General features: G+C 43.0%; 8 protein-coding genes and 4 non-coding genes across 17 annotated transcripts; 9 read left to right on the top strand and 3 right to left on the bottom strand.

Annotated features, from left to right (window-relative positions):
- Positions 1-22011: 22011 nt before the first annotated feature.
- Positions 22012-28038, bottom strand: mtfr1l (mitochondrial fission regulator 1-like). Of its 4 annotated transcripts, none has more exons than XM_076748919.1 (8): positions 27846-28038; positions 26843-27006; positions 26569-26655; positions 26352-26461; positions 25665-25876; positions 24700-25078; positions 23963-24124; positions 22012-23791 (listed from the first exon to the last, which is right to left on the bottom strand). In XM_076748919.1, exons 2-7 carry the CDS (start codon positions 26855-26857, stop codon positions 24007-24009), a joined length of 921 nt encoding a protein of 306 aa, XP_076605034.1. In that variant the 5' UTR covers positions 26858-27006; positions 27846-28038; the 3' UTR covers positions 22012-23791; positions 23963-24006. The 4 variants fall into 4 exon arrangements, with proteins under 4 accessions (XP_076605034.1, XP_076605032.1, XP_076605033.1 ...); XM_076748917.1 differs by having other exon boundaries at positions 26569-26676; positions 27846-27966; XM_076748918.1 differs by having other exon boundaries at positions 26569-26676; positions 27878-27966.
- Positions 28039-28464: 426 nt separating this feature from the next.
- On the top strand, positions 28465-41893 carry LOC143331430 (nuclear receptor coactivator 7). 2 transcript variants are annotated; one of them, XM_076748289.1, is made up of 16 exons: positions 28465-28599; positions 29327-29549; positions 30629-30825; positions 31090-31169; positions 32685-32831; positions 33274-33447; positions 34847-34978; positions 35076-35260; positions 35347-35717; positions 35799-35958; positions 37861-38050; positions 38179-38295; positions 39372-39524; positions 39618-39713; positions 40999-41072; positions 41173-41893. In XM_076748289.1, exons 2-16 carry the CDS (start codon positions 29449-29451, stop codon positions 41306-41308), a joined length of 2313 nt encoding a protein of 770 aa, XP_076604404.1. In that variant the 5' UTR covers positions 28465-28599; positions 29327-29448; the 3' UTR covers positions 41309-41893. The 2 variants fall into 2 exon arrangements, with proteins under 2 accessions (XP_076604404.1, XP_076604405.1); XM_076748290.1 differs by having other exon boundaries at positions 28466-28599; positions 33277-33447.
- A 366-nt stretch (positions 41894-42259) lies between these two features.
- Positions 42260-48323, bottom strand: selenon (selenoprotein N). The gene is made up of 12 exons (XM_076748291.1): positions 47885-48323; positions 47017-47134; positions 46798-46928; positions 46230-46442; positions 46017-46141; positions 45351-45488; positions 45185-45266; positions 44683-44871; positions 44496-44601; positions 43997-44109; positions 43789-43890; positions 42260-43654 (listed from the first exon to the last, which is right to left on the bottom strand). Exons 1-12 carry the CDS (start codon positions 48071-48073, stop codon positions 43487-43489), a joined length of 1674 nt encoding a protein of 557 aa, XP_076604406.1. The 5' UTR covers positions 48074-48323; the 3' UTR covers positions 42260-43486.
- An 828-nt stretch (positions 48324-49151) lies between these two features.
- On the bottom strand, positions 49152-50434 carry znf593 (zinc finger protein 593). Of its 2 annotated transcripts, none has more exons than XM_076748976.1 (4): positions 50229-50434; positions 49858-50097; positions 49654-49716; positions 49152-49544 (listed from the first exon to the last, which is right to left on the bottom strand). In XM_076748976.1, the coding sequence occupies exons 2-4, from the start codon at positions 50055-50057 to the stop codon at positions 49418-49420; spliced, it is 390 nt and encodes a 129-aa protein (XP_076605091.1). In that variant the 5' UTR covers positions 50058-50097; positions 50229-50434; the 3' UTR covers positions 49152-49417. The 2 variants fall into 2 exon arrangements, with proteins under 2 accessions (XP_076605091.1, XP_076605092.1); XM_076748977.1 differs by having other exon boundaries at positions 50396-50428.
- A 2841-nt stretch (positions 50435-53275) lies between these two features.
- On the top strand, positions 53276-67901 carry rlf (RLF zinc finger). Its single transcript, XM_076748770.1, has 8 exons — positions 53276-53513; positions 55513-55667; positions 57577-57658; positions 58799-58934; positions 59066-59268; positions 60653-60789; positions 60990-61131; positions 62486-67901. Exons 1-8 carry the CDS (start codon positions 53334-53336, stop codon positions 67127-67129), a joined length of 5679 nt encoding a protein of 1892 aa, XP_076604885.1. The 5' UTR covers positions 53276-53333; the 3' UTR covers positions 67130-67901.
- Positions 67902-68923: 1022 nt separating this feature from the next.
- On the top strand, positions 68924-74323 carry zmpste24 (zinc metallopeptidase, STE24 homolog). The gene is made up of 9 exons (XM_076749448.1): positions 68924-69335; positions 70178-70324; positions 70415-70618; positions 71139-71291; positions 71481-71622; positions 71802-71977; positions 72435-72539; positions 72690-72833; positions 72928-74323. The coding sequence occupies exons 1-9, from the start codon at positions 69228-69230 to the stop codon at positions 73150-73152; spliced, it is 1404 nt and encodes a 467-aa protein (XP_076605563.1). The 5' UTR covers positions 68924-69227; the 3' UTR covers positions 73153-74323.
- A 776-nt stretch (positions 74324-75099) lies between these two features.
- On the top strand, positions 75100-76518 carry atp5if1b (ATP synthase inhibitory factor subunit 1b). The gene is made up of 3 exons (XM_076747891.1): positions 75100-75258; positions 75880-75992; positions 76223-76518. The coding sequence occupies exons 1-3, from the start codon at positions 75106-75108 to the stop codon at positions 76362-76364; spliced, it is 408 nt and encodes a 135-aa protein (XP_076604006.1). The 5' UTR covers positions 75100-75105; the 3' UTR covers positions 76365-76518.
- Positions 76519-77424: 906 nt separating this feature from the next.
- On the top strand, positions 77425-80544 carry rpl13a (ribosomal protein L13a). The gene is made up of 7 exons (XM_076749513.1): positions 77425-77523; positions 78215-78287; positions 78541-78606; positions 78839-78940; positions 79534-79619; positions 79802-79861; positions 80290-80544. Exons 1-7 carry the CDS (start codon positions 77434-77436, stop codon positions 80497-80499), a joined length of 687 nt encoding a protein of 228 aa, XP_076605628.1. The 5' UTR covers positions 77425-77433; the 3' UTR covers positions 80500-80544.
- LOC143332288 (small nucleolar RNA Z195/SNORD33/SNORD32 family) lies at positions 78392-78474 on the top strand. Its single transcript, XR_013078198.1, has one exon. It is a non-coding gene; the product is annotated as a small nucleolar RNA Z195/SNORD33/SNORD32 family (small nucleolar RNA).
- LOC143332287 (small nucleolar RNA Z195/SNORD33/SNORD32 family) lies at positions 78668-78748 on the top strand. Its single transcript, XR_013078197.1, has one exon. It is a non-coding gene; the product is annotated as a small nucleolar RNA Z195/SNORD33/SNORD32 family (small nucleolar RNA).
- LOC143332290 (small nucleolar RNA SNORD50) lies at positions 79362-79437 on the top strand. Its single transcript, XR_013078200.1, has one exon. It is a non-coding gene; the product is annotated as a small nucleolar RNA SNORD50 (small nucleolar RNA).
- LOC143332291 (small nucleolar RNA SNORD50) lies at positions 79982-80057 on the top strand. Its single transcript, XR_013078201.1, has one exon. It is a non-coding gene; the product is annotated as a small nucleolar RNA SNORD50 (small nucleolar RNA).
- Positions 80545-115796: the final 35252 nt, after the last annotated feature.

Below are 115796 nucleotides of genomic sequence, written 5' to 3'. Positions count from 1 at the left end.
GCAAGATAAGCATAATAGTGGCTGCTGAATGGTCGCTAGTACACAGCTAAATGAGAGTAGTAGCAATCTTCCCATCAAAAAACATGAGGAATTGCCCTACAGGGTGCCCTTCAAGTGGAGAAAACATGATGCAGTTCCATATAGGTTTCCCTATACATGCTTGAATATAAGTTTGCCTCTGTGTACCTTTAAATGCTTAAATAGTCTGCAGTTCTCTGTGTGTTTTTATGGCAGAGGTGTAATAATAAAACAATTTTAATCTTACCAGTTTGGAACTGTGTCACCTTAAATGCATCATAAGCCTCTGCATACTGGTGCCCTTTTCACTGTTTTTGCTTCTGCCCCTCAGACAGCCTGAGTCCACCACTGCAGTCTATTATTTAATTAATAATAAAAAAAATAAAAAAAACACTGGAAGGTGTCTGTTGAAATTCGCTTTTCTGAGAGAATAGTAAGAATACTACTCAAGGAGTCAGACATGAAAACAATGACATAATCATATATTTACACATAGATGAGCCATTATATGGGAAATAATCAGCATGATGACAGTTTAGGTTTTAAAGTGAAATATCAGGCGTCTCATTCACCTCGGATGGGATAGGCGTGTTGCTCGTTGTAGTGATACATCACGCTGCCTCCCTCCAGGCTCCCCTGTGATGCGATGTCCTTGAAGTTGTATCGCGGGATGAAGGAGGCAGGCACCAGACTACAGCCTCCTCGCTCTGACAGGAATGCAAACACCAGCACAGTCCCAAGGACTGAATCTGCATCCAGCTCAGCGTCTGTTAGAGATCAGAGGGGATTCCCTCCCCAAAAACTCACCTACATCCTCTGACATGAGACTTACATCGAAGAAGGGGTTCAGGAATAACTGGTATAATGCTGAGAATAAATCACTTGAGCTGTTTCGTTTTGCAGGCAGCTATCAATTTGTCAGACTGCAGTTTACCAAAAAACTGTGGATGTGTTATTTTGACACTCCTCTGCCACTTGTGATAAACAAGCTCTCCACAATTTACAGCATCATCAAAAAGCATCATCTGAATGATGAGTACTCAGGGGCTGAGGACACATCTAGTGTTAAAGAGCCATACATCAGAGAAAACACTGCAGAATGACTGAAACACAGAGGTGTATGACAGGATGGGTAATGGCATGGCATTCATTTTGGAAGAAGTACAGAAAACCAAACCATCATCCGGACAGTTGTTCCTACCTCCTGTCCTCTTTTGCCCCTTTAATATCTAAACTAACTCAGTCAACAGGCTCTGGATCAGCTAAATAGGGAGAACTCCAGGATGCAAAAACATCCAGGTGACCCCAAGACTCTGGGTATGAGTGTCTGACTGAAATAATTTCACCAATATCTCTAGGCAAGTGGAACTTGAATACACCACAAAAACAAACAAACAAAACAAACAACAATAAACTGTGGTGCCACTGACTCAAGGTCAACTTAGTCTCTTCTTCTGCAGCTCTTACAATAATCACACAGGCTTCATGAGCAAATGGAGTCTGTTCTCATGGAGATGGATCTGTTGACAGACGAGCTCTGCAGCTGGTGGGAATCTCCTGTCCAAGTGCTGTTTAAGTCGAGCGTGATAAGATGACTCTCAAAATCATTCGCTTTAAGGAATAGTTTCACATTTTGGGAAAGTGTGATTTTTCGCGTTCATGCTGAGAATGAGATGAAAAGATCAACACCGCTCTTTAATTGGGAAGTTTTCTCAAACTGCTAATTTCAAGGTCAAGTGAGCTGTCATGCTTCCCAGTAAACATGCTGGTCTAAATTATTCTAACCAGTTTCTTGGGTAGGCCGTGGAAACAGCTTAATTTGAGACCAGAAATGAGCCGAGGTTGTACGCTTTCACACAATAGCCCACCACCTGGTGAGCGCACAAGACCATCCCTCGAGTTAGTCAGAGAGCCAGACAACCAGAGCGTGAGTCAATGTTGCATTTGTGCATGTATGTCCATGTGGTGTGTGTGTGGTTGCTGTGAATCACGTCAGCAGAAAAAGCCAAATGCCGGACCAAAAGCCAGAAGAGAGAGCTACGTGTGAAAGAGGGAATGAGAGACAGAGGGAGAACATTATAATTTCCCCTCTCGGCTGCTGGACCATTGCAGTGGAAGGAGGGCGTGAAAAGATGAGAGAGGAAGATGGAGCGATGGAGGAGGATAGGACAGAGGAGCGCAGCGATATGTAGGGGTTAATTATTGCAAATGAAAGGTTTCATGGAGGCAATGAGAAAAGCCAAGTTGTGCAATTTCATGCCTCACAGCCACTGATTCTTTCTTTCTGTCTTTAAGTTATTATTCCTGTTTAGAAGCATGTAAGAGCTGTCCACTTCAATAATCTGTTTTATGACTATTAAAGACACCAGTGTGACCTTTTCTAACCTTTTTCTAACCTTGAAGTGAGAATATATTTGAATTGTTCAGCAGATTATATCAGAAAGCACATTCCCTTCATGCAGATGTTTCCATTTGTGGTCAAATTTTCCAGGAACAATTTTCAGTTTTGTTTTTATAACCTCCTCTGGTCATTTTCGCTCATTCCTTTGAAGTCGACTCACTTTCACATGGAATATGATTCAGCATGTAAGTCCAGCAGATCTGGTTTAAAGTCACACATGAATATGTCGTCAGACTGCCACCAGACACTTTATTACAGCTGGATTTCTTCATCAATATGAAGTGAGCGCAGACTGTGGAGAAGCCGTCTATTGCATCTTTGGATTTATTCATCTGAAACGTTCTGTTGTTTTCATATTTATGCAGAAAGTGAAGTTGATGATCAATAATAATAACGATGTAGTAATGTACAAATGTCACACCACACCAAATACAAAATTAAACCTCATCTATTTCCTGCACTGAGCCATTTCTTTGTCAGATCACACTTTTGTGATCTCCATGATTTACACATGTGTGACAGACGCACTGATGAGGGGGTGTATTTTAGGATGTGCTGAAACGTGTTACTTTGTGTGAATAATGCTGTGGAGTTACTGTGCTTCACTAGCTGTTTGCAGGTTTCTGCCACAGAGCTGTAAATGGTTGTTATACTGTTTGAGTACCTCACTGCATATGTAATGATTTCACACGTTAACGTGTTGTATTGGATCAAGAAACATGTCACTGCAGCTAATTTCTGCCTTTGGAATATTAGCAAGATCTCCAGCTGTTGCTGGTTGGACGTAATGAACCTGAATTCAGCATATTAGATCTAACATCCAAGCAAGACTAACTTAACAAGCTCTTTTTTTTCAGGTAACCATTTCTGTGCAGTCGTACTTTCAGCTAAATGCTAATTCTAGCATGCTCACATGCTTACAATGTCAAAATTAACATGCTGAGATTTAGCAGGTATGTGGCATATTCACCATATTGGTTTCATGTTTTGGCATGCTAACATTAGCTTATTAGCCCCAAGGTTAAGGCTGAGGGAGTGTTTGAAAGTATTTGATCATAGCGTCATCATATTATGATCACCAATCCAATAAAAGTATTGGACAACTTAACATTTTGACATGGAATATAATGGTGCTTGAGGTCAGAGGATCATCAGAGTCATTAGGATTCATCCTCTGGGCAATCTCAGATCTCGCTATATCTCAGACTCATTGGCCAGTAGATATCTAGATATAATAAATACCAAGACGGAGACTTCCTCGTCTATGCATGCAACCAAAACCCACTCAAATGTAATTAGTCAGTACTACTATCAAATCTTATCTCTTCCCTACAGATTGCAGACGTGATATGCAGACATCTCTTATAGAGATCATCCTCTGGGAATCATGATTGTCTGTGCAAAATCTTAGATGGAGATGTTTCAGTCAACCAACCAAAAAGAGAATGGGTCCCATAAAACGAAGGTGAACGTCAATCCGTTTAATTTTCTTAGTAAAATGTCACCATTTTTGTAATAGTTAATTTTCATTATCCTAGCAAAAATATTTCATGATATTCACCAAAACATTACACATAGCAGGTTACAACAACCCCTACATCACCCAGAATGCAAAGGGGGACCATGAGGCTGTTTTCGTCCTGTCAAGTGTAACTGATGATAGTGAGAGTTTGTTGTGGTGATTGGTTGTCAAATGTTTCTGTGAATATTATTGATACTATCAAGAGGCTGAACTCTGATTTGTAGTTTATTACACAAATCACACCATGTGGGTTAGAAAAGATGACTTTTAACCTGATGAATTGATGTCGTTTGTGCTCCCTGCATCTCCTTTACCGTGACGTTCTGAAATCCAATCTCAAGCTTTGTCACACATGCATGTCCTAGTCTCCACATTTTGCCTCTTTCTGGTGGGTTCTCATCCACTGCGACAGACTCAACATATCAGCCAGCTATTCTTGGAGTGTTTCCTGTGCAGACACATGGTGTTCGCATCAGTTTCGGCTGCCAAGAAGACATGAGCTGTGTTGAATCCCGTCATCAGCGTTACCACATTCAGAGGCAAAGGGCTCATGGAGTTAATGTGTGGTTGTAGCTTTATTACAAGAGTGACTTTTTACCAACACCACGGGAAACTGACGGGAAGGTGACTTTCTAGTTTGGGAAGATTATTATTACATCGTTATCATTGCATCAGTGAATGCTTTCTAATTTAACACTGCAGCAGTTCTGTCATTTATAAGGCATTGCATTTGTGTAGGGGTCTGTGAAGTGAATAAATTCAGACCGAATGGCAAATATGTGAAGCATAACAATAAAAACTCTGATTTGATCGTATTCCCTGTGAATGAATGGAGCCATATAGAGAATAAAATGATATTAAATGGTTGAAATGGCCCTTTAATGCCTGTCATCTGAAAGTGTACACCTTCAATTTATTCTCTCTATCCTCAGCTCAAAGCAAAACTGAAAATGTTAGCAATTACCAATGACCCAGACTGACATTATACACACACACACACCCACTCACCCACCCACACACACACACTCACACACACACACACACTTCCCAGCATGTGTTACAGTAATGGGCAAATGGATTCCCTTAGAACCAAGGCTAATTAGCTCATCTTATTATGGGCCAGAATAGTCTCTGCAGGGTACACGACAAAGTAATGAGAGCTAGGAGTATATAGGCCTCTGTGTGTGTGTGTGTGTGTGTGTGTGTGTGTGTGTGTGTGTGAGAGAGAGAGAGAGAGAGAGGGGCATTCAATACACCAACAGTATTTTGATCCAAACCAGGCACCTGTGCTGCATGATATATGTCCTCTTTCTTATGTTTTGTGGCCACATTTTTTAAGTTAAATTACTCCTGACTCAGACTTTTGTTTTTCAAAATGACAAGAAGGTCTTTAATTAAATCATGTATGCAATTATTGCATTAATTCAGTAACTGCTGCTTTGGTTCAATACTTTTAAAGGCATTGTTTGACATTTTGGACCATGCACTTATTGCTTTCTTCCCAAGTGTTAGATGAGAAGAGCGATATCCGCTCTCATGCTTGCTTGCCAGCAGCCAGTTGGCTTAGCTTAGCAGAGTTGTTTGCCTAATATCACTCTCACCTTTGTACCTGTAAGCCATAAGCAAGAGCGGCCAGTGATTGGTTTAGCTTGGCATGAAGACAGGAAAGAGGAGAAACAGTTATCCTGGCTCTGTCAACTATGATCACTTCTAAAGCATCATTATCTTATTATAATATTATCTTATTACAGTAACATGTTAGCCAAGCTTAAAAGACTTCCTGGAGACTCTGGTGGTTGCCTGGCAACCCCACAGTAATGACAAGATTCCACTTAGTAGAGTGGTATCGATCTGCTCATCAAACCCTCGCAAGGGATGTGGATGATTGTATTTCCCAAAATGTCAAACTATTCCATTAATCACCATCACTGAAATGTGTTTGTCTGTGATGAGTGAGTGTGTGTGTGTGTGTGTGTGTGTGTGTGTGTGTGTGTGTGTGTGTGTGTGTGTGTGTGCGCCACCAGCATACATCTATGTTTTTGTGAACATGGCAGCTTAATATTAAGATCACACTTTAACGGTGTAAAACTGAGATAATGAACATTCTGTCTGTTTTCATCAATGCACGCTGGCTGAAGTGAGAGCGCTGCTGTTCAGACCGAAGCATCATTCTTTCATCACTTTATTTGACCCAGTGATGCACTGCTGACCCTCTCTGACCATATAGCTGGTCTCCAGCTGGTCATTTATAAGTCCTGGTGTGTGCCAGTTGGAGCAAATGAGACAGCAGAGGCTAAAAACAGCACAGAACAGCAGCTGATCCTCAGCCTGGCTGAGAGCATCACATCAACAGAGAGGCAGGGTGACCTACTGTCAGAGTTACACAGGTTTTGCTTTTAATAGGGTTTTTTTTTTTTAATTTTTTGAAAATGCTAAATAATTAAATGTGTTGTTTTTTTTCATAATAAATTTATATAGAGATGACTGGCAGTGGTTGAACATATTTGCAACAAACTAAAATCCTTAAATTCCTCAGGTACCTGTTGCAGGAATCAAGTTTACTGAGTTTATCTGGATAACTCTGCTGAGTAAAAGAGTCATACTGCAAAATCCACCCTTACTTTTCAATAAATCAATAATTCATACCTAAGAAACATGACCAGAGGCACCACACAAAACTGAAAATTAAAATATCTTTATATACTAATAATTTATGCTACATGCTCAAGGGTCATGCAAGGATGAGGCGACATAATTCTACATAATTCTAATGATTGACTCAAGCTAATCTACAGTGCCTGTGTACAAAGGTGTGCCTCACTGCTGTGTTTGCAGTACTTTTTGGACAACAATGGAGGTCTATGCCAGAGAGAAATAAGCTGTATCAGGCTCTGTATACACAGGATCAATTCCTTGATTTGTTTTTGAATTAAAAAAAAACAAAAAAACATAAAAAGTACATCATCAGTCTCCACAGGACAAAAAATGTCTGCCCACTATTTACTGTGGTTAGCAAACTTAAATAACAGACTATAAATTTCACCGCTGTACTGAAACGTTACTGATGTTCCCGCAAAGCCTTCACTTTACAACAGGACATGTTTCATTTTATAGTCTAATGACAGCTGCAAAGAGGTATGCCACACATAAAACATACTGGATGGTGAGCCATCATCAGACTGTTGTCTTGGTGCGCGCTCCATCATCCATGCAATAAATGTAGAATCACCAGTGTTTTATTCACACAGTTGGCCTGAAGTGAGATGTTTTATTTATACCATAGGCTGGTTCAGCCAAGCAGTCTGATTTATTAAAGACAGGTTCCAACTGTGCTGTTAATCCCCATAAAACATGGCTAGCAAGGTTTTGCTGGTTGCTTTGCCAATTCCTGTGGTAACGAGGGAGCTAGTTAGCATTCTCTCTGTTTCTCTTCTGTCTTTGATTCATATGTATTTACACTATTCTAAAGATACTTATTATACACTTGAGGATGTTCCTCACTGTATTTATGAGCAGTTGCCAGTTGGATGCAATAGCGATGCAATACCCATAACCACAGTGCGAACGATGATGACATCACTCGACGCTGCTTCCACAATCTGGTGCTGCCTTTAATCATGAATGTGTTGTTAATCGCAAGTTGTTTCATCTGTGGCTGCAGCCATTCAAGCTCCACATTCCACATCTATCCAATGATAGTGAGATGACCAGGTTGGCGGTACCTGGTGGTAAACCACAAATATGAATTGCGTCATATTTCAAAATGGCTGATTTGAGTTAAGACATTCAAGGCTGGGTTAGCAACTAGGCAACTAGATATGTCCAGGGGCCCGGAACAGTCAGGGCCAGGACAGCTAAAACTCAATGAACTTGGTGATGAATGTGTGTGTGTATGTGTGTGTCTTAATAATCAAATTTTTTTCCATGGGGCCAACCAGAAGGTTAATCTGGAACTGGAGATATTAATGATTAGTGATTGGCTCCACAGTTTGTTGGTCATGTTTGGGTAAATTGATCAAAATGGGACTAAAAAAAATAAATTCAATAAACTGTAAATAGAAAGGTCATCAGTATAAAAGCTATGAGCCATCTCACCTGTGTAACCTTAAATTTATAACACAGGTCTTGTTTTCTCAATCCAGTTCATTTCCCAGCCCATTTTAAGGAATCTCCTGTTTACATTAAATCCTTCTTACCAGCTCCGATTTAATCTGATTTTTATTTTTTTCCCCAAGTTTTAAGTAGAAATCCTAATCAAATATCACCTGTGGCAGTAAAAGATTAACAGTATTTTAAGTCCACTGCGTAATTCAACTTCTATAAATGCATATATTTTATCACAAATGTATGTACAGTATTTGAAACCACATTTTTTCTTCAGCAGTTGCATCATTTATGAATGGCTGCCTCATAGGCCATGATACTGGGGTACCATCTGGGACTCACAAACCGGCTCTTATCAATTTCTTATCAAAACGTGACTGTGAGTGGAGGGGAAAGAGAATGAGGAGGAAAGAAAAGGGGCCATCTTTTCTGTGTCTTCATCTGCTTGTTGTAAACCTGCAAACACATTTCTTGTTTTGACTTATAGAATAAAAAAAAAAAAAAAGATTATTATTTCCTGAAGAGACTCTTGAAATATTATCTGACGAAGGTAAGAAGGAGGAATGAGGAGCTGGCAAGCTAAAACAAGGCCACGATGATGACTTGCTCCAATTAACAGAGTGAAATGATGGATATGAACACGCCACAGATATCTGGCTGCTGTGCTGTCCTCATACAGATCCCATCAGCCTCATCTATAATCTCTCCTCATTATGCCTTCACCTCATTTTCTCCATTTATCAATTCTTCTATCCTACTTGCACTTTTTGGAGGCCGCAGTTAAAGGAACAATTTGACATTTTGAAATATGCCTACTTGCATTCTTGCTGAGAGTTAGATGAGAAGATTGACTCCACTCTCGCTGTCTGTTAAATATTAAGCTTCAGACAGCAGCCTATTAGCTTATATTAGCATAAAGACTGAAAACTGGCAGACACAGAAGTCATTTCTTATTGTAAAAGTACAATATGTCATTTTAACACTGACTTCCAAGCAAATATTTCAGATTAATTTATGAACTTTAAAGGTGCTGATATGTGGATTTTTTGGACAGAGGCAGTCTATGTGTTTCCATGTCCAGTCCTTAAACGACTGGTGCTTGGGCTACACAGTGAATAAGCATATTTCCCAAAATGTCAAACTACTGTATATCCTTAAGGCACTGTGTGGATCAAAAGGAATTTAGCACGAAATCAAAAGCAGGATTCAAGAGTTCATTTCATGTCTGATAGACGTTCAAGGTATTTTAATCTGCTTAACAGCGGTCGGTTTGAGCTGAAACACAACACTGAAAAAGCTGCAACAGGTTCACCAGAGTTACAGTGAGAGGCAGCGCAACACCTAAGTGGCATCAACAATTCCATTTATGGGCGCAATTTACTTTGCATCACAAAGCAATCATGCTTAGAGGGCAAACCCACTAATAAGACAGAAACACTACAAGGGGCCAGAAATAGAAACAACAGCGTGAATTCAATGGCGCTGCAGCCGTGGAGCTGTTCCTGTTGTGAGTCATAAGTGTTAGTTTGTGTCTTGATGACGCGGGCGGATGCGTGGGTGACATTGGGGGAGGGTGGGTGGGCGGACTGGGAGCAGCAGATGCATCGCTTGTGCTCCCCCAGACCCTTGTCATCCACTCAGTCTCGGCTTCATTCAGCTGGTTGTTGCTATGATACAACATGGGAGATGACACTCGAACCGAGCACGCAGACAAACACACAAAAAGCTGTTACGTTCTTACACATTCTAGGAAATATTTTCTTTTTCTGAAACAATCGAAATGTCTTGCCCACAAAGTTGGAGTCAAATCAGGATCACTAAGCTGTGAACACGCAACATATTGCTGCATATTGCCGGCATTTGCGTTAATCACATTAACTGTGTTTGACATGTTTACTACAGTGGCTTTTTCCTGTCAAATAAAGAGGATGCTGAGACTGATAATATTTGGGTGATCTGGGCGGCTGTTGGCTCTCAGGTTTAATTCCTCTCATGTGGATGATGAGCAGGACAGAGCCTGGGAGCTGTTTTGATCATCATGAAGCTTAGTGCACGATGCCTCTGGTATTTCCTCTGGTGTTTCCAGAAAACTATGGGGGGTGGTGTACAACTGCAGGACAACACAATGGAAAGTGTTTTGTGTTCTCACTTAAATGTTCTTGTACCTTAATAGCATTTTAGGGGTGCATGTGTAAACATGTTTATTTTACATGAAGCACTCCTTCAGTGTGATGCATGCAACTCGTTTATATGTATAATTCAAATGTAATGAGGAGAGCAAATTAAAGGCGGTGTCAGTATGCATTGAAGGTGTCTGCCAGGCAATATTTCATCTTTATTCAATTGTATTTTCCTATCTGGGTAGCTTCATGTGTTATTTTGGGAAAAGCAAATTTGTATTTCCCAAGATAACACTTTCTCCAGTTGTTTCTTTTTGATGGCAAAACCATTTCCCTGGACTTCCAGTGCAAGCATTAATTTGAATTGGGGATGCTAATGCAGCGTTTTAAGATGTGAACCATGATTCCCTGTCACTCCCACAAGGATGCAAATATGCCAAGAAATAGAAGCTACGGTGACATGTTTTCTGTAACACCTGCTCGGTGAGAGTGATAGCTCCTGGAGTGATCTATGCTCCCCTGGTTTCGCTTCAGCTCAGCTGTAGCTCAGAATGCAGCGGTGCTCGACACATTTGTCAGACCGATTCATCAACACCAAAAACCCTGACAGTGTTTCTGTCCAAGGTAAAACTTCATCTGTTTAGACGACACAAGAGAATTGTACCACCGTAAAGGGAAACCAAAAAGCAATTCCTCTGATCACATTGAGTGTGAAAGTAACAAACGAGCTTCAAACCTGACAACCTCTGGGCAGCATCGGAAACATGTTGGACATTGGAGGGGAGTTTCTGTGTCCGGTGACAGGTGTCCTTATGAAGAGCTTCCAGCTACATAAGGAGACACTGATGAAAAGCTCTGGGGCTCAGGGAAATGGAGGAGCCCTGCTGATCAGTCAGTATGACAGATATTCTACCTGTTGGCATGTTTGCTGCCTCACTGCCACGTATCACAGAGCAAGAACTTGGCTGGAGTTACTGCCTCGTGTGGTGCGACTGAGCTGGCCAAGCTACAGGAGTACTGCTGAAGAGACACATCTCCAGATGGGACAATGTCATTGTCTAGCAAGACACAAGCTAAGCCTTAGGTCTCAAGGTAAGATCAACTTGTCCAAAGTCAAATCCGAGTCCTAAAGTTTGTGTTTCGAGTCCTAACGTAATCACGGTGCTTCCTTCACTCAGTGTGATGTGTTCAAACACAGTCATACCTTATGTAAATTTACAGAAATAATGAATCCTTTTACTGTGGCAATGTTGGTCTGCTGATCAGTCCACCACTTTTCATCCAGGCTGAAATATCTTGACAATTTTGGAAAGATTGCCTAGAGGATGAATCCTGTTGATTTTGGCGATCCCCTGGCATTTCCTCTAAGCATCATCATGAGGATCACATTTTTGGCTTTGAGTGAAATGGCTATTTGGTACAGACATTCCTGTATCCCTGTACTGTAGGACTATCACTTAAGCAACATTTTTGATCCACTACTTTGGTTTATGATCAAATACTTGGATATTCCCAGCTGTAAATGTGTGAAAATGTTAGCATGCATGATGAATAGTAGCTATTTTGTAGAGCACTAACATCAGGATTTTGGCATTGTCTTTGTGTATATATTAGCATGCTAATAAATTAATATGGTGAACACAGCAAAATGGTATATCAGCTACCATCAGCGTTTTAGTGTTGTCATTGTGAGCATGTATTCTAAGAAATGAAGACAGTAAACACAGTAAGTATATCAAATAACATCAGCATTTTAGTATTGTCACTTAGCATGTTAGCATGCCAACTAACTACGATGGTAAACACTGTAAACACTGTCAGCTAGCATCAGTATTTTAGCATTGTCATTGTGAGCATGTTAGCATGCTAATGTTAGCATTTATCTCAAAGTACAGCTGTTAATGCTAGTATGGCTGTAGACTGTTAAACATAGCAACAGATTAATATTTAATTTCAAATAAAAATTAAAACAATAAGCAAATGTGGCAAGGCGAGCGGTATGGGGAAGGTTGCAGACAACGCCACCTGGGGACTTTCACCCCAAGATATAACCAGATCTAAAAACTACCAGCGGTCAAATTGAACAAGGCACACGGTTCAGAAATTCCACAGGGCGAGAGTGATTTCCAACTATAAAAATATTTTTATTGAACAATTTAAAATGAGGCACAGACTAACTAAATCGAAATAAGGATAATAATAATAATGAGTGATGTGAGGAGCTGCCAAAGGAAATAAGGGACAGGGCTGGGGCTTACCACGACAGCGGTAACAAAAAAAGGGAGGGATCCAAACTACACTACACCCGTGACACTGCAAACCAAAAAGTGAAAAGGGACCACCACCAGGAGAACCGCTGCCGCTCTGGGCCTCAGCACCTGTCAACAGAAAGAACCAATATTAACACCATAAAATCAAGGCAGCCCTCACACATAACATAACAAAATATCACCCCCCAAAACCAAAAGAAACTATACTAAACAACAAATTATCGGAACCAGAAAAAAAAGAAATATTTCTGAACAATTAACCAAATAGAACAGAAACTCAATCAATAATATTCCAATGAAAAGAAATAGAAAAGAATAAACTCAAACAATTGATAAATGTCTGCCACTCGAGTTTAAGACAGTCTTGGCTCCGTGACAATAGAAGTTAGGGCGCCTCTCTGGGCGCACGCCGACAACTTTTGGCTCGGCCGTGTTGCCACAGTCTTTGGCTGCAGTCAACAAGGCTGAACCGGAGCGCCGAGTTAACGCGGCTGGAGTCCCACGAAGAACCGCACTAAGGGGAACAATTACACCGGCAGAATGGCAAGCCAAGGCAAACGGAGAACCAAGACAAAAAGAAAACGAAAGGGAACAAAAGAAAAAAAAAAAGAAAGAGAAAAAAAGAAAAAGAGAACAAGAGAAAGAGCCAGGACAGCAGCGAGGCTCACAGCGGCGCGTGACGGCCGCGCACGGAGAGCAGGATCGGAGGTGCAGGATCAAGGGTGTCACAGCGGCAGGAGGAGGAAGCGCACAGCCCAGACTCCGCAGAGAGTGCACCACACACGCACCAACCCAAGGGAGACAGCCCGGCTCCAGGTATCACCGCACTCGGTTTTGAGATCTCACCTACCAACCAGCAAGACGCCACCACACACGCTGTCGGCTCCGTGAAGGAGGAAGAGGAGGCGGAAAGGACGAGACAGATCCGACCTGGTCTATTTATAGGTGATCGCGCAATTATCTGCCACACTGCCCCTCCCGGCAGGGAGTGCAGCGCTATCCTGCCACATCTACCCCCAGATTTTGCGTCGTCGGCCCGACGATGAACAGGAAATTACAGACGCTAACACCACGGCCTAAAAATGGCCATTTGGGCATTAGACACAGGCTGTGGGGGGCTACCATGCGGGCCTGCAGGCAAGGGAAGATGGTGAGGGTTAGAATGGTGGCCAGCTGTAGCGCGAGCAGTCCGACGCAGGACCTGCTGACTGGTGCTGGGTTGTTCTGAGGGGGACAACGAATGAACGGATGGCACAGTGCCCCTCGATGCAGGAACTGTACTTGGACTAGCCTGAACGTGTGAGCGGGTTTCGGCAGAGGAACGACTTGGACCCGCAGAAGGCAAAGGTGTTTCAGGTACCAAGAGCCACAAGTCACCATCACTGAGGGAGTCAGCCTCCCCCTGTTCTGATCTACAAGGCGGTTGGGCCCTAGTGGGGGCTGCTACATTCTCAGGGCCAAGAACAGCCTTCAACATGTCTCGATGGACTGTTCGTGCCTGGTGCAAGTTATGCACTGGAGCCACAGTGTAGACCGCTCCTTGATTTACTGGGGCTTTTAACACCTGGTGAACAACCGAGCTCCAGATATCCTGGATTTTATGCCGACCCCTAGCACTGTGATCTTTAAGATACACCAACTGGCCCACCGGTAAAGGCGCCTCACGGACACACTGATCGTGGCGCTCCTTCCGGCGACCAGCAGCGGCCCACAATCGCTCTCGAGCACCCTCAAAAGCCACGTTAAGTCTGGCTTGATGTTCGACAACCCAGTCCTGTACTTCCCCACGTACAGGATCCTGAACTCGCCCTAAGAGGAAGTCAATGGGAAGGCGAGGTTCTCTACCAAACATCAGGTAGAAAGGTGACTCTCCTGTACCCTGATGAGGTGTGGTATTGTATGAAAACAACACTTGAGGCAGACAGGAGACCCAGTCCCGCTTCCTAGAAGCTGGAAGAGTGCGCAAAAGATTATGCAGTGTACGATTAAACCGCTCGCACTGCCCGTTGCCCGCTGGATGGTACGGCGTAGTGCGAGATTTAGCCACGTCGTACAAACAACAAAGCTGGTGAATCAAGGCGCTCTCAAAACTCCTACCCTGGTCTGAGTGCAGACGACTTGGAACACCGAATTTGTAAAACCACTCAGTGAGGAGGACCTGAGCCACAGTGGAGGCGCGTTGGTCTCGTGTGGGGACAGCAACAGTGAACTTGCTAAACACATCTGTCATAATCAGGACATTCTCAACACCACTACGGGACGGCTCAAGCAGGGTAAAATCAACAGCCACAATTTCATTGGGCTCCGAGGCGAGCAAGTGACCCATGTAACTATGTGGAACTGAGCTGGAGTCTTTGGCAACCTGGCAGCGCTCGCACTCTTGGACCCACCGTTTAATGTCTGCGGACATCCCCGGCCAGTAACAGCGTTGCCTCACCAGATCAGTGGTACGGTCGATGCCCTGGTGGCCATGCTCCTGGTGTAACCGATTTAAGGTCTCACGCTTCAGAGCAGCAGGCAAAACCAACTGAAAAGATTCACTTCCGCCGTCAGGCTGAAAGACCCGTCGATGGAGCACACCCTCGCTTTCAACCAAGCGGTCCCACTGGCGCAACAAAGCCATTGCCGGCTTTGAAACCTGCGGTCTCTCGGCGGGGGTCGGCTTAGCCTGTCTCCGCCAGAACACCAGGACTTCCCCTACAAGAGGATCTGCCTCCTGCAAGGCACGGATATCAGCAGGAGAATGAGATGGCAAAACCGATACCACACTCTGGGTCGCCATGACTCCTGAATCTAGACGCGCTGCAAGCTGGAGGGCACTGGGGATTGAAGTGCCTGGCACAACACCCTCGGCCAAGCCAGAACCCGACACGTACTGCCGAGAAAGTGCGTCAGCGTTGCGATTACTGCGACCTGAACGATACTTGATGTCAAAATCAAATGCAGCCAGCTGAGCAGCCCAACGATGTTCAGTGGCTCCAAGCTTGGCAGACTGCAGGTAACTCAGCGGGTTGTTATCAGTGAAAACCAGACACTTGTGGCCCCACAGATATTCACGGAACTTTTCGGTCATGGCCCACTTCAACGCCAAGAATTCTAACTTCATGGAGCTATAATTATCCATGTTGCGCTCAGTTGGCCTGAGGCCTCGGCTGGCATAAGCCACAGGCTGAACACCTCTGTCAGTCTCTTGGGAAAGCACTGCCCCAAGGCCACTGTGACTGGCGTCAACTTCCAAAATGAAAGGACGAGAAAAGTCAGCGTAAGTCAGAACAGGGGCTGACACCAACCTTGACTTCAAGGCCTCAAAACTGGTCTCACACTGGGACGTCCAGGCAGCACTAAGAGCCTGCTCAGACCCTTTTCTGGACTTCTTGTTGGTAAGCTCAGCCACTAACTTGTGCAGAGGACTAGCCAGTTGCGCAAAGCCCTCAACAAAACGCCGGTAGTAGCTAGCGAAACCCAAAAAGGAACGCAACTCCGAGACATGACGAGGCCGTTCCCACTTGGACACAGCCTCAATCTTTTCGGGGTCTGTGGAGACACCCTCACTGGAGATGACATGGCCCAAGTACTTAACTTCCTTCTGGAAGAAGGTGCACTTCTCCAGTTTGGCCTTCAAGCCTTCCTTCTGAAGGCGACTGAGCACAACCTTCAGCCGCTGGAGATGTTGAGACACAGAGGAGGAGAAGATGACAATATCATCAAGGTACAGGAGGAGAGACTGACCTTGCTGATCTCCAAACATTCTCTGCATCAGCCGCTGGAAAGTACTCGGGGCGTTACACAGTCCAAAAGGCATCCTATTGAACTCAAAAAGGCCAAATGGAGTGCAAAAGGCAGTCTTGGGCCGATCTGACTCCGATACTGGCACCTGGTTGTACCCACTGGCAAGATCAATGGTTGAGAACCAGCGGGCACCACCAAGCGCATCGAGGCTTTCCTCAATGCGAGGCAAAGGGAAAGCATCCTTCCTGGTCTTGCTGTTCAAAAGACGGTAGTCTACGCACAAACGCAAACTGCCGTCCTTCTTACGGACCAAAACAATGGGCGAGGCATAAGGGCTACTGCTCTCCTTAATGACTTGCGCTTCAAGAAGCTGGTTGATGTGAGCTTTTACAGCTTCGTACTCGGAAGGAGGGATACGACGGTACCTCTGCCTCACAGGGACATCATCCAAGAGCGGGATGTCATGGGAGATGAGGTTTGTACAGCCCAAGTCGCCATCATGGGCTGCAAAGACAGAACTGTACTCGTGCAACAAGGAGCTCACCTCCCCCTGCTCTTCTTCTGTCAGCATTGACAGGTCTACCTGTGGAGCAACCCCAGATGTTGAGCTAGAAGCTACATGGGAAGAGACAGTAGCTGTAGCCTGCCGCACCTCAGTTACCCCTGTCGGTAAACTCACAACTTGGGCGCTGCTGAGAGCACCCAGACAGGTCCGCGGGTACAAGAGAATGTCAGTTGTCCCCACATTGACCACTGGGATGTAAGCCGTACCCCGGACAACATGAACCAAACAGGGAGACGCCAGCAACCCATCTGGCAGACCAGACTCAGGTGGCTCAAACAGCACAGCCTGCTTGGAAAACTGCGAGGAGCAAGTGCTGGCGACGATCTTCATTACTCCACCAGGAATGCGAAGGGCCCGTTTACCTTGCACCCTGACTGAACCAGTAGGGTTCTTAGGACCCTGGGCTGCAGCCTGGTGACATTTCTGAAGGGCCTCAATGACTGGGCCAGGAGCCTGTAACACAGGGGGTGCATCAAACAGAGACCGACCATAGGCCCCAAAAAGATCTTGATAACAACGTCTGATCACGTTCATACCCAGAACTCCAGGGACTGAGGTCACAGCTTCAGGGGGGTCTTTAACAACCAAGATCCCACAACGGGACATAACCTTGTCACAAAGGGTCACATCAAGCTCTAAATAGCCAACGTACGGGATAGGTAGGCCATTAGCTGCCCGGAGCCGCAACCAATTGCAGGACTGCAGGCGATCATGATCCCAGGGTGCAAAGTGCTCCTGAAAGAAACTTTCTGTGATGGTGGAAACCATGGACCCAGTATCCACCAAACACGGCACCGAAGCATCACCCATCAAAACATTTGTAGTTGGACACGAGGACATTAAACCAGACAGTTTACTTCCTTCAGAGCCTGGAGGTGCCCCCACTAAGCTGTGGCTCAAGAGCTCAGCGGGCTTCAGTTTTCCGGCTGCTGGGTGGACAAAGCAGGCCTAGAGGGGTTGGAAGTCAGGCCAGTAGCAGAGTGAGCACGAGCACGAGGGGGAACACGCTCACCATCACACTCACGGGCAAAGTGCCCAGGCTGCTGACACCTACGACATATGACTGAATTGCGTGCCGTCCGACCTTGAGGTCGAGGGGCCTGTAAGGCAGCTACAGTGTGGGTTAGATGGTTAAGCTGCTCTTGTTGGCGCTTCAAGAGATCCATCAGTTCAGTTAAACTGGGCCCCTGGGGGACAACCGCCGGGGCCGGGGTGGAGCGACCCTGGATGCTAAACTGCAAACCATGAGCAGATGGAAGAGAGCAGCTGCGCTCACGAGCGCCTCCAGGAAGACCCTCCCTCTCCCATCTAATGGCCTCCCCACGCACCTTTAACAGGGAAGCAGTGGGCTCACGCCGAACCAGTTGTTTTAATTCACGGCGTAAAGAGCTGTCAAGGACATTCTCCACAAACTGATCGCGCAGCAGAACTTCAGAGTTTGGCATCCCGTCAGGAGCGCACTGCTTGATGCTCTCCATTAAAGCTAACAAAGCTAATGAGAACTCCAGCAGTGTCTCACCTTCCTGTTGTTGCCTTGCAAAGAAAGCCTGCTGCAGGGTGACATAGGACAGAGAATGGCCATACAGCTCTCGCAAGATGGAAAAAATGCGAGCTGGATCATCACGTTCTACACCTGGTCGAAACCTAATCTCGTCACGTGCCTCTCCCTCCAAATGGTCAATGATAAAGAGGGCCTGTCCAGCAACAGAGAGGTGACGGGCTCGCATGCATGTCTGTATCTCCTCAATCCACTCGGCCACACCGATACCTGACCTACCATTAAACGCAGGACATCTGCGGTCCCTGGGAATCACCACCAACCGCTCCGCCACAACAGGAGGAGGAACCTCACTAGCACTAGCACCACTAGCTGTACCAGAGGACACTGACGCTGCCCCATCAGGGGCCGAATGGGACGCAGCACGCTCCTGACGGAGTCGCTCGTTGTCTGCCTTAAGCTGCAGCACAAGCTCCTTGAGCTGCTGCACCTCCTCCTCCATACCGACAACAAAAAAACTACCACACCTACCCCTCTGATGGGAAAAGGGAGGATGTTAAATAAAAAAAATGACTGTTGCGTTACTGCTGTCTTGGCTCTATTCACAAAACCTGGCTCAAAAGTTCACACAAACACTACAAAAATTTAAAATTGGAAATCACGTCTCTGTCCTTTAAAACTGTGGATCCTGCCGACAACGCCAGATTGTGGCAAGGCGAGCGGTATGGGGAAGGTTGCAGACAACGCCACCTGGGGACTTTCACCCCAAGATATAACCAGATCTAAAAACTACCAGCGGTCAAATTGAACAAGGCACACGGTTCAGAAATTCCACAGGGCGAGAGTGATTTCCAACTATAAAAATATTTTTATTGAACAATTTAAAATGAGGCACAGACTAACTAAATCGAAATAAGGATAATAATAATAATGAGTGATGTGAGGAGCTGCCAAAGGAAATAAGGGACAGGGCTGGGGCTTACCACGACAGCGGTAACAAAAAAAGGGAGGGATCCAAACTACACTACACCCGTGACACTGCAAACCAAAAAGTGAAAAGGGACCACCACCAGGAGAACCGCTGCCGCTCTGGGCCTCAGCACCTGTCAACAGAAAGAACCAATATTAACACCATAAAATCAAGGCAGCCCTCACACATAACATAACAAAATATCACCCCCCAAAACCAAAAGAAACTATACTAAACAACAAATTATCGGAACCAGAAAAAAAAGAAATATTTCTGAACAATTAACCAAATAGAACAGAAACTCAATCAATAATATTCCAATGAAAAGAAATAGAAAAGAATAAACTCAAACAATTGATAAATGTCTGCCACTCGAGTTTAAGACAGTCTTGGCTCCGTGACAATAGAAGTTAGGGCGCCTCTCTGGGCGCACGCCGACAACTTTTGGCTCGGCCGTGTTGCCACAGTCTTTGGCTGCAGTCAACAAGGCTGAACCGGAGCGCCGAGTTAACGCGGCTGGAGTCCCACGAAGAACCGCACTAAGGGGAACAATTACACCGGCAGAATGGCAAGCCAAGGCAAACGGAGAACCAAGACAAAAAGAAAACGAAAGGGAACAAAAGAAAAAAAAAAAGAAAGAGAAAAAAAGAAAAAGAGAACAAGAGAAAGAGCCAGGACAGCAGCGAGGCTCACAGCGGCGCGTGACGGCCGCGCACGGAGAGCAGGATCGGAGGTGCAGGATCAAGGGTGTCACAGCGGCAGGAGGAGGAAGCGCACAGCCCAGACTCCGCAGAGAGTGCACCACACACGCACCAACCCAAGGGAGACAGCCCGGCTCCAGGTATCACCGCACTCGGTTTTGAGATCTCACCTACCAACCAGCAAGACGCCACCACACACGCTGTCGGCTCCGTGAAGGAGGAAGAGGAGGCGGAAAGGACGAGACAGATCCGACCTGGTCTATTTATAGGTGATCGCGCAATTATCTGCCACACTGCCCCTCCCGGCAGGGAGTGCAGCGCTATCCTGCCACACAAAGTTAGTCCTGAGACTTTTATTTATTTATTTTTTTAGTTATTTGGTTACAGAAAACATTCTTAGCCAATATATGAAGGTGATAATCTGAGTTATCATCTGTTGGCTGATTGATTGCACACTTTTGATAAAATGATTTATGATAAAGATGATTTAATCTTTAAGCATGGGCTTGGTTTTAGTCACTCCAAGCTAAAAGGCTAAAGTCGTAGTATTTTCATTTATTTTCACTTCACTCAAAAATAGTTATCTTGTTGTTCCCAAAGTTGAATGTTTGAGCTTCACTGTGCAGAATGGTGTATGTGCCGTTTGACACTATTCCCATTCATCCAATATTCAACTAACACAAGTGTGATGTGGAAACTTGAAGCCTGCAGTGCACAAACACTGAGAATGGACTTTCAGGGAAGTAGGAGACATCTTGAATCCAGCAGTTCACCTTTAAAAATAACAAATAATTTCATATTCATAGATTCTTGAATTTTTAAATGAGGCAGAAGGAGTAGATGTAACAAGATAAATTTACTTTTTTGGGGAAAAAACAGACACAAATTATTATTCAAAGTGTTCTATGTACATTTGAACACATGTCTGGAGAGGATCTTTAAAATTGACTTCAAAGAACAACAATATAGCCAACAGTATCAAACTCAAATGTGCATTAAACTGTTTTGAAATTCATTACTAGCGTAGTGGCAAAAATGTGTCAATGTCACTTTGAACTAAAGGCCTGTATTTATAGGTTTAACAGAGCCTAATTTTGACACTGAGCCCTATTAATTGAGCTCTCCACAGACATCTCCCTGTATCTAAAATAGGTAGGAAGTCCATCGTGGAGGTGAAGAGGGACAAAGTAGGCCAAGGACTTTCACAGAAAATAGACTGTGGAGCACCGAGGGGCCGGATCATCTTGGGAAAGAACAGGAAATGGGAGAGAATGTGGGTTAACAATAATCTTCAAAATTTCAGGCGTGCGAGTACAGGCCACCCGTGGTGTGATGAAGTGAGGAGGTACTACATGTCATGATTTTCAGATGGCTGACAAAATGGTGAGTGTGTGTTTAATATTTCAGATGCAGGAACTTTATCTGGCAACATCTAAACAGTCAAATATTTAATGTCTGTATCAGTGGTGGGATGTAACTAAGTATATTTACTACATTTAGTACTTTTGCTTTTCAATTTATCCAACATCCTGTTGCCCACCGAGCATAATACTGTATTTCTTTTGACTCCTTTACTTTGTAAATAAGGATTTGAAACATGCTCATTTTATAAAGTAATACACATTGTTACAGCTGAACTAGCAAACCAGTATATAAGTAAAATGATCCCTTTATTTGCCTTAATGCATTAGTAAGAATATATGATCAGTATTATAATAATAATAATTATAATACATAGTCTGAATGGTGCCCTCTGCATAATGAGTACTTTTACTTTTGATATTTTAAGTCCATTTTGCTGATAATACTCAAATACTTTGACTTCATATTCTGGCACTGCTACTTTTACCTAAGCAGACATCTCAATACTTCTGGATGAAATTACAATCAATGCAAAACTAAGCCTATATCTCCATCCTCTTTTGTTTAAGTGGTGAAATTAGATGTACCTATTTAGTAAATTCTGTGTTTTATGTTGCAAATTTTGGTGCCCAGTCCTCTTTACAGCAAATTTCATGCAACAAATCATGTATTTTGTTCACCTACACCGCCCCCGTGTGGTGATGATTGACACTGCACGGTGAAGACAAAAACTGCTCACACAGACCAAACATAGTTTCAAAACATCAGCCAATCTTTATTTACAAGTCCTCACATGACAAAAAACAAACACGCAGATCGTGGTGGTGAACTTAATCCTACACAGAGGTACAACGGTGAAAAACCCTTAAACGAGATAAGAGAAACTAGTCGGCTTGTACGTGATCACTTCGACCAAAGAGGAACTTGAGAAGAACCAAAGAGAAGTTGAGGGCCAATTCTAGCAAGACAGAACATACTTTTAACTCTACTGCATACAGCAACACACACATGGGCACATTCTTGTTCAATCCAAACGTTTCACTTAGCGGTAACTTTTCACACTGCAAAACTACACTAAAGGGTTCATGTGGGCATAAACATGAGAAATGAAACACAGAGTGACATGAAAAGGTAAAAGTGACACTGAAGGGTTATTTTCAAACAAACATTCAGCAATATCAAACACACAAAACTGGTCCTTAACGTCATTGTTCACTATATATTTGTGAGATGAAGTCTAAGTAAAGATGAGGATGGAAGGTGCATTCAGGAGAGGGCAGGCAATGAGGGGTGGGCTGATCAAAACAAACCCGTGGCACTTGAACAAACGTGGGAATAAAATCAGGCATTGGAACAGGCAAAACATCTGTGGTAAGGCGTCAACAAGAGTATTGATTGCTATCATCATGACTCACACAAGCATTTTAGCCAAACTCTGCATGTAAAAGCGCTGTTACACATAGCTCAGTCGCCTCTGCTGAAATCACCTTTTCAATGGAATTAAGAAACATCATGAAGGTGGTTTCAGCTACCAGTTTGCACATTCTACACACATTTGTGTCTAAAAAGACCTGTACACACTTGTTTCTGTTGCTTTTACTGGAAACCCACACAGTTCAAACAATGACGGGTGCATATTTCACTCACACAATTCATTGAGTATTCCTTGGATTTGTACACCTCAAACTTCAAAACTTCAAACCTCAAACACAGACTGTATCAGCAGCATAAGATTGCTCCTCTAAGTTTGGGTTTCAAAAATCAGTGTCCTGTGGTGCTGTGACTATCAATCTATATGTTAATCACAAACAAGAGGAGAGGCGTCAGAGGTGCAGTGGAGCAAGCAACATTTTATATACAATGCTGTGCGCATTTGCAAAGTCAGTTCTGTACTGCAAAATACTAAACAGCAAAGATCTCAAGTTATTGTCCCCACACACAGTGCATCTCTGCGTGTACGCTGGATCTGTTATGTTTGTACATAAAATATTTTCAAGTACGTTAGAAGACTTCTTTACATAACTGAAAAAAAGCCTATTTGCATCTGTTCTGTGGAAAATTCAAAAGGAAAAAAGACTCTTAATAGCAGGATGGATGAAAGGTTTTTTAAGGGGACACTCTTCAATCTATGTCCAAAAACTTTGTTCTAACTGTCTGGATGTCGGCTGCTCCACGGTGTGCTACAACATCATCAAAAAATGCATCTGAAATCAAAACAGCCTGCACACGGAGCACGATTCTGGACAGTCTGCTGAGTCCTCGGTCAGAATGAATTCAAACTTAAAAGCCTTATTTTTTAGAGAGAAATAAACTGGATGCAATATGTGATGCCGTGCTGAAACTGACTCATGGAGACTTGGCTGTTCCCCCCTCACTGTACCAGCGCTGTGAAGTTCACATTTGGTTCTGAATGTCTCGGACAAAGTGTTTTTTTTTTTGTTGTTGTTGTTCTAACTGTGGCAGGCAGCTATTGCCTCGGGTCTGAGGAGCAAGGTTGTGGATCCATGGGTACATATTCCACAGGCAAAGGCCTAAAAATAATCAGGAGAAAAACAACAACAGCTAAGAACCCATAAATGAACTAAAAACCATTTGCCACTGAATACACGACCACTGATGACCACATGCCTTCAAAGGTTCGTTATACAAAATATAGAAAAAAAACCAAACATACTACTATCTACTATCTTGTCCCGACTTACATGGAGCAGCAGGATCGAGTATTGACGATAAACACGTGATCAGGCTACTTCCGTTTCACAGAGGCAGTATCTTCTTCCTTCAGGACAAACTTTTTCCTCAGAGCTTCTGAGATCAAAGTGGCGGAGTCTTCCTCTCTGAGGGACGTGCAGCCTCTGTTGTACCTGCAGGGACACGCACCAGAAAATAAAAACCAAATGATGCAGCGACTGCTCAGGCTCCCGGGAGTACGGTAATAATCAAATTATGCATGAGAGGGAATGCAATGTCACTTTAAACGTCATTTATAAATGTTGGCATATCAAAAAGGAGTTGCCTTTGGAGGAGTAGTCCAGAACTTTGGGAAATGTGCTCACTAGCTTCCTTTAATGAGAGTAAAATGAGAAGATTGACACCACTCTCACGTCTGTACAGTAAATATTACACTAAAGCCATCAGCTGGTTAGCTTAGCTTCGCGTAAAGACTGGAAACATGGGGAAATAGCTAGCCTGGCTGTGTCCACAGGTTAAAAAGTCATCTACTAGAACCTGTAAAACTAGCAAATGAACACATTATATCTCAGTCATTTAAGTGGCTTAGTGGAGTCACTGCTCATGCTGACAACAAGACTCAAGAGGACATGTTGTAGCATGTTAATTAGTGAGCTGTGCCGGTGCTTGTTAGACAATTCCCCGAAGACTAACACATAACAAATAAGCAAACTCAGATTGAGATTTATTGTGCTTGGCCCACTCTTACCTGTCTTTGCTCATCTTCATGCGATTCATGTCCTTCAGGATGTCCATAACGTCAGCAAAGCTGGTGGACTTTGATAGCGACACCGTATCCTCCTCTGCCTCCCGGAAGTCCATGCTCGGTCTGTCCAGATCAAAGGTCGCCGATGCTGTCATGGAAACAGGTGGCAGAGGATCAGGGACGAGCTCTGACACCACAGAGACCACGTCTTTCTCATCCTCCTCTTCTTCTTCCTCTTCCTCCTCCTCTGTGACATCGCTGATGACAAAGGAAGCAGAGGCCGTGGCAGCCGGCTGGTAGGGCACCGTCTCGAAAGGCGCCATGGAGAAGCTCATACTTGTGTCATCGGGGGAGAGCAGGTCAGGGGTCAGGGGATTGGAGCCTAAGAGCAAGAAGAGGAGCAGAGCAGAGTTGAAGTTGAGAGACAGACAAGGCAACTGGAAATATCAAAAGCACAATGCCATTTCTATTTTTATCTGTCATTTGTGAATGTGAGTTTGAGGCCTGCAAATCAGCACGCTACTGTTGGCACAGTTCTAACTTAAATGTGTTACGGGAGAGTCGACTCTGTGGGGGTGCATTGCACGTGAATACACGGTACTTTCTCATGACTTCCCTGTTAAAATGTTCAACAAGTGACAGCCGACCGCCACTGAACCAGAGATTATGCTTTGTCGCTGACCTAGAAACTGATGCCAAGACGTCCAAAGAGGTTTAGGAGAACCAGGGCAGCTGACTTGGCAACAAAAGGATCACAGTCACATGAAGATAGTAACTCAGGGGATAAACATGGGTCAACAAGCAGGTGTAAATCTACACTGCTCTAAGCATCATTACGAATCACAGTCTGAAGTACCAACATGGAGTGTCAATGTTTGATATGTTACCTGTTCTCACATGATGTCCTTGTGTTTTTATTACCACTCAAATCTATTGTGTTCACTGTAAGTCCTCCTTTGGTTACCTACCAGAATCACTTGCCACAATCTTGGCGATCTGTGCTCGGAGTCTGCTGAGCTCGTCCTGCAGGGCGGTTGTACGGTTCAGCGCCGTCACCCCAGGTTTCCTCAGCCCCTCCATCCTTTTGCCCTCACGGCGGAAGTTGGGTACAGAGGAGTTCCTATGGAGCACCAGGAGGGGCGTGGGCCGCCATTCATGTTTCAGGGGACGAGTGTCACTCCTGAAAAAGGAAGAGCTGGTGATCAGGATTACTGAACAGGTGCTTTTATTGTCATCAAACCTCACAGGGTTGAGTCCACTGTTTGAAGCATACTGCAGGTCATCTGATGCATTTCTTTCCCTCCACCTACTCCTCTAAAAATGCCCTATTCAATACTTTACCAGCAGTTTATTACAGATACAGCCCAACCCAGTAGCAGTACCATAAATCCTGCCTTTATCAAGTTTATTATGTTGAGTTTCCACCACTACCCACGGCTGTAAAAAAATTAGCATAGAGCTGAATCAGCAACTCTTTGACAAAGTATCAACAAAAACAAGACTTTGTCACCTTGCACTGAATTTCTTTGGGCTGCTAGTGTGCACCTAATAAGCTAGAGGCTCAGACAGTCTGGGATAATGGAGCAATGGTGCAGTGAATTGGCACTTGTCCATAACCTTAGTGGCTGTCTCTTCAGGCTTGACGGAATACTTACCGCACTCTGGCGTATGTCTCTTCTTCATCTGCAACAATCCAGGCTATGTCTGCCAAGGTAGGAACCATAGGGCCATCCATAGGCCGAAGAGGTGGCAGGCCCGGTAGTTCCTACCACACACAGACAAGTTGAAGTTGTATGCACAAGGATTTCTATTACAATATTAAGGGAATATATGAAATGAATAGACAAAAAGGTACCATGCAGGACTATTTACCTGGAAACATGCCCTTTGTGGAGGTCTGAGCGGAAGAGTGGAACCTATTCTCCTCACAACACTGCGGGTGGATCCATGAGGCTTATTCTGCCAGATGGGAATAACTTCCTGCAGTGAATGTATTAAAAAACACCGTCTCTACACGAGGTATAATGCTTCAATGTCTGCGCTCAGTCTACGATTGGCATTCCTGCACAATCATGCGGGAGAACGGCGGTGTTAAGTTAAACAGTGTTAAGTGAGGACATCGCTATTAACACTGAAGCACACTTACTGTTTCTGTTTCCATGGTGACGGTGGGTCAGTCTCATTCGCTGAGGGGTTGCACACCAACGACTGGTGCTCGCTGTGGCTGAGGACGGAGCAATTCAGTAAACAGATGCCATGTCAGTATGACTGCCAACTCTTGGGATATAAATTAGTGAGTAGTTAGAGCATCTGTTGAGAGAAACAAGCAGGAGGGAACACTGAATTAGCCCACCCACAAATAGAACACTAAAAGTTTAGAAATGATGAGACAAGTGGCATAAGATCAACTAATGGAAACTTTGAACATGGCATGAAACATTTTTACAGCTTCTGAATTTGTAAAACTTGCTTGGTTTTAGTTATTTTGTATCATTAGAAAATATATAGGGTTACTTTGTATTAATAGGCGATTATTCGAGTAACATTATAGCTTTTGACACTGCAAGCAATGTACAACACAACCTATAATTATCAGATGAACGCATCAGAAATCGTTTTAAAGGTCCAAACTACAACTGACGAGTTATCAACACTCAGCATTTTTGAGTGTGCAATAAAAAATAATGAAATGATGAATTAATGAATATTGAAAAGTGCAGCCCTGAACGGTCTGACGAGCCAAAAAATGTTGGCACAAAATGATCATCTCACCGTGATCAGATCAACACATGAAGGAGCAGGGTACAAACCATCAGTGCTAACACAGCTAACGTTAGCTAACTAATGCTACGTTTTAAATTTCAAACAGCTGGTCGTGTTTAACGGTACAACTACTGGCTGCTCTGTCCAACATTAGCGCTGAGGAAACACGATGGACGCCAGGAAGATCGCTTTTAGTGCAGATATTTGCGAACAGCTCATCATTAGCCGGTAGCTCCGGGTTTCAAAAACACACACAGTCAGTTAGCTTTAGCAACACGAACAACGACCCCCTGTTTGACCCCCAGCTATAAACCAATACGACCACTTTTAAGAGTGTTTCGCTTATCTTCATAAAATGCAATCAACGCCGCAGGAGCGCAACTTACGGTTTATTACAGCTGTATATATGAAAGCTAACCCGTTCAATTCTTAGCGAGAGGGAGCTTCTCCTCTTCGTCTTTCAGACTACAGTTGTGTTGTCGTTCATTAGGCCGGAAACCTGTGCCTGCCTACCCGGTGTTTTGATTGGCTGGAGCACCATGAGCTTCCTCTGTCAGAACCTATGCACGAGCGCCGCTCAGAGGTGGAGGTGAACATTGCTGAATACAGGATTAATGCGGGATACTCGATGGTCATGATAAATACAGAACAACTGTGACAAAAAATAAAATACAAATTCTAATATAACATAATAACTTCATATATAATTTGGATCCACTGAACAGGATGGCAGAAATATTATATTCAGAAATCAACAAGCGACCCTCAAAAGCACATTGAATGAGAAACAAATAATGTAGGATAAAACAAATGATGATGCATATCTTCACGAAACAAGATCTAAAATAATATAGACAATAATAAATAAACAAATAACGAGGGGTTCAGCAAATTTTGTCGGTTGAGGGGAAACACAGATAAGACGTCCGAAAACGCAAGAAGCATCACTCCCACTTACTTCCGCCTTCGCCGCTGTCTGCCGCGTGGGGAGGAACTATCTTGACTATCGGCGGCGCGGCGGCTCTGGGCGGAGCTTGAATATTGAACTTGTTACTGTTGTCTACAGTGATATCATAACACTGCAATATGAAGACGCGCTGATATGACCGACACCCGTCTCCATCCCTGGGCTAAACACAGGTCAGTAAGGACACTGCACAGTTCACCTGCTGCTCCCATGAGCATTTCATCTCTGAGGAGCCGCCGATGGAGCTAATATTTGTCTGCCATAGCATCAATCTCGATCATTCTGTAATGTCGTCTAAAACGCTTACTTCCTTCCCGGTGATTATTTCACCCCAATCATTAACGGGAAGCAAACCGTGGTCATTTTTTAACCGTGTGACTGAGTAAGGTCAGGAGATCTGAAACGACGCAAGACAAAGCTAAGCTAACCCTGTTCATTCAGAGATGACAGGCAAATCACCACCCAAAGGGATGTGTCATGAGTTGCCGAAATTAGTCTTTTGCGGGATGTAGCCTGATGCATTCCTATGTCATGGTACAAACATAGTTTTTGATCATGTTTAAGTACAGCAATGCGGTGCTGAGAGCCAGTAAATGCAACATCCAATCCATTTTAGAAGCATCATGTTGATCTGTGATAATATGATACTTCACACTGTTATAGAATATGAAAACCAGAATTTGTTGCACCTGGTCAGCAAGTTCAGACACATCCACACTCATTCACACTAATTGATTGGGAGTTTGATTGAACTGGAAACCCGGCTCCATTATTGTGTTACATGTCCAGCTCACTTCCTTATGGGGTCGTGTGACTGCAGGTAGAAGTATTACCATCCATCTCCCCTCCCTTTGCCTAGATAAAATCAGCCCACATTTTATGACTTCCTGTCCTCTGTAGGTGCTGTAACTGGGGCAAAAGGAAGGCATGAGGAATAAAAGGAGGAGGAAGGATGCCAGCTGAGCCCCTCATCCGTCTGCAACTGCCACCACTGCCAGCATCAAAATAAAGGAACACAGAAAATGGCCCAGTCTGTGAGGAGGCCCGAGACTCTGGGAGCCATGGACCACGACTCCCAGAGGGACAAGACCAGGACCAGCTACTTTGGCAACGTCAAGACCAGGTCAGGCCTCTAAATACATGGATTACTGGAAAGAAAAACAAGGGGGGAAAGCCCTATATAGACATGTGACAAGTTTGGCTGGCGTTTGCTTCTCAGATTCAAGCACAATACAATCAGGCCTTTCATGGTTCTGTTAAGATTGAGCACAAAATGCACATTTCCATCAGCTGTTTTCGTCCCCGGTCACTGAAGGACTCCATCAAAGAGCAGAATGTGGGTGAGAGCTGCAGCATGTTGCCAGGAACTCACTTCCCTGGCCTTCACAGACAACTCCCACTCCCCTATAAATAACTCTGATTGGACCGTGAATGCAGCACGGTACAGTGATTCACACTTCAACTACTGTAAACAATGAATGCCTGAATCCTGACAATTAAAGGGAGAGTCCACCATAAAATAGAATTTATGTTTCTAGCATGGATGTTCATTCTTGACCATAAAGAGCAGCAAGTACAGAAATAATCTGTCTGAATGAAGACCATTGGTTGAAAGCTAGTATGTGGACCTTTGAACTTTGTTAATTTAGATGTTTAATTGAATATCATCTGCATAAAGTGATAGGATGCATTTGTCTGTGTGTCCAAAATCATTATAATGACACAATATTCAGTTAGTCCTTTAATGGTTAGTCGATCGATAGAATATGTAAGTGCGCCTACTTTGATCAGCAGTCATTAGATCATCAGTCATTTAATCAATAAAAATGGCAAATATTTGATGTTTTCAGCTTCTCGAGTGTGCAAATGGCTGCTTTTCTCCACTATGCCGTATAAAACAAGACATTTTAACACGTCACTTTGGGTTCAAGGAAATCTCAAAGGCCACTTTTATTATTTAATGACATTTTTTCAGACTAATTGATTATTTGAGGCCATGCCCTCTTTTCCAGTGATGTTGAGTAAGAGTCACAGCACTATGTTTAGCTCTGAAACCAGATTCATGAGGACTTAACAGACATTCTTGAGAGGAATGATTTGAGCTGATTATTAGCTCATGACTCTGGGACTTTAGCAAGACATGACAGGTTAGAAACTGGCTGATAAATCATTCTGTCTGTTTCTTCCTGCTCCCTCCCTCAGGCTCGGTTCAAAGCTCCCCCCTGGCGTCTCTCAGCCTCCACAGTTCGCCCGCCGGCCCTGGGAGACTCAACCTCAGGCGCGGGTGATTCCCGAGCCCGCAGCCGGCGTGCAGCGTCAGAGCCAGCCCGTCGTGGGCCGGCCTCTCAGCCACATCCCCCACATCAGGAACCCCAAACTGCGGCAGTACTACCTGCGAGGTGCTCTTGCACTGTTTGCATCAAGTGGCTCTGGGCTGAACTCCAGCTTGATTTACATTTTATAATTCTCACTCAGAGACTGTTGGCCATTTCACAACTTTGCATAAAGTTATTTTCAGACACTGAGGAATGGCAGGCATTTGAGCTGTCGAGCATTAATGCTGTTAGGAAGCGGTGATGAAGCACTGCTTCCTCATACTTGTGCTGTGCTCAGGATGTTTTGTCATGAGGCAAGACAGAATTTGATTTTTCTTCTCCTCGCAGGGACTTCATGGGATCTAAACAATGCTGCAGTGAAGCAAGAGCATATGGGAGGACCGTCAGGTGACGGCACAAGCAGCGGGGTGAGTCACATGCTTCTGACTTTTCGCACTCTATTGTGCTTCTTGTGTGCCTTTAGGAGCTCAGCTGTGGGAACAGGTAAGAGGAGAATTGGGAAGTTGGACAGATAATTGATTTATTGCTTTATTTATTGCTCTGGTCAGGTATGCTCGAGCAAGCGTGTTGCAGCTGGTAATTGGTTTCACAATTTATGGTCTTGAAAGGGTTTGATAAAGAACGTCCAATGTTCAGAGCTGTTCTCGAACACGGTGGGAAACAGGGAATGTATATTCAAACGTTTATTCTGAGGTGTTTGTCAGCTGGGTCTGCCTGTCATAGTCTGTGTTATCATGAATCTGGAACGGACGTTAGTGCTTATGACTAAGAGCATGCTTGGAAATTTACCACCTCATCCTTCATCGTCATCTTTTCTTTGCTTCTTCCTTTTTTCTTCTTCTCCTCTTTGAAACTTCTGTTAAAAATTGCTGGATTTGACTTGAACACTTTAGTGACAGTGTGTTTTAGGTTTCTGAGCTGAAGAGGAAGCACACAGTGTTCAGTTGCCAGTTGATTAGGGACACCTTGCTAACACAGCAGCCATCCAACGAAGCGCTTTCGAGAGGTGTTGATTCAACTTTTATTTGTTTCTGCTGACTTGCGTTGCATTACTCTGAGAGCTGTCTCTAATGTTTTTAGGGAAGATGAAACAGTAGAAACATCCCTCAGAGTGTATGTTAAGATTGATAGTCAGGATTTTACCTGCACAACGTCCTTGTTTTCTTCATGAGCACCTTGTGTTTGTAGTCTCATGGATTGCATGTTTAAAATACTGAAGCACAGCATCTACACGTACAGTAGGTGGCTTTATGCACCTTTAAAGTTGGTTTTCCATCAGCCAATAAACACAAAGTAGAAGAAGAACTAGCACAGCACGCCGTGATCGGTTATCTCATCGGTATCAGCCACGAGGAGCAGGTCGTTATGGGTTATCGGTCTCGGCTGAATGAAATCCATATTGTGCACTCGTAACCGAAAACAGTGTTCGTCCATATACTGTATAGAGCCAATGTACAAAGACACCCGCATATTCACAGCCACACAAAAGCCGTTTTTCTGCAGCCTCATAATCTGTCAGCCGGCAGTAATCTAATTTAGTTCAATGGTTCCATCTGTCAGTGGACGACAGTTGTGGCACTGACTCTTCAAACATTAATATGCTTTAGTCACAGATTCACGTCGGATCTGATTTGCTGATTTATAGTAGAAGCACGCAGTGAGATCCGCTCGACAAATTGCAGTGGGTGTTTCAGCCCGTAATTGTATCAAGCAGCTGTTAGTGGAGCTCTTCGATGCTGCATTTAATGTCCTCTCCTGCACTAAAAACGAACCGTAGCGTCTCTTCGCTCCCGCACAGCTGAGAGGTTTCTTCTGCAGGGTGCAATGAGACAAATCACAGCTTTGAAGACGGATGCAAAGCAAACTGAAACATCTTATACAAGTTTGAGGAATAACCTAATGGAAATGTTCTTGTGTTTCAGGGTCTGCCCGGGGCCACGGTGTTCAGCGTCTCATCTCAGTTCGGCACCATCGGTGCATCCTCAGCAGAAGAGGGCAAAATGTTTCACCGTCCCTCCCGCTGCTCTTTGAATTTACCCCCCTCGTCTGCTGCCCTCATCCCCAGAGAGGTAAGAGTCTACTGTGAGCACAGGATGGCGCCTGACACTTACTCAGTGTGTATGTTACGTGTGTTGAAGGATGGAAATGACGCTGTTTGTTTTGCTGCCTGATGCCGACTGAATTTGAAATGCAAAACAAGACCTTTCCGCTGGCAAGCACTCAGCAGGAAGTGTGTATCTTAAACCCTTTCAGGCAATCGATACCTCACCCTCAAACCTATCTGATCTGATAATATGCGCTCTTTACTCACTGCCATGTATTGTAGCTGAAAAATTATGCTTCCAGCCACAAATCTACAACCCTCATGCATCACATGGAACTTAGATGTGACTACAAACAAAGAGAAGTGGGGAAATGCAGGCCTGTAGAAAGAGGAAGTAGTTGCTGTTGTCTCCAGGCTTTATCTGTTTCATTGTCAGAGCTGTTCTTATCATGGCTTCCACTTTGAAGCAGCTGGTCGTCCCGAAGGGAAAAAACGATACCACCGGTCAAGGATCGGCTCAGCCAGAAGTGGACTCGGACACTAACCCGAAGCGAGAGGAGGAGGCGGATCCGGACTCTTTGGATAAGCTCGCTGCTCAGCCTCAGTCCCCCTCGCCAGAGGCAGAATATGACAAACTACTGGTGAGCAGAACAAAGCAACTGACTTTACTGTATGATTTTGTTTGAGAGTGATTAAATCAGTGGTTTCCAACCGTTTTGACTTGTGACACTTGAGCCCTTTTGTCACAGGTCACCTTTAAACTTGTCACATGGTTTTACTGGAGCTGTTCAAATCAATCCATTATTTCACAGCAAAATCAAACATTAGACGAAGGTCCAGAAAACAAACACGCGTAGCAGAAGTTTTCTCTTCTTTTCTGCCTCATTAATTAGCTGTCGACCCCTCATTCTCTTGTCTTACGACTCTTTAGAGGGGCCTCTGTTTTCTAGCCCCTGGACTAAACCACAAACTGTAAATAAAGGAGGTAAAACCTGCTCCAACTCCACCAGCTACAACAGTAAAATGCTGCTCGCATACAGTGTTAATACATCATATTTCACTGCATAATGAGTACTTTTACTTTGATACTGCAGGTACATTTCACTGATAATACTTTTGTACTTTCTCTTGGACAGGATTTTTGATCCATTTGACTCTGGTATTTTAAAACTGTGATCGTGGTGCTTTAACTTCAATAAAAATTCAAAGAGTCTGATGTTTGCTGCTGTGCATTCAGAGGTGAGTGACGGTGGTGCAGGTGCTCCACAGTCAATATGATATTTTAGTTTATGAAAATAGATAAATCAAAGCCACAGAAAGGTCTACAGACTGTATCACATGAGCGTGTGCTCATCTTTTTTTGTGGTTATCACGCAGTCATTAACTGCGGTGAAGAAAAACGAGCCGAGGAGGTTTTATAATGGATTCAGATGAACGGAGCGTGTTGCTGTGGAAACAAGCACCAAAACAAGACTCAGTCATCACAACGATGCAGCGCTGAGTGCAGAGTGAACCCAGGAAGACACAAAGAACGACATTATGTGCTTTTTGGGTGCAGAAATCTTTTTGTTTCCAGAATTGTGTCAGCGAGGGAGAGTCAGACTCTGACAGCTGAAGGTCGTATGTGAAGGACTTTACTTACAGCAGCGTGATGAGCTTGACTCCAGCTCGAGACTGTGGAGCTCTCTGTGAATGACTGCTTCATCACATAGAAAATTAGATACAGTGGACACAAAAATCGGATGTTTTTCCAGGGCTGCAGTTTCAATTAACAGTCATTTTCATTATTGATTCCTCTGCCAATTATTATTTTGTATTATGATGATTTCTGACAGACTTGTTTTGCCTAACAGTACAAACCCAAATATATTCACTTTACAACAAAAAAGAAAAGAAAATCAGCAAAACGGAGGGAGAACCAGTCTTTTTTTTTTCTATGCTTTCTGTAACATAAATGGCCACTCATTTATCAGATTTGTTGTGGATTAATCATATCTGCTCTTAGTTTATCATGAGCGCGTTTTGTTGTGTCGCTGACAGGACGTGGAGGCGGTGCCGATGCCTGATGGACAGCTCTGCTTATTGGCCCTGCCACCGGAGTGCTGTCAGGGGGAGGGACCAGAGGCCATGCAGTACCTCAAACTGTTCTGTCGCTACATCACAGACCGCAAGGTGGGTGTGAGCAGCACGCTCGGTTTGCTCCACCTGCAGATGTCTTCAGGCCAATGCCAACACTTCCTGCCTCTCTCTCTCTCTCTCTCTCTCTCAGGGTGTGGTTTCAGGTATCCTGCTGGTGACCTCTAATAAGATCTTCTTCGACCCGTGTAAGACTCATCCTCTAGTGAAGGAGCATGGCTGCGAGGAATACCTCCTGTCCTGCTCTGTTGACAGTCTGGCGTCCGTCTCCTTCTTCTCTGACATCTCACATGTTCACTTCAACTCGTCCCAGCAGAGGTCAGCAGTGATTCACTGGTCCACACACAGACTACAGGCTGCAGGAAGAGTCAATGTAAGTGTTTTTTTTTCCTTTTTCTTATTAGGAAGAAGGGAAAGAAAATCTTCCAGAAGTTGAAAAGTGCCAAAAGGCGAGCAGGCGGCTTCCCAAACCAAAAGGGGGAGTCAGCTCCGGCTCTGGAGTCTGTGGCTCCATCAGAATTGTCCAAACTGGCTCTGAGCCTGACCAAAGAGGTTTCTGGGGAGGAAGAGGAGGCAGAGAGCAGAGACATGGCGGAGGCTGAGGGGGAGCTTAATAGCAGCCGGCTGGAGGTGCTGTCGGAGGCGTCTGTAGGCGTCCTGGGCGCGGCTGTCCTGAGCAGCGCCGCCACCTTCTGCTGTGGAGGTCAAGAGGTGGCGAGTAAGCTGCAGCGCTCGGATGACACAGAGAAGTCCTGCATGAAGAGTCAGACTGCAGGTGCGAATGTGAATCATGGTGATGGTTTGTTTTCTTGGTTTCATTCTCTTTACTGCAGCTCTGCCCTTGTTTTGCTTTCAGTGCCTCGGAGGTCCTCAGCCGGGAGTCCCGGGAGTCTGATGTTCGTGCGGCTGCGGGTTCAGCCGTCTGCGGGAAAGAAAAAGGGAGTGGGAGGCCTTCAGCTGGGGGCAGCAAAGACTTTACCCAGAAAGGATGCCTGGCTTGCCCTTTCACAAGACAGGTACAGCAACGAACGGCAGAGAAATGTGCATGAAACAGAAGTTTGAATGGGTGCATTTGGGGAACTCACAAGAGACAGATTTTAGAAAATTAATGGTGATAAAAAAAACTGAAATGACTTAAACCTCTTTGGGAAAAATTACAGTGGACTTTGATTTTTTAGTTGAGGTCCCGTCCGCTATAACATGGAGGGGGCGGGAATTATGAGCTTTACTGCAGCCAACCACCAGGGGGCGATCATGATGTTTTTGATTCTCTTTTAAGTAGCTGTCATGTTGTCCATCTTTACATGCAGTCAGTGGTCAAACAGCATTGCGTGTGTGTGTGTGTGTGTGTGTGTGTGTGTGTGTGTGTGTGTGTGTGTGTGTGTGTGTGTGTTTTCTCTCAATGAGAACTGGGCTGTGATTTGACTCAGCATCACTGCCTGCCATCATCATCCAAACTGAATGTTTTCAGGGTCATATTTCCTCGCCGTACGTTTTACCGGTGCGTCACTTTCTCCCCTCAGAAACTGATCCATTTAGTGTGACTGCATCTGAGGGAACGTTCGCTAGCTGACAGGAGAAAAACCTCTTAGTCTCTACCTGATGTGTTGTCATTGGCGCAGTGATCATCGTTGAAAGTGGCTGTCCTGTGAGACATGGCTGCTGAATAATACTTGTGCCTCATCTGCAGTCTCCAGTTTTCGAGCAGTCTAGCACAGAGTTACTCATAAATCTGATTAATTATTTAAATCCTGTGACACAGCACCAGACTCGTCTGTGCCTCTTTTACCTGCCACATTGGTCAAATATTACACACTCAGTTTAAAGCGTCTCTCTTGGAATAACTCAGCGACCGTCCTCTGGACTTCTGTGATCAGAGGAAGTTGGAGAAATTTCCTCACAAGCGTCTGTCGTTACGCCCTGAGATAAGTGTTTCAGTGCTTCCTGAAGCCAAAGTTCAGCTAAGAATATATCATTAATGGCATATACCCCCCCCCACATTTCCCATAGTGCAACTCAGTGGCATCTTTAATCAGACTGTCCCCTGAAGACACATCCAGTTTGTAATTCAGGTTTTCTCTTTCAAGCTTTACATCTTCAGCCGAATATTTACATCTTCCCTCGGCTTGTGAAGCCCGACTGGCTCTCTTCAGTTGAATATTTACTGTCTCTGTCTGCCTTTGTCCCTCGTCGCTCAGTGAACATTATCAAAACATTAACATCACCTTCACCAAACACTGTTGAACAGCGCCGGGAGGAAACTAAATTCGGTCACTAAAGAGCTGCACTTCATGACATTTTTGAGGCACTCTTACAACTATTTAACTAGACACACACAGAACTCGAGAGTTGAGTATTTACATTTTATGCTTCTTTGTACTTATATTTCATAGGAAATGATGGACTTTTAATGCCACTGCATTGAATTCACAGCTAGTTACTAGTTACTTTTTCAGAGTTTATTGACAAAACAGTTTACATCAGTTTACAAAAATGATGCATCATTGTCATTATCCTGATATTTTAACAGAACTAAATGATCTGAATACTTCTTCCTCTGCTGCTTTGTGAATATTACACCCGACCAAACACTTCCTCTCGAAATGTTTGACCCTCTTTAAGGTTTTGAAAAAGAAAACTTTATTGTAAATGAGGTTAGAGATGTGTAAAAAAAACTAAATATCTCACTAACTATACTAGACTTTTCTGCAAGTCTGGACGTCCGTCTGCAGGAGCTGCTCCACCTCAGTCAAAGCAGAATTACTGGTTTGAGAGTATTTTCCTAAAAGTACATGAAAAGCAGGAGCAGCGTTCAGACGTCTCCTCCTGCTGGTGTCTCTTCTCTCCGTGTTGAGCAGCTGTTGGTGTTGTTTGTCATTTCAACGCGTCTGAGCCGCTGCTTTTCCTTCCCGCCGCAGCTCTGACGAGCTCTATGCCTACCTGACACACTGTCGGCCAGACTTGTGTATTCTCGAGGGAGGGGAGGAGGAGGGGGAGGCGGACCGTGACGAAGAGGAGTTTGTGCTCATCGAGGACAAAGAGGAGGAGGAGGTGGAGGAGGATGAAGAGGTGTTTCAGAGGCACCGCGGCTCAGGGGACGACTGGGAGGTGAGTGTGTTCAATTTCAATCTCACGACCAGAAATGCATTTGATTGTTAATAAAATGAGTTCTCACGCCGGTCAGTGTCCAGAACAAACCGGCTCGGTTCGTTTAACGCTTCGCTGTTTTTGTGCAGATGGTGTTGATGGAAGAGAGCGGGGACAAGCCCACCCTGGTTGTTGACAGGGATCCTGAAGGACTCGGTAACATTGTGGAGAGCAGCCACATTTTAGAAGCGTCACATGTCAGAGAGGTGAGTGTAACTACACGAACTCCAGTATCAGCGCGGTGTGAATGCTTAATGTGTGAAGTCCCTCCTAAGCTCTCAGTAACTACCCGCTAGTTTCACACTTGGGAATTTCTAAATGTTGCATCATGAAAATTTGTGGAGCTTTTCTGATCCTTCTCCAAAGAACCATTTTCTTCCTTTCAGAAATAAAAACTACTCTAATAAGTTGAAAAGTCATGTGGGCGGGCTTTTTTTTTAGAAGGCTCTAATTGATTTCAGTTGGACTTTGACACTGAAGTGTTAGGAAACATCTGATCAGTCAAGAAAAAGCCGTTCTGGTCTCTATAGTTCATGATATATAGTTCAGCTCACCCTCGGCTCCACCTCTTTGCCCATTTTCAGATTAACTGGGAGTTTGGTGGATTCAGGAACTGTTAAGATTGGAGCTTCACAGCGACTCCTCAGAAACCTTTGGAGACTAAATCCATGTTTTATACAGTCTAACATAAATATAACAGTTTCAGGGTGATGCACTGTTTCTAAATGTAGGGATGACTTAATTAAGCCCTTTAGAGTTAGAAGTAACTATGGAGCGGATTGTTTCACAGCTTATATATTAGCATACTCGTTTTGTCAGTCAGTTCAGTCAGCTATTCAAGAGCTAGCTACACCTGGCAGTGAGGAGGTGTTAATGTTTAACTCAATGTAAGAACAGCCTGAGATAAATAAATCTCCATTTAGCAACAACTCCAACTGCTAAGCCAAATTCAGAAGAGCTGGTGCACCCGGCTAATTCGGCGTTCATTAAAGCATGAAGATTCCTGTCTTAAAGGCTGAGTTTGGGTTTTTTAAAGTGGGATGTAAGAGGTCCTTATGCACAGTCGGTGGATTCCTGACAGCAGGTGATAATCAGCACGCCACCCGTTTGAAGAGAAGCAGCTGGAGTCTGAGGGCAGCAGCAACACATGTATTTTAAACTCTCCCTTTAACTCCCACACAGATGGTACCTGTGTCTGTAGCTTTTAGATATCTGTTCCTGTTAATGCTCCTTCCTTCTTTTCTCACTTGTGTCAAATGTTTCTCCCCTCCTTTAATCTCAGCTTTGTAAGGAGCTGCCTCCCAGGACAGTGGGCCACACCTGGCAGCTGGCTTACAGCACGTCCCGCCACGGCGCCAGCCTCAAGTCTCTGTACAGAAAACTCAGTGCCACGGACTCCCCTGTGCTCATTGTCATCAAGGATGCGCTCGATGAGGTAAAACACGCTGCGTTGTCTCTAATATCAGTTAGAGATGTTGTTATATTATTTTTAACTGTCGCTGTCTCCCATGTGACTTTCCTTCGACAGATATTCGGGGCCTTCCTCTCTCACCCTCTGAGGCTCAGTGAGACTTTCTACGGCACAGGAGAAACTTTCCTCTTCATGTTGCATCCTCGCTTCAAGGTGTGCTGTGTGTCGGTGCAGCCAACTTGTATAAACTCTGTTTCCAAAAAAGTTTGGTCGCTGTGTAAAAAGGAACAGAATGTGATACTTTTTAAAACACTAAAAGTCATTTTTTAAAGGAAAATAGCACAAAGACAAGATATCAGATGTTGAAACTGAGAAATGGCTTTGTTTTTTGAACATTATGTCCTCATTTAGGATTTGATGCCAGCAACACATTTCACAAAAAGTTGGGACACTGGCAACAAAAGACTGGGAAAGTTGTGAAACGCTAAAAGGAAACACCTGGTGGAACATCTCACAGTTAATTAGGTTAACTGGCAACAGGTTAGGCACAGGATTGGAGAGGGAGGGGTTCACCACTCTGTGACAGACCGTGCTGGCAAACAGTGCGACAATTTAAGAACAGTGTTTCTCACTGTAACATTTCAGTTTCAATTACACTTTCATTGTCTGCAGTACATAATATCATTAAAAGACTGAGGGGCTGAAAACCAATCTCGGATGGTCGTGATCTTCAGGCCGTCAGACGGCACTGCAGTGAAAACAGACACGGTTCTGTAGTGGACCTCACTGCATGAGCTGAGGAGCACTTCAAAAACCATCATGTGTGAACTCAGTTCATCACTGCAGCCACAAATACAAGCTGAAACTCCACCATGCAAAGAGGAAACTGCATATAAACCAGATCCAGAATGCCGCCGCCGCCCTCTCTGAGCTCATTTAAGACGGACTGAGACGACTTTAAAAACTGTGTATATTTGTGAGGGCTCCATTAAGGCTGAACCATATCTACAAGTTTTGGAGCAACATCTGCTGCCAAGTAGACGACGTTTGCTTATTTCAGCGAGACAAAGCCAAACCACATTCTGCATGCAAGAAGGGGAAAACAAGCCACTTTGAAAATTACATCCATTGGTAGGAGAGCGCTTTCCCAAACGCTCACAGTGCCGTTAAAAGAAAAGGTGATGCAGCCGAGCGGTAAACATGAGCCTCTCCCGGCTTCTTTGAAACATGTTGCTGACATCAGAGTCATTTTCAAACACACTGAAATGTCTCTGTTTCAACATTTCTTGTGTTGTCTTTGTTCTATTTTCAGTTAAAAATGGCTTTTCAGTGTTTCAGTGCAACTGATCACATTCTGTTTCCATTCACATTTTAGACAGTGTCCGAACATTTTTGGAAACAGGGTTGTAACATATCTGATAATAGCATGAATTCTGCATTTTGTGCAGTCAGAGTGTCTCCTGTTTGAGAAGTGTGATGGTTGTTTTTGCCTTTGCAGTGCTTCAGATGGACTGGAGAGAACTCCTTTTTTATTAAAGGAGACTTGGACTCCTTTGCCATTGGTGGAGGCAGGTAATGCTCTGTCCCACTTTCTTTCTTACACTCTGTTCTGTCTGAAATCTATTCGGCATGTGTGGAAAAAACAGACATTTCTCCTTCTTTTTTCCTGCAGTGGTCACTTTGGTCTGTGGGTGGATGAGAATTTGTACCTGGGTCGCAGCAGCCCCTGCTACACCTTCAACAACTGCTGCCTCTCAGAAACCGACGACTTCCGAGTGATGGAGCTGGAGGTGTGGACGTTCAGCTGAGGGGCCCGAGCCGAGCCTCTCCTCGACTCGCTGATCAGCTTTATCAAGACGGCATTTATCACTGAACAAAAACAAATAACATTCATTTCATGGTTGCATCCATGTAAAAAAAAAAAAAAAAAATCCACCACAAACTGCTGGATTTGTCCGTGTGATTCAGTGCTGTGGATTGAACAGAAACGAAGCGAGCGGGGCTGATCTCGAGCAGTCGGGGTCGGCGGTGGACTGTTTCATGGTTGACTCATTCCTGCGGCTTTGGCAGCCAGACTGAGCTCAGCTGCACCGTGTGGAGCTGAACTGTGAAGAAACTGGATTCCTCATTCTTGTACGGAGTGAGTTACGAGTCCCAGAGACTGCACTTTGCTCTCAATGTGAATCAGTAGCTTCATGATCTCTCCTCATTTATCATGTGTACATGACGGAACGCCTGTCCTCAGAGGTAATGCATGCCCCCACTTTTATAGAACTTTGCTGTTAATGGTGGAAGTTTGAAACACACGTTAGTCTTCTTATGAGCAGATTCCTCTGTTGAAAACCGCATGTGCAAAGCTCCCAGTCCCACAAATACAAGCTCCCTTTATCAGACGCCGATCATTTTTATGGGTTTTTATCAATTAGTGACGCAGACGGCAGAAATGAACGCCGAAAATAATCGCGCAAGACCACTCGAAGCTTCTCAATTGAAGAACATCTGCACTTGCAAAGGATGTTAGAGTCTCATTCATGACTGTTCGGAACTCTCCTCATTTCAGAAAAAGCTGGAGAAGTGCTTCTGATTAATGCATTCAGTCATTCAGATGAAAGAGGAAAGCCTCATCCACTTTGCTTACATTGTACAGTATTGTAGATTAGTTAATAAAAATCAGCACAAAGTGAATATTTAAAAAACTTCTGTGATTGATTCTTGAACAGTAAAGTGTGTGCCGGAAAAACACAAGTCAGTTTATTAAGAAAAAAAAGGGGTTTATTTCACCTTTATGAAAAACATGGCACTGGTAGGTGAACAGTGTTTTCCGCCTAAAGGCTCCAAGCTGTCAGAGGCTTCACATGGAGCGGACCTCGTATGACCGTTGCACATTTATAAAGTCACATTCCAACTTAACGTTATCCTCTTTGATCACACTTCACTGTCACTGTTTAAAATAGGTTTTCTTCCACTTCACGCTAAAAACAAGGGGACCTGAAGAGGAAGCTTCTTTTTGTCTCACTGGAAAAAAAAAGTTCCATTGAGACATTTTGTGAAAATATACTAACATTAGGTCCAAGGTTTCATCTTTTTTTTTTTTTTCCCTCTCGTTTGGCTAAAGACACAAGAAAACACATTATTTTGACCAAACAATAGTACAGTTCAAGAATCAAACAATTTTGCAAACATATGACCGTTTGATTACATAATAACACATAAAGCATAAATATGAACCTGTTGGATTTACACGTGGTCTTTGGTGTGGTCACATCATCCGAAAAACAGGAAATCTGTCAAATATTCAACATTTGGTTTCAAACTCAGAACGACTGAAATAATCCTTTTATGTGCCACAGTCCAGTGCTGTCTTTCCTGCTGCTTTCGTCCCCCGAGACGGAGAAGGGAGTTCCCTCCAGCAGCCTCAGCAATGACATCAGGCGTCGCCCGGCCCACAGAGAGCTTTCAGGCAACGTCTTCACAAGCTGCTGAAACACTGCTGAGGAGGCAACGCCTGCACCCGCTCCGTCTCCGGGTTCGCTCCGCAGCACCGAGGCTCGCTCGTTAAATATTGCACACGCAACACCGGGGAACAAAAGAAGAAATATGGCAAGTTTCGTGTGCTATGACGCGTTTGATGTCAGCAGCTACAAGCAGAGAGCAGAGAGCAGATCTAAGTGTGTTTACATGTCTGTTACTGCTCAAGAGTGCAAAGCTTTCGTATCTCATTAAAATATATTTGATTGACAGTAACAGCAGGTTAAAGAGGCAATATTTCCCTGTTCATTTCTACTGATTTTGTCACAATACAAATGCTGTTTAGAAAACTTTCTGACCGAGACGGAGACGCCCAAATAAATAGTAGCAAAGAGGACAGAAGGCAAAAAACGTTTTCCAGCTGCCAACACTGATGAGAAAGCGTCTCTACATAATTGTTGGAGGGTTTTTCCTTATCTTGGATCCCAGAGGAAGGACTCTGTTCCTCACCACACAAATTACTGTGCCAGATACTCCTTGGCTTTCTCCAACCCCTCCTTCAGGAAGCTGATATAAGTGGACGTGGAGGGGTCCTCGAACCCCCCAGAGAAGCTGAAAGTCGCTCCTTCCTCCTCTGGCTTCATGGCCGTCTGGTCCAGGAAGAAGTTGGCATTGATGTGGTGGACCTAAAGCCAAACACAGGAGGCAAATGATTGTCTTAACAGGGGAACTCCAGCTAGACTAAATCCAAATTTAGCTTAACCCAGTTAACAATGATTTACTGGATGTTACATAAAATGTAGGCTGATAAAATATTTACAATAGTTCCATTAGGGAGTGCCACCATCATCTCCACAGGGAAGTTGTACTTCTCCAGGTGTAATCGAGCCTTTTCACTCAACGCATGGTTCTGCTCATCAGCCTGTTTCACAGAAGAAAGTACAGCAGACTTAAGATGTGGAAATAATTAAAGGAAATTGACGATGAAGCATTTTTTCAGTCGACTGATTACTGGCTGAACTGCTTACCTGCATGTTCTCCAGCTCTCTGACCAGAGACCAGCTGCTGATGAAGCTCTGGTTGAGCAGGGCCAGGACGGGCGAACTTTCCAGGACCGTCTCCCGGAGAGTTCGCCCCGAACCTGCAGAGGTGTGACAGGCGGGAGACAGAGATGCTGAAAAAACACTGAAAAAACTGTTGAAAACGGCTGATTTCAGGACTCAATGGTTTTGCTTTTGATGTGAGTCATAACTTTTTCTCGTCACTGTGGCAACAAGTGACAGTAAAAAAGCCACAGTGCCAATTCCAAAAATGTTGGGACGCTGTGTAAAACAGTAACAGTAAGATGTTTCTACCGACTGAAGACTAAACTATTTTCTCCCAGTCTGCCTGCAGCATCTCTTGCGTAAACCTGTTATAATCATTGTTTGGCTGCAGCTCATTTTCAGCCACGTGATTTAAATCTTTTCTCAGCTCTCAATAACAGCGTGCAATGCTGTGACATCGACGACATGCTCGTGCTCTCACCTCAGCAGGACTGATCGTCCAACGCTCCCCAAAGCAGAATGGAATGCACCAGTTTATTCTCTGCTTCAGCTCGCTCGAAGGCCTCTGAAAAGGGCAGGTAGGACACCTGGGAAGGAGCACGGTGAGAAGAATGACGTGGCCGTGTGGAAGCCAACAGTGAGTCCAACAACAGCTTCATGATGTTTACCTTCTTGAAGGGGTAGAAGGTGACATCCAGGCGTCGAGCGGCTTCTTGCCGGCTGAGCTCTGAGGTCCAGTGGATGTCCTCGAAGACGAACTGGATCTGCTCGCCGCCGCCGTCTCGACTGTCGATGATGTTGCCCTCCTCATCCGTGATGACGGAGGGGGTGGATGGGCCTGTGGACTGCAGCTCCAACTGCAGACATATTGATGACTTTTTAAACCAATCAAGTCTCATGAATAAAACATGACAGGCTTTGAGCTGTGGGCTTTTCTTTCATGAGCAAAGAAAACAGTGACGGGAAGCATTTAAAGTCCTGAAACAAGACACCCAGATGGAGAATAATCATACTGAATGAGTTGAATTTTAAATTGTCTTAATGACCTCAAACTAAACTCAGCATAAATGAAAAATTCATACAAGGGGCTCCATCATGTGGCTTCACCATGATAAGAGCAGGAGGTGCCGGGAAATCACATAAAGAAATAGAGAAGCCCGTCGCCCGCACCTGTGGCAGGTATCCGATGTCCACCTCCATGTTGCTGCTCTCACTGGCGCCGTACAGCCACTCCATGTCCACGTTCAGAGACCTGGGACCCAACAGGACATTTCACACTACAGCCACAGTAGCTGACAACAACACGCTGAGTGGACAGTGTGTAGAACGGATTTACCGGTCACTGGGGACGTAGAGGTGAAAGTGTCGGACGTGAGACGCGTCCTTAGACAGAATAATGTTGCCGGTGAACTGGCCCGGGGTGAACCAGAAGGGAAAGTCTGGAACATCGTTGAGCTGGAACTCAGCGTGAATCCTGCAGAGGTAAAGAGTCGTTTGTAGCACAGCATGTGTTCAAAGTGTATTCGACTGTCGATACGTGACAGGAGAGGCTTGTTCCAGCCTTTAAAACGTCCTTTTCTCGTGTATATATGACATCACTGCTGACTTTTCCAAAGCAAAGCCGTCATCTGTAGATTGATTGCAAACCTTCCAGGCAATTATAGGCTTCACTTTTATAAACAGCTTTCTATTTGCTAATGCTACATCACTGTCACGTGGAAATGCATGTGTGAGGCCCTACAGTACTTTCAACTGCATTAGCACACCGTGATGATGTAAAAAAAGTAAGGTGGACTCGCTGGAGTGGATCAGTCTCTGCATGCTGATCTCAAACTGAACCTCATGGCTGCCTGCCAAAGACAACGTTACCATTAAAATTCATAGTGTGCTATGGATATTAGTCAGCGCTAATGTAAAGTATGCTGAATTGAGTATTTAATGGGCTGAAAGAAGAAAAAGCACCACCACGGTCTTCCAGGCCTCCTGCTGAACCGCTCCTCACCTGAACACAATGTCATAATAAAAGTCGTTGCTGGCCCGAATGCAGGCGACTGTGCCCTGAGGAGCAAAGCGTGATTTGATGAAGGGCCGAGGGTGGAACATGCTCAGCAAGGAGTGGATGAGAACCTGCGGCGGGATAAGAGCAGCCATCAATACACAGTGTGATTATCACTAGTCTCACTCCAATCAGACAGTGAAGTGGTCTTTAGGGTACCTCTTTGCCTTTCGGTGAGGGAGGGTGGTAACGGTTGTTGGGCAGGTACCCGGTGAAGATGTTGAGCTCGCTCGGAATCACCCACCACGTGTCTCCCACCTCGACCTTGTTCTTCGGGGGCAAGAAGACCCTGAACTGGCCGGCGGAGAAGGAAGAAGAAGGCACTGCTGGGCTCTTCCAGGAGCGCAGCCCGCTCAGAGAGCTGTGAGACACCTGCAAGAGTCAGTTCTTCAAAATGAGAGGGGGCTTCCTCAAAACAACATAAAGCTAATTCAGTTAATTCTCTGCTATTTCATGGTTAATTTACTTCTTGGCTGCTTGACTTCCATATTTTGAATGAACTGCATCCACAAAGAGCTGACTCAGACTGAGAAAATGCAATATTCATTAATACTGATTGAATTAATTCCTAATAACCTCATGTATCTTGCTGAATAAATAAAGTTTGTGCAACTTTTCGGAAATGTGAATGCGTGACTGTGTGTGAATCCCTCGGTGCAGTGCATGTGTCTTTTATCGAAGCCGAGCCTGTGCAGCAGTCAGGAGAAGGAGTTTGGTCCTGTCTTACCCCGAGGAATCCATCCTTGCTTTTTGTCATGGAGTCCAGCAGCAGAGGCTGCATTTTGGCCTCCAAGGTCAAAGTCTCTCCATTGGGGTCATGGATCACTTCCTCCTCAAAATCCACCGGGGGTGTAATTCCTGCAAGGAAGCCACAGGGATCACAGCCAATGTGGGTCAAATTTAAGCCATTGATTAAACAGCACATGAGGCAAGAAAGATAAAGTACCTGTGAGTTTCTCAGCAATGGGTTTGAACTCCTCCGGACTGAGATAAAGGTCATGGTCTGCGTCTAAGGAGGAGAAAAGAAAAAGGCCCTCGGCGCCCAGAGTTCGAACGCTCTCTTCCTATTGGAGGGACACCAGCGTTAGACTGATCCTTCACCTCATGTTCACATGCTTCAAGGATTTTCAATGCAAAACCGGGACAGCGAGCCCTCTCATCACATAACACACAAATGCTGGCCTGATAGAAACAGACCATGCATGATCTTCTGCGGTATTCTTAGAAAACACATCCACACTGCTGTGGTGTCCCTGCATTCAGAGCACTGAACCTCTGCAGTCCTGTCTGGATAAAGATCAGCCCAGAGGCCACAGATTCCTCAAATGTGTTTGAGTCAGACCACCCTTTCTCCGACAGATGCGTGCCTACCAGCGCCTGTACAATGGAGGGAGAGGAGGGGGAGGGAGAACAACTTGGAGACCCTCTGTGGCCAAACAAACGCGGATTAAAGCGAGAGGCTGAGTTTTACCAGCTGTGGCACAGATCCAGCCCTCTAATAAAACACCACGGGGTGGAAGAACTGCATGAGCGGTGTTTGTGGATGTCTGACAATGACTCTGAACACCTTTCTGGGAGAACAGTACTGAAATATAAGGACAAAATGTGCCTACAGTAATGTTAATTACAGGTCATAAAATGTACCAAAGTCAATGCAAACTTCCACACACGCGTCTTAACGTAAACGAGCAAATTGTGAGCATGATACGTTTATTTCTCTGAACTGTTTTCAAGCTTTAAAAAAAATACCGCTAAGTAAAGATTAATGCTGCTTTATGAGATTTTTTTAACGTTGTTCCAGATGTGGATCTCACATGGCGTTTGAGGAGCAGGGCATCTTGGTAATACTTGATCCCAAAAGCGACAAGAGGGACAGCGCAGACGAGAAGCAGAGTCCAAAGCCGCTTGGAGATCCGGGATCCAGAACCCGGACTCCGGTGCCCGTTCTGCGGCGAAATTTTGTTCCCATCCTGGGAGGTTGTTTTATCCACGTCTGCGGCCATCCTCGACCTCCACAACAGCTATTTAGACGAGGGCATTGTCGTCGGATAAGGTCCAAAAAAAAAAGCTACCAGCAGGGATCGCTCAGTTTAAACTTTCCCCTTAAAATGTTCAGAATCTCCCGACAGTTCTGTTATCGTGTAAGCCGGCGACGGCGCGTCTTTTCCGGCCGTTACACTCGCTGGCTACAACTGCGAGACGCTAGCTAGCGGCACAGATTTCCTATTTCCCACATCTAATCTGGAACCATATGGATGCGGTTCAGATGCGTCAAGCGAGCGAGCAATACCGCGGAGAAAACCGGATATGTAGCGTCGAGGTGCTGAAAATAAAAGCACCCGTATGTCTGACTTCAGAGAGGCCAGTTTGTGGGTGTGTTTCCTGCAGAGATCGTAGGGGTGAGAGGCAAAACGTCTTGTCTTCCCTGTTATCCACCAACTGGTTGCGTCTTCAAATGTGTTTTCTTCATCTGACAAGAGTCCCCTCTCTCAACGGGATGATACCTCTATTTTGAAAGCGGAAACCGGAAGCTTGCTTACATTCTCCCTAACTTCGCAGATGTTCGGTGCTGGCTCAGTAGTCACATTTAAAGGGGCAGGGTTACCTCGGTCATCCCAGGAATGTCTGCTAACAAGCTTCAATTATAGATGTTTTTCTGCCAGGGAAGACTGTTATTACATTCTTTCCTGCCAGTAGAAGGAGAGCCTTTGTTTCTGCTGTACTGAACTTCAGCATTTCAACATGTCTGTGTTATAATCTTCTACTCACAATGACTTCATATACACTTTATGTAATAAACATCCCCAGATGGATTCACTTTGGAGATGTTGTCAGTATCTGGTGTGTGTTACATTGACAGATAAATCACTGAAAAAGTCATGTCACTCTAAACCTGTCACTGCCAAGTGACAAAGGAAATGCAATGCCAGTCTAATCACCAGGCTAGAGGTAAATAAATAAATAAATAAATAAATAAATAAATATTGAGATCTTTTTCCATTCCTTGAACCATCTGGTTTGTGTTGATTTCCCAAGCTTTAACCACACTGTGTACTCCCATACTGATGCAACCTGGCTGAATCCACTGTATGTTGTAGTTTATTAGCATTCCACACAGTTGCACACATACTCAATATTTACACAGGTCCTGTACATGTTGAGTATAAGGTCAGACTTCCTGATTCCGCCGACAGCAAGACGTCTAACGGCCAGGCTTGAGTGTGTCACAAAAAAAAGCATTTAACAATGCACTCAACGTCTGTGACAGCGAGGGATAAGATAAGCATTATCGTTTCGTTAATGCTTCTGTTTCTGAGTGTCTCTCCACGGGCTGAAGTGGGCAGCTCTCAGTCCATGTCCTCTTCCACAGGCTGCGTCTTCACTTCGACTGTTTTTGGTGGGATGTAGGAGCCCATGCCTGCCGCTCTCTCCGCCTCAGCCTGGGTGTAGGGCTCCTCTCTGAGCTTTTTCAGCCTGAGCGGAGGAAGAAGAAGAAGAGGTACAGCCACAGAGGATGGAGGCCATTTGAGTTTTAATTCCCAGTCCAGAAATGTGAGCGTATAACAGAAGACATGGGTCTTACCGTTTTTTGTGCACTTTACTCCTGAAGTGCTCTTTCAAGGATCTCATATCCACAAAATATCTCCTGCAAGACATTTTAGTGTCATTGTTAAAACTAACTGCAGCATAGTGGTTTATTATAGCATTTATTTAATCAGCTGATCTCAGTGACTTGAGCATAACAGGAGAGAGGAGATAAGACACAACAACACACAACTGGACTCACGCGCAGTGTAAGCAGTAGTGCTGAGCGCATCCTGTCACGTCGTAGTCCACCTCCTGGTGCAGCAGCTTGGCTGCGGTCTCAGGCTTCATGTCCGAGTGGATCTGGTCCAGGTCTTTGGTCCTGCGCTTGGTCTTCCATGTCTTTGAGATGTTCTTCTTCTTGCTACTCCTGTGGCTTCCTGTTTGTTTGGACTTGCCCATGGTGGATCCCGCAGGACTGCGTGAGACCAGACCAGGTGGACTGCGAGGGTGAACACAGATAGTTGGTCAAAGCGTTTTTAGATGAATGTCAGGAGAAAAAAATCAAATCTATCTGTCGGGTTAATCAGGACACAACAATCTGGAGATAAAATCAGCTGACTACTTTCTTACTTGGCTGTCGAGTAAGAAGAGAACAGAAAACCGATCCGACGAAGAAGATTTAAAGCCGAACTTGGTATTTTGTGGCACCAAATGAGGTCTGGTCGAGGACAATTTGTGCCCAAAACAATCAGTGATCCATTAAAAAAGCTTCGTATATCAGTTTCAGCTCTGCTTACCTTTCACACGTGTGGCCAACAGGGACGGATTTTATTTCCGGGTCAAGAGAAGTTAAAGCTACACTTCCTCACCTGTAGAGGGCGCCAAACAGCTCTACTTAGCAAAAAATACATATATAATGACCCAAACTCGCACTCGTATGTAGTTAAGTACAAAAAAAGTATTAAAAGTTAAGCGCGATTTCACAGTTGAATCATGTTATTTTTAGGCTTCTTGGTGAGAGGAGTCATCAGGTAAATTACGCTCGAGGTGTGGCGTTACCTTCCTGTCTAGTTAGTAAATTTCAAACGTCCATGCATGATAAATGTTAAAACAGGGAAGGAGTTGACACCTGATCCATTGGTTTCACATAGTGTTGCTCCCATATGTGATTGGACAGTGTACTCAGAGGAACCCATACTGTAGATAGTGACCATTATCCGCTCTGATGCACGATAAACATTAATGCATCTGGAATTGAAGCGGACAGGGGTGGAAAACATTTTTGGGAAGCTAACTGGGAGAAGTTTAACGAAGGGAGTGATAAATATCTGAACCACATGAATGGTAATAAGACCAATAAGAAAAGGTATTAGAACACTGTGAATCATCCCTCAGAATAAAGGCAAAATAAAGAGGAAGGCAGCACAGCGGTGGGATGATAACTGCAAAGAAGCTGTGAGAAACAGAAATAAGGCATTTAATATTGAAAATAACCCATTATTTTCAACATACAAGAACAAAAAAGCCCGTGGTTAGACAATAATGGGTAAAAAGGGCACACTAAAGAGGGGTTTGTGACTGGATTGGGAACACAACTCCAGTAAATGAGAGGTGTGAGGGATGATCATAAAGATGGGAGGGTGCAGAAGGGAGTGGAGTTATTCAGGGCTAAGAAATGGAAATGAAACAGCAGTAAGTGATGAAGAAAAAGCTGAATTAATGGATGACACTTTCGTTGAGGTGCACAGTTCTAATCATTTGTCTGAGGAGGTGAGGGAGAAAACAAAATCTGAAAACATGGAGGCCTCAAGGACAGTGGAAAATAGATGAGCAGAGTGTTCCACTTACCTTCGGGAAAGTTAACAAAGGCTGCTGGCTAAAACGGGCATGACTGCACCAGGGATGGATGAAAAGTGTTATATGATGATAAAACTTTTAAGTGCAGCAAGACTGAAGAAATTATTTATACTGTATACTAAAGCGTGGGAGGCAGGAAGAATACCTGTGACTTGGAAGGAGGTGGTCATTTTTCCCATAAGGAAGCAAACAGACAAACTATCGACCAGTGGCCTTAACATCATACATACAGTAGGTAAACTGATGGAACGGATGGTAAATGACAGATTGATGAAAATGAAGGTAAAAATGCAGAATGTTGAAGTGGATTTAGGAAAGGAAGGGGTGCTTTGGATCCAGTATTATGAATAAAGGGAAGTACAAATCAGTGGCACCTTGATGTTGAAAAAGCGTATAATGAAGGAGGCACTTCTGATACAGCCACATGTAATGGGAATTTGAGGTCAAGTTTTTAACTGGATGGTGGACTTTTTAAATAAAAGAACCATCCAGGTAAAAACAGGGTCTGAAATGACCAATAAGTATGAGGCTGAAAATGTGAACCCTCAGGGGAGTGAGATAAATCCTATACTATTCTCTATATCATAAATGACATATTTGGAAATGTATTGTTAGAGATGGGAACACTGTTACATGCAGATGATGGAGCTCTGTGGAAAAGACGGAGACATTTGAGCTTTATGGTTTCAAAAAAACTCCAAGAATGAATAAATCAAGTTGAGACGTGGGGGAAGAAATGAGGTTTTAGGCTTTCAGGTGAAAAGACTAAAGTAATGGTCTTCACGAGAAAGAGGATTAGAGGAAATACTTGAAAGTATATGGAAATAATTTAGAGTTGGATCATTTAGACTCTGAGGACTATATTTTAGGGTCACATTAAAAGTATTGCAGGAAAGTGATGAGATGCCTTGTAGGGTTGGTCTGGGGAGCTGATGCAGCATCTTTGAAATATGTGAGTGTAGCACTAGTTAGATCAAGGCTGGATTATGGGAGTGTAGTATATGGATGTGCAGCAAAAACTGTGCTTGAAGGATTAGATGGCCCTCAGTTAGGAGCAGGAACAGCATCACCTGTGCGTGCCTTTCCAGTCGAGGCAGGAGAGATGCTGCAGTAACAGCTCAGTAACTGGATGAAACTGAGAAGGAACAGAGATAAAAAGAAAAAACGAACAAGCTGTTAAAAAAGAAAACACCACAATTAAACTTTGAAAAGGGAAAGGGAAGATGGATGGGCGCATGGAGGAAAATTAACAAAGAATGACAACATAAAACAGAGTGTGTATTGAGTGGAATGAGAAGGAAATGTGAAAGAGGCAGAAATGACCAGAATTAGAACAAGAGACAGTGACGTGAACAGGACTCTCCACATTATAGGGAAGCAACTGGACTTTGTGAATACCATCAGGTACCAGAAATGGTGTAGATGTGTTTGTTAACTGCAGGGAATCAAGAAATGATATGATGGAGGGAATGAAAAGATCAGGACTAAAAGGAGGAGGTTAAAAGGGCAGGCCAGCTGACCAGACAGGAAGTGTCTGGTCAGCTTTCTAAAGAAAATCGGATAGACAGGAAACATTGACTGCTGTAAAACCTCGAAGAAGAACAAGAAGAAAAGGAAAAAGAAAAAGGAGGAGGGGGAAAGGGAGAAGGTGAAGAAGCAGCAGAAGCAGAAGCAGAAGCAGAAGAAGAAGAAGAAGAAGAAGAAGAAGAAGAAGAAGATTTGACAACTTGGACTCTGTAGGTGTTAACTTACTCCAGAGGATGGCAGTAATGTAACACCGATGATCCAAGCTTCCGTTAAATCAGAAAGAAAGCCATAAAGAAGAAGACGAAGGCGGCGTCAGACTGCAATGCATACGCGCTGTGGCGGAGAGCGAAGATGGCGGAGAATAATGTCGAACCAGAGTACGAATGGAGCGACCGGGCCCTGGACACGGCCGAGGACACTCTGGTTGCAGTGGAAACCCTGCTGGCCACACTGAGAGCCTTTGAAGACGTGCTCAGGCAGCAAGAAATATCCGTAGCATCCTCCACGGAGTACTGCGACAACTTCTGTCAGGTAATGTGTGCATGCAACATCGAAGCTACGGTTAGCCGAACGTTAGCTCACCCAGGATTGTTTTTCTCGCAGCCCGCAAGCTAGCTAAATCTGCGACGGCAGCTGGCCCGCTAGCTGCCTGGGCAAGTTTAGGGTTGGTGTTCAACTGGGGAGCAAATGCAACAGCGTGCTTTTATTATTCACACTCACGTTTGCATAGAATTTCACGTCAAAACATTAAACCTTCCCACCATTGGGCTAATTATATTGTAGCTGTTACGCTGACAGATGAGAGATAGGTTGCCTGTTTGCTGGCTCGAGTTGGTACAGTATGCTCGCCTAAACTGTCATTGGTATAAGTCGTTTAAGCTAGCTTCGACTTCTCTCAAACCGTAATGGAAAACAGGAAACCTAACAGATGTTTGCATGAACATGACAGTGCCATAGTTTGCACATCATGCATGATTGCATGTGTGTGGGGCGGGGCGGCTTCGCGGTGTGTTTATCTACATTTCCAAGCTAGTTGGGGGGGGTCTAAAGACTGCGAAATTACATTTTGGCCTGTAGAACAAGTTGCGCCCGCAGTGTACATGTCAAATTTAGTATGGTTTGCCTTTGTTACAGTGTCAAAACGTGTGTAGCCAAGCACTTTTGTTGTTGTGCATGTTGTTGTAGATCTGCCATGTTGTAACAATGGAGATGCAGTTACCCTCATTCCCAATCTCATAGATTTGTGAGCGCAATTTAAAAAGACATATCAGTGTTTGACCGAGGAAACAAAATTTGGATGCTGCCTTGGTTTACAGTACCTGATTGAAAACCCCGTAATCCGCTCTCATGTTCATTTTCACTGCTGAAGCCAAAGTGTGTGTTTTTCAGTCAGTGAAACTTGGTCACCAGCCAAAGCTGATGAGTAGAGAAGAGGCATTCATTAGCCAGCTCACTCTGATAGTACGTCTCTGTTTGGATAGTGGCTGCTGTTTCAGGACATGCACATGGCCGTATGTACATTGACAGTGTTATTGTCTGTAATTGCTGCACACAATCCAAAATTTGTCTTTAGTGGTTTGTAACTTACTGACTGAAACAATGTGAATCTATCCTGTGGTGGTAAACTGAATGCTGTCTTTGGGTTGACAATAAACGATGAAAATTTGCTGTTTATTTTCTGTTGAAGTCGGAAGCAGCCTGGGTGTAATTAGTGCCCTGATATGGGTCTCCAGGGTCGAGACCTTATTCTTGGCTTCCTTTGTGAAGGTACAGTATATTTAGACTGAAGGGAATTAATCTGGTGCCGCTGTAGACACGAGGGCCAACCCGCATGGTTCCTGCTGTCTGGCAAATGGGACTCCTGGGACGTTGATGGTGATGATGAATTCGTGTGTGTGGCTGCATGCAGGTGTCACGCTGGTTCAGACACTCATTTTGACTGCTCTGTGCCTGTGGACAGTTGACAGTTAAGGTAATATTTACCACAAATGACACCGTGCTCTCTTGTCAAGGTGAAGAGCGAGTAAGAGACACAACTGTTTTCTGTATCTGTGTTTTTTTTCTTTGTGAGTAGTACATTTTTTTAAATTTTGCATCAGTGTAATTACGAGAGAGATATTTATATATTTGAAACTTCGCTGAGTGAAGGAGGGGACGTCCGCTTCTCTTCATTACAAAAACATTTTGGTGACAGCGCCGTCATAGCTGTAAAATATTAAAAGTGAAAGTTTGAAAAAGTGAGATTTGACAAAGAACATGCCTCTTTCCTTGAGTCAGGTTTGTAAAGTGCACGTTGGCTCACTATTGAAGGTTCAGGGTTGTCATATGCTATACAGTCAAGTCCCCCCAGACCCAATCAGGAGCGTCCCACACAGCTGACAGTGTCAGCTGGGATCAATCAGGTATAGACTTGTGTCTCCCCAGGTACAAAAACCCCTGTTCATCCAGACAAACGTCTCTCCTTTGATGCTCTCCTCTGATCAAATGTCTTTTTCACTTCATTTTGCTTTGTCTCTGTCTGTGTTTTTAGGCACTGATGCACTATGCTGGGAGCAGGAACTCCATGGAGCATGGTCTGCCTCTTCTGGAGGTCTACTGTCTGTCCATAAACTGTTTTGCTGCGGCCCGATCTCACCTTACTGCAGAGTCCGACAGAGTGGCCCTTGTTTTGAAGAGACTGGCTTTGTGAGTACTATGTTTGGAGTCAAGCGATATCCTGTGTGCACACTTAGTAGTTTGAGTTGTGGAGCACTGTTAATGGTAATTATATGGATTTAAGGTGAAAGGGGTACCTTTACTTATTTATGGTCCTTAATAGCTTGGCAGCACAAAGCCTACAATCCCTAGCTTCCCTTTTGTAGTTTCAGGCCTTGACTGCACACATATGGATATTTTGCAAAATGAGCATTTTCCTCTGCGTTTGGGCTTCTTGTTCACACATAAATGTTCACAATGCAAACGTTTGGTTAGTGCTGTAAGGCCATTTCACAGAAAAGTGTTGCATAACGAGAGCTGCTTAGGTGTTGCCCTATAAAGAACTACAAATGAGGCCTAAATTTGCTTTGGACATTTCAAGTGGGCTGTACCACAGATTATTGACAGGTCTGTTCTTCACTCAGACATCAGTATGCACCGTTCATAAACATATCTGCATGAATGCACTGATTTGATCTCAGGGCAGCTGTTCTGGAAAAGTTAATGTTCCCACATCTATCCACCAAATTCAGTTTCTGAATAGATTTGAGACAAGCGCATTTGCCGCACCTGCAAAATCATGCTGCAATTTTAAAAATCTATAACCTTTGGTTGAAATGACGTTCACGAGGTTTGAGAGGTTCAACAGGCAGTGAGTGACATTGTCCTTTAAATCACCACCTGCTGTTTGCTCATACTTTGCTCGGCAGGTATTGGTCCCTGCTGAGCTGCTTCTGTGGATGTTTCCCTGATCCGATGAAATATATATATTTTTTTTTTCAGATTCCACGTTTTCTGTTTAAATTTTTCTTAATTCTGTGTTTTATAATTTCCCGATTTATGACTAAGTAATATTTATTCAATAAACTCAACAGTCAAGAACAATTTAGGCATTTGTGCGCTAAAATAGAAAGTCCAGGTAAAATAGTCTCATATCTTTACTTCATGAAATAAGTAATATTAAATAGAAGTGAGTTATACTACTTTGGCCTCACTTTGGTGTATGTGTTGATAACCAGAGTCAAGTGTGTGATTTTCCTGAGCTTTTTTTCGTGGTCACGCACTCGTTATATATGACATGGATGTGTTACAGGCTTCAAACATGAACGTTTTTATCAACAGTAACAGTTCCAACTCAACTAACTGTTACGAATAACGCACATACAAGACATGAGCACACACTGACTGACAGTGACTGGTTGTTGCTTTGGATTAGAGGTGATTCTTGTCGTACTTTAAGATACATTAAGGAGTTCACGCTGCAAATGACAGCCTGTCTGAAGGATTTTACTGAACGTTTACTGACACGACTTAAATTAGGTCACTTAGACATCCATAATATCTGAGGATTAATTGCCAAGCCCACACACACACACACACACACACACACACACACACACACACACACACACACACACACACACACACACACCACGGCTTCAGTCACACTCCTTCCATCTGCAGATGTTTTATTGTGACGGATGGAGGTTGTTTCAGTGTTTTCAGCTGAATAAAAAGAGTCTTTTAATAGTTACCTTGTAATGGTTAAATTTAACTGTGGGCAGATAAAAAAAATATATGTGATACAGGTTCAAAAACATGTCACTGCTGTCCGTTTTATTTTCAAAGGAGCCTTTTTGACATGTTTAATGTATGAATGTGTGAGGCTGACTCTTCTTAAACATTAATAGGGAGCCAGAGAACACTTTGTTGCACCATCAGGAATTTAGGTACTATGACGAACTGTAATAAAATCACATGGAGGTGGATGAATATGTCCAGACTTCATACTTGCAGTGCCTCTGTTTTCTTTTTTTTTTTTTTTTTTGTCAAAAATAGAACTGTCCAGAATTGTCATAATTTACAGGAATCATTGTCGTCTTGTTTTTCTGTCTTGCAGGAGCTGTTTTGAACTGTTGCTGTCAGTGCCTGAGAATGAAATCCCATTTGACGCCTGGGTTCAGTTCCACCACTCAGTTCAGGTAGAGCATCTTGATTTTCCACACTGATTAAAATCCTATCATGATGACACAAGTCAACAGTCGTTAGACAGAAATTTTGTGGTGTGCGAGAAAGAATTTAGGATTGATTATTTGTGCCTTCAGCGGTGGCTGTGATCAAAAACCCTCTGATAGGAGACGAGCAAAGCCTGAGAACAAATGTCCCAAGCTGGTGTAGATGCCAGTGTTTGGTTTCTGTTTGCCCTTTGTTGAGTCTAACCCACCAGTGTCTGCAATCTCTAACTCCTCATTGATGTCAGCTGTGGGCCTTCAAATGAGATAAATCCTGATTGTAAAAACACTGGGGCGCTGTGTAGAACAGAATGTGACATTTTTCTAATCCTTTCAGACGTGAACTGGGGTTGTATTTAGTCTGTTGTAAGTAAGTTTAGTAAAGTGGTCTTCAAATTGCTTGCTGAGCATTTCAGTCTCATGGGGGCTCGTGAGGCCGTAGACTTCAAGGCTTGTGTGCGCTGAAGGTTTTGCAGCACATCCTGTAACATTGAGTCAGTATGTCCATGTAGAACAAACTGATTCACATGAAGCCATATGAAGGGTCATGAGATCTCATTACCACACTGACATACAGTCCAATATATGTTTTATAAAAAAGTCTTTGCTGTCAGATTGTGCCATGTGAAGTCACTGTGAGAGATAAAGCAGTGTCCCATACTTGCCTGGACAAGAATGACATAGTCTGATGTAATTACAAATAAGACAATGTTAAATGTTCTCAGCAGAGTTGACAACAAAGGAGAAGTTATTAAAAATTGGGCAGCTGAGCTGTGATCAAGATTTAATTTCCAGACATCAACAGTGATGTTCAGAAGACAAATGTTTGGCTTTGTTTAGGAAATTGTGAAATTGGGCCAATAAATTAAAGTCAGTCATGTAATAATGTGAACAAAGGACCTTTTTAGAAGTTAATTTGTAAATCTCATTATCGTATGATATTATCACATGACTGCAGGGCCACCATTGCTTCCTCTGTGTGTGGCTTAATGGGTTCGTTTATTCGATTTATTTGTTTATTCTTTTTATTTAATGTTTCAAGAAGGTGCTGAACAATTTTTTTTTTATTATTCCATTTAGATTAAAAATTCTTTGTGTGTGTTTCTGCAGATCGCCCATGATACCTTGTTACAGTATGACAGCACAGACCTCCAAGCTTTACTCCAGATCACAGGAGAGGGAGGAGCGTGGAGCAACCCCGTCCTTACTTCTCTCCTCACTGGCCAGCCCACCAACCCAGAAGACGGTTGGAATAACTCATTAGCTCATCTTTGTTATTACATGTAACAGTACAGAGTTTACCTTGATGCTCTTATTGTCACATTGTCCTTGTGGTGGGAGTTAACTGAGCAGTTTTTCTTTGAATTCTGTCACCAGTTGACGCATTCATCAGCTTGGAGGGCGAGACCTTCGTGGAGATGCGGGTGAAGCACCTGGAGAAGATGGGCGAAGTGGCCAAGGCGGTGGTGCTGGCCAAAGCTTGCACTGAAAGCAGCTTCATCTCCAACCAAGCTACCTTTCGTCAAACTTATGTCTCCCTGCTGTGTCACCTGCTTCCCAACGAGGAAGCCATCATGGAGGTATGACAGCACTTTATTTTTGTGAGGAGGGGTCGGAACACTTGCACGAGCACAATGCTGTTGTGATGAATTGTGATGATATTGGGTATTTCATATATTCTTCAATGCAGGTAATAATGAATTGTGATACATAAAACGTATTGGGCTCTGATGACATATGACAGCAGACTGAGAATGCAGCCGTGCAGTGACATGTAGACAAACGATGCAGGCTGAACAATTGTATCAGGGTATCACAAATTCAGTGTGCTCCTTCTGACTTGGGTCAGGCTCAGACAGAAAAATACTGAACTGAAAAATGCAAACAGTTTTGCTAAAAGTAATGGCTGAATGGTTGAAACATCCAGCTTCTGCTCAACATGGTGCTGCTATATTAAGAGACATGTGGTTGTGGCAGGATGTGTTGAGGGCTCGCAGCAGGCTGTGGTCTCCAGATGAACCACAGTAAATCTGTCCCTCCTGGTAATATTAAGTTGATATTATTAAGGGGTTAAATAAAAAAATGCAGACATGTTTGCAAGTCAAACGTTTTTTTTGTAATAAATATGAAAAAGGTGCCTATTTTTAAAGTTTATCTGCACCGTCTCCAAAAATAGAGCCCCAAATTCACATGCAAATTGAGCTTCCTGCCATTCAGTTTGAACGTTGAGATTCAATCTTCGGGGAGTCACTAAAACGTACTGTGAATTCATCTTTTTCCATCTTTTCCAACCGTTTGAAACTTGACAGTGTCTTAACATTGAGGCTCAGAGCAGTTATGGTATGTGTGATGTCTTTCTGTCGTCTCTGATGATAAAGACGTTCCGTTGTCAGTGAAATTATGCATTTGTTTTGTTTTTTTGACACCTCAGATACTTGTGTAGCAGGAGCTCATTCTTAGTCCTCCTTATTCTCTCTCACATGTTTCTTCATTAAGTCCTGCCGCTGTAGTGACGTATTAGTTTGCTTGCAGCACTGATGTTTGTAATGGGCCTCCATCATATACTGCTACAAATGTACAGCCAAATAGTGGCTCACGTCTGTTTTGTGCTGATTGCACAGCCCACCCGGCCCCTGGTATCTTTGCATTTCATAACCTTGCTTGCTCTCCTTTGCCTTACTCACACATCCTGTTTGTCTTTTGTTGAGGCCTCGTGGTGGGGTTTAGAAAAAATGTTCTGGAGGTCAAAGTGATGTCTGCAGAAAGGGAAGGGGGTCTCGTGCATGCTGCAGGTTCAAATTGGACATTTAAGGCCGAATTCTTTCATGTGCGAGTCATTAATTCAGGGTGTCTGCAGGTCTCATTTAGCAGTCCACGTAGTCCAACTTCCAAATTCAAAGTTAAGATGTGGTGTCTGTCATACTGTTTTCTGAGCAGCCAACTTGGCATCTACTCCCTGAACAGATATCCAGACTTGACTGTAAGGATGTGCTGGAGATCACATGTAATTTGGAGACGGAGGGGGAGGAGAACACAGCCTTCATCTTGTGCACAACTTTCCTGACACAGCAGCTTCAGCAGCCAAGCCTTTACTGCTCCTGGTGAGTTAGTCCCTGTTTGGGCCCAACGGGTTGAGTGGACTGCATGTATTGTACATTGTGTGTTTATGACTGCAGTCAAATGTAAATGGAGAATCGGATGTCTGAAGATCTCTTATCAAATAAGTTAGTTTTTTTGTTATAGTTGTGGTCAATCAAAATTGGACTTGATTTTCTTGTTTTTTTTTCCCCCCAATCCAAAGGGAGTTGACTCTGTTATGGAGTAAGCTTCAGAGGAGGATCGACCCCTCATTGATGTCTCTCCTTGAGCGATGCCTTCAGCTGGGTGCCATTGCCAAAACAGTCTACCATTTGCTTTACCTGGTCCGTGTCATCCAGACAGAGGTGAGCCCAGTTGCCATACTGTCCATTTTTATACTGGATTGTAGTTGGTGCATGCATACAAGGCACTAAGGAGCCACAAGTGCTCTCAGGAACTAAAAACTTTCTTCACGTGTGTTTCCTGTCTCCCTTTCAACCACATCTGAAGAGCTAGGAAAATTAGCTAAAGTCAGATCAGGGGTTAAAAAAAACGACACAAATGTACGACACACAATTTGCACATGAGGAAACGGCAAAAGTCATTGTGTTGTGCAGCTTTGATGCTTGGATGATCCTAATGATCATGATAAAGGAGACGTGACAAGGTGGAAAGGTTGAGTGAAAACGGGCTATAACTTAAAAATGATCAAAAGGTTTTATTTATTTATTTGAATGTTTCTGAACATGTGGGTCACAGAAATGCCAGTTTTCCCCTCATTCCCCTAATTTTCCTGTTTACATGAAGCCCTTTGATGAACACTGTTTGATAAACACAGCCTCCCTCTTTCATTTGTTGAATCACCGTCTTGAAAAGGTCGACGTTGCAATACTTGTACATATCCAAAAAACCTAGTGTAACTGTTTAACAGCAGGTGTGTTTTGAGCTTTTCTTTCATGCATGCATCTCTATCCCAGCAAACTGTGGGCTAGACAATGCACAGAGGAATTGTGGAATTGCTCAAACTGACATGTCAGAAAGTTCAGAGAGGCTTTCTGACTTCGCTTAAACACCACACCAAACAACAACTCCAGTACTGGAGTTGCTAGTTGTTTCAATGGAGAGTTGCCTTGGTTGGTTGGTTAATATTTAATTTTGACCAATGTCATGTCTCACTCACAAACACAGCAGATCTTTTGAGTCCTTAAAAGTTGTCCAAAGGTGACTGAACCACTACAGACCAGTGTGAAATATGGAGCCTGTCTGATGACAGGGCATTTTTTGCTCAGTATGACAAAAGAAATTCTGTCTTTTTTTCATGATGGGCTTCAAAGAGTAACTGCACCCGTTTAATAATACACCATCCTCTGTCATCTGGTGGTGACATGTTTATTTCCACAACCTGTGTAGCTGTGATGTGGCTTGACACTTGTGCACCACGCTGCATCACAGCTGTCGACAGACCACACCTGACCACACGGAGCGATGAACCCATGGAGAGCAACAGTGCAGCTACTTTGTCTCTTTCCTAAATCGAATGAGGGCTTTTTCTTTAATGGGGCAAATTTGCTACTTTTTGTACTAAAGTGAAAGAGTAAAGTCATCCATGCTTTAATGTATGGATTAAGAAAGTGATGAATGTGAAACGCTGTGTGATTTGAAGAAAATATGGGTTTTGTGTCTACGTTTAATGCTAATAATATGTCGCTCTCTTTTCAGGCGGAGGAGATTGGGGTGCCTGCCTCAGTAGAACTTAGTGTCAAAGCCCTTCAACTTCCAAAGCAGGATGACTCAGAAACGAGGATATCTGTCTGTAAGACCGTGTCCTGCCTTCTTCCAGATGACCTTGAAGTGTTGCGTGCCTGCCAGCTCACAGAGTTCCTGCTTGGCCCCAACCAGGAGGTCTTTGGGTGCCTTGAGGAGCTTTACTTACGCCCAGACCAAAAGTATGACCAGGAAAATGAGGTTATTCCCAACTCACTGCGCTGTGAGTTGCTACTAGCACTGAAAGCATACTGGCCTTTTGACCCTGAATTCTGGGACTGGAAAACTCTCAAGTATCATTGCATCTCCCTTCTGGGGTTGATGCCAGAGTCAGAAGGGGAAGAGGAGGAGGCAGTAGACAAACAAGAGAAGGGTAAACAACCCGAGCCACAGGGAGTCAAAGTGAAAGTCGAATCTGAGCATCAAAAGAGGATAAATGGAAGTCTTGATGATCATGAGCAGCAGGATGAAAGGCAGTCTTCTAACTTAGCAGAAAGCCAAGGAGAATCTGAGGCCAAGAAACACAAATTGTGCTGTCAGATTTGTAAGAGGTCGGTCGCTGACTCCCAAATCATTCATCACTCCAAAAGACACGCAGAGGACAACTGCCACCCGTGCCCTGTGTGCTTGGAGAAGTTTAAGAGCAGAAAGGAACTCGTCCCTCACATGAAACAACACATTCAGAGTGAAACGCATCTTTACAGAAACGATGTAAAGAAAGACGATGTGCAGAAACAGATGGATGAGGATGATGACATAGAACCAGGGGAGATCACCATTGACCCCTCCTTAATGCTGTATTACAAATCCACTCATGATCCAGACGTGCTCCACCACATCGTGCAACAAGCCAAAACGGTCAAAGACAAGCACGTGGACGATGACGAGCATGTCACATTCGAATACATTGACCAGCACTTCAAGCTGCAGAATCGGGACGAGTATCAGTGTCCAGGAACCGGATGCACTCGGATTTTTAAACATTCAAAGTACTTATATGTCCATTTGAAGTCAGAGCACAAAGGTGATGAGAATGTGAAATATTTTCAGCAGATGAGAGACAAGCGAGAGAAGTGTGTTTTTTGTAGACGTCATTTTGTCTCCGCGTACCATCACCGCAAACATCGAAGAATTCACTACGGTGATCGGCCTTACTCATGTGTGGTTATAGGTTGTGGTGCTCAGTTTAGTTCTTCCAATGAACTTGTCACGCACAAACAGACCCACGGCTATCAGCTCAACTACCAGTGTGAGCTCAAAGGCTGTTATGTCACTTACTCCGACTTGGGACAGATCTATCACCACGAAGCACAGCATTTCAGAGATGCAGCATTTACCTGCTCTAGCGCTGAATGTAAAAAATACTATTTATCCAAAAAGGAATTCATAAAGCATTTATCCACACACAACATCACCTTCTCTGAAGAGGACTTTGAGGCTCAAAGGAAGGCAAAGCGGAAACTTCTTAAGACCATTACTGAAGCAACAGCCCACCTTGATAAGTCCTCTGATACACAAGAGATTGTAAATGAACATGTCCCAAACCCTTCTTCAGTAAGTTGTGCCTCCTCTTTGCAAGCACCAGACATCAAAGAGCCCAAAGCAACAATGACCTTGGTGGCTGTGTGTTTTGATGGAAGTAAGTTCACCTGTGGTTTTGAGAAGTGTGGCATGACTTTCTCCAGAGCCAGAGATGTCCAGAGACATCTGAAATGTGCCCACCCAGAACACCTTAAACTGGAGAACAGAGAACACAAGCATGACAAAGACCGGGGCTCAAAGTCCAGGGGGTTAAAGAGTGAGCCAGACAGTGAGGATAAGGGAAAAAGTGAGCCCTCAACCCCATTTCAACCCATGGAGTCTGGCAAGGAGTCTGGCAAGGAAAGGAAAACATCCACTCAGCCCAAAAACAGTGAAACGCACTCCTCAAGCCTTCAAACAAAAAACGATGCTCTTAAAGAAATTCTCATTGGTCTCAGTAAACTGGACCTGAATTCTTCATCGCCTCACAGTGCGTCAAGTGAGGCCCCTCAGTCTGACCAAGAGTCCAGTTCGTCACAAGTATCTCTTCATCAGGCAATCATGGCTAAGCCCCCTGTTGTATTGCTTCAGAAGAGACCTCCACATGAGCCTGAGGAAAGTGTTAAAGTCGAAACCGAAGATGCATCAGCAGCTGATGGTGATGGCAGTGTTGAATCGTTAGCCACTGCTAAGCCATATACCTGTGAGATGAAAGGTTGTGGCTTTAGGACTGCTCAGAGTTACAGCCTACTGCGACACTATAACAACAAACATGGCCGTACTGTTGAACAGGCCAAAAGGTTGACCTCTTTGAAAACAACGTCATTTAAGCCTTACGTATGCCATCTTTGTTCCAAGAGTCACAGAGAAAAACACGTGTTGAGGGCCCACTATATTCAGGCACACAACCTGAGTGAGACATTGGTGGACAAAATAAGCTGGACATCTACACCATATGAGGGAAACAAAGACCCCTCACAACATACATCTCAGCATTTGATGGCCCACGGTCTAAATGTGAGGAAGACAGAGATCCCTCAGTTGCACCGACAGTATGACAAACAAAACTCAACCATCAATACGGAAAATGCACAAAACTTTGACAATCATTCTCCATCAGAAGAGGAAGGAGACGATGAACCAGAGAGTAGAGAGGAAGACAATGAGCAGCAGAAGGAAGAAAGTGAGGATAAGACCACACAACAGGTCAGAACTACAAGACGTTTGGTAGCCAGAAGTAATCTCTGCTATATATTGGATAAATTCAGTAAACCCTTTCATTGCGTGGCAAAAAACTGCGATGCAGCTTTTTCTACCCAGGGAGGCCTCGTGCGCCACCTACAGTTGGTACATCATTACAATCGCTCCCAGCTCTTGTTGGAGAAAGATTTTGATGCGCATCACAGTCCAGAAGTGAGAAAAGAGCCTGCCAAGAAAAGGCCTCTCCCAAACTCGGATGAGCCTCAACCCCAATACAAATGTCACTTTGCCAACTGCCACGCTTCCTACCACCTTAAAAGCAGCCTAGCACGTCATACTCGTGATTACCACTCACAACCACCAGAGCTAATCCGGTGTAAGTATGAAGGCTGCTCAAGAGTGTTCAGCCACGATGATGCACTTAAAAGACATACACTTTATAGTCACTATGAGTACTGCGATTCACTGGTGGTACGTCTCCAGAGCACACACAAAAAGTCAATTACGGGATGCCAAAAGAAGCTTATTGTTGCGCCACAGAGTCCTCAGAAAGAGGAACCTGGTCCAACCACCACACAGGCAGAGAGTTCAAGTCCGGAGCCTGAAGCGACCACCCAGTCAGAGGAAATGGGTAAGGAGGGTGTTGTGGAGAAGAAAGCATCAGGAGAAAAGAAATCAAGAAGAAATTCTTACAGCCGTTTTGTGTTCAGATCTCATGAAGAAGCACTACAGATGTGCCAAGACCGATGCTTGCGTGTGGCCTACCCATGCATGGTTCAGGACTGTGACTCTGTCGTCACGTACATGGGGAGCTTGCACCGTCACTACCTGAAGGTTCACCGCATGCGTCGAGACGACCTTGTTAAGAATGACGATAAGCTTGTTTTTAATGCTGAGCAGCTGGAGGAACTGATTCAGAGGAAGTCGGCCAGGCCGACAGTTACAGGAGCATGTGCCCCCAACGGGGTTCGCAAAATGGAGTATCAGGCAGAGCCAGAAAGCACAGGGGGGCAGCCTGCACCCATGAGCTTACACTCAGTCAAGGCAGACACACAGGATGAAGAAAATCACGATTCACTGGGATTCCCAGAGGAGGAAGAGGAGGAGCCACCACCTGTCGAGAGAAATGGTGTCCTTGTCGGTGCAGACGAGGTGCTTTACGGTGAACCAAGCACTGGTGGGCACACCGAAGACTCGACTGCAGCAACACCGAACAGTCAGAAACCGGAACTAAGCTTGGATAAATTCAAACCTCTTCTTCGTCCCGTCACTGTTGACCTCTCGCCACCATGCTCACTGCGCTTTACTACTGAGGAGGGCTTCCAAGACACGTCGAGCACCAAGGATGGTGGTAAAATGTTGAATGGGTCAGCTCTCACTCCTGTTCGCCAGCCGCTGAAACGGAAAAATGAACTCTCTGAACAGCCGTCAAACTTGAAAGACTCACAGCCTCGTAGTCCTTCTCCACGCCCTTTTGACATTGCCGCCTATAAGCCTATTGGCTTTGAGTCCTCATTCCTGAGGTTCATACAAGAGACATCCCCAAAAGACAAAAACTCTGTGCCGGTGAAACGGCGAGACTCTTTCAGGCGAAGTTGTTCCGTGAAGGAGAACAACCAGCTGGGAATCTCTCACACCCGCAGCAGACGCACTCATTCCCCCCTGCTGAAGCCCCACGCTATGACTGGAGACTTCACATCAGTCCAAAACTTGAAGTCCATCTTGGACAAAGCCCTGGCTGGTTGTGGGGACTTGGCCATTAAACAGCTTCAGTACCTCAGACCTGTGGTGGTCCTGGGGAGACCCGTGTGCACCACCACCGAGCCCGACCTCTTCCCATCCGACACCAACAACAGCAAACTGCTTCTTGGAAGTTAGTTTAATGGAGCACCTTTTCAACATAGCTATGGCAAATGACTTTGTATTTTCACAGGCTGTGTACCAGTATTTTTCTTTCTCCCAAAATAATAGTATTATGTTTTTTAGTTGTTTGTTTCTTAAGTTGCCAAACTAAAGAGATACAGAAATTAGCGTTAAGATAAGAACAAGCTTATACAGTGCACATGAGAAGTGGGTTGTTTTTTAGACATCTATAATGAAAGCATTCATATAACTCCTGTTATGTTAACTCATGTAGTGTATATACTGTAGTTCTCCGAGATAAATGTACAGATTTTCAGATTGTTAGAAATGGTAAGTAGCGTATTGCAAGGCCTTTTCAGTTGTGTGAAAATGTGACTGAAAAACATTTCCTTACTACACAGTTCTTGAGGATTATGTTTGGTTATTTTTCACCCCAGTTTATATTAAATCAGTGTTGGGATGCAGTGGACAGATGTTGGCAGACATGTATGTAACACTTTTTAATAAAAAAAAAAAATAAAAATAAATGTGGAAACAAATATAAAGCCCTTTACTCTCTGGATTGTGTGAGTGACTTCTTTTGTGAAGTTTGGTAAAGTCACAGTGAGTCTCGGGAGCTGTTTCTTAAATTGAAAATACAGCGAAGTCACCATCTTAAAATCTGCTTTGCTTTGTCAATGTAAATATACGGCCTGGAATATGATTTTTAAGTTTAATGGTAGACAGTGAGGTGCTGTTATCATAAATTGTAATTGAACTGAAGTTGAATAAAATGTTTCTTTGTTTCCACATGACTTTAAAAACATTTTCAAGTGATGACCATTTATTAGTTTTGTAGTCTTGATGCATACAGATTACCTCTAACCTATGTTGTCTCAGATTGCAGCATTTTGTGCTGGCTATTCACTCTCTGGGTTTGTTAATTTTGTAGACGAGGCTGGATTACCAACAAGGCAAAGCCGACATCTACCTAGGGGCCTAGACCCCATAAACTGCAGAAATGAGTTTGTTGTGTATGAATGAATCATAATTGTGTTTGGGAATAAACTAAAAGAACAATATCGCCTGACATGATATCGTCCCTCAGGGATGCTGCTTGTGGTCCCCCTCACTAGGTTTTAATACCTTCATTATTTCATCTGATATTATGACTGTGGTGCATTTTGTAACAATTGTGTTGAATTGAAGCACCACACATAAAACCTGCAGCCTTGCAGCACTGCAGGACAGGAATACTGCGCACACTGCACAGAATGGGAAGATCAGGGAAATAATAGCTGCCCATTTTTTTCCCTGGGGGCCATAAAACTGTCCATGACTAGTGGCTGTAGTGCTGATTTCTGATTAAACGCAAATTTGTAGACACTGAAATGTATTACATATTTATATATTAGGATGTCTTTCTTTTAAGACCATAGATTGGATAACCTTTTGCACATAAGGCCATTGTGTGTATGTTTGACAGGTGTTTTGCTATATAAATACACTGGTTGTGGCACAATTCCTCTTTTTCTTTTTCCTAATTTCTATGGAGCCACTTGTAAGTGATTTTTCTCTTGATTAATTTATTTGTCCAGACTCATTTGGCGATGGATAAAATCCTCAAAAAAAAAAAAGTAAAAAAAAAAGTAAAATTCAGATACGTTTGAAACAAAAAAAAGTGTTGGGTAATTGCTGCTGGAGTTCGTGGAGAGGCGTGTTAATTTACAAATGTGTGTTATCTGACTTATCAAAGCAAGTTCCTCACAACTACGATAAATCAGCTGCGGAACCAAAGACATCGTAGTCATTTCCGTAGGGGAAGAATTTGCTGCCACACCTCGCCGTCAAGCTCGCATGAATGGAATGATAGTGGCCGTTAAAGCCTTGACTTAGGAATGGAAAGTGGATGCAAGGGTTTCCGAGTTAACATTTTTAGTCGGTATCTGTGGGTTTAACGTGGGGACAGTTCCCCTCCGCTCAGCTTTAAAGTGCTGCCTGTTAGTTAGTGTGGAGAGCTGAAGCTAAGTAGCCGCTAGCCTAAAACTACCAGTCAGGCTAGTCAACAGTTAACGTTATCGTTAGCCTGCTAGCTAGTCACCCTCCAACAACATAGACCAAAAACAGAGCAAAGATGGTTGAATCAATATTTGACCTCCCAGTGGAGAAGCAGATATTTTATGCTGTTTTGGGATTTTCGTGGACAGTGTATCTATGGGAGGCATACCTTTCTTACAGACAGGTAAGTTAATCATGTATCAGTATCGGACCAAAGTTTCTGCTTAGTAGCTAAATGTGTGTTTTGAGGGGAAAATACCTGAAATCAAATGAATTCATTAAAGAAGCTAACGTTAGCTAACAGGAAACCTGTGATTTAGAAAAGAATTTATGTACAGTTCTTGCAAACAGAAGTTTAATGTGAATAGAAGTTTTTTTTTCTCTCAGTGCACAACATATGCAAACTATTATTTCCTTAAAAGTTCTTGTATGACAGCATAGCAGTTACCCTGTTTACCCATGATACTGCACTCCTGTATAACGTTACTGTGGTTAAACAAGGTACATGCACACATTTTCAGGTTGTTACAAACGGTCAGTCTTGTATTGCAAAGCATGTTGACTTGGTGAAACTGAAAACTGAACATTTCCTCTTTACAGAATTCTTTAAGAATATGTGAATGTCATGGAGGTTATTCTCCCCCTAACTTTATATTAAACCACTGCTGGGACACTGTGTGCCGATGATGACAGACACGTATGTTTGTAATCCCATAAATGTAGAAACAAACATAAAGCCCTTTACTCTCTGAATCTTGTCAAATGTGTCTTAGCGAGTTTTGTAAAGTCACAATGAAATGGCTTGTTTGCAGTGGATTGCTGAGTTTGGTGTATTTCCCTTTGTAACAGGATATTGTGGCAGAGCATAATGCAGGCTGAAACTAAAGTGCAAATGAGTGTGATAAGCTTCATTAGATGTTTGAATTCAACAAACTTCTCTGTTTCAGGTCTGAAAAATGTAGCAAGGCCTTACAATATAAATGAATTTGGACATAACATTGGTGCTGATCTCTTTGCCTTCTGCAGAGGAGGATATACAGGTCAACAACACATGTGCCACAGGAACTAGGGAAGATCATGGATTCTGAAACCTTTGAGAAGTCACGTCTGTATCAGCTGGATAAAAGCAACTTCAGCTTTTGGTCAGGACTCTACTCTGAGACTGAAGGGACGGTAAGACTCCCAGCAAATCTCTTTATGTTTATGCCACATTAATTGGACATGTAAAATGCAGAAGGCTCATGTTATGTTCATGCTTTTTAGCTCATCCTGCTCCTTGGTGGAATCCCATTCATGTGGGGCGTCGCTGGCTCTGTGACAGCTCACTTTGGATTTGGCTCAGAGTACGAGATCACCCAGTCACTCGTATTTCTGACCCTCGCCACCCTGTTCAGTGCCTTGACTGGACTTCCCTGGAGTTTGTACAACACATTTGTCATTGAGGAGAAGCACGGCTTTAATCAGCAGGTATACTGACTGAACAGCACGCACCCTCTGTGGGCCTGAAATGTGCCAGTTAAATGTTTGTAGTTTCCTTCCTCAGGAAGAACAGCAGCTGTGATCAGCTTGATTTCATCACGGTTAGAGTGAATTGTGACCAAGTTTGCTTCCACTTCAGTTAGGACGTGTGTCACTCTGTCACATCTATTATGGGCTTCAAAGCTGCAAAGGAAGTAGTGTGTTTAGCTGTATTTTGGCAAAACAATGACAATCTGATACGTAACAAGCACACAGATGGAAACTGATATAAACAATTTGAACCATGTCACTGTTCAAATCTACTACAACTGACCACAGCAGCTTTCTCTGGGAAGAAGTAAACTACACAGTTTTCATAGCCACATCAGAAGTCTAGCTTGATTTCACACACACACACACACACACACACACACACACACACACACACACACAACCTGACCAGTCTGTCCCTTTTTCTGTTACCCACCATTGTCATTTTTAATATACTAATGTCTTGTCTTCCTCTCAGACGATAGGGTTCTTCCTTAAGGATGCTGTAAAGAAGTTTGTTGTGACTCAGTGTATCCTGCTGCCTGTCACCACACTACTCCTGTACATCATCAAGATCGGTGGGGACTACTTTTTCATCTATGCCTGGCTCTTTACCCTGGCTGTTTCTCTGGTTAGTGCTGCTTGGCTTGTTAAACGATGAGTGCACAAAAGACATCATTGTATGAGTGATGTGTAGTTTGTTTTGGCGTTAGGGAGTAACTCAGAAGTAATACAAAGGTCACTCTGTAGTTCCACTTTGGCTGATTCTTTGGTACTAACAATTCATCATGATTTGCCTCCTCTCCTCCTGTGTTTTCAGGTACTGGTAACAATCTATGCTGACTACATTGCTCCCCTGTTTGACAAGTTCACTCCTTTGCCAGAAGGAGAGCTGAAGACAGATATTGAGACTATGGCCAAGAGTATAAGCTTCCCCCTCACTAAGGTTTATGTAGTTGAAGGTAAAGTAATACTCCTAAATCCAGGATGCTCACAGATGCTTCTTTAATCCTAAAACTTTCATGTTTTTGTTTGACATCTTTCCAGGATTATGTCATGAATATTGTATGTTTTTTTTAAGATATTTTGAGCATTTCTACATTTAGTCTTTAGTTTTCTTGAATGTCTTACATATTTCCAGGTTCCAAGCGTTCATCACACAGCAATGCATACTTCTATGGGTTCTTCAAGAACAAGCGCATTGTGCTGTTTGACACTCTGCTGGAAGACTACTCGCCTCTCAACAAGTCTGGAGAGCCACAGCCCGAGCAGCCAGAGAGTGATGATACATCCAGCGAGTCAAAAGCCAAACCCAAGGTCACACAGCTGTCAAGTTTATTGTATATTTGCTATTGTGGGGTCTTAATAGCCACATTTTCATTCACCCATCTTTTAATTTCTTCATCTGTTGGCCTGTTAAAATGTACTAAACTTAAGAGTCTGATGCCTGTAGACACCGCTTTTCGCTTGTTGAACTTTCTAAACAGTGCCTTGAAAGTCTTTGAAAAATCCTTGAATTTGAATTAATTTAAAGTTTTAGAACCTGGAATTGGAGTAGGATTAAATAAAATGCAAATTTAGAAATTATGCCTTGAGGTCCAGAATATCTAGGCCAAGAGGTTGGAGGACGTTTTTGGTCTTCAAGCAATGTTCAAGAAAATGACTTGTAGCGAGTGAGCAGGGATCCCTTTGACCTGGCGGTTATATGTTTTTATTTTTCTTTGTAATCCAACAGTGTTTTTCCACTCTGTTATTGTTACAAATCCTTTAACAGAACAAGAAACAAGGATGCAACAACCCAGAGATTCTTGCAGTTCTGGGTCACGAGCTCGGCCACTGGAAGCTTGGCCACACCGTCAAGAACATTGTCATCAGTCAGGTGAGGAATCATCTCCATTTTAAGGTTTATTTTCCTCTCGGAGTTTCCTTTCAAAGTCTGCACCAAAGTCTGATTACACGTGATCAAATGCAGACATTCAGATGTAACCTGATATGCACATAACACCGGCTGACTCTGTTCTTTCTGCAGATGAATTCCTTCTTGTGCTTCTCGCTGTTCGCTGTTCTGATTGGACGAAAGGAGCTGTTTGTGGCTTTTGGCTTCAATGACAGCCAACCCACATTAATAGGCTTGATGATTATCTTCCAGTTCATCTTCTCTCCGTACAATGAGGTGAGTGTGGAATCCAAAAATGTTGTTTCAGTTGTTTTTTTAGCCCTTGAACAGATTTGTTTTTAAATGTACATATATTTTTTTGTCTTTGCAGCTCCTGTCCTTCTGTCTGACAGTTCTGAGTCGCAGGTTTGAGTTCCAGGCAGATGCCTTTGCACGCGGCATGGGCAAAGCCTCTGAGCTTTACTCTGCCCTCATCAAGCTCAACAAGGACAACCTGGGCTTCCCTGTGGCTGACTGGTTGTTCTCCATGTGGCACTATTCCCACCCTCCCCTCCTGGAGCGCCTCAGAGCGCTGGGCAACGTCAAGCAGGACTGACGGGGCTGGAAGGGGGGGCGGCGACCGCTGCCTCCTCCAAAGTGCCTCCGCAGACCGCTCCTGGCCCTGTGATGCACCCTGCTCGTTTTCTACCTGTCCGCCCCCCCATCTTGTTTTATCTTGTTTTAGTAATTTCTTTACTTGCCATACTTTCTATTTTGTTCCCTTTTGAAACTTTGTTTTAAACAAAACCAAAACATATCAGCACAAGCCAGCCGAAAAAAGCCTGAACTGAAGTCTCCCCTCTTTCTATAGAGACATCTAACATGCACCTGCTGAGAGCAACACTTCTGGGCAATGTGTGTTGAGCAGAAGCTATTGTCAGAGCACAGGTCACATTGTGCAGATCGACCCGAAGGCTTACTTTTTGAAATTATTTGATTTGTGTACAATTTGATGATTTGATTTTTGAAGTAACAAAGACAATGAGCTGTTTCAAAACTTGAAATTTTACTTGTAGACATACACTGAGTTTTATTTAGTACAGTAAAAAAAGACATATGTGGGCAGACAGACAACTTCACATGTACTCATGACAGTGCTCTTTGCAGACTCACAGGCCAGAATTTGATTTGTCCCTCATGTGCTACTGTTGCTTCTTTAGAAATCTCTCCAGGCAAGCTCAAGAGTAAAAATGTTATATAGTCAACAACTCAAAATGTCAGTATTGCAAGAGGAACTATGTAAATGCTTTGTCACAGCAAAAAAATATGAGGGCGTCATAATATCTCTGTTTTCGTTCAGATAATGAACACATTAAGAACAGAGCAGTGCAGAAAATTTCATTTCAATTTCGGTTAAACTTGTAATTTTCATTTTTTACTTGCATTGGGGGGTCTTGTTTTACTTTTTCTAAAGCACTTGCTTGCCAACAAGGTTCCAACCATACCTGTATATATGTAACTTTGATGAGTAGAGTAATGATGTATGATGTGAATAGTGAAAAATGTTGAATGTGGTTTGAAATTTTCAGTTGATACTGTGTTTCTTAGTTTCTTCTCTTGGTTTTGGGCCGGAGTGAGCCCGGAGTTGCCTGGCAAGCAGAGTATTTATAGGGGACTTTGGGAAAGGAGTCTGCGAGGTTCCTTTCACCACATAAGCCAGTGCTTGGTTTGTTCAACGAGGGGACTGTATTCTTTCTTTGCAGAATTGAATAAAATCCGTCAAAGCATTCTTTTTGTTTTATGGTTTTGCTTTTTTTAAATAGTTGTAATTGTAAATATAGATGTAAACATGAAAAAGTAAGTTTGTGTTACTGTGACAACTTTAAGTAATAGTTTATTTCCAGCTATAACTGATATGAGATACATTTATTAATGGGTAACTCATACCTTTTGTGTAAGTACATGTTGTAAGGGTTTCCTAAGGCCTCATTTACAACTATGCACTTTACAACTGTCTTTTATGATTCCATTGTAGCTTTTTTAATATTTAACTTTTATTACAAACTATGCTTAAGACTTAAAAAAAAGGTTTCTCTTATCTGATTTGTCTTTCTTTCCATAACTACTTGAAAATTCAAAATTAATAATAAATTACAGGAACAAATTATGTCTTACAGAAGCTTCAGTAGTAGTAGTTTTAATAAATAGTTAGAATTCCCGTGAGCAATCTGAAAATGTGCATCTATGTTTATGGGAAAATCTCCTTGGTATTAATCAATCAAATCATTAGACGTCCGATATCAACCTGTTGCCAGCTGTGACTGTACGTCCATGGTGGTCAGCAGGTACGTAGACAGAAACGCTGTCACGCCGTCCGTCTATGAGACCATACCATTATGAAAAAGGGACACGATTTATTTTTTTTCTTCACGCTGTATTCAATCATTTGTTACGTAAAATTAAATTAGTGTCGGTGCTGTACTAATACACCAATATATAAATTATTATTAACCTCGATTTCTCATTAGACCAACGTGATGCAGATGTCGCCACCCCCGTCCGGCTAATAATGGCGCCGTCCTGTGGCGTATTTGAGGACAAGGGCAAATTCGGCTGTCACTGTCAGTGTTGTTTTCACGTGCGAGAATCAAACATGGCGAGGTTTTTGAGGCCTAACATCAGGAGTTTTGTCACCTCACAGCTGAGAATGTCATCCGACCAGGTAAAATACGTCCAGCACATCTATCGATAAACACACTGCTTTTTGTGAACGCCATACTGTGGTTGTGTGAACCGTTTTAAATGAATCAGCCTGATAATGTTGCCCAACTGTCAGACAACTGTTGGTGACATGGTTATAGAGGTGAGGGGAAATTTGCAGGAGTTTTAGGGCATTGATCAGTGGAACAGATTTACAACAATGTAGAGGATAAATGAGCAGGGATTCATTTCAATCACATCAAGTTTTGTCTTAATAAAATTCCAGCAGTTGCCTGTTAAACCACTTTACTCAGTTTTATTAAATGGTTTGTCCTCTGAGGTTTTGGTTGCATTGTTGTCACACAAACAGTTTCTGGTCCGTTCCAAATATCTCTATTATATCACCTGGAAAACAAAGAAACCCCTCTCCCTGCTTTGTGAAATAAACTGATTCTTGACCTTCAGAATAGGGTCATTTTTGTGGCTTTATATCGCACAGACGAATCAAAACCAGAGAGAGAAATTAACTTTGAAATTGTGTAACTTGAAGCACCTGTCTCTAAATGTCAAAGCCTGACCAAGGCTCTTACGGGAATGTATACACTAAACATGTCCCTTTTGACTGCTCCCTGTCCTGTCTCAGCTGGGTGAGCTGGGTAAAGGTGCAGGAAAAGGTGGCGGCGGTGGAGGGTCCATCAGAGAGGCAGGTGGAGCCATGGGGAAGAAGCAGGCTGCTGAGGAGGAGATGTACTTCAAGTATGCATTTCTTTCTTTTACAGGAACCAAATGTGGGCTGAAAGTGTTGCTTAAAAACTCAGCAGCCAACATACTTTCTTTTTATCATGATCTTTTCATAGTGTCCTAATTCCTCTCTGTTTGTGTCTCTTCTTGTGTGCATTCTCTGTTCCCTCCCTTGCTTCTCTCACTGTTTATCCTTCGGCCCCTCTGTTGCCACCCACCACCTTATCTGTCCATCTGCACATAAGGCGTAAAGAGCAGGAGCAGCTGGCTGCACTGAAGCAGCATCACCAGGAGGAAATTGACCACCACAAAAAGGAGATTGAACGTCTGCAGCGTGAGATTGACCGCCACAAGGGAAAGATCAGGAAGCTGAAGCATGATGACTGAAAAACCAAAAAAAAAAAAGTCCCTGTTTTGTCACCAATCCAGCCAGACACCTTTACTCAGATTTCTGCATGCACCGTGTCAGCGGGCCAGTCATGAGTGTGTGGGTGATTGTTCTGTAAATGCTTGAAAGTTATTAAAACTGGTTATAAAATGATCATTGTTTCCATGGCATGCTGTGGCACAAGTTGTTCAACCTTTTCAATCCTTCCTCCTTCTTTGTTGTAGGTCTGTGTGCTGTATGTTGCAGGCAAAAGGCTGAAGTTGAAAAACCCCTAAATATCTTTAATCCTTCATATGGAACCATCAACTTATCTTCTTGTGTGATGTGTAAATAAATTTGGAATGTAAATGGAATTGGTAGCTCTATCTTTTAGTGCTGTAATTTTCTGACATTTTATAAACAGTTGATTAATCGTGAAAAAATTGGCATAATAGCTTATAAAGTTAATAATCATTATTTGCAGCCCTATACTTTTAATGTAAAAATGGGAGAATATTACCTGAGAGAGTACTTAGCCATTAAAGTGACATGATAATAATAAGAAATAAATAAAATAGAACCACTGACAGTGGAAATATCTGGGAATATGCACCATGTACACTCACATGACCCTGAGTTTAAAAGCATTTTGTGAACATGTGATTGTGCTTATTCATCATATCAGTTGATGTTCTGCTTTACTGGTGCACATGGCCATTTCCAGGTAATCAAATAGACACAAAACCGACTGGCATACATGAATATGTGGTCCTCAGGACACTGACCATTATGTGGCCCCGGGCTACTTGCTCTCTTTCCCCGGTTTGTAATGCAGCCTTGAAGCACAGAGGTCCGTGCAGCAATGTTAGCAAGCAGGCGACTGCTCTCGTAAGTCCAGATTTAACTCAACAGCAACAACAGAATTTGCGGCGGAGGAGAGTCAATCAGGAATAAAGAGAGCATTAATTGAGACGGGCACTTTAAACAAAATCTTTCTATAACGTCTATCAACAATTACTTAAACTTCTCCCTCCATACAACGGCGGCGATGGTACATTCGTAAACACTCCCCATGAGAAAGCGCTATACATGTCGTCACTTCCGCCTGCCCCTGCCTTTTACCACGAGCAACCCCGTCTGTCTTTCTTTTCGCACATCATGGCGGACCGGTTCAATAAGGTGGGCAATTGCAGCAGAAGCATAATCACTTATTTTTGCTTATTGGTGGAAGTTAAGCATTGCGTTTTACAGTTAGACTGTGGGCGAAAACTACAGAACAACTTGGTGTAATCTTTGTTTTGTATTGTTTCTATTAAGACGTGATTTTAAAGCATGTTTGAGACAGCTAGCTATAGCTGAGTGGACATGCCTTCATCATGGCAGCTTCCCTAACGAGTCAGTGCGGTTAGCCTGCTAATGTCGTGATCATGTGTAAGTCTGGGAAACGGACGCGCAAATGTGCTGTAATGATTACCGGTACTGTTTTATGTCAGTGTTATATGTCTATACTCAAACATATCATCTAAGTCTACTTATGGTTAGCGTGGTTTGACGTTGATGCTAAGCTAACGTTATGTCTTAGTCGGAAACTTGGTAGCGTCCATGTGCCGGTGGAGGTTCATGGGTCAACTCGTGGATTTAACTTTTTTTTGTAAGAGGTCAGATACTTGTTTCTAATTAGCAGTGGATGTGTAAAATTATAGACCATAGTCTTGATGTAGAGTTACCAGCAGCAGCCGTGTATCGACTATGTGAGACACCCGTCAGAATCGGCTAACGTAACCATGCAGGATGATAGGAAAGCTAATACTTGCCCGATTTACAGTCCCAAGATAATACAGCATTATTAAATTTTCTCTCTAACCTGCAGGTTCTGCTGCTTGATGGCAGGGGCCACCTACTCGGCCGGCTTGCTGCCATTGTGGCTAAACAGGTTTTGCTGGGTAAGTTTTAAATAAGAGGTGAATTATGTGACTATTAGGGAAAGGGAACATTGTATTCATATACTAAACAGTGCATTAAATGATATGCAGTTGTCTTTCCTCAGTCTGTCAATGATGTGAAATTCTTCACCCTTGCTCGAGTTTAACGACCATGAGAAAACTCACATGCACTACCATCTGAGACGGGACATAATTCATGTCTTTTTTTTTTTTTTGTTAAATACCCAAAAGATAAACTTCTTTGTTTTCACAGGACATAAAGTGGTGGTGGTGAGATGCGAGGGCATCAACATCTCTGGCAACTTTTACCGCAACAAGCGTAAGTAGCTTTCTAGTGTGATCAAATGAGATGTTTAGTTGTACCGTTTTTCAACATGCTTGTTGTCAGTGATGTTTTATCACTATTATTCGAGTTTCAATGACCATGAGAAGACCTTACATGCACTACCATCTGAGACATCAGCATTTCAAACTGAAGTGATGGTTACCACTATGTAAAGTCTGTTAGTAACTCAGTTCAGCTGATGTCTGTGTCATGTTCCTCTCTGCAGTGAAGTACCTGGCTTTCCTGCGCAAGAGGATGAACACCAACCCCTCTCGTGGACCCTACCACTTCAGAGCTCCCAGCAGGATCTTCTGGAGGACCGTCAGGGGTGAGAATGAGGCACTACTCCAGATATGGAAACTCCCTCAACAGAGCATGAAATTCTTTCGATACTGCTGAAGGTTCCTAACCTGAGCATGTAGTAAGAATATCACTTGATAAATGGACACATTTACTGTAATAGAAATGGATTTACAGCGTAATACGTTCTGTAAGTGTAGACTACATGTGGAACACACATTAAATTTGACTTAACACATGAAATTTCTTAAGTAACGGTGGTTTGATCCCTTGCTCGGTTTGACTGAGACGCTCCATTGGTCTGGTTGTTGTTGGCCCTTAAACTATGAATCTAACCAAGATCCAGTGTTGGATTGAAATATTAATCTGGAAACTTTCACATGCAGGTTTTTAAGTTGACAATTTATAGTGTGTGCTCTCATTTGACCTGGCACAAGTTGATCCTTGCTTGACTGTGATGAGCTCTTTATCCCGAAACTGATCATCTATTGATGAGACAAATTTTTCGGATCTGATTGCTGAGTTCAGGAGGGACTTGCATTGTGCGTGGACAAATAAACATCTGATGCAATGTTTGCTATTTGAAATTCATCAAACTTACAAGTATTCTCTGCTCACCAGGCATGCTGCCCCACAAAACCAAGAGAGGCCAGGCTGCTCTTGAGAGGCTGAAGGTGTTCGACGGTATCCCCCCACCTTATGACAAGGTGATGAATGTCAATGAATGTTCTGTTTGGCCCTAACTCTGCTGTCTGTGATGTCACAAACTTCCTTACGTACCTTGTTTGAGTCATGACTTTGAAAACAAATCATCCCTGAGACATGCTGTCCTGTCAAGGCTGAGATGTGCTGTGTTCTTCTGTATCTGATTTTGGCTTTTGTTCCACAGAGGAAGCGCATGGTTGTTCCAGCTGCTCTTAAGATTGTGCGTCTGAAGCCCACTCGCAAGGTGAGCCTCAATTATTTGGTGAAGAGCTGACTTCAGTGACCTTACTTGGCTATATAATTGGCAAACATGGAAAACCTGAAATCGAAGTGCTTCAGTTTACCTGCCACAACGGTTCTTACTTGACAGTGATGAGCTCTTTATCCCGAAACTGATGATCTATTGATGAGACAAACTTTTCGGATCTGATTGCTGAGTCGAGTCAGAGACAAGTTGTGCCTCAAGTTGAAGCTTGAAACATAAAAAAACTTGTCAATGTGCTGAATGCAGTATCAAAAGACAGTTTTTGCTTTTAAATTTTGTCTAAAACATTCTAAATGTTGAAGAAATTTTGTCCACTCTTGTGAATCTAGACTTTATTTTTCACTGGTGGTATAAACATCTTAGTTACATGGTTGATCGCACTGACTTTGATTTTCTTTCCCCCTCAGTTCGCCCTCCTTGGGCGTCTGGCTCATGAGGTTGGCTGGAAGTACCAGGCCATCACAGCTACCCTGGAAGAGAAGAGAAAGGAGAAGGCCAAGCTCCGCTACGCCAAGAAAAAGACAGTGAACAAGCTGACCAAGCAGGCAGAAAAGAACGTTGAGGCCAAGATTGCAAAATACACAGACGTTCTGAAACAATATGGAGTCCTTGTCTGAGCTGGTTACCTCTGGCTAATAAAGAAAAATAACTGTTTATAGAAAGTGTATTGACTTTTTCATTCCTGACTGAAGATGGCACTAAAATAAAGACTGAAATAACGTTCGGTGGTATGTGTGCTAGTAGTTAGGTTGAATATAAATATTCTGAGAATCAGTTGCAGTAACGAGATAAACTACAGTATAAATCAATTTCAAAGCAATTCATGTGTGACAGGCCTAGTTTTCAAGATGTGGCTGTGGATAGTTGACTTACATCGAGATATTTACAACACTTCGACTTTTGACATGACTGAAGGAATTGTGTAATTCACATGCCCAAATTTATGACAACCATATATGACATGGATGTAGGTATTTGAGTAATTTAAATGTATGTACACCCTGCAGGACTTAAGCTGCTGATTGTGCCTTTATAACTTGCATGTAATTGGAAAACACTTCCATCATAGGACAAATGTGACTTTGCAAAAATGCGGAGTCGTTTTATTTCTGCTCTCCTTGCAAACTAAGAAGTGGTCTATGCCGTATAAGCCAGAGTATCTCCTTCAGAAGCCTCGCTGAAACATTACACCTTGAACTGTGAAGGAAAAAACGAGCATGAAGTTTAATACGTGTTCTTCAGAAATGAAGTTTTCACAGTGTGGTGAATCCTGCAGTCTTACATGGACATATTTCCAAACAGCCACTGTTGGAGAAATTGGGCACTTCAAATGTCAAGTGAGTAATCTCAGTGGTATTTCATCTGAGGTCTCAAAGGAGTAACAATTGGAAATACTGACAGCAGTAAACATGTTGTTTTTCCATCTCTTTTCCTTAATATTTGCCATCAGGGCCTTTCAGTTTTCCATTTGTTTCACCGTCTGCTGCATCTGTAGGGAAACATGACAAAAGGGTTATGGGAGTTGAATGTAATTGGTTGTAATTACAAGGCTACAGCTCTATTGCTCGTTTTATTTCACTTATCACACACGACAAGACATGAAAAGGAATAAGCAAGACAAGTTCTAGGATTATGGCACCACTGAGGTGTTCAGTAATTTGCTTTATTTACTGTAAAGTTTTAGCTAAATCAGGTGCAGAGGTGAACTGCGTGTTGCTGCTGCTGCTGCAGTTGAACGTTTTAACCAGCAGGGAGCAGCGTTACACTTCAATATACTGGTTAAAACGTGGACAATTAACTCTCAAGTGCCTTAGTGTTTGATTACCAAAGGATCAAATTAGAGAACGTAATACAGGTGTTACTACTGCACGCCTGCACTGAGGAGTTCAAGCTAAAGTAAGACGGCTTCCTTCCTTTCTACTGACTTGTCAAAAATATGTGTACTTTTTACATACATAACATCAAATATGATTGAGTCCTTCACAAGCTCTCTGGTCTGGACAGTCCAAAAGGATGAATGTGTCGATCTTGTTTTAGTCTTTGAAGGTTCAGGTTGAAGTTACTGGAATATAAAACAACACGGCCGCGCTGAGGTGAACTTTGACAGCTTCTCACCCACCACAGTGTTTGACTACATGTACAGTAATGTGTTTTTAAAGGATTACCCTCCAGGCAGTACACTTGATCCCAGCGACTTCTGTTTAGGATGTAATCTTACTGTGCAGGTGATTCCTCCTGGGCAGCTCAATAATAATCAGCAGTTTAGCTGTACTTTTGCAGTGAAACTCCTTGGATGGAATGAGTGGACTTCAGTGCCCTTTTGTCCACTTTTCTGGACCTCGGGCCACTTAAAAATAGGACAGACTGAGGTTATTATAAACTTTGTTCTTCCCTCTTTTCTCCAGGTGCTATTATTACATTTTGTAGCCCAGCCTAGAAAAGAGTACCACTTTTGCCATTTGGTGGGTCAAAGGAAGCAGGTGAGAGGCGACTGACAAAGTAAGTCTGTCCAAGCCTCTGAGGAGTCGAATGAGCATCAGTTGTGTGGATCACATCTGTGTTGGCCTGTTGCTTTCACACCTTCTGGCAAAGTCTTACAAGTACTGCTTCAATCTAACTGTCCCAGCATGCATATTACAGTAGATCTAATGACACTGACCTCTTTAGTATACAACTGTCTTTTTGTGCTGCTTAACTACGACACAAAACATACTTAAGAGAACTTAATCGGTTGCTTTTGTAATGTGTAAAAAATCGTCTTGAAATCATTTGACTCTTGACTTTTAATCTTCATATTTGCTGAGTCTTACAAACCCTTCTCTCAGTATTTGTCCCAGTTAGCTCGGATTTCGTTTTCAGTGGATAATCTGTATTCTGAGGTTGTCTCCTCTCTTTCCTCAATGCCATTTTAGCATAATAGAACATGTGTGGTGAAGACTTTTTTATACCAGAACATGACAGCTTCAGAAGCGCCGTGTAGCTCCCGTCTGTTTGATGAAGAGGCTTCTGATACTGAGACGAATGCTGAAAGACATCCATCTCCAAACATCTGTTTTACCACTTCCTGTGAGCATCTTTCAGTATCTTAAGACGATTAGTTGCGCATGTGCGGGCTTTGACTTTGCGTCATATGGCATTTCTAATTTTGACTGAGTTCAATCGAGGCAGATGTTTGGTCTTTCTGATTAAAACATGGTGTCGGGAGGATTTCCCGTATTACCAAAAGCTGGCAAGATGTCGCACGCATTCTATGTTTGTCTCTTCTCTCCTGCGTTTACTGTATAGAAATAATGTATCATATATATAGACAGTATAAACACATTAGCAGGCCCACCAAGTATCAGGCTTAGGCCAATCTGATGCCTGTCCTCCTGCGTTAAGGAGGGACGTCAGCAAACAGACGGAGAAATCACTGTGACGGCTCTAAGAATGAGATTTTTGGATGATGCCGCCTGCAGTGGATCGCTCTCTAATCACACCATCTGAGACCAATTGAAAAGACCATGATTGTCTGAAACTGCTCCTGCAGACCCAGCCTATTATGGGCTCCTGCTCCTCCTCTTCCTCCTGCTTTGACTGCCTGGCTGTTTTGGCGCTGTTTGGTGTTCAGTTTCAGGGTGGCAGCGCTCGTCTGTGTGGCAGCCATGATATGTAAATGAATGAGGATGAAAGTGAAACTGAAATTTGGCCTAGCTTGCTAACATTAGCACTTATTCCAACTGACTTTTTGTCCACGTTATTTAAACGCCTGCTGGGTCACTGGTATGATCCTGCATATGTCCTGATTTCCTTACAACGTTGATTTTAAACATCAGTTTGCCTTTTAAAGCCTCACCTCTTTTTATAGCGTCCACACTAACCCCTGCCAGGCTGGTGTCGTTGAGAGCGACACACCTGAAAGGTTATACCACTGTCATCTGATGCGGTGGATGTTTTACCACAGAGCGCATTCAGAACACACAGCGTGTGAGTAATGAGAACGATAAAAAGGCTTTCCTACATGCCAGCATGAGCTGATTAGTTTTTTAAGCTTTCATTTGATGTTTCGGTAATGTCTCATTTCTACTGACTCTGTCTCAAGCTTATGCTGCTGAGTCATTATTGAACCAAAGATAGCTTCAAAATCAGATTAGCAAAGAGGAGCATGTCAGGGTGCACAGTCTGAATAACATATCTAATTTATTCCTGATCCCTCTTTTTGCTCTGTGGGTCTGCGCGCAGGCATCGCAGAGGAGCTGACTCCCTCTTTGAGCACTTAAAGTTTTTCCAGTCTCTGCCGATGTCACCCTTGAATGGGAGCACATTCATTCGGCATCTCAAAGGCTGGCTTTGAGGAAGTATAAGAAAAAGATAACGAGGGAGAAAAAGAGATGGAGTTTGGTCAAACGTATAATGAAGAATCTGAAAAACATGAACCTGACTGAGAAGAAAAATGCATCAATCAGTAGCTTTACACAACAAGACAAGAAGTGAATTGTAGCCTTAATGTTCGTCCACATATTGACCGGCTGCTTTACTCAGATTAATCGCGTTCATTCATTTCCTCACCAATGTGTTCTGAAAATCTATACAGCTAATTCTTGCCATTGATGGACAGTGAATGCCCCGTGCTGCTTCCCATACACAAAGAGGCACGGCTCACTGAAGTACAGTCCTTTGTCATTTTCTCATCTTTAGCCTTGATGTGATCTCAATGCATCAACGAGCAGACTAAAACAAGATGTGCAGATATTTGAAGTGTCTATTATGTTTCCTTGCTGTGACGTCACACTGACTTACTCTTTACACATAACGCCTTAGAGAAATGTTCTGCCTCCTGTAGCTGTTTATCCTCACTTTCTTTCTTACAAATTGACATTTGGATTGATTTAACACTGCTGATGCAGGTTTATAAAAATCTCTAAATGTAAGTAAAGACTCTACCATGCAAAGCAAAAGTCACATATGAACAACAACCAACGTCTTTGGGCCTGAGCTCGTCTGAGATGGACAGAGGCGAAGCGGAAAAGTGTGCTGTGGTCTGATGACTCCTCATTTCAAGTAGAGATTTTGGAGCAACATGCTGCCATTCAGACGGCATCTTTTTCAGGGACCACGCGGCTTCATAGTAAAAGAGTGCGGCTACTGGACGGGCCTGCTTGCAATCCAGACCTGCCTCCCACTGAAAATGTGAGCCGCATAATGAAGCGATGGATACGATAACAGAAACCTCGGACTGTTGAGAAACTGAAGTCGTACATAAGGCAGGAATGGGAAAGAATTTTCAAAGCTTCAACGATTCGTGTCCTCAGATCCCAAATGCTTCCTGAGTATTATTAAAAGGAGAAGTGATGTCGTATAGAGGTAGGTGATAAGACTCGTGGAGCTCTGTAATCTGCTGTGCTTTAGGAACATATATGTTTGACTCACTGTTCTATAATACATGTACCTATACACTCAAATATATGCAGAGGAAAATAAATCCGAAGATGGAGCTCACTTATCACTGCAATATGCACAAACACATTTTTCAACCCACACAAAGCCGCTGATGGCAGGACATGAGCACCTTTCAAAGAACCTTTTTATACGATGAAGCGCTGTGATGCATTTTAAACATGCGATCTCAGGAGTGAGGAATGTCTGTGCCTTGTTTATATTCTCTGACCTCTGAGCGTAATTGAAATGATTTAGAGTGACAGTGGTGCCACTCGATTCATTCACTCATGCTGAAGTCATTACATCCATTTACAGCACAGAGAAGCTGTAAAATTCAGACAAGAGAGACAGCGGCAGTGAGAGATTGCTATTGGGCACAGGGAGTCACAAATTGGATACAGAAATTGAAGTCCGGGAAGGGAGAACGACCAATCACAGAAACCTTTATCGACTTCATTGTAATGAAGCACCTCTGAGGCGAGCGCACACAAACGAGACGCGTTCACATAAGCGGTGAAGAGCAGACCGGGACTGGCTGTCGGGACCTCTGGAGAAATCCCATCGGCCTGGCAAGCTGATTGGCCTGGAGCGTCCGGCCGGTGTTAAAAATGCTAAATGAAACAAGTGAATCAAAGACAAAATGACAAGGGACAGCGACAGTCCCTCAGAACTGTAGACCAGCAGCCTCCTCGTGTGATTTTAACCTCTGTCTGCCACACACGCATCACCACAACATCGCAGCAGCGTGGAGGGCGTGAGCAGCGAGGCCGAGCAGTGCGGGAGAGGCTGATTTTAAACCACTGTGAAAGTATTAAAGGGGAAGTGACAGAGGAAAAGGAGTTGTTAAGGGGGCTTGACAAAGAATCTCAGATCCACATTCTGCTAATCTAAAAATATTAAATGTGTTTTTTATTTAAAAGGACATTTTACTGTTGAAAAGGACATTCACACCCCCTATAGTTGCCTTGATGTCACAGTCTGCCAGCTCCATCCTCATCCGCACACCTGTTGAGACACCGCCCTTCACCACTCAGCCACGCCCACAGCCCCTATCACCTGAGCACACACCTGACACTCATCACCAATCAGTGCAGTACTTAAGAGGCTCTCCTGGGGCCCGTTTCACAAAGGAGGTTCAACAAACTCCGAGTCTAATCCTGAACCCTGAGTTGATCTAGCCTGAGATAGGAAACTCCGAGTTTTCGGTTTCAGAACAGGTGATTTGAGTTAGTTCAATCAACTCAGAGTAGGTTAACTCAGAGTTAAGCGCGTGCACCACGACTATAAAAAGCCAGCATCAATGGAGCCCCGATTCGACGAGTCACCATGGCGACGGGGAAGAGGAGGGCTGCGTATTTTACCCCACTGGAACTCGAAATCTTAATGCGCTCATATGACGAATTTGAGCATGTTTTTAGAAAAAAGTGTAACACCGCTGCAGCTGCAAAAGAGAGGGAGGCGGCGTGGGAGAACATTGCTGCTCGGGTCAGTGCGTAAGTTTAAACGCAGTCCTTTGCAATCACAGTAATATTACAGGGGAAAACTGCTTGAATGGTAGCTCATTAATTTATTTCATGTAGGTGCAATCCCGCGGAGAAGAAGCGCACTTGGCAGCAGCTCAAGATGAAACATAAAAACATTGTTTTTAAGACACGGCATAATTTAATGGGGGTACCTCATTTTGATCATGTGTTACATTGTAAAGTAAATATTAAGTGGCTGTTTGACTGTGCAGTTGTTTTATCACCAACATAATGCTGCGCAAAGAAACGCAGCGCAACACACAATATCTGCTGGGATGTGAGAGCATGACTCCGGCTGGTAATGTTGCAAATGTAAGGACGGATTAGGTTGTGTATGTAGATGATGGACTGTGACGTGAAACGGTACCGTTCAAAAAGATAATTGTCTGGAAATGCCAGAACATCTATGCGCGGTCTGATAACCATCTCCCGACGAATATTTAATTCCCTGCGCAGTAATGCTGCACCTTCATCCACGGGATCGTTGTCAAAAAGACATGCCATGTTAGTGAAAAAAGTGCCTACTGACTGATTTTTTTTTTTAAATAACAGACGGCAAAACTATGTTATCCCAAAACTCGCCTGCTGACGAATGAATGAGGAAATCAAATACCGTGTGTGGCTGACAGAGGGCGGAGACAGAGAGAAACTCGAGGTTCATTGAGAAAAACCTGGTCCCGACCAGGTTAGGTTCATAGAGTCTGTTACTATGGTAACTGACCGAGAGCTTAAGTTACCGCTCTCTGTGAAACAGGCTAGAGTTACCCCTCTTTCTCTGGTTTGAGTTACCTCCCTTTGTGAAACGGAAAACTCAGAGTTTCCTTCATTTCAGGCTTAACAAACTCGGAGTTTTCACTAAACCTGCTTTGTGAAACGGGCCCCTGCTCTCGCCTGTTGCCAGGTTGTTCTTCTTGGCTTGCCAAACAATTCCTGAAACATAAATGTTAAGAGAGCTGACACACAAATCTTGGACTGCCTAAGACAGAGAAACAGCGTCTACATAATAGTCTGGGTGCATGTTGTCCTGTAAAACAGCCTCATAGACCCCTTTCACACATGCTGTTCCTGAAATGTTCCAGTGTGAGTGAAGCAGGGATCAACATTCAGCGAAATCTCTACCACCAATTTCCCAGCTCAAGACCAAGAGTAGCATTTCAAGGACAAGCTGTCTGACGAAAGACGCTTTCACGTGGAGCGAGCCAACCAATCACAAGACTCGGCTGACCGCTTACGAATCGGCTGCTTGTTTACGGCTGCCTTTTCACAGGTGATTAGAAAGAGGATGAAGGAGGCGTAACAAGAGACACAAGTTCAGAAATAATGGAGCTGGAAATAATCCTGAGAATAAGAACAAATGTTCCTGATTGTATGCGTGAACAGTGAAAATCCCTCGCGGTGCCTGAAAGCTTGAACTGTGTGTGAAAAAAGCCATATATTTTTTCCTGTTATGTTGCTTCCTCCAACAGCTTGAAGGCAATGACTGTGGAAAATGTGGACATGTAACTTATTACACTATATTACCTTTTTCCACTGAGCACGGCTCCAGGTTTTAAGCTGCTTACTTTAAGTTATGGGACTGTTTACCTCACTCCAATAACTTTGTGAAGTTTTTTTTTTTTCCCCCCTGAGACTCTCAGAGAGATATTGATTCGATTCACTGGTGATTTCTCAGGTTTGTTGTGCTTTTTATTTGCTGACAGGTTTATTGTGTTTATCAGTGAGCTCTGACTTGAACCCACTCTTCATCTTCACCATTAAATATGATCCCATTTTCAGGCAATTTATCAGCTGTTTGAGCACTGCAGCTCTAACTCTGGCATTGATCCCACTGTGTCCAGGTGCCTCATAATGTACCTCCCTCATACTGTTAAAATGTTGACTGTCAGACCTTTTTGCAGCTGAGATGTGGCTTTCTGATACTGAAATTGTGTAACTGCCTCGTTGGGTTTTAGCTTTTGTACTCACAACTTCATGTTCCCAACTGCCTTTTGTTAAGTGGCGGTATTTTCTACATGTCAGCTTTTTAGAAATTGATCTAATTTGCATTTTAAACATCCCAATAGGTCTTATAGCACAATGTATGAACATGTCAGGATTTGATTAGAGTTAGAGTAAAGATCATTAGAATTGGATCTATGAAGTCATAATGAGGTATGATAATGAGGTCTCTCTGTGAGGCATTTCTCCTTTCTTGCAATTTGAACCAAGGATTTGACCTTTGAGGTTGCAGTGATTCATAATGTACACATCATGCTCCTGAATAGATTTATCGCTTAACCTTATATTCATAGTCAATGGGGGTCATGGGTTACACCCCAGGAACGAATACATATCACCTATATGGTATATCAGCCTGAATGGCAGCTTTAATCATCTCTGTTTATAAAGAAATTACTGGAGCAGAAAGAAATGCAAAGAAATATTACATAAATATATACGCCAAAGAAACTGGAGATAAATCAAAGGAAAAACACAAAAACAGCTCCTGAATGACCCAAAGTTTCAGCCAGCGTGGTATCATATCAAGTAGCAAACCGAGGCAGGAACAAAGACGAAACTCTCAGCAGTGCCACTCGATTTTTGGAGTGTGCATGCGTGGAGAGGACATGAGAAGAGACCAGACCAGATCATTAATGAGAGAGTTAATGAGAATAAGTCCAAGAATCGCCTTTGTCAGCTCAGCACTATGATTACAAGCGCCAAAGGAGAAACAGGTTGCATTCTTCCTTCATCATTTGCCATCATTGATTTTTTGCTTGAACTCACAAGTTGTTCTGCAGCTCCACTGATTACGCAACCTGACTTTGCACAAGAGGGTAAAGAGCAGCAACTATGCAGGATTATCGGAGGTGACGGACAGAAGCTATTTTCAGTATTGGTCTCTGTGGAACAATAAACAATTGCTGCACATTGATTCTTGGTTGGGCATTTACAGGGTATTGTACATAACTGCAACCACAGAGGCAATGCATGTGATATTACATCAAACAGAACTGATACATTCAATGGATTTCCTCAAATAAATATCCTGGTATATGCTGTAAAACAGCACCTTAAATGGTCGGTCTTAAAATGAGAAGGCATTTATTTCAGAGCTATGTGAGACAAATGCATTTCACATGGAGTTAATGCTTTTGCCGGAGGCATCTGGAAGCCTTTCCTGCTGCCTTTTTCAGTCTCTATCAGCATGAACGGGGCTTCAAAACTGGCATTTGAACAAGTACTTAGTGTCTGTCCTACTGCACAGCAGCCCTCTCAGCAGCACAGCACGTAAGCCATTAAGGCTTCAGATGCAGCTATCCACCTCCGAGCACACACACACACACACACACACACACGCACACACACACGAACCACCCCAACTGATGGAGCTCATCCAGAACAAACTCCACCTCTAATGAATCAATCTGAACCCAGCAATGTGAACTGTAAAATTGTAAATTATTTTTCTGTTGTTGCAGCTTTGAAGAGGCTGTTTTGCTTGTGTGAAATTACCTGTAATGAGACAGAAATTGAGCCAGGCTGCTGATGTCAGGGACAAATTTCTAACTGATCTCCTCACTGGCTGAAAACCCACCACTGGTCAGCACAGGCGAGTTGAGAAAGGCAGAAAAACAAGTAAACATACGGTATTTTCAGGTGATACCTGCTGTATATGGGTATTTGTGGGATGCACAACAAGTACAAATTCATATCCTCCTACTCCCCAACTAGTCAACATACATGCACACACTTGGGAATAAAATGCTACGAGCAATATATGGAATTGCTCGACAGAAATCTGTCAATGCAAGAATCCCCCTGAGAGTGCTGGTCCACCACTGTGAGAGCCTGCCGGAGTGCGGACGATCCCTTTGCCTGCTCTTTTTATACACGCCCTCTTCACTGAGGTCATGATAAGCCACAGGAAATATAATGATCTTCCTCATAACTTCCCGCCATCTGTTTTCTGCTCAGGCAGCTCGAATCCGCTGGTTGGGATGGCGTCGTCAGATGTTTCTGTGTTGACGTCGTTCTATGCCGTCCTTATGCTGAGCTTTAAGAGTGAGTCTTCCTCTGAAAGCCGGAGCTGAAAGACGCCCAGACCCTAAAAAGCTCAACACCATTTGAAGCATATAATCTGCATATCATCCCAAGTGTGTGATGGATTCTGGCAGCAAATTGTTGTGAAGTTATTTGCAACACTGTGCGCAGGTGTTGATGTTGAACATATGGTAGGTGGCTTATATATTATACATTTTGAATAGCATATATTGAGGCCCAGAAGCCCAAACATTGTAGAAGAAAAAATCTCTAAGACTAATTGCTAAAAGGATCCCTCCAACTATTTAATGAAAAGCAAATATTCTAAGTTAATCCTGTGTCCCTGTGTTAATCGCTCCTTTATCTCTTGCCACATGCTAAATATGTGCCCAAATCCTTTCTGACTATTTTTGTCATCAAATCCCTCTTTTCTCTTCCTATCACACTCAGAAATATTTTTGATAACTCATCTTGAAAACTAACCCTGCACAGGCACTGGATAGGCCTTTAGTCTGATAGACTTCCATAGACTCCCAGTGCGTCAAATGATGTAGTATAAAGAGCAAGAGAAGTCTGCATTTGGAGGAAGGTGGGCTGATTCGATGGACTGAGCACAGACCTTTCATGAAGGAGACCAGGGTTTGTGATTGATGTGAAGGTAAATGTTGATTTCTTTTGCAAGTGAAGCAACGTAACGTACTTAACTTAAATACGAATGTAACCTGCATCAATAATGTATTTGTTTTAGCCAAACCATGATCTAACCAAGTACTTTTGGTGCCTAAACCTGACCAAAGTGCGTCCATGTGTATATTATTGTTCTCAGCATTCTTTAATTTGAAGGTGTGGCGAACCCGATGTTATTATGGCTAACTTAGCCCTGCAGTTGATTACGCTAAAGTGGTACCCAGTGCCTTAAAAAGGAGTCCTGGCCAATTGTCCATATGCGACAAGTTGGAAATGAGAATGTCTGTTTTTGGTGCTCATTAATGAATCCCATTAGCCTGAAACCATGGCGAGCTAAAGGTCACGGCCGAGTCGAGGAGTTGCGGTTGTCTCAGACATGCTTGTAATAACAGGAGGATAAAGAGGACCATATGGAGTACTGTAGACATTTTTAGTAAACAGAGATAACAACTAAAAATCTGAAAATTACTTCAGAAAGACCGATGAAAGAAATGCTAAATGAGAGATTGCATTAAGAGGCTAGTGGACAGACTCTGCCTCAGGTGTGACGTCATGATCTCTCTACTCCGTTTCACCCGGAAATATGACTGAAGCTAAACGTGCTTTAACTGCTGTTTCACTGTCACTTTAAGGTATTACCAAAATGTGTCTGTATTCAAAACCAGCGTGGGATTTTAATTATATTAGATGTTGATTAGCACCAGAGCAGAAGAAGCACATTTCATCAACAAACCAAATAAAACAGCGAGAGCTTTAGCGGGACTTTTTAATGAGAGGAGTTTAACCGTTTTCAGACTGCAGACAAACCGAGTTTCATTTCTGTTCTGTTCTGTTTCTGTTCAAAGCTTGTCAGGGAATCACAGATGACACATAAAGAGGCAGAGAGAGACGTCTGCATACAGAAACCCACACAGTGATGAACATCTCTAATGAGGCTTTCAAGCCGGTGTGTTCGAGAGCAACGGCGTATCGTTGTACTCGGAGCAAGATGCTGCACTCCCACATATGCAAGCTGGAAAAAATAGTTTCAAAGCATGTTTTCCAGGACATTTTTCCTCATTTATAACAAGTAGGAATATGATATCCATAAGAACAGATAAGGCAGGACGAGGGAGTGCGCCCAGATTCGTAAATTGATCATGATAAGCAGAACTGAGTTGTACATTCAGTATTGATTTTCTCTCCTGTAACACGGCGTATGGAGTCGTCTCCAGACATATTTAAACCTTTCCTTGACAATCACTGACGGTTGTGTGACCGAATAAGAAGTGTCTCTATTGCCAGTGTATGCTGCAGCGCAGTCACAGGGGAGCCGCTTTGTCCATGTTCTCACTATGGCTCCATTAATCAATTCTCCAATAAGAACAAGGCTTGTCTTGCAACAGCCTTAAAGACCTGCTACTCCCTCCGTTCAGTGTTCCTTGTAGGTTTTATCTTCTTTTTCAGTGGTTTTCTTTCTCTTTTGTGTTCTTTTTTCTCACCTTTCCCATTTGAGGAAAGTGATGCAGCCTCACTCCTTTTGACACAGGCGTGCCATTACCGTGTTTGCAAAACAACTCTGAATAACCAGCAAAATTTCTTTTTGGATCATTTACTGCTAAAGCAAGGTCAGCGTGGGCATTTACATCAACCTGAGGAATATCCACTATGGACCGAAATATCGTCCTTGTGTTGATAATACTGGTGTCTTCAGACAAAAAGCACCGCAGGCTGTCCTTTAATGAACGATTCTCCGGCTCATACCAGAGAGGCATGAATACACATCTGTGCTGCTGTCAAACTAAATGCCTGTTTTCTGGAAATAGAAGCTGAATCAGATGATATGAAATAGTAAAGTTGGTTGCATGTTCAAAAGGATTATAACCTTATAACAAATTGCATAATAAATGATAAATTAATCATTGTTTAATGCTTTATTGATCAGTTATAAGCCAATAATAAAAACATTTGGCTTTCCAGGTCATGAAAACGATTTTTTTTAATGATCTTTCATCCTCTGTACAAAAGTGCAAAAGAGAAGTTAATTGATGGTGTTTTCCTGACAACTTAAAGGATTCTGCATGGCGGCAACTCAAAAGTAAATCTTATCTATGTCGAATTAATGACCTATAAAGTGTTTATTTATTAACTGTAAATAAAGCGATTTGTTACAACTTCTAACTTTGTAGAGCATCATAAATTCAATCGCCAGAAATGCATTTTGAGGGGCTTTATGCTATATATGCTAATATGATGCTACAGAACTGCAGACCACTTTAGTCGGGACTGAAATACCTCTACAGCTATTTAATGGGTTGCCATGAAATTTGGTACAGACATTCACATCCGCCTCAGACAATCACTTTTCATCTAGTGCCATCATCCAGTCTACTTTTTAATTTGTCCTGTACTTTGGTTTATGACCAAATGCCTGCAGAACTAGTGGCATGTACATCAGCTTCAGCTGTACTTGAATGCTCACACACTGACCTCAGATGATGATGATAAAGATTACGCACATGAAACATCAGCATGTCACTGTGAGCATGTTAGCATGCTAAAGTTAGCCTTTAGCTCAAGGCACCGGCATCCCAAAGTACAGCCTCACAGAGCCGCTGGTGTGGCTGCAGACTCTTGGTCTTGTTATTAAAACTGTTATGCCTTTGCTTTTATGGAGCCAATTGTTTGATAACGGATTTTTAAAACTTCAGTTTTTTTAATCACCATTTTGTTGCTTTTATTTTGCAAAAGTACTAAAACCTGACGAATCCTGTCGCTGGCAGTAAGGTCCACTCTGTGGGTGGAATTAGATCTGCAGCGAACACCATCACAGCTAAAATGCTCTGAAGCAAGACGCTGAACCCGAAACAGCTCAAGGGATGCTGCGCTGCAGGCCCTCCACAGCTCTCTAAACCAGGGTGAACTTCATGTGTGGAGGGCAGTGAGTGCGGCTATGACGCTTATTTGAAGAAACAAATAATTAATTTTAGAACTTTTCATTTTCTGTCAGCTTTTATCTTATCTTAGTGTATCTTAGTGGTGCTCCTTTGACCACTCTAACATCGTGAAAAGTCTAGTCGATTTAACGTTTCCTTTCTCCATTATCCTTTGATGAGCATGTGCAGATTGTCTCACTGGTTGCTTCAAACCTCATTAAAAACACAGGATTGTTCACTTACAGAGCAACAACATTCCTCTAGCTTTGTCCTTTCCTTTGCCACGAGGAGAGTGTGAGCAAAAGGCAAACACAGAGGGATATTTGAAGTGTTCATCCTAAAGTAATTGGGACTACTTGAGTGAGGGAAAGTGAGTGAATTATTGAGGAAGCCAATTACTGCCTGAAAACTGTTTAGCAGTTTTGGCCATTTCTGAGTGGAAACACAGATTTTCACTTTTACCACCAAGAAAAACGGATCAGTGGATTTTCTGAGAATAAGGATGTTCTCCAGACTCTTTTTTTTCCCCAATAGTTTTATGGCGTACTATTTATTTTTTTATTGTTACCTTTATTTATTTTTAACAATAATCATTTCACAACACAAACTTTATGCAGCATCGTGGCATACACTGAAAATGAAGAAATGTGCAGCAAATACAAAAAAACTCAAACACAACAAACCAAAACAAAAAAACAAAACAAACAAACAAACACACACAAAAAAAACAGACAGCTAAGAAGGAAAACGCTGATGTATAACAAATATCTGCAGTAGTATCTTGCGATCAGAATGTTAAAATAATTGATTATTTCACTGACAAAAAGTTCTGTTGTTTGTAATTTATGTTTTCTGTATTTATGACATGTTTCTGTATTCGGTTGTGTCGTCTGTGTTGAAGTGTTTTCTTCATTTACTTTTATTTTGTCTATCTATATGCATTTACTCAGGTGGTAGCATTTTGAACTCTCAGGGCCACCGTACCATGAACCTCACCTCAAGAAGGAAACTGAAATGATCAGGATACAATACAATTTATTGTAGAAGACAAACTGAACTATCTCCCTCTGTAGCTCCAAGAATAAAACACGCACACACAGTGAACAGTAGCACCCCTCCTCTCTTTTCTCCTGGGGGACGAGATGAAATAATCAGATAGCCATGTATGAGTGCTTACCTACCTCTGAATTTATTCATGATGTTCCCCTGGAAATGCATGGGAATAAATCATTTCTTTGCCAGAAACCTCTGGCCCCTGTCCCCCTGCATGTCTCTGGAGTTTTCCCTCAGAGCAGGAGGAACTCACGGAGAAAGAGAGAAAAAGGGCAGGAAAGAGGAAAGAGAGAACTCCTCGCCCTCGGAGGAGGAATTAGTTATCGCACTCAAAAGTACAGTATGTTTACGCTGTGCTGCATTAGCAGGTAGATGCTGGGTAACTTCTCCTTCAGTAAGGTACATACACTAATTTGGATGTACAGCATTCTGGTAAAAGCATTCTTTATCGTATTCCCCCTACTTTTAAAGTCAGTGTTACACCCTTTACATCAGTTCTTTGGGAAATACTCCTGCAAGAGTGAGACAAGACGATTGGTGTCACTCTCATGTCTGTATGGTTAGCTTAGCTTAGCACAAAGACTGGAAATGGGGGGAATGGCTAGCCTGGCTCTTTCAAAAAGTAACAAAACCCCCCCTACCACCACCTTTAAAGCTCCCTGAAAACATCAATTTGGCATTTTACAGGCGGTTAAATGTCGGACTATTTTGTGAGTTCTCGCTGGTTGGCTGGATCTGTCAGGATGCCTCTGCCTCCTCCTCCTCTTCCTTGTGTTTCCCTGTGTTTTTGTGTCTGAGGCCCCTCCTTGTGTCTATCATTGTTTGTGTGTGTGTGTGTGTGTGTGTGTGTGTGTGTGTGTGTGTGTGTGTGTGTTTCTGGAGGGGTGGTTCCTCCTCAATCATGGCTCACCTACATCTGATCCTCGTGCCAATCAGCCACCACAGCTGCAGCCAATCCAAGAATCACCAGCCACAGGATAAATACCCAGATCTCCTCACCAGTCTTTGTCAGGTTGTTGTATTGTCTATCCTGGTAACACATCTCGGCCATCTAGTTCTCATAGTGCCTTGTTCTTTGCTCAAGTTTTGCCTTTTCCTTGTGGCTAAACTGTGCTCACCTTGTGTCTCAGGATCACCTCCCCCATGTGTCAATTTACCAAGTCTGCCCATACAGCTATGTGGTCCTGAACTTCTCATCTAACTGTATTAGCATAATTGTTCTGACCTCTAATAACTAATCAGTGTGTCCCACTGCTGTTAAATCTTTCTCATTGGGGTATATAAACCCAAAGGGAAAGAGGGAACCTTTTAAAGCTAAAAACCCTTTAATGACTCCATTGACTTGGGTTAAGCCCTCACTCCTCAACCCATTGGTGTCCAACAGTACACCTCCAATAGCCAATTATGAGGAATCAGAAATGCATCATTAAGTCTGTGAGAAGCTATCTGTGTGACCGCCCCATCTGTCCAGGCCCACATTGGATCCAGTTATCACATGGGGGCAGGAAGTTCAAGGTAGTGGTAGCAGCAGCTAATCAGATGTGTGTCAGTGTGTGACTTGTTGGTTGCCTGATGCGTAAAATTCCCAGTGTTTTTTCCATTTCCATGCCTCAGATCATCTCTGTTCTCTGCACCGAGCTCCTTTTGAATGCCACTCACTGTGTCAGCGGAGTCTGTGAGACACTAATGACATGAAGCGTAGATCTTTAAAGTCTGGGAACACCTATTGGAAGGTGAAAGCCCAGGTGAGACTGTGAGACAGAGGTAGAAGATGTGCTCGCATTTGTGAACCCAAAAGAATGTGTATTTAAAACACATTTGTACGCTCTCAAGCTCCTTCAATGTCTTTCTCACACTTGCAGACTTACACAGCAGGCTATTTATGCACAGAAAGACACAATTAAATACTACTCTTTCCAGCTCTCACTATTCAGATTTGCATCCTTTATTCATCCCTATTTTCAGTGATTCCTCCCTCTGAGCTTCCAGTCTTTCTACAGTATATGGATTCCCTCTGAGACTCTGATGCTCAACTCTAACAAGCAAGGCAGGAACAGTATGCCAGCCTGAAGCTCCCTGTAGACCAACAGCGCCTGAGGTCAGAAACAAAGGAAACATCACAGTTTGTGCAGCCTTGAAAAAGACAAATAGGAGCACAATACAAGCACGTCAGCCGACTGAGTCATTGAATAACAAATCTGAGATTGGACGCTCATGCAGGCAAATGAACTATGACACACTTGTCAGACTTTTTTTTTTTCCCAACATGCAAGTCAGGTGCAGCTGTAGGCTTAACCCCTCCCTTGAACAGCAGTCGCACAATCATTGTTTAGCGACCTTTACAAGGTCCTGCAGGCCTGTCGTGCTTTAGATTTCTCTTTCTTTCTCTTCTCTTTAGATTTCCTCATAGACCACCAGTGTAAAAAAGGCATCTTTAAAACTGTTGACAGCTACAAACATGTTCAATTATTACCGTTTACATTGTATATTTGAAACCATTGGGGTTTAATCTTTGTGAAACCTTTCCAAATCCTAGAAAAATCACTTTTTTTTTTCTGAATTACATCTGTGAAAGAGCAGCTCTTTGTGTTGTGACTAGACTACTGCACATATTCAGAGAGCCACGTACCCACTGCTCCTTTATTTCCTTCTGCTTGGATCATCAACCGGTGAGGATGCTGACTTTTTTTTTCCCGACATTCAGCTTCATCTTAAGTCTGTTGCTATGGTATCATGATGGCTACAGCATCAACTGCATATTCCTGAAGTTTTACGTGGTTGGAGTCAGCCAGGGGATGTGTTTTAAACTACCTCACAGAGTTAGCATGATGAGCTAGTTAGCTACAGGTTGTAAACTCTACTTGTCGCATCTGGAATTTAAGCAAAATCAAAATCAATAGTTGTTGTGCTGGTAAATCTGCTGGTCTGGGCCGACTGTATGAGAATGGCAAACTTAGCTAGACGTCAACAATAACTAAGGGTTTCCTCAGAGATGGGAGGACAGGGAGGGGATGTGGATGAAACCTCACAGCTGTATGAAAGTGAAGTCACTTGTTCTGGCTGTATGGGCACCACATTTCTTATTTTTGCTATTTACAGTCTCCTCTCAAGCCTTCACCGCTCCGCAAGGCAGAAAATGCTGACTCGCACCAACTACATACACACTGAGAACTCCACACAACCCCTGAGAGTTCAGTCGACAGCTCCACTTTGAAAAACCTTCCACGAATAACCATCGGCAGCGGCAGCAGCAGCAGCCTTGGCATGAATGAATCTCATCCTGAAACTTCTCTTTCGGCAGGTGAATGCGAGTCAGGGTGAATTTTGGAGGCGCAGCGTCGAATCACCTGCTTTGCTTTAACTGTAACTTCAAACTGAACTTTGGGTCGTTGCCTTCCTCGCTTCATCCTCAGGAACTATTGATGTTTATCTTCCCTTTTTCATCACTTCTGTGTCAAAAGCCCCCGAAGACATCAAACACTCAGGTGAAAGAAGGAGAAGAAGCGGTGGAAGATGATGATATTGTGTGTGTGTGTGTGTGTGTGAAGGAGGGACAGGTAAAGGAAGTAAGTCGGGTGCTCTGGGCACCAGAAGAGACTTTAATCATCAGCTGTGAGGTGTGGAATGCAGGGAGGGCCTTGAATGGCTCCATTGTTCATCTCTGGTGGGCATAAACAAACAAGGAGATGACGACAGGTGCAGGTTATAACTCTGTCTTCTATGTCTTTCTTTCACTCTCTCACATCTGTCTCTCTCCCTCTTAAAATCACTGACTGTACATGCACAGGAGGACAACTGACGGCTGCAAGCCTGACATGTTGCTCGCTAAGTGAACCGCTCCTGCAGGAAAAAATGAAAGATTTTGTTTGTTTCTACACAGCACTGAAAAGTTCAACCTTCCCTTGACTTATTAAAGCAAATTCCCCCTGACATCTTTATCATTCGCTGTTGAATTAATCCTACAATGTAATACGCATCCAGTTTGGCACTTGAGTGTAGTATTCCTCTCTCTCAGCTCTGATACTTGACAGCACTTGGAGAAGACGAGCTCCATTTAAAGCTTTAATCCAACGTCAATTTAAAGAGGAAAAATCCCTCGTGGTGAACGAAATAACAATGGTCTTTTCCTCTCTCTGACAAAGAGACGGACTGGAAACTGCACTGAGGGGAAAAAAGGAGGGTTTTCCCATATTTCATCTGTCTTTGCAGACAGTTTGGTTTTATTAGTTTATGAGATTCTGCCTCGGCTCCAGTTTAATGGGTGTAAATAAAGATGTGTTTGTAGTGCTCACAGGATTAGCAAATGAGCAATAGTGCTTTTCCATCCACCTTGTTGTGTGATGATTTTCAATTTGTGCATGAAAAACCTGAGACAATACTGTGGAAAATGTTTTTTTCAATACTATATAAAGAATAAAGAGTTAAAGTTTCTCCGGTTTTCCAAGTTGCCGCATTTTTCCTCTTTGCTTTGGTCGGCCGGGTGGACGAGCTAATATGTTGCAGTCCTCTTGTTATGAAACTTATTTGTTGAGCTGTAGAAAAGACGAGAGCGGAGTTAAGAGAGAAGCGCGATGAGACAAGAGAAAAACAAATTCAAACCATTAATCATGACAGCTGATTGTGGTCTGCAATGCCAACATCTCAAATTACTTTCCTGTCTCATTCTCATTAACACCTCTCTCTCTCTCTCTCTCTCTCTCTCTCTCTCTCTCTCATCTTTCCTTCCTCTTTCCCTCTTCCTCCTTGGAAAGCATCAGTGACAGCGAGCTGGATTATCTGTTTCTTCCTGTAGAAAAACCACTTGCCCCAAAATACAATAAATCACCGTCAATAATGCAGTTGTTAAAAAGTAATTGCCCTCGCTTGGCAGGACTTTGGATGTCATTCACAGCGCTGTGCAGTGATAGAGACTTGAGTACTGAAACCACACTTGGTGTTAACAAGAAAAAGTGTTGATAGTTTTGAACGTGTGCAGCATAGCGCAGAGCAAGACACAGCAATTTACAAGACAGGGTGAAATCAGGGCTTGAGCTCATGTAAAAGGAAGAAAATGTGTGAATGGATTCACTTTTATTGAAATTAAGGCAACAAGATGTCATCAGTTTTTATGAAAAAAGATTTGCTCTGAATCAGAAACTGCCTGACCAACAAGTTTTTACAATCTGTGATCAGCACAAACACTGTGTGGGTCATCTGTGCAGGGTGATTATTACCACCCATATTTCAGTTTATCGTTAGGCTGCAACCTTTAGAGGCTGTAGTAACTGTGATGGGAGGAAGTCAGGTGACGTAGTGGGAAGGTGGGTGGACTTTGGCCCAGGAGACTGCTGTTCATGTGCTGTGCGAAACCTAAAGTCAACTTTGACTTATTTCAACCGACGTACCTAAGTTACAGAACAAACATAACAGCAACATTTTCACGACGTCACACTCCCCAACAGTCAGATATGTTGCACTGGAAGTCATCGGGAATCGACCTGTTCAGTAATTTAGTTATGAAGACGTGCTGGTAATCAGCACAAAGTGGAAAAGAGGCTGAAGCAGGGTTAATACATTAGAAGAAGGAGGAGTATCAATATGTGTGTGTGACCTTGAATGAAAACACATCACATTAACCCCTCTGATCACAGGCCTTTAATGGACAGTTTAATGGACTGGGATGAAACTCCAGGGAGCCGTTTCACAGGAGCCATTTGTGAGCCCTGCAAGCCCACACATTGGCTGCAATTAATTAGTCGAACCTGTCGCAGATCACCATATTTGGTGAAATGGTTTCTGAGAAGACAACTAGAGGAGCGGGATTTGCAGTGCACAAACGTCAGGGTTATAAATCTGAATATACAGCACTCATGCCTTCAAAGACGAATCATGAGGATTCACTGGAAGCAAACAAATCGTACAACCATAAAAACTAGAACAATGATCTTGTCCACAGACATTTATCCCCACATGGTAAAGACCAGTGCTTCAGTTTTTTTTTTTTTTTTTTTTTGCAAAATTAAAAACAATTAAATTGGAACAATTAAAAAAAAAAAGAAAGAAGAAGAGTTGGATGTATGCCTCAGGAGAACGCTGTATCTGTGATAATGAGATGTTATGTTATATGTAATTACTGTATGCTACTTAGAATTTAATTAGGCAATAAAAGAGTCGGCAAATAGTCTGAGCACTTGTGTGTAAGCTCTGTAGTAAACTCATACAGAAGACATGGCAGGAAATATGATGTGAGTCACTGCAGAAGTAGATAAGCAAAAAGTTAAGAATCATTAAACTTAAATGTGCCTGTGACAAAGAAAGCCAGTGATGCACACACTGTGACAATACCGTCATTGCTTCGGCAGATGACTTTGTCCCCGGGTCTGACAAATGATATACAGACACACACAGCGCGTATATTGGAGCATGCCAGCGATACATGGACTGTGAACCACTTTTATGTTTACCCTCATGTGTAGCGGCTTGTCTTACGAGGAACACATTTGCAGAAAATGTGCTCTCATATCCGACGTGACAATTCAAATGACGGACGCGGCGACAGAGGGAGGCCTGAAAAGAGCAGAGGAGAAGTAATTCAGCAGCCTTCATCACCACTGCCTTCGGACGAAGTTTCCAGGAGGTTGAATTTTACCCACATCTATACATCCCATCCCTGTAAATACCCGCTCTTCTTCAAATGTTAGAGCTCAGAAACCCAATGTGAAAAGAATGAAAGTGAATGACAGAGTAACTGCAAAACTGAAGTTCACACTACTACTGCTTCTATAACTACAATCCACACAAAACCTTTTGGGCAGAACTCACTATCTGCCTGGTACATGGTAACCAGTTGCAACTTCATTAACCTTCAGGGGAGACTTTTAAAGAGAGAAAAGATGTATGAGCTTGATGGGAATTTTTCAGAAATGACTGCCTCTCCACCCAATTAGCTTGCACGGCTGAGAGTCTTCCTCTTTGCTAAGCTCCCGACAGCCTGCAGCCTCATGAAATATCATGAAATCAGCATGTCTTAAAATGCAAATCGTGTTCTCCAAGTATGAAAGGAGGAGAAATGTGTTTCCGCACCATGAAAGAGGAGACGCAGGCGGCAGACTGACACTGGAGTAGAGCAGGAGGCTGGGATTGAAGATGTTTTTCTACATTCACCAGTGACCACGAGTCTTTCCCCAGCTTTCCACTCTGAGTGCAAGATTTCATTTTCCAGTGAAGAAATGTTATGATCAGTGTGTGTGGAACATGAATGGATGGAGGCCTCGATGGCACTTGGTTACATGTTTATCAGTGGCAGTAGCTCAGTCCACTGGCTTGAGGACCAAAGGGTGGCTGGTTCAAGCTAAGCATGTGCCGGTCGATACAGAGGCGGTCTGGTAGCTGCAGAAATGCCAGTTCACCTCCATGAAGAGCTGTGACCAAAATCTCAGTATTTTTAATTTCACACACTGATAATGATACATATCACAATATACCACATTTTCTGCAAATTCAATGAATATTATTTATGTAAGATTTATATAAAATGACCACATGGGAAGGCCTAGTTCTTACATTTTGAATGATATTCTTGACAAATGAATGATGCGTACTCATATTTGATTATTTTTCTCCGTTTGTTGAAAACCTTCCAGCAGATTTTCAAGCATGTGCAACTAAATATCAAATATTAATGTATAGAATATAAAAAGGGCTGAAATAAGCCCACTTCAGACTTTTCATACCCAAATCACGTCCATGCGACAGGTTTTGTATATTAATGTTTTTTAGGTATGAGCTCCACATTTTGTCTTGACTGGTCGGATTCCTTCTTCTGTCCAGAATCATCCTGTTCTGTGTCTCATATTTCTCTCCTCCATGTCTGGTTGGGTTACATTCATGCAATTTCCTGCCTGCATCCCTGCCGTGTGGTCCAAATGAGGAAACATGTTTCCGTAAATAGTGTGATTTACAATTAACGAGGGCATAATGTGAAATGACACGTGTTTTTCTCGCATCACACTATATATATTGTCGTATTGTCACAGTCCTGCCTCCAGGGGCACTGCCGTGGTGCCCTTGAGCAGGTCACTTTAACCCTGAATCACTCAGGATACTTTACATCACCTCCTTGCATTCCTTGCATATGTTTCTGTGTGTGCTCAGACTGCTAAGAGTGAAAAATGAATTTCCCCTTGGGGACAAATAGAGTAATTATTATTATTGTCATGATAGATTAATTCAGTCTTCCAGCTTGTCTGAGCCTTCAGGTGTTTTCACACCAGCAGCGACAGTCAGTGTAATTGTGTGAACAATAAGAGTGAAGGTGCCAATCAGAGCTGCAGCGTGACACCGGCTGAGTCTGTTCCGCTCATACATGATTCAGTGCACCTCCTATACTGAACACACAGGAAGAGAAGAAGAAGACACAACTTTAACATAATCTGCACAGTGCATCAGACAGTCCACAGACTGGAATACAGCGTACATGTGTGACTGTAACATAAACACCGAGGCTGTTGGGTGAAAACCTTTCATCTGCAAAGTGGAACGAAGAAAACAACTTTATTTTTGGCTTCATGTCCACGTTAAATTCCAAACCTGTGAATTATAGCGCTCATGTCTTGGTGCTGCTTCATAGCTCAGGATTGACTTTGCAAAGCCTTGACTTTTTGTGCACTTACATAAAGAGAAAAGTCATTTTACATTCATTCATTTAAAACCATTCAACTGCAACAAGGCCATAAAAATCAGCACCTTCTCTGCTGTCTGTAAGCGAGATAACTGAGTTCTGCTTGACTGCTACGACAAAGAATATGTTAATTTATTGAACAGTACATTTAAATAGTATTGTGTCTTGTCTTAACTGATGTGTTCAGGATTTCTGGAGCTTCTCTTAGAAATCAAAAGAATAAAAAAATTTTAAAGTAAAAAAAAAATAACTATATGAGAAAACTCAGCATATTACTGTTTTACAATTTGAGTTTTGAGGAAATGAGAAAAGGAAGAAAAGAGGAGAGAGAAAAAACCTGTTTCATTTCATTTTAGAAACAGTTAATTAATATGGAAGAGTAACTGCACCCAGTTCCACCTTGCTCGCTCTGTTGGTGAAAACATGCTTCTTCCACCACCCGTACAGCAGTGATGTAGCGTAGCAACACGTTAACTTACAGTACTATTAGTACTGTAGTACCAATAGCAATAGTGGAGTGTTTATGCATTTGTAGCATAATTAAAATTGTTATGATGGTGAATTTTTTTTTGTTTGGAGAAAGATTGGTCAAAAATGTCTCTTTTGCGTTCAACCTGTTGATCTCTGGTTCGACTGTAGGGTGTGTTGGCGGAGTTGACTGATGTCTGATGATACCACAGGAGGTCGCCCACACAGCCTATGAGTCGACACCATTCATTTTGAAGTTGTTGTCTCCTGGTTATTGGTATCTCATCGATAACTGTCGTGCCAGTGCAGCAGGTGGGTTAAAGAGGGAAAGCTCAGCGAACTCCTGGTTTGACATGAAAATGGCTGATACACTAAAGAATGTTTAACTGAGCTTTCCAACACCCTCAGGGCATTTTCCAGTGCCTGCGAGTACAAGAATTAAGAGAGTAGATTCCAGCACACGGAGGCTCCAGCAGTCTATCCTGCACTGTTCTTATTATGTTTGTTTAAACCCATTTTGAACCATTTTTGGAACTTTATTTTCTAATTACGACAGCAGACTTATTGATTTTCCATGGCGTATTTTCTTTGTTTGGAATTCCCATTTTTGTCTTTGCGAGACAAATCAATCCATGATTTTGTTCCTTTTTATGTGAGAGTACACAACCTTTTATAGACGATGCTTCTGCCAGCTCTTTGAAACACAAACTCTGTCTTTATTTGGGTGCAAAATAAATTTCCTGTGGCATGCGTGCACCACAGGCATGTACTGCAATTTTTCTGTTTTTAATGCAGATGATCCCCAGATGTATTTGGTTCTTTTCTTTGTTCCTGGCTTTTTTTTCTTGGAGCGATCATCCAGGTTTGTCAGCCCTTGTCAGAATGATGCTAAATGGCTGTTGTCATTGTAATAAAATGGTTTCTTGAAAAACTGGAACTTCTACACACACAAACATGCACACACACACACACACACACACCTTCACATATCTTTGGCTTGGCTCAGACCAAAGCAGAAAGTTTTAGTTTCACTCTATTTGTGGTTCAGACCATCTACAAACAAACCAAACCATGGGATGATCAAAACAAAGTTTGACTGACAACAACTCATAATGCCCTTATCTGCTCTGGGAGGATTTATTTATCGTCTCTGGTGTTCTGACCGGCCAAGAGCTAAAGGAGGAAAATCAGGATAAGAGCATTAGTCTCAACTACAAACACACCATCATAAATAACAAAGAGGGAGCACAAGGAAGCAAGGACGGCCATAACTATTATCAATTAATAGGGATTAACTCCTAACTGGCAGCTATTTGGAGATCACAGGGGACGCAGACTGCAGTGAGACGCAACAAGTAAAGTAGGGAGGACACAGAGGTCACGTCCTCGATATTGTTTCAAAGAATTTGGGGATTACAACAACCTGAGGAAGAGTTTATGGTCTACAGTTACCGACAGTTTGACCCATCCATCCACCCCACCTTCAAACATATGCAGGCTTTCTTGCTCTTTCCACTACATCACCCAGCCTCCTCCTTTTCTCCCGTCATAGTTAATACACCCACGAGCCTATCAATAAACACAAATATGAGTCGCAATAACCTGCTTGCAAAGTCAACATAGACAGTCGTTTTGCTTGTGAGGACGAGCTCAGACAACCTGTAAATGAATCCCTGTGAAGTCATCGCATAATGGCTGGAAGATGACTGTCTTCCCGCTTTAACCTGCACCATAAAAGCTTTATTTTGTTTTCATAATCACAGTTGAGTCAACAAACATGTTCAACAACACCACCACAATATTATCATACATTGAACAACAATGGTCATCCATCAGCAAAAAACTGTATAAATTGTAGGCCCAGATGTCAGGCGATCATGTATGGGAGCTATGTTTTCCTAGAATCACAAGCTGCATCATCTTGATGCTTACCAAAATATAATTAATGTAAACAGCCTTTATTACAGGCTCCACAGTTTCAACCTGTTTTACACGACAGCTGCCTCTGCAGGTTGTGTCGAAACACAGTAAAATTGGCACTTCTGCTAGTGGCAGCAATTTCAGAACACGTCTGCTCATCCCTTCATCCAAAACAAAAAAAAAAAAAAAAAAGAAAAGTAAAGAAATGGACCAGGTGTGATTTTCGCCCTTATTGCACCAAATAACAAATACTGAGAAACACGCAGTTACATGAACCAGTAGAAGAGGGTTCGTCTACGTTCTTCTGTCTTTCTCTCTCTTCTTCTTCTTACCTCATGAGACAAGAGGCCTCCTGATCTTCAAGACGGGAAAATGTCATTTCTATGTTTGATCTCCTGGTGATCCTTTGTCTGATTAATCTGATTGATCAGTGTGAGAGTTTTAAGGTGCCATTTCTTTTCCTAAAGCCCTGAGCCTTAAGGGATAAGTCTGCCATCATGAAACAAACCAACCGTTCACGGTGGAACCTACTTTTCCAGACTTTTTCTTAAGGTGAATGTAATAAAGCATCTTGATTGTACGTGTGAAGGGAGCAGAGCAGCCGACGCTTGTGTTTCACAGATTGCATCAGCCTCACGTTGGTCTTGAACGCATCGTGGTCTGGCTTCAAAATGCTAATCGCTGTTGTAGGCGATCTGACTGAAACAAGGTCGATTTTCGGTTGTTCTGAATTCCCTCAGATGTTTAGAGTTTGATAATAGCGGACAAAGCTTTCATCTGACAGCAGTGTGGGCGTGACAGCACGCCAAGTCGCCATACAACAAGCTTTGAGTCATCGTGATGGCCGAATCATCAGGTGGATGAGAAGTGTGGGAAGCAGAAGCAGCCTACATTCACCTTAGTGGTGACGATGACCAGCTGTTACATAACCGTCTTCTTCACCCACTGAAACGTCTTGCGGTTTCCAGAGTAGAGAATGATTGGCAGGACTTTGAGGTTAACAGTAACCAAGTGGATGAAGTGGGCAGTTCCATTAAAGCTAAACGGCTAATTTATGTTTGATTTAGGTTTAAAATGATGCTGTGGGAAATGCATTTTGTGTTTTGTAGATATGTGATTCATAAGCAACACAGCAGAGCTCCTCTGGGCGTGTGTGTATTTATTCTACTCCTCTGGTTTGTTTATTAAGTGATTAATTAGAGCATTGCAGAAACTGGTGACTGAGGTTATTATTGTTGTTCTTGTTCTTCAGGCATCCTCACACAAGAGAAGAAATCATATGCCGTGGAGAGTGCTGTGAAAGCCCAGCGGGAGGTGGTAAAAGAGAAGCACTCAGTGCAACATCGCGCAGACTCGTTTTTCACACTGACTTCATCTTAGAACATTTTAAAAATTATTTTTAAACTTAGCATTTCATTTTTTTTCATGGATGACATTTCAGCCAACAAGTTTTACGTTTATTTTTATAGCAAGTGAGGGGGTGAACATTAAAATTCTGCCATTTTTCTGTCTCCTCTGTACGCTCTCTGTCTGTAGTGCACAAGGTTAACTGCGCTGAGGATTATCCAGCTATCAAAGGCACATGCTCAAAGGTTCAGGCCGGGGGCAGCTTTGTGGTTTGGGAAGGGGAGAGAGGAAAAGCACAGACATACAACATGAAAATTCTATTGCTGTAATTGCTGTGCACTGAAGTCTTTTAGAGGTATTCACCGTGTCTCTCTCTGCAATGAAAGATACATCTGCTTTACAAGCAGAACTAACAAGAAGAGTGCAGAGAAGAGAAAAAAAAAAGTTTGAAGTGCTGAGGCTACTTAGCCAAAGTGTGTTAACAAAACATTAATTTTAGGCCTTCAAAGGCAAAAAATGAAAATCCGATGCTAGTTAGCCTTTAGCAGGACTAATTTTTGTTTTCTCCATTTCTATGGTGGAATATTTTTTAAACAGTAAAACAGATGTAAAAACGAGATTCTGGTTTCAGTTCAAAGTTCAATATTTGGTTTTGTGATTTCTTTAAAGACGTGATTTCTCTAAAGTGAATAATAATAATGGGTCCAGAGGAGTAAGGATTCCTTCTGTGCTAGTAAACAAATAAAAATAATGGTTGTTACTCATGTATACTCAACATGAAATGAACATACCTGCTGATAAACATGTTTCTGTCTCTACTACATCAATACACTTTGTGCCACTCATCCAGAATTCAGTGGACACATGCTAAGCAAAGTAGACCCAACGTCCTTCACTCCAGTCACGTCCTCCAGCTCCTCCTGAGGGATCCTGAGGCGTCCCCAGGCCAAATGGGATGTATAATCCCACTAGTGTGCGCTGGGTCTGCCCTTCGGTCTTCTTCCTGTTGGGCGTGCCTCGAATACCTAAACAGCGAGGCATCGCGCAGCCAAACCACCTTCACTGACGTCTTTTAACACGAAGCAGGAGTCAGAGTTCCTTCCAATATCTGAGCTCATCCCGTTCTTAAATGGGACAAGAAAACTCATTGCAGCCTCCTGAATTCATGATCTCATTATTTCAGTCACTACCAGACGTCATGACTGCGTGACTGTAGGTGAAGGTTGGTGAAGGAGAAACAGGTAAGTCGAGAGATTCTTCTCCACCCATCTTCACCACCACTGCTGGTACTCAAGCAAGACTTTTAGATGCTTTTTCATATGACTTGGTCACCAAAACTGCAGTTCTTACCAGCCATCAAGCACCAGTGGGTGTCTGGACTCAGGGGGCAGTAATGAGCCCATTGCAGCTTAGTGCACCATAATGACGTGAAGAGGACACAGCATTCAATGACAGAAGCCACACAAGAGGTACTCTTACTTTTACAAGAGAAAAGACTTAAAGGATAAAGAGTCACTGTTTGCTTTTGCAAGTGCACATCTGGTTTACTTCCCCAACTCCATTAAAGAGCAGCGCTGAGCCGCTTCCCTCAGCTTTTCTTTGGGAACCATCCGGGAATGTCTCCCACTGGGCTAATTTACTACATCTACTGTGCAAGGAATCAACTCTCTGTAATAGAGTTAGAACACAAAGAAGCACGGGAGAAGTGTCGAGCGAGATAGTTATTATAGATTCAGCAGAGCTGTAGTTGTTGCAGAGCTGCTTTCATTGATCATAAAAACTAATAGAGGTTGCTTCTGCTGCATAGTTTCTAGAAGATGTTGCTCAATGATGCTGTAGGCAACAAAAAAGACAAACATAATCATAATAAAAATTCAGGAGAAGCTGTTTAAGAATTCAAGAGAGAGTCATTTTTCCACTTGACAACAGACCCCGACTTTCCTATTTGACAGGGAGGAGCAGTGAAGCGAGGCTGCAGAGCTCATTTCTCCCTGGATACCTGACATCATTCCGGCTCTGGTAAGTAATCAGATCACAGGAGATCACATCAGTTTCATACACAAACATGTTCGCTTGCAAAAAAAAAAAAAAAGGGAAAAATGTGTCCATTATTTCAAATGTTGAAGCTAAAAAGCAATGATGGCAATGACGTAAACTGTCTTCAGTCTGATGTGTTTCTGAATCCACCACCTGCAGCATCTGACACATTTTTAATAAGACAGTCATCTCTTCCATTCCCCCCATGTCCACTGATCAGCGGTCAGTTAATTTCCTGTCGGGCGTGGGGTAAACAGAGCACACACTGATGCACACACATCCATGTACACACAAACACACACAAACAGGGACATAAACACACACTGGAAATGAGTCCAGCAATAGGCTTCCAGTGGCCCCATCACATTGATTACAGAGTACAGATGATTGTAGTCGTGTCATTTTTATGTGCAGCATTGAGCCCAGTCGCTGGAATAAAATGTTGGACATTTCTGCAGAACACAAATACATTAAATTTGTACATTTAATACATATCAGGTATCAAAGTGACATATTTCAGTTTACAGCTACATGTATATGAGCTGAGTTTCCCGCTACTAAACCAGGTATTTGTAGCCAAAACATGCGCTTTTTCCACCCTAATCAAGTGGTTTTGGGGCCTACACATTAACCACATCACTGCAACGACATGACATTTAAATCTGAAATGTAGATGTATGTAAAGGTTCAGCATATTTTCTGCTCATCCTGTTGTCATGTCGACTAAAATACAGAACAACCGTTGAGCAAAGGTTAAACACCATGCAGCGTATTTACCATTTAGACTGAATGATCAGCTGTTAATACAGTATGTACACCTGCATCAATTTTTCACTGCGTCTTTTCATTCCCAGACAAGCTCTCATTCCGCCTGCAGGCTCACAGCTGACTTCACTTATAGCTGCAGAAATGGATTTCAGCACAGAGTCCCTTCAGTTCAATGCAAAGCAGATCTTTTCACCATACAGTATTTTAGAATCACCTGTAAACACACCACACTGCTTTTTTTTTTACCCACATGTGCTCACACACGAACAGCGCGCTGGCAGTTTGATGCAAATCAGCACATACATTTGCTGAAATTAAAGTTTTCTTTTGCTCAGAGATTAGTATAAAGACCTTGGTGTTTCTTTTGAACTGTGTGCTTATTTCATAGAATTTGTAATAATCAAAGTTTTATTTCTTTTTCTGCTGTGGGATTTTTTCCCTTGTTTGAATAATGGAAAAATATGCACAATAGCTGCAGTATCACGATATTGAGGAGAATTCGCATTTCAGTTTGACTGTGAAGTGCCAAAATGCGAGTGTATAGTAAACCACATATGACAGGCGGCTCTACTAGCATTCGTGAATCAATGTGGAGAAAGACCATAAGCTGAACCATTGTTGATACTCAGCCCTATAACTCATAAATATTTAGACATCCAGCTGAATCTCTCATCCTTAGCACCAAAAAAGGCGAGTTGATGGGTCTCAGTGTTGGCGACACGTGGCTGTTGGCTGTCTTTGTCTGAGCCAGCAGCATCAACACAATGATGAAGTCCAAATGCTGAACCATTGTGAGTTAAAAAAAAAAAAAAGTCCCCCAGAGAACTGAGTGCACAACTCAGAAATAGGCGATAAGGGTGTGTTAGCGAGCTGCATGTATTTAAAGGAACTGCAGTTAGACGGAATACATTTATCTATGAAGCACTGTTGTTGTGATCAAGTATTAGCATTTGTGCCCCAGAGCAACCGTACCTCCTAGAAATGATGTTTATTAATGACTAAACTCCAGTTTTCATCAACATAATGAGGAAACACTTTGAACGAAACAGATCTGCGAAACATTCACTGACAATTAACAGTCTTCAGTATAAAATCCTTGAAAATGAATTTAAAGGGTAAAGATTAATGCTTTAGTTAAATACAGAAAAAGTTTTACAATAGTAACACTGAACTGAAACCACAATCTGTCCCAGGCCATAACCAGTTTGATTTGTTATCCAAACCACATGCGAGACGCCTCTTAAACTCTGAAAAAAAGAAGGAAAAAAAAAAAAGAAATCACCAATGAACAAGACAGGCTTGCCCAGAGGCTGCAACTACTACAGTAGCCTGGAGGTACATGGAAAGACTGGGGAGTAGCTCGACTGAAAAGACATCGTTATTATTACTTGTTCAGAAAATATTGATCCATGTATTTAAAAAGGCATATAAAATACAAGAGTCAGTTCTAACACCTGCCATCGAGAGTGTGTGAAAACTCGTTAGCAAACGAGCAAAATGGCTAAAATATCCAGCAAGTAGTGTTAGTACAAAACGCAAGCTTAGATATTCAACTCCCATCGCTACGTCTTGTATGACTTCAGGGGCCGTATTCACAAAACATGCTAAGGCTACAAGTAGCTGTGTGTGGCCTTTAAATTATCACCAGCTCCAACAAGCTAATGACAGATAACTTCATGGCCTTTGATGGATTATTCAGCAAAATGTCCATCTATTTATCTGGATTTAGTTCATTTTCTTCCTCGTGCTTCTGCGTATTGATCAACATCTTCATGTGACGAGGAGGTTCAGCTCTGAAACGTAATGTCGTCCACAGCGGCGGGGTCAGCTCCGCTCCTTCTCTTAGCCTAAGAGTTCTCTTCGTTTCTTACTGAAAGTTGCTCTTAGCAGTTTTGTGAATAGCTCTTAAGGGTAATTTTTTTTTTACTTTTTAAAAGTTTTAGTGCCTTTTTGGAGGACTCCAAATGCTTGGTGAATACGGTGCTGGGTTTATATAATTAATATGGTTAAATGACAGAAAATTCAAATAAAAATGTGGTGTTGATGACAGGGCTCCTTTCCTCGGGCTGTGAAGCTACATCAGATCAAGACTGGGGATCGTTGATATGTATTGTACGTACTGTAGATATGATATGATACAGTTGTGTCCACATGGATAGAAATACATACATATTGCAGAGCAGGAATGCCTCAGCAAAATGAAAGTGGTTGGATTTTAGAGCTGATAAAATATTGCTTTTGAGTTGACCGTGATTCAAGAGGTAATTTTCAGTTGCCTGAGGACCCACATGTTTCCATCTTCACAGTAGGAGGCTTTACTTTATGCTTTTGGTTGTTAAATAAAATATAGCCCAGACAGGAAATGGACCGTTGAGGGTTTTATTCTTGGCTTAAAGCAGCAACGATGTTGTTATTGACTGTTTCCTACACAGCAGTGTGTCCATTACTGTACAGAGCAGAGATCTGACTGGAATGTGACTTACATCTGCGAGATATGCATTAATACAGCTGTAATGTATCTTGGTCTTACAGTGGAATTCATTGCCTTAGGCATGCGATATGGTGCAGCGTTGTCCGAAATGCTGCATACAGACATCTGGTACAGTATATACAGTATACACATTCTTGTTCCTTAACTTTGCCACATGGCAATCAAGTATGATGTCTGCTTGTTGTTTCAAAGTTGATGAATATTTCATGAAGAGAAGTGGGCTGACGAGCCTCTACAGAGGCACTTCTAGAAGAGAGAATCTGAATATCCACAAGCTTAGAGTCCCATATCACTGTATTAAGGATTCATCTGCTTTTAGCCAACACATCTTTGCAACTATAATCAATTTCTGTTTATTAACAATTGATCGCAGGACCTAAACTGATATGTTAAAGGGTTTGATGAATCCACAGATAATTATCACCAGCTCTGTAAAACATTTCAGCAACTTTCAGACTGTTGTTCGGGTTTTATTTTTAGCGACTTTGCTGTTTTGGTTCACCCTCACTGCTCTCATAGTGCCATTTTTGGTCGGAGCAGGACGTAACAAATCCTTTGTACGCTACGTGCCCAGCATCAAATATCAGACTGACACAGTTAGTGACTAGCTGGTGAACATTTAGCGGCTAAAGAGCCAGATGTTTCCCAGAGGAGTTGGTGGAGACCAAAACAGAGTTAAAAGAACAATGAGTATTGGACTTAGATTTATCAGGCTGCAACATGACTCCAAATGAATCATGATGTTCTTCTGTGTCTACTGGATGTATAAGCAGGAAACAGCTTCACAAGTGAAAGTCCTGCATTAAACTTCTGTCAACATGCTGAAGTATTATCAGCATCAATCCATCCATCAATCAGAAGGTTGGTGCTTTGATCCCCGGCTCCTCCAATCTGCATGTTGGGCTTGTTGGGCAAGATGCTGAACCCCACTTTGCTCCTGATGGCAGTGTGAGTGGATGAGTGCACACAAAAGTGCTGTATGAATGCACTAACATCACCAACCAATCATTTCACAGCACATTCTCTTTGCATTCTTCATAGTGGATAACAATAGAAAATACTAGAAGGCTAGATGTTATTTTTAGTTTAGTTTATTATCTTGTTGAACAACATGAAAGTGTGAGATAATTTAATTTGTGCAGTCAGTCAGTGTGTTAGGCTGCGTCTCTTCTTCTTCTTCTCCTCTCAAGTCTCATAAATGTCAAGCCGCTGCTGGCTGCTCTGCTCATGGCTGCAAAACTTGGTGATATATTGAGACGTAGTCATTCAGTGAATCAGTCACCCAGTCTTACAAGCAGTTCAGATCTTTCTGTCTTGCATGACAAACCTGCCACAAAAAATAACTAATGCCTACAGCTCACTGAAGGCCTGGACTCCATCTTCATTCCTCTGACTCAACATCAGACGGCTCCTCTGACCATCTTTGGGTTTTCTCATAATTACTTGAAGCTGGTGAAATATCTGTTGAAGCCGAAAGATTTCGGGATTTATAGCATCTTATACTGCTCGATCGAAAGTTATACATCTACAAATGTCACCGGGGAAAGGCGGGATTAGGCAGCACCAGAACAGTCTTATGCCTATTGACACTTCAAAGAAGATGGGCAAATTTTTAAAAGGGATTAAACTGGCTGATGAAAGGATTAAACCAATGACCTTCCAGTTATTGGAGACCTTGCCAACATTTTACCAGCATCATCCATACAAAAGATGTTATTATGCCATATATTATGAGTCAACTAGTCGATTAAACGTTGCCAAAAAAAGTCGGTTAAACTTATTATTCTAATTTTATCAGCGTACACATTTAAATCAGAGGATAATGTGTTCATAATGCAGGACAGGGTTTCTGTTATCTGGTACTTAATGTTACCTCTTTACTGGAAAAGTCTGTTGAAGTCCGACATATTTAAGTCTCCAGTCATTATGAGTTAGATGTAAAAATACTTGCTGTTTCCCCTGCTGCTTCTCTGATGTCCGCAATCTCGTTCCTCTCCCAGTTCAGCGAATTAAGGGTTTATTTTAACCAAACCAGCCTTGGTGATGACTGAACAAAGATGGTGTTTGCGAGTTTGAACAAAGTGTATTTTACGATGGGTGCACCACGGCTACAATTGGGAGGGAGGTCACACACCTAAATTTTTTTTGGAATAAACAGAAATAAATTAACAAATGGAAATAAATTTATAATAAATGGGGGACACAACCCCCTATTAACGTCCTGGTGAAGATGAAAATTAGGGAAACCAGGCTGACATTGCCATCCCTTAAGCCATGTTGACAGTGTGGCTACAACTTCTAAACTTTTGCTGGTTTCACCCTCTGAATGTGAGTATTTGCTGCTTTTGTCTGTTTATATTAGACTGTTGGGTGGCCAAGAAAAGCCACTTTAAGGCAAGAGGAGGGGCTATGGGTAAAGGTGATCAGCAATTTTCACTGACTTTTCACAGAAAAAAATAAAAATAAATGACAGCTTAATCAATGATGAAAATAATGAGTCATTGCTACCATAATTACGATACTCCACCGGGACAGAGCACAAATTCCCCAAACGAGTGGTGCACTGACTCTGTACAAACACACAGTGGTACATAATGATAAAGTT

This window comes from Chaetodon auriga, chromosome 14 (genome assembly GCF_051107435.1).
Source record: "Chaetodon auriga isolate fChaAug3 chromosome 14, fChaAug3.hap1, whole genome shotgun sequence".
Classification (NCBI taxonomy): Eukaryota; Metazoa; Chordata; class Actinopteri; order Chaetodontiformes; family Chaetodontidae; genus Chaetodon; species Chaetodon auriga.
The sequence above is the reverse complement of the archived record's forward strand: the minus strand, read 5'-3'. Positions and strand labels throughout refer to the sequence as shown.

Bases quoted from the DNA above. Each gene is read 5' to 3' on its own strand.
- zmpste24 (XM_076749448.1), top strand. From the start codon at position 69,228: ATGGTTGAATCAATATTTGACCTCCCAGTGGAGAAGCAGATATTTTAT. The intron at 70,325-70,414 runs GTAAGACTCCCA...CATGCTTTTTAG, and splicing joins ACTCTGAGACTGAAGGGACG to CTCATCCTGCTCCTTGGTGG. The intron at 71,623-71,801 runs GTAAAGTAATAC...ACATATTTCCAG, and splicing joins TAAGGTTTATGTAGTTGAAG to GTTCCAAGCGTTCATCACAC.
- LOC143331430 (XM_076748289.1), top strand. From the start codon at position 29,449: ATGGCCCAGTCTGTGAGGAGGCCCGAGACTCTGGGAGCCATGGACCAC. The intron at 30,826-31,089 runs GTGCTCTTGCAC...TTCTCCTCGCAG, and splicing joins GCGGCAGTACTACCTGCGAG to GGACTTCATGGGATCTAAAC. The intron at 32,832-33,273 runs GTAAGAGTCTAC...TCCACTTTGAAG, and splicing joins CTGCCCTCATCCCCAGAGAG to CAGCTGGTCGTCCCGAAGGG.
- rpl13a (XM_076749513.1), top strand. From the start codon at position 77,434: ATGTCGTCACTTCCGCCTGCCCCTGCCTTTTACCACGAGCAACCCCGT. The intron at 77,524-78,214 runs GTGGGCAATTGC...TCTAACCTGCAG, and splicing joins TGGCGGACCGGTTCAATAAG to GTTCTGCTGCTTGATGGCAG. The intron at 78,288-78,540 runs GTAAGTTTTAAA...TTGTTTTCACAG, and splicing joins GGCTAAACAGGTTTTGCTGG to GACATAAAGTGGTGGTGGTG.
- znf593 (XM_076748976.1), bottom strand. From the start codon at position 50,057: ATGGGCAAGTCCAAACAAACAGGAAGCCACAGGAGTAGCAAGAAGAAG. The intron at 49,717-49,857 runs GTGAGTCCAGTT...AATGTCTTGCAG, and splicing joins CACTACTGCTTACACTGCGC to GAGATATTTTGTGGATATGA. The intron at 49,545-49,653 runs GTAAGACCCATG...TCCTCCGCTCAG, and splicing joins AGTAAAGTGCACAAAAAACG to GCTGAAAAAGCTCAGAGAGG.
- mtfr1l (XM_076748917.1), bottom strand. The intron at 25,877-26,351 runs GTAAGTATTCCG...TTCCTTTTTCAG, and splicing joins GAGACATACGCCAGAGTGCG to GAGTGACACTCGTCCCCTGA. The intron at 24,125-24,699 runs GTAAGAGTGGGC...GTGTCCCTGCAG, and splicing joins ATGAAGATGAGCAAAGACAG to GTACAACAGAGGCTGCACGT.
- rlf (XM_076748770.1), top strand. From the start codon at position 53,334: ATGGCGGAGAATAATGTCGAACCAGAGTACGAATGGAGCGACCGGGCC. The intron at 53,514-55,512 runs GTAATGTGTGCA...CTGTGTTTTTAG, and splicing joins ACTGCGACAACTTCTGTCAG to GCACTGATGCACTATGCTGG. The intron at 59,269-60,652 runs GTATGACAGCAC...CTCCCTGAACAG, and splicing joins ACGAGGAAGCCATCATGGAG to ATATCCAGACTTGACTGTAA.
- atp5if1b (XM_076747891.1), top strand. From the start codon at position 75,106: ATGGCGCCGTCCTGTGGCGTATTTGAGGACAAGGGCAAATTCGGCTGT. The intron at 75,259-75,879 runs GTAAAATACGTC...GTCCTGTCTCAG, and splicing joins TGAGAATGTCATCCGACCAG to CTGGGTGAGCTGGGTAAAGG. The intron at 75,993-76,222 runs GTATGCATTTCT...TCTGCACATAAG, and splicing joins GAGGAGGAGATGTACTTCAA to GCGTAAAGAGCAGGAGCAGC.